Genomic DNA, 110,285 nt, shown 5'->3' with positions numbered 1-110,285 from the left:
CGACTAACACTTTCACTTTCGAGCGTCATAAAAATCTTAAAATTTTTTTTCTAAATTAAGTACAAGACTCATATCATAAGAAGCTTTTTTTCTCTAGGCTCTTATATGAAAATGATTAAAACCTCATTGAAAAGTATAGCATAAGTTTATTTTTTAGAAAAGAAAGATATTCTGTGCCTGAATGAATGCAAATTTTGAATTTGTGGTGTCTGAATTAATAGATATGGAGGATATCCATTCCCTGCTAAAAACTAAAGTATTTGATTCATCATTTATTTTGTAGAAAATGATACAGCATCCTCAGCAGAATATTTTCATTGCCAGTCACAATCTTTTCTCCATCTAACATTCAGTTTCTTTTCTAGACTGGGACAGATGGACAGGGAGGCCTGGCATGCTGCAGTCCATGGGGTCGCAAAGAGTCGGACATGACTGAGCAACTGAACTGACTGAACTGAACTGAACGGACCAAGGACTTATTCCTTTGCAGATCTGTCTTCTTCTGCCATTTCCAACGCCAATGACGCTACCATTCAAGTCTTCTCTGGAAAGATAGCTCACAAGCCCTTCTAAACCAGGCCCATTCTAAAATCACCTTCATGTGAAACTGAATCCCGGTGGGTCTCCATCAGAACGTCTCCAGAGGCATGCTTTCATGATAAAACTTTCAGAGCAATTGCCTGGTCAAGAGACAAAAGACAATCAACTTACTGATTTTTAACTTTGAGGCATTCATTGCAGTGCCAAACTTTTATGTTAGACTCCTTTATTTGTATTAATCAAAATAAATTCTCTAGGTGTAAATCTGTATAAAATATCTTCCCATAAAAATCTTCTACTTTTATACCTGGGCATTAAAGAGTGTTTCCATTCCAATTTTACTTTTCCTGCTCAGAAGTCCCTCTTCTTGACATTAATAATTAACCAGTAAACCAACTTACCCAAGTTCTTCAATCTCGGTTTCTTTAAAAAGGAGAGTAACTTCAGGAAGTTCATATCGATGGTTTAACCACTGCCTCCAGCATGGGCCTGTGGGGCTTACTTTGTTTTTTAATCTTTCTGGGGAAGAGTTGGGGCCAGGAACAAACGTAAGTAAAAAAAACTATCTTCATTTTTCAGTGCATCTTATCAAGGCGATGAGTGAAAAATCAAATACAACAGACTGTGTTAATTTGTACATTACTTTCTACTTCTGGGAACACCAGTAGTCTCATCTCTGAATAAGAAAATCATGCAGCATTTTGACTTGATGTGAGGCTAACGATGGGACAGTTTTACAGGTTTGTTTGTGTGTGTGTGTGTGTTTTAACTTTAAATTTTGTATAGGGGTATCGCCTATTAGCAATATTGGGCTTGTTTCAGGTGAACAGTGAAGGCACTTGGCCATATATATACATGTATCCATTCTCCCCCAAACACCCTTCTCATCCTGACTGCCACATAACTTTGAGCAGAATTCCATGCAGGAGTTTATTGGTTAACCATTTTAAATATAGCAGTGTGTATATGTCCATTGCTGCTGCTGCTGCTAAGTCACTTCAGTCGTGTCCGACTCTGTGCAACCCCATAGACGGCAGCCCACCAGGCTCCGCCATCCCTGGGATTCTCCAGGCAAGAACACTGGAGTGGGTTTCCTTCTCCAATGCATGAAATTGAAAAGTGAAAGTGAAGTTGCTCAGTCGTGTCCGACCCTCAGCAACCCCATGGATTGCAACCTTCCAGGCTCCTCCGTCCATGGGATTTTCTAGGCAAGAGTACTGGAGTGGGGTGCCATTGCCTTCTCCGATATGTCCATTAGGGGACTGTTATTTATAAAACTTTACATGAGTTAGTGATCAAATTCTTCTTCAAAAAAAGCACAACTAAATTCAAGATAGCAAACTTTCTTGCATTGATTGCTTATTTCTATTTGGTGTAGAGTTTTCCTGTGTTTTCTGTGTACTCTACTTAGTAAAGCAAGAGTTACTTGGGGATCAATTCTAATACTATGGTTTAAAATCTATTGATGTAAGTACTTCTAAATTTATGAGCTCATGCTTCACAAATTACACACAATAGTTTGTTGAAAATTATTATTGAAACAATTGTATTTAAAACTAGGTGTTAAAATATTGATCTCATATCTAGAAATAACATCTTAGTATTGAAAAGGAACTGGAGAGTATCTAATCAAACCTATATCAAACGTAAGTATAAATCCAGACAGAGGCAGTAACTTGCCAAAGGTCACACCACTAAAACAAACAGAAGTAGAATCTGTATTAAGGACTCCTCTTTATTACTTCAGATTTTTTCCATTTTGTCATAAATGTACACACGTAAAATACACAATAAATATCCATGTGTACCTGAGATGTCGTGAACTTGAGCACTCTCCCACCCCTAATCTCACACGGCCACCCCATTTCCTAGATTCTGTTATTGCGTCTGAAAAGACAGCCAACTGAAGTCAGAGAGATCGGATTGAATGCTTCATTGGATTAAATGCTTCAGATCAGTGGTGGGGCGAGCAGTGGAGCCGAGGTCTCGTGACACTGATTTTCAACTACACTGTACTGACCCTTAATAAGCACATTCTCTGTTTCTCTGAAAAAGTAACAGTATATTATATACAACATGGAAGTCAGTAAATTTAATTGATTCAGCTAAAACTTTTCGAGAACTTGGCACAGAGGATGTACTGGGTTGGCCAAACATTTCGTTCGGCTTCTTGGGGAAAAGCCAAATGAACTTTTTGGCCAACCCAACAGTAGGTGGTGTAGAGCTTGCATTTAAGGAGGAGAGGAAAATGACTCGATGAACAACCAGTGAATGAATGAATAAGGTCAAATGGCTATTGGTACCAGGAAGAAAAAAATATGAAGGACAATAAGAGGATAAAGAAATGATTGGGCACCATACAAAAGTGTAGACAGGGAACATTCTCTACAGACGCGACACTTGAGCAGAGCTTGCAGGAAGTAACACAGCAAATCAGGCAAACATTTGGGGAAAGAACATTCCAGAAAAAGGCCAAGCTAGCATTTGTGCCTCTTTGCAAGTTCAGTGGCCAAGTTCTCTACAACTATTGAAAGAAAATAAGAAAAATGCAAAATACTTTATATGATAGATTGTGTTGGCATTGCATCAGTAAGGATCAAAATACGTATGAGTAGATGGTTGCAGAGCTATCTTTTAGGGACTTGTGAACATGAATTACATGAATTAGCTAAAAGTTCCTTGGACAGTAAGGAGGTCAAACCAGTCAATCTTAAGGGAGATCAACCCTGAATATTCCCTGGAAGGACTGATGCTGAAGCTGAAGCTAGAGTATGTTGGTTATCTGATGTGAACGGACGACTCATTGGAAAAGTCCGTGATGCTGGGAAAGATTGAGGGCAGAAGGAAAAGAGGGCATCAGAGGCTGAGATGGCTGTACGGCCTCACCGACGCAATGAACGTGAACTTGGGCAAACTCCAGGAAATGGTGAGGGACAGGGAGGCCTGGCGTACTGCAGCCCATGGGGTCACAGAGTCTGACACGAGTGGGTGACTGAACAACAACAACAGCAAACATGTATTATTCTCTAGTTCACCAGTACTACCACACAATCAGAATTAAAACAATACTAAACTGAAAAATATAAAACTTCTAATGCTGCTGCTGCTAAGTCGCTTCAGTCATGTCCGACTCTGTGCGACCCCATAGACGCCAGCCCACCAGGCTCCCCCATCCCTGGGATTCTCCAGGCAAGAACACTGGAGTGGGTTGCCATTTCCTTCTCCGATGCATGAAAGTGAAAGTGAATTCACCTAGTCGTGTCTGAGTCTTAGCGACCCCACGGACTGCAGCCTACCAGGCTCCTCCATCCATGGGATTTTCCAGGCAAGAGTACTGGAGTGGGGTGCCATCGCTTTCTCTGAAAACTTATAATAACACCAATTTTAAAAATAACTTTTATTTCAGTTCAGTTCAGTCGCTCAGTCATGTCCAACTCTTTGGGACCCCATGGACTGCAGCACGCCAGGCCTCCCTGTCCATCACCTCCCGGAATTTACTCAAACTCATGTCCATTGAGTCAGTGATGCCATCCAACCATCTCATCCTCTGTCGTCCCCTTCTCTTCCTGTCTTCAATCTTTCCCAGCATCAGGGTCTTTTCAAATGAGTCAGTTCTTCACATCAGGTGGCCAAAGTATTGGAGTTTCAGCTTCAGCATCAGTCCTTCCAATGAACATTCAGGACTAATTTCCTTTAGGATGGACTGGTTGGATCTACTTGCAGTCCAAGGGACTCTCAAGAGTCTTCTCCAACACCACAGTTCAAAACCATCAGTTCTTTGGCGCTCAGATTTCTTTATAGTCCAACTCTCATATCCATACCTGACTACTGGAAAAACCATAACCTTGACTAGACAGACCTTTGTTGGCAAAATAACGTCTCTGCTTTTTAATATGCTGTCTAGGTTGGTCATAACTCTCCTCCCAAGGAGCAAGCGTCTTTTAACTTCATGGCTGCAGTCACCATCTGCAGTGATTTTGGAGCCCCCCCAAATAAAGTCTGACACTGTTTCCACTGTTTCTCCGTCCATTTGCCGTGTCTTTCAGAATGTTCCACAGTTCACTGTTACTTATTTATTTACTTTGGTTGTGCTGCGTCTGTGTTGCCTCGTGGCTTTTCTCCAGTTGTGGCAAGCAAGGGCCACTCTCTAGTTGTGGTGCTCAGGCTTCTCCTTGCCGTGGCTTCTCTTGCAGTAGAGCACGGGCTTTCGGGAACTCAGCCTTCAGTAGTCGTGGCTCCTGGGCTCCTGAGCGCAAGAGCACAGGCTCAATAGTTCTGGCACACAGGCTTAGCTGCTCTTTGGCATGTGGGATCTTCCCGGATCGAACCCATGTCTCCTGCATTGGCAGGCAGATTCTTTACCACTGAGCCACCAGGGAAGCCCAATGCCAAAATTAAAACAGCTTTCCCCCACCCCACCCCCTGACTAAACTTCTCTTGAAAAACTCTTGATAAATTCAATTTAGTCTAGCACTTGAAAGTGTTAGTTCAGGAAACAGGTTGCTCAGGTTCAGTTCCTAATTCTGTAATTTAATAGCTGTGTGATCTTGGGCAAGTTAACTACCAGCCTCCTCCTCTGTAAAATCAGAGTAATAATAAGGTCTTTTTCATAGGATGGTCGTCACAGCACAGTGACGTATATACATATATAAATACATATGTGAATGCATAGTGCTTAAAATAGTGCCTAGAATTGAGTGAGGTTTCAGTAAATATATCTTAGTATCATCAAACCTGAACATTTCTTGTTTTCTGATGTTCCTGCATAAATACATGGGAAATTGAGAAGATGGTTGGAAAACTGGAGATTCTTTTCCCCCTTTTACAATTTTTCTGTAAATGGTTCCAAATTACTTGTCATGTAGAAGAATTATCAGGTGCTTTTAAAGTGTTTATTTGCTTCCAAATTAGTTTCATTGTTATTAGAGACTTGCTGATTTTTAAGCCTTTTGAAATGTCAGTGTTGTGCGCGCATGTGTGGTATGTTGCTTCAGTCGTGTCCAACTCCCTGACCCCTTGGACTGCAGCCCACCAGGCTCCTCTGTCCGTGGGATTCTCCAGGCAAGAACACTGGAGTGGGTTGCCATTTCCTTCTCCAGTGCATGAAAGTGAAAAGTGAAAAGTGAAAGTGAAGTCGCTCAGTCATGCCCGACTCTTAGCGACCCCGTGGACTGCAGCCTACAGGCTCCTCCGTCCATGGGATTTTCCAGGCAAGAGTACTGGAGTGGGGTGCCATCGCCTTCTCGGATCCACCCACTAGGATAACATAATAGTTATAAGAGTTATTTCCTTTCAACTAATTCAGCAAACATTTATTGAGTACTAAGCATGCTTACTCCTTGGAAGGAAAGTTATGACCAACCTAGATAGTATATTGAAAAGCAGAGACATTACTTTGCCAACAAAGGTCTGTCTAGTCAAGGCTATGATTTTTCCTGTGTTCATGTATGGATGTGAGAGTTGGACTGTGAAGAAAGCTGAGCGCTGAAGAATTGATGCTTTTGAAGTGTGGTGTTGGAGAAGACTCTTGAGAGTCCCTTGGACTGCAAGGAGATCCAACCAGTCCATCCTAAGGGAGATCAGTCCTGGGTGTTCTTTGGAAGGAATGATGTTAAAGCTGAAACTTCAGTACTTTGGCCCCCTCATGGGAAAAGTTGACTCATTGGAAAAGACTCTGATGCTGGGAGGGATTCGGGGCAAGAGGAGAAGGGGACGACAGAGGATGAGATGGCTGGATGGCATCACTGACTCGATGGACATGAGTCTGAGTGAACTCTGGGAGTTGGTGATGGACAGGGAGGCCTGGCGTGCTGCGATTCATGGGGTCGCAAAGAGTCAGACATGACTGAGCGACTGAACTGAACTAAAGTATGCTAGATGCTTTCAGATAGGTATTCTTATTTCCTCCTTAGCACCCTGGTAAAGAAGGTGACTGGGCTTCTGCGCTGGCTCAGCGGTAAAGCATCAGCCTGCCAGTGCAGGAGACGCAGGTTCAGTCCCTGGTTTGGGAAGATCCCTTGAAGTAGGAGATGGCAAAACCCACCCAGTATTCTTGTCTGGGAAATACCATGGACAGAGGAGCCTGGCGGGCTATGGTCTATGGGGTTGCAAAGAGTCAGACACCATTTAGTGGCTAAACAACAAAAAAGGTAATATTTAAGGTATATTATTTAATTCTTCAGAGAGGGTTAGTGACTTTACCATGGTCACTCAGCCAGCAGATGGCAGAGCTGGAATTCAATCTCTGGTACCTATGTTGCTTTTTTCTGCATCGGGCAAAAATATTGAAACTATTTATCATTAAAAGTTTTCCTTTGCTACAGAGGCTCAGGGAAGGTGTTATCACTACCTTTCTAGAGGTTAACAAAGTCACCAGCTCTATTTCTAAAGTCTTAATTCCAAGCTATTTTTTCTTGGAAACTGTGCTGAAATGATTGTAGATAGCAAATAAATGTTAATTTAAAATATCACTTCAAGTTGAGAAAAAGTGCCCATTGTAAATCTAATCTATCAAGTGAGATAAAAAGTCAGAAATATAACAAAAATGTCATATAAAAATACTGATCCTTCTCCTTCCATTTCAACAGGTATGTCATTTCAGCACCAAAAGTATTGCATGTTGGAGCATATGAAAATGTTGTAATTCAAGTTTATGGATACACTGAAGAATTTGATGCAACAGTCTCAATCAAAAGCTTTCCCGACAAAAAAGTTACTTACTCTTCAGGCCATGTTACTTTATCTGCAGAAAATAAATTCCAAAATTCTGCTACCTTAACAGTATGTATTTATCCTTCAGTTTCTTTATACATACAGAATATTCTCAATAAAATGTGTATCCAGTTTGAATATTGATAACAGAGATTTCGTCATTTACACCAAACTACCACTGTGTGATTCCTAGATGATGTCAGTCACTAATGATGATATGGGTGGAAAAGAAAATTCCAAATAGGAGAGTTGTATCTGCTTTTTAAGTAGTATATGAAAACTTTAACATTCTTATTGGAAAATAAAGTTGTCCTAATGTGAGCATATGGAGAAGGAGGTGGCAACTCACTCCAGTATTCTCCTGGACAGAGGAGCCTGATGGGCTGCAGTCTGTGCAGTTGCAAGGAGTCGGACACGACTGAGAGACTAACACCAATGTGAACAGATTTGGAAATGAATGGAAAGTACTCGTTTACTGTGAAAATTACTAATGCAAAGAAACAGACTGATATGAACACGCATATTGATCTGTCATGCATTGCCTACAAAAATCCCTGGATGCTATTTGTTTAAACTCCAATATCCTACAATCAAAACTTCTAAAACTAATGAATTATTGATTACTAAAGTGAATAGCTCTTATGTATAACCATAGTTAATAGAAAGAACAACCTGTATCAAATAAACTTTCCTTCTATTGGGCTTCCCTGGTGGCTCAGACAGTAAAAGAATCTGCCTGCAGTGCAGGAGACTGAATTTCGATCCCTGGATCGGGAAGATCCCCTGGAGAAGGGAATGGTAACCCACTCAGGCATTCTTGCCTGGAGAATTTCATGGACAGAAGAGCCCGGCGGGCTACAATCCATGGGGTCAGAAAGAGTTGGACACAACTGAGGGATTAAGATATTGTTGTATAGTTTGGTTAGAGAATTGCTCGTAATTCATTTCTTATTAAGAACTCTGATAACTAAAAATAACTTTCATATTTACTGTTTCTTTATCCAAGTGAAAAATATTGTTTTAAATTCTGATATAAATTCAAAAATAAAGAACCAAAAAATCAAAGACTTCTAGACTTGGAAGGGCCTCTGAGGCTTATTAGACCAGTGTTTCTTTAACGTGAGTTCTTTAAAAAGAGATTAAACTTTGAAATTTTATAAAGAGCTGAAAGTTAAAATTACGTTGATATTTACCATTTTGAGTTTATTTTATAAATGTTTAGATTTTATAATTATACAAAAGTGATAAGCACAAGAATATTATACTGACTTTTAGGTCTGTACATATTTAACACTGTACTGAAAATATTTCTTATTTTTATAAATAACAAAAAGTCAACACTTGAGAGTCCTCCAGAATATTTTATCCTTTAAAAGAGTTCTATATATTACTCAAATTTCAGAAACACTGATCTAAATAAATTCTAACCAAACATAGGAATTCTTTGCTTCATGTCCTTGATGATAAGTGCTCTAACCTTTTAGCAAACAGGTCCACTTATTAGGTTTATGAGGAAATAAAATTCATTTCCCCAAAGAAGTCACTTTTATCTGCTGCCATTAGCCACAAACATGTGGCTGTTATCTTTAAATTTAAATCAATCAAATGTAACTAATATAAAAAATTCAGTTCATCACTCATACTAGCCATGTTTCTAGTGCTTAAATAGCTACAGATGGCCTGTACTGAGCAGCATAGATATAGGACATTCCCCTCACCACAGAAAACGCTATTGATCAGTGCTAACTTAAATGGCTAATTTGGAAAATAAATTAGGGTGGGGAAATCATAAAAACTGATGCATATCTTAAGCATTTAAATTTATCTCAACATTACAATATATCTTTATTTGCTAATCGTTTGATGTTGTGCCAAGGTCTTTTCTTGGGTCCACTTGCAGCAGCCAGCCTTATTCATAATGGGTCACACCTTTAACGAATCATCTGTTCTGCAGTTTCTGTTTCCTTGAAGTAGAGAAAAAACTTAGGTACTCACAAAGCAATCTGAGTGCAGAATCTTTATAGATTCTTACTGCTTTTCCAAACGTTTACAGTACTCTCATATATCTAATTCACCATGGTTGGTTGTATTAATTAGCTTTTATCTCAAACTGGAAAGTGTACTGCTCAACCGTGGGAACAGAGGATGTAAATATAATACAGTGTCCTGAACACCAGTCAGGATGTTGAACAGAGGGAGTGGAGAACAGGGACTAACCCAGCAAACGGAGGAGGTTAAAGCTTGTTAGGAGAGCTGTGGTTCAGATGCTAAAGGACCTGCCCACAGTGCAGGAGACCCAGGTTTGATCCCTGGGTCAATTCTTGCCTGGAGAATTCCATGGACAGAGGAGCCTGGTGGGCTACAGTCCGTGGGGTCACAAAGAGTCAGACACGACTGAGCAGCTAACACTTTCATAGTAGTAGTTTTAATAAATGTGTATAAAATTTGGGAAACATAGAACCAAAAATTTTTAATTACTTAAAGCTGAATGTTGATTATGATGTTTGATACTGAAGGGCTTGGAGCAAAATTTATTTACTACTTTGGCTCCTATACTACTTTTTAAATAGCAATGTTTTATAACTTTGGAATTATTATACTCTTTGCCATCAACATTTTCTTTTACAGATACAACCCAAACAGTTGTCTGAAAGACAAAGCTCCGTTTCACATGTGTATCTGGAAGTTACATCAAAGCATTTTTCAAAAGCAAAAAAAATGCCAGTAACCTACGACAATGGATTCCTCTTCATTCACACAGACAAACCTGTGTACACTCCACACCAGTCAGGTAGAGTATGAGATGCCTCTTTCTCTGGGGAGCAGTGGGACGGGCACTGACACTGTGCTGTGGAGCTTTATCCTTCAAGCTGGAGCAACTGGATAGCGGACGGCGGCATTTGTTCAAACTGAACTCTGGATGTGGGGAAGAATCATTTATTTTTAATGTTTGTTTTGCATTGGAGTAAAATTGGTTTACAAAGCTGTCTTAGTTTCAGGTGTATAGCAAAGTGATTCATTTGTACATAAACATGTATCAAATTATTTTCACTTTTAGGTTATTACAGACTGTTGAGCAGAGGTCCCTGGGCTATGCAATAGGTCCTCGCTGGTTATCTATCTAAATACAGCAGCATGAACACTGCCAAGCTCATTCTATGAGGCCACCAGCACTGTGATGACAGAAGCAGACAGGACACCACGAAATAAGATGACAGGCCAATGTCACTGTGAGCTTTTAACGCTTGCGTTTAAGTGGAGACGGGCTTCCAACTTGATCAAAAGAGTCTCAATCCCCAGTGATTTCTACACTTATAAATATAATTTTAATTTTAAATTCATATGGAAATTGTTAAATAATTATATGGAATTTAGTTTTTAAATTTTAAATATAAATCTCAGATTCATATGGAAATCACAAAAGTCAACAAGTACATTATCTACCCTGTCAGTTGTTCCCACATAGGAAAAAAGCTATTTAAGAATTGTGAGATGTAGTGTTAGGTTTTATTATTAAACAAGCTATAAGAGGTAACTGCAAATATAATTTTAGCAATGTGAAAATAATTTGTTATAAAGTAGCGATCATAAAAACATTCTATTACTTTGCAGCTAATTCTCAAATTCAGAAAACAAATCAAACCCTAGGGTATCAGATGATTCAGCAAAAAGTAAGTGAAGTCACATAAATAAATGGATATTAATTTTCTTAGGAGATCTACCTAAAGAAAGTTCCTATTAGAACACTGGTTTGTATTAGTGGTTTATCTGTTAGAGTGGGAAAGGATAGGGTAGCCCATCAAACCTCTGATTGGTGAGTGGCTGGATTTACTCCCAATGAACGAAAAACGAAACACAGAAAAGTGTGAATGCTGCCCACATATGTTCACGTATCTGCAAAATCTTCAATTCCTCCATCACTCCCTGTTGCTAAAATTAACTTTTGAGCAAATCAGGATGGAATTATAAGAGTACATGGAAGGGGGAGGTTCCAGAGTTTCAATAATGGCATTATTGGTGAAGAAAAGAGGACGAGAGGCCAGACCAGCCAGTTTTGTTGAAAACCTTTCAGGTAGCACATGCTTGCTACATGTTGACTGATGCTGATGACAGAATGGAGTGGAATGGGCCTGCACCATTGCCTTTCAGCAGGAACTCCTGTTATGACCATCTCAGAAAGAAAAGGCCTAGAAAGGTTGGGGTATCGCTTCCAGCTTGGACATAATGTCGTTGCCAGAATAGCATCCTATTGACTCCAAGAAGATGACTTGGTGTTCATTGAGATAGTCTCTGCCCATAAAGTTTGAGCCCTTTTTAAACATCATACCCTGAAACAAATATACCCTCACCCTTGCCCTGCTCCCATATTAGAGGATGCTTCTTTAATTGGGTCTTGCTGACACTACTTACCGTTTAGGGTTCTCATCTTTCTTTTTCTTGTTTAATTTTTGGCCGTGCCCCATGGCATGCTGGACATTACTTCCCTGACCAGGGATTGAACCTGTGCCCCTTGCAATGGAAGCATGCAGTCTTAACCACTGGCCCTCCAGGCAAGTCCCTAGGGTCCTCATCTTTGTCCATCAAGCAGCCTGATACCCAGACCCTGGGACTTCTGTTAGCTCTCAAGTTTTCCCTTAAGAACAGCCCCATTTATTATTTCTTTATCAGAACTTTACCATAAAAATATGTAGTGTCTTCATCTTAGAATAGAGATGAGAGATCTCTAAGATCTCTCTAACACCTATTCTATCTTAGAATAGATCAAACAGAAAACAAGAGCACCTCCCTCTAAATTTTGACTCATTATTGAGAGGTAGTGAAATATAGTTGTGAACAGCAGACTCTGGAGCCAAATTGTCTGGGTTCAAATCACGGTTGGGGCTCTTATTAGCTCCATGACCCTGTGTGAGTTAATTTTTCTGAGTCCCGTTTTCCTCATCTGTATAGTGGAGATAGTAATAGAACTTACCTCACAGAGTTGTGAGAGTTCGGTGAATTCATATGTATAAAGCACTTGAAACACTGCCTACCCCAGAGTAAGCATCAGGAAAGTATTTTCCATTATCATTTAATCTATGGAATAGCACAAAGCCTTATTAACACAGAAGAAAAAAGAATTACTGAAAAGTAATTCTTTTAGAAATTAATTACATCTTGCTATTTATAACTCTAATGTCCCAGTTCTCACATTTTAATCTGAAGATCCTGGAGGGATTTTTCATATAAGTATCTTTAGGATAGAGGCTTAGATCTTCAAAGCTTTACAGGATGAAGGATATCAGAATATTGACCAAAATGCTTCCAGTTTCACACAGCCTGTGTCCTGCCTGCCCCTCCTGCCTCATCACCCACCGTGCCGGCTCTCGTCCATGGACAGCAGCCAAACTGACGTCTGTGCAGTTGCTTTCTTGCACCGTTTTCCCGTTCGTAGTAAGGCGTGCGCGCCTCTCCCCCGTACATTCATCGCCCTCCTCGCCCTCTGAACTTCCACTCACCTCTTCCGTGCCATCACACGGAGGGCAGCCTTCTCTGCTTCAAAGCTCCCTCTGTCGGCCTCAGAAAGCCGGGGAGTGTCCTTGGCAGCATTTCCCAGCCCTGGAGTTTGCAGTTACTTGTGGGAGCTTGTGTTTGCGTCTCTACTCCACTGCATTGGAGGAGTTCCGCGTCCGATTTGCCACCATCGTGTCTCGGTGCCTAGCATAGTGTCTGCACATAGAAGGCATTCAATATATATTTTAAACGTCTATAAGCTATACCTTTGGTACAAAAAGCATTTATTGAACTTGCCTTTGATATACCATCGCTATGAAGACAAGATTAATTTTCTAACCTAGCACAAACTGAATTAGGAAGTGGACAAGTGGTAGCTATAGAAATAATAAAAATAAAATAAAAATAATAAGCATTCATGGTTAGTTATTATGCGCTGGGTTATGCAAAGCTTTGTCTCATTTAATCTCACGTGCTATGAAGCAGATACTAGCAGTCCTGTGTTACAGATGTGGGACCTAAGGGCTAAGAGGGATTAGGTATCCTGTTCTGGGTCACGTTAGAAAGTGGCAGAGATAGGAATGAAACCAAAGTTTTGAATTTTGGGGCCCAAACTCTTAACTTTTGCGGTGCACTGCCTCTGGCAGCAGCTCAATGATGCTCAGGGCTGGACCAGGTATGTTCATAAAGCAGGAGAGAGGACTCGAGCTGAGAGACAGGGGTGAGCGGACAACAGGGCAGAGGGATTTACTGAGCATTTCATTTTGATCTTAAGGTCTTAGTGAAATCAATTTTAGAGAGCTTAATATGTGGCTTCTTAGGTAGAGCTTTGCATAATACTGACCCTTTAAAGGTTTGTGATGTCAGTTCAGTTTTATTTTGTGGTTAAAGTTTTGGCCATGAAATGATTTGAGCATCAGAAAAACCCTAGAGAAATTATAATATGTCATTGGAAGGAATTAAACCAGCATGTTCAAGCAGCTAAGAGTTAAAAGCTAAGCAGACGTATTTGTTTAAAAGGCAGGGATCTATTACCTGACAGGAAGAAGTGGAAGGGAACTAATTGTTATTGAGTCCCTGCCATTATTCTTTTAACAATGTGTGAATAATTGTAGGATCTGGCTCAATAAATGTAACAAAACTGTACAATTCAAAACTATCCTTAGCAACAGTAAAAGACAATTTGGGGCCTTGCTGTAAGAGTATATAGTCTGAAACAAATCACCTAATTTTTCATTAAAATCTTCAATTCTGAGATGATTTTTTATACTCCCAGTGTAACCACTCCAGTATTCTTGGGCTTCCCCGTGGCTCAGATAGTAAAGAATATGGCTGCAGTGCAGGAGACCTGGGCTCGATCCCAGGTTGGGTTGGGAAGATCCCCTGGAGGGGTGCATGGCAACCTGCTCCAGTATTCTTGCCTGGAGAATCCCATGGACAGAGGAGCCTGATGGGCTACAGTCCATGGGGTCGCAGGAGTCAGACATGACTGAGTGACTAAGCTCAATATAACCATAGGGTAGACATCACTATTTTGCTACTGTGAAATTTCTTATAAATACTGGCCTAATTACAGGTATAACCAATTTTGTACTATATATTTGTTCCCCAAAAGATATATGCAAATACATTTTAATAAAGTGAACTGTTCTTTAAATTCATTAGAAGTAGCTCTTTAAAGAAATCCAAAAGGATTCTCTTTAAAAGAAAAAATTTTTAGTGATGTGCTGGGAAAGATTGAGGGCAGGAGGAGAAGGGGATGACAGAGGATGAGGTGGTTGGATGGCATCACCAACTCGATGGACATGAGTTTCAGCAAACTCCGGGAGTTGGTGATGGACAGGGAGGCCTGGCGTGCTGCAGTTCACGGGGTTGGAAAGAGTCAAACATGACTGAGCTACCGAACTGAACTGAACTGAAAAGGATTCTCAATAAAAGAAAAAGTTTTTAGTGATGTATTTGTCTACAAGCTAACTTTTTCTTTCTTTTAAATACGAATTTTCATATATGATTATATATTGAATCTTTAAGATGAGGCTCATCTCTTTTAAGGATGATTATTGCAAATATAAAAATACTGTGCTTCACAAAGTTATTGATGATATCAATTATTCTTACAGTAAAGGTTAGAGTTTATTCACTGAATGATGACCTGAAGCCAGCCAAAAGAGAAACGGTCTTAACTTTCATAGTAAGTATGTTTATTTAAATAAAAATTTTATATAAAAATTTTTTAATTATTTAAATTTTCATCAGGACAAGATACTTTGCTCCATAACCCTGTCCTGACACCATACTAATTTATTCAGAAATGGCTATTGAACACCTTCTATGTGTATAACGTTGTAGGTTTATTCCCTTTACAATATGTAAAAATCTCATGAAAATGAAAATCTCAAAAAGTTATGGTTTTGAACTAAATCATTTAAATACATCCTTCATGATACATTTCTTAAAGACCACCCCTCAATCACTAAGAATTCAACTTAGTGAATTAATCCATCAACTAAGAATTAGTTGAATGTCTATTAAGTACGATATTTTTGATTTGCACAATACAAGGTAAAGAATTACAGCCTGTGGCACTTACGCTTGAGGAGTTTAGAGTTTAGTAAGTAACACACACTAGCGCATGGAAAATAGTGCTAACCCCACGAGCTAAAGATCAGTAATTTTCAGCCTTTCGTGAGCCATGATGTACGTAACAGATGTGTGCAATAAATTCCCATGGTCTTCCCAGTTCACGTCAAAACCCTACAAATGTTTGTGAGGAAATAGCTGCTCACCTATTAACAGGAGGTCCCCACTGCAGGTTGCAGCACCTTTTTCTCTACTCAAGGAACCAAAAAACCAAAAATCTTAACAGAACACGAGTGAAAAAGAGGGCTGTACAGGAATAACCTTGAACCCTTTATAACTTACAAAAATTATGAAACTTTCATAAACTTTCACATCTGAGTATTTTATAAGGAATGATTTGAGAAGCATTAGTGTGTTCCAAGACTGTGGTTGATAATTATTGACATAACCTGTAAACTTTCAAAATTTCTAGCTAATAAATGAATTTTACAGCATATTTTCTTTGGAAAGTTCCAAATGAACACATACAAAATTTAGATTCTGGTATCTATAAAGTGTGTAAGATATTATTTGGTTCATTATAACATCAGTTTTTGTCATAGGTCTTTTTTTAACCATACAATAGAGAGTTGAATCTCTTCTAGATAATTGAGACGAGGATACCCTGGACACTGATTTACTTTTTTTGTTTTTGTTTTTGTTTTTTAAGTGAGGCAGGAGATGAAAGAAAGTCAAAAAAAGGAGGAAATGCCTTAAATGAGCCATATTTGTCTTTCACAACATTTAAATGGTTTTCCTCCTTCATATTTAATTCGAAGACATGGATATTTGTTAGTAAATATTTCTATCAATCAAAGACAACGTAATCAGTTAATTTTTTAAATGTGATTTATATGCTTGGAAATTGTCTGTTTTTATTCAAAGGATCCCGAAGGATCAGAAGTTGACATGGTAGAAGAAAATGATTATACTGGAATTATTTCTTTTCCTGACTTCAAGATTCCATCTAATCCTAAGTATTTTAAAGTTTTTTGTTGTTTTTTTAATAAAGTTTTCTGTAAAACAGACATCTGGACCTTTTGGTCGTGAGGTAGATAACCAGTCAAATGGAGCCACCTAGTGTTAACAAAAAGTAAGTGTGAGAGAAATGAAGATGGGCAGTCTTTTCAGGTCTAATGAAAAGCTAGGCTCGGGTTCTGGCAAAACAAACAAACCACTCCCAATACTTCTCACCAATCTTCTTTACAGATAGAAATTAAAATTTGGAAGAAGCAAAAAAATAGTTCCCAGGCCTTTTTCTATCAAAACCATCAACCTTCCACCCTTCAAGGAATCTAATAGACTATCAGTCTAAAAGGCTGGTGTTGTCCCATGTCTTGCTATGACCAATAAAAATACTGGTCTTCTGTAGTCTTTACTGCATAGACTACCAGAAGACAGATTTCAGGAGGGAAGATCTTAGTGAAGTCATTTCCTCCATTTGGTCTCATGCTAGAGGATTAAGAACATGTTTAAACAGAACCCAATGCGATAAAAATTTAGTGAACACATTCCTGGGAAATGCAAAGTACAACGGGAATGAGAAATTTAAAATAGAAATAAAAAATTCATAGTCCCTGTCTCCCACAAACTTAAAGAAGGACGAATAAGTGCATATAAAAATGACTGCAATATCACTTTAAAATCTTCTTATGGTCGTTTTTGCTCTGCCCTCTAGAAGGGAGTTCACAGTTAATTAACTGTACTGAAGATCTTCTAGAAATTTGGATGAAATTGGGGGATTTACATAATTTGGGTAATTTTAAAATTGTGTACCTCCTTGAAAATATTCCATAATAGGGAAGAGTGGAGCCAATTATTGTATAACTCTTATCATTTCTCCACCTCCATCTTATGCCAAGTGGTAGATCATGCCAGAGTATGCATCAGCCATGATAGCCTCCTACAACCATTGCTTTCCTACCCCAGTACCTTTTCACAGGTCGTCCCCTCTGCTTAAAATGTGCTTCGTCTCACTCTTTACAAAGCTGGCTTCCTCTCATCCTTTAGGACGTGGGTTAAATGCTCTCTTTTCTAAGAAGCTACCTTGGATGCAACATCGAATGCAGTCCCTCTCTTCCTTTTTCTTTTCTCTCTCCTCATTTTACTGTCTTATTTTCTTCATGGCACTTGTCTCAATTTTGTAAGTAATTCTTTATTAATTTACTTGCCTTTACTCCCCACTAGACTATAAACTTCTTGAGGACAGGGGTCTTGTCTCTATTGGTCACTTTTGTATCACTAGCCCCTCAATGTAACAGGCACATTTCATGACTTCCATAATTTTAAACATTTTGCTTCCATAGATACGGTGTGTGGACCATTCGAGCTAAATATAAAGAAGACTTTTCAACAACTGGAACCGCATATTTTGAAATTAAAGAATATGGTAATTTCTGATGATTAAAAGTTTACCTATGTAGAGTTAGCATTTTTGCAATAATTCTTTTCATGAATGAACTTAATGTTAAATCACTCCCAGATGAAGATGAGGCTGCTTTCTGGTATGGTTAGAAGTACTGATGGAGGCGGTGGGAGGATGGGCGTTGTCTGAATGCCTAAGCTCTGGGTGTAGCTGCCCTGTTGGCCTTAAACAAGCACACCAGCCCTCTGGACTTGTCTTCCTCATCATAGAGCTCCAAGAGACCCAGCCCCCGAGGAGCTCAACTGGTTCAGGTCCTTTCCAGAATTAGGCTTTTAGGAGAAGCAACCAGAGTTGAGGTGAGCGGAACCTGGTTAGACTGACAGGTGATTTACTCACTTCATCCCAACCTGTCAGTGACAGAACAGGAACGTCTGGATTCCTTACCCGAGTCCAGTGTTGTTTTCCTGCTGACTCAGAAATTCCTAATACATTGATCCAAAAATGTCAGATAGTCTTACTTTGAAATCAGTCATGTTAATGGGTTAATAATTAAACGTATAAACCGCTTAACCTTCCCATTTCTTGTAGTTGTTGAGTATCTGTGTGCTCTGATACAGAGTTTCTGTATCAGAAGTTTCTGTAATAAAAAACTTTATTTTGTTTGAAGTCATATTTTAATTCTCCCAATAGACTCATAATAATGTGGCGAATAAACACGTGAATTTTAACAATTAACAAACAGTGACAAAACAAATTTACTATGATGAAGCTCAACTTTAAAGATGACAGGCTCTTAACAACATATAATCCTAACTGGTCCCCTTTCCTCCAAGCGTTTTTGCTGCTTCTTGTACATATCTAAAATTTATCCACCTCTTATTATCTGCAGCCACACGTTGATTTTACCACCAGGCTCCCTCATGGACTACTGCAAACCCACCCTCAACCCCCAGCTGTTATCTCTGCTTTGAAGCTATTCTTGCCGTCGTGTTATTTCATTATTGAAGTCCCCAATGCCTCCTCATCACCATCCCCTCCTCAGCCTCGTTTATGCCACTCCAGTAACGGTGACTTTGCATATGATCTGCCTACAACCCCCTCCCCCTCCCTCTCACCTAGCCAACTCCTACTCACCTGCAAGTCTTGGTTGAAAAACCATTTATCCAGTGACGTTTTCCCTGAATTCTCTTTCCTGGGAAGGACTCCCTGTACTCACTTATAAATATCAGCTTTCATAACGGTCTTAAGTGTTTGTGTAATTCTTTGCTTATGCTTGTCTTCCCTGCTCGACTATGAGCTCATTGAGGGCAGGGTTTGTCTGTCGTGTTCATGGGTGTGTCTGTCTTGGTAGGAGTGTGCAGGCTACATGGCGGGTGCTGGATGAAATGATGAAATATTTTCCTGTACTTCATATCTTAGAGAGAAGATATCTGCCTTGATCTTTAATAACATAGGAACGCAGCCCAGAGCAATAGATTGCATTGCTCTTTGACTTCTGTTTCCTCCCACATTGCAGGCAGATTCTTTTTTTTTTTTTTTTTTAATTTTATTTTATTTTTAAACTTTACATAACTGTATTAGATTTGCCAAATATCAAAATGAATCCGCCACAGGTATACATGTGTTCCCCATCCTGAACCCTCTTCCCTCCTCCCTCCCCATTCCATCCCTCTGGGTCGTCCCAGTGCACCAGCCCCAAGCATCCAGTATCGTGCATCGAACCTGGACTGGCAACTCGTTTCATACATGATATTTTACATGTTTCAATGCCATTCTCCCAAATCTTCCCACCCTCTCCCTCTCCCACAGAGTCCATAAGACTGTTCTATACATCAGTGTCTCTTTTGCTGTCTCGTACACAGGGTTATTGTTACCATCTTTCTAAATTCCATATATATGCGTTAGTATACTGTATTGGTGTTTTTCTTTCTGGCTTACTTCACTCTGTATAATAGGCTCCAGTTTCATCCACCTCATTAGAACTGATTCAAATGTATTCTTTTTAATGGCTGAGTAATACTCCATTGTGTATATGTACCACAGCTTTCTTATCCATTCATCTGCTGATGGACATCTAGGTTGCTTCCATGTCCTGGCTATTATAAACAGTGCTGCAATGAACATTGGGGTACTCGTGTCTCTTTCCCTTCTGGTTTTCTCAGTGTGTATGCCCAGCAGTGGGATTGCTGGATCATAAGGCATGTCTATTTCCAGTTTTTTAAGGAATCTCCACACTGTTCTCCATAGTGGCTGTACTAGTTTGCATTCCCACCAACAGTGTAAGAGGGTTCCCTTTTCTCCACACCCTCTCCAGCATTTATTACTTGTAGACTTTTGGATTGCAGCCATTCTGACTGGTGTGAAATGGTACCTCATAGTGGTTTTGATTTGCATTTCTCTGATAATGAGTGATGTTGAGCATCTTTTCATGTGTTTGTTAGCCATCTGTATGTCTTCTTTGGAGAAATGTCTATTTAGTTCTTTGGCCCATTTTTTGATTGGGTCATTTATTTTTCTGGAGTTGAGCTGTAGGAGTTGCTTGTATATTCTCGAGATTAGTTGTTTGTCAGTTGCTTCATTTGCTATTATCTTCTCCCATTCTGAAGGCTGTCTTTTCACCTTGCTAATAGTTTCCTTTGATGTGCAGAAGCTTTTAAGGTTAATTAGGTCCCATTTGTTTATTTTTGCTTTTATTTCCAATATTCTGGGAGGTGGGTCATAGAGGATCCTGCTGTGATGTATGTCAGAGAGTGTTTTGCCTATGTTCTCCTCTAGGAGTTTTATAGTTTCTGGTCTTACGTTTAGATCTTTAATCCATTTTGAGTTTATTTTTGTGTATGGTGTTAGAAAGTGTTCTAGTTTCTTTCTTTTACAAGTGGTTGACCAGAGTTCCCAGCACCACTTGTTAAAGAGATTGTCTTTAATCCATTGTATATTCTTGCCTCCTTTGTCGAAGATAAGGTGTCCATATGTGCGTGGATTTATCTCTGGGCTTTCTATTTTGTTCCATTGATCTATATTTCTGTCTTTGTGCCAGTACCATACTGTCTTGATAACTGTGGCTTTGTAGTAGAGCCTGAAGTCAGGTAGGTTGATTCCTGCAGGCAGATTCTTTACCGTTTGTGTTATGCAGGAAGGCCCTTTCACCATCTAGAAAACATATAAGCCATATCTGACTCCATCTCACTTACTCTCATGTGACAGTCTTTATCTACAATATCAAGGTCATACAATCACCCAATTTCTGTTAGGTGTTGTGCAGGTTAATAGAATCTGTAAACCTTACTACACAGGTTATGTTAGAACAAAGAGAAGACCGTGCTTTTTTGGACAGGTGAAATTGTTTTCTCTTGGGCAATCAGAATACCAAAGAGACAGGGAAAAAACTCCTCCTTCCTTTCTGCCCTAATTTTTAATTTTCCATGAAGCTTTTTTCTTGTAGCTAATTGTAAGCTCTCACTTTTTGACTAAAGGGAGAGTTTTATGTTGGAATTTGGAGACTGGGTGGATTTTATCTATTAGGCAAAAAAGGGAAATGTTAAACAAGCAAGAAATTTCTTTTTCCATTTTCAATTTAATAAACATTTGTTGAACACATGCTCTATTTGTGGCTCATGAGAAGGTTGAGGGAGGAGACACGCAAAAATAAAGAGAATAGTCTTTTTTGTTTCAAGGAGCCCATCCTCGAGCGGAGGAAGTAGTCAGTTGCCTGTAAGTGCTGAAATCAAAGTTGAAGTCAAGTCTTCCAGCACGTAGCGTATGAACTAGCCTCTGATTGGTGGGACAGGAGGCTCCCCGAGATCCTGCTGTTGGTGATGACAAGGTGGATGCTGCGCTGATGTTGCAGCTTATCCAGCTATACCAGAAATACAGTTGGTTGCTATGCTTTAAAGACTACTCTAATTCAAATGGTAACGTTGCTTCTTTGTTTTTATTTTCAGTGTTGCCACATTTTTCTATCTCAATAGAACCAAAGAGTAATTTCATTGGTTATAAGGACTTTACTAATTTTGAAATTACTATAAGAGCAAGGTAAGAAAGTGTTTTGTTTTGTTTTCAGATTTTTCAGTTAAACTGAATGCTAACTTTGGTGACATTTGCCCAGAGTGAGATCTTTGATTTTTACCCCCAGTTTTATTGAGATATAATTGACCTATGACATTGGGAAAGTTTAAGGTGTACTGTGTGGTGAGTTGATACATTTATATATCGCTGAGATCTGTGATTTAGTGGCAATGTCTGGCATGACTTTGAAACTACCTGACTGAGAAGACATCACACCTATGGTTTATTTGCTCATCGTCACGCCTATGAGTTTATTTGCTCATCCTGATTTTAGCTGATTCCGATTTTAGTCTGGTTGATTATTCACCAGCCAAAAAAAAAAATCCTAAAAACGTAAGTTCAGTGTGTATGTTTAGGAGGCAGCATGCCTTAGGATACTGGGACTGAGACATGAAACTTTAACTTCTTATCATTTTTAATGGCTTCATCCGCCAGCTAATGCTGCATAACTACTTTGGGACCCAGTGCCTTAACACCACAACTACTTACGAGTCAGCTGGGCAGTTCTGCTGTCTGGGCCAGGCTGGTGTCAGTGGGGCTCACCCACGTACCTGCAGTCAGTTGGCAGGTCAGCTGGGGGCTGGCTGGCCTAGGGAGGTCTTACTCAGATGCCTGACAGTTAACTGGCAGTTGACTGAAGCTGCAAGGATGACTGGCCCATGTGTGTTTCTCATCAACCAACGGGCTAGCTTGTAGCAGCAGCAATGCTCGAAGAGAGACAATGGGAGCATAAAAGTCCTTTTGAGGTCACTTCCACCACATTCTTTTGTCCAAAGCAAATTGCAGCACCAGCCTGAAGGAAACAGCCTCCCTTCACACCATTTGCAGGCAAAGAGCTGCAAAGGCAGTAGACACATGGGGAGGTGGAGAATTGGGGTTATTTTTATAAGCGACCTACCTTTTAAAAATGACCTAGTATAATTATTAAAAACAATAACCAATTTATGTAACTATATATGTCAGGCACTTTTCAAAGCATTCTGTATGTATCTGCTCATTTAATCTTTACAAAACTCTGTGTGATAGATACAATTACTATCCCCACATTACAAACAGAAAACCGAAGGTACATAAATGTTAAGTAATATGCGCAAGATCATACAGCTAATAAATCACATGGTCTCTCTTGTTCCAGAACCCATGCCCTCAAAGGCTACCATAGACTGCCTCTCTTACTAGTGTTTATTCCTCAGATAGAGTGTTTGTCACTTAATCTAAGCCACTGTAAAAGGCTCACTTGACAGAGAATTGTAGAAATGGACTTCTTTTAACGGAGAGACTTACTTTTTTTGTTCAAACTACGAATAACAAGAGTAAGATCTTGCTATCATGTTGGCTATACAGGAAGTTTTCTTTATCATTGTTTTAATTCTAAACTGAAAAAGGAAATATGCAGTTAGAGTTTTTAAAAAGAACTTATATAACTGTGAGACTGGGCATGCTGCTTTAAAAGATGTAAAAGAAAATAAAGAGCAGTTCTCCACTGTTATCAAAATCATTGAGGAAGTGATGTGTTTTGTAAGAAAGAGGCCCAGAACTGACTCTTTTGATCTCCTCAAAATCAGTTTATTTCATCTAGCACATAGTAATAAAAATCTGTACTTTGGCTTTATTATGGTGGCTTTATGAGGATAAAATATAATAGTGGATGGAAAGGCACTTTAAAGTATGTCAAATGCTTTATGTGATTTTAAATTGTTATATTTTATCTGGATTTTATGATTGTAACCGTGTTAGCAGAACAGTTTTATGGTATGATTGTTTGACAGATATTTTTATAATAAAGTCGTCAACGAGGCTGACGTTTATATCACTTTTGGAATAAGAGACAACTTAGAAGATAATCAAAAAGAAATGATGCAAAAAGCAATGCAAAGCACAGCGGTAAGAGGTTCACTTGTACCTAAAGATCCGTCATGAACGCTAGAGCTGGAAAGTCACTTCTGTATCATCTAGTCCACGGTACTGTTTCGTGTAGGTGTGGAAATTGAAGCTTAAAAACCTTCCATTGACTTCTCACTGTCCTGAGGATAAAGTTCAGTTTCCTTGTCACCAAGCCCCCTGCCGGCCCATCTCTCCCTTTCTTCCCCCTTGCGCTGGTCACCCCAGTTTTGCAAACTCCCCCCAGTCTCCCTCGCCTCCAGGTGTCTGCAGAGCTGCTCCTTCGGCCAGGGAATGCCCTCTCCCGTTGTCACCTGCTGGCTCTTCTCTGCCTGGCTGAGCCGTCCCGTTCTTTGTCTCCACATCATCAGCCACCCGCCCCTCAGGCCTTGAGTCGCTCTTGGTGGAGTGTGTTTCACACTTTATATTGCAGTGGTTTTCAACCAAGGGTGATTTTTACCCCCAAGGAGGCATTTGGTAATGTCCAGAGACATTTGTGGTTGTCACAACTGGGCAAGAGGGTCACACGAGCATTTCGTGGGTCGAGGCCAGGGATGTTGTGAAACTCCTTCAGAGCAGTGCTCCCCCAACAATGAATTACCCTGTCCAAAATGTCAATAGTGCTGAGGTTGAAAAACCATTACAATTAGTAATGCTTTATTTACTCTATCATTCTCTACACAAAACTCTTTGGGGGTCTGAATCATTCCCACTATATGCCTAGAGCCAGCTTGGTTGCTGGCAAATTCTGCAGGAGCTCTATAAAAATTTATAAGTGAGTGAATTAACCGTGAGCTTGCTGAGAAGCTGTCGGCCAACAGTCAAGGCCCAGTGGCTGCTGGAGCTCAGAGTGCCCTGTGGCCCTTGCCCCAGCTCAGTGCTCTCTGCGTCGCCCTGGATGGTAAGGGCTCACGTCATTTTGTCCACTGCTGCACTTTCACAGAGGAGAAGGCAGTGGCACCCCACTCCAGTGCCCTTGCCTGGAGAATCCCATGGATGGAGGAGCTGGCGGGCTGCCGTCTATGGGGTCGCACAGAGTCGGACACGACTGAAGCGACTTAGCAGCAGCAGCCACACCTTCACAGAGCTTCTATCACCAGTTACTGAGCCCTTGCTCTTTCAAAGTACAGTTTTATTTAAGATATAAACGCCTCTTTTTTAATGCAAGATTCTATGTTAAACACTGAGGTTTAAAGCTACGTAAGACAAAAATCCCTGGCCTCGAAGTACTCGATTTTAGAAGAAAAAATAAGGCAAAATCTGTCTTACTGTTGTGGTTAATAATTAAATAATATCATATGCTTCGCTGGTGGCTCAGACAGTAAAAATCTGACCAGGGTTTGATCTCTGGGTCGGGAAGATCCCCTGGAGAAGGAATGGGAACCCACTCCAGTATTCTTGCCTGGAGAATTCCATGGACAGAGGAGCCTGGCAGGCTGCAATCTATGGGGAGGCAAGGAGTCGGACACAACTTAGCGATTAACATATCGTAGATAACCCTATATCTCATTATCCACTGTGCGTTTTTAAATTAGTGTCTTAATATGCAAGCAGTAAAGTACAGAGTAAATATCATAAAATCCCATAAACTCTCAGTTAAGAGCAAAAGTAGGCTGAGAGGCCTAGAAAGATGATGATGACTCAGTGATGTGAGGAAGTCATCTTTGCCAGCTAGTACAAAAAAGACCTGTGGAACCAAATGATGTTTAAGATTCTTCCACATCTATAATTCTAAACAAATAGATTAGAAGATAACACTCTGGGCTTAACTGTGGACTCAGTTACTCGCGTTAGTGCTAAAGCTTTCGTCTTTGTCTTTGATTGAGAGGCTAGTAAAGGCATATTTTATTCATTTTTTCCTTATAAATTCTCCTCTGAAATAATTTGTTTATTTTCCCCCTTTAAAAAGTTGATAAACGGAATGGCTCAAGTCACATTTAACTCTGAAACAGCAGTTAAAGAATTGTCCTATGAAAGTCTAGAAGATTTAAACAACAAGTACCTCTATATTGGTGTGACAGTCATAGAGTCTACAGGTAAGCTTGTTTTCCCTCTTAAACTTTCTCTTGGCAAATATTTGTTGTCGTTTATTTGCGAAGTCGTGTCCGACTCTTTTACAGCTCCATACACTGCAGCCCACCAGGCTCCTCTGTCCATGGAATTTTCCAGGCAAGAATAGTGGAGTGGGTTGCCATTTCCTTCTCCAGGGGACCTTCCTGACCCAGGGATTGAACCTGCAGCTCCTGTGTCTCCTGCATTGGAAGGCAGATTCTTTACCACTGACTGAGCCACCAGAGAAGATTCCCTGGAGGAGGGCATGTCAACCCACTCCAGTAGTCTTGCCTGAAGAATCCCATGGACAGAGAAGCCTGGCAGACTAGAGTCCATGGGCTCACAAAGAGTTGGATATAACCGAAGCGACTTAGCATACACCAGAGAAGGGACTTTCTCTTGGGAAATATTTAGACAGCATATTAAAGGTATAAATAATTACTACATTCTTTCACATTTTACTTCCTTTCATAGTTAAATTTTATTTTTCCATCATTAAAACTGGGATTGGAGTGTAGCTTTGTCACTCCCTAGCCACTGGGTCTCTACTGTCTTGATGTCAAGAAGGGATGACACCCGCCCACTTAACACTCCAAGTGGCTCACAGCCTGTCTGGCTTGAACATCGGGCACCTCAGTTTTCTCACCCAGGAGGAATCAAAACCAAAGAGATTATGTGTGTAAAGACATTTGGTGAAGTACCATGCAAACGAAAGTTACCACGACTACCACAGTTTTATCCACTTAGTTGTATGATGATAGAGTTGAACAAAGTACATCATAAAGCCCTTTTCTTCTGGAATAGTAATTCTATCCAAAACTGGAGGTAATGTTTCTAACATGGGTCCAGTAATGGTATATGCCTCTCAGTGTTACAGCGGGAATGAAAGCATCAGTGTGCGCAGAGCACTCTGACCAGCACCTCTTTCCCCCTTTCTCCTTGTCCTCCCCTCCTTCCCACCCCTCCTCCCCTCCTAGTTCTCCCCTGTCTCCATCTTCCCCTCCTCCTCTTCCTCCCCGCCTTCCCTCTTCTTCTTTCTCTCCTCCTCACCACCTATTTTCTTTCCTTAGCATTCTTAATATCTTGTCTAGTACTCTTAACCCTCACTCCAATGGTTTTAATAGTTAATAATCATTACTCCCAGTTGGATTACTTTGTCTTACTACTGATATATCTTGATTACTAATGTACCTTATATTTGCAGGTCTATATTGAACCCCCATGAACAAATAATTTAAACACACTAAGTCCATTTTTTTTTTCAATAAAATGACTGTTACACTAGAAGGTTCCTAAGTCTCCTTCTACCTCTTTCAGTTTGTCCTCCTAGGGAAGCAGAATGAAGAACTGAGGCAACTGCAGAGTTATTAAGCACTTTGTATACATCAGATTATCAATACATGCGGGAGAATGATGGTGACTTTAGACTCCCTGCCCTCTCTATATTGCTGACATTATTTTAATGTTTCTTTCTTACTGCTATTTTTCTCAACTTATTTAAAATAAATTCAGTTTAAGCAATATTTATTAGATATGCAAAGGGTGCTGCTAAATGTGCAGGCTTACAAATGTTAATGATGCAGATTTCACTACTCAAGTGGCTTGCAAACACGCATCAGCTTAAAGAAAAACAAAGAACTCTTTCACAAGAAGGGATTCCACGTGTGCTCCAAGCAAAGTGCTTAATGCCACTGACCTTCAGAAGAAGGCGAGCTCCTAGATGATCGCTGAGCAACCAACAAAAGTGTTCTGGAGCTGATTGGCCTTGTCTTGAAAGACCAGTAGGGTTTTGAGGAAGGGGTGACAGGCAGGGTGAAGTGGGGCAGTCTTCAGAGAGGGGATGGGCCAAGGGTGACCGTTGAGAATAGCAGATTACTCGTTGGCTGAAGTATAGGATATATATGTAGGGGTGCGTATGTGCACGCTAAGTCACTTCAGTTATGTCCAACACTTTGCGGTCCCATGCACTGAAGCCCATCAGGCTCCTCTGTCCATGGGATTCTCCAGGCGAGAATACTGGAGTGGGTTGCCATGCCCTCCTCCAGGGGCTCTTCCTGACCCAGGGTTCAAAACCATGTCTCTTCTATCTCCTGCATTTGCAGGCGGGTTCTTTACCACTAGTGCTTACCTGGGAAGCCCATATGTGGGAGTATCAGGGATATAATCCTGGAAAGAAGTTAGGGATACTAGAGCTCTGTATATTATTCTGATAACTTGTTATATACAAGTTTTAGCTGAAGGGTAACACTATTGGGTCTTGCCAGTAGACCCTCTGGGTTCTCTCTACCTGAAGCTATTTTTTTATGTTTTCTCCAATTCTCTCTATATTCCTGCTGCCTAAAGATGACCTCCCTGTAAGGCTTAGTCTCTGGCCGACCCTTTCTTCTCTCCTTAATGCCTTCTATGTATTTAAATGAAACTCAAGCAACTGGTGAAAAGTGGCGTCCCCTCCTCAGATTTCTCCTCAGTCCAATCCCATTGCTCTACTTCCACAAGGGCCATCTCTACACAGAAGCCCTGAGCATAAGGCTTTGGAAACTCCTGAGGAGGGTTTAAACTCTTCTCTGCACTGCCCCTCTGAACCAAGACCCCTGTCTACTTGCTGCTGGTAAATGAATGAGTGCAGGAATGGAGTGAATGAATGAATGAATGAGTGGGTCTGTGGAGACACATGGAGACCGACATAGCTCCCCACACAGATCAGTACACTTCTAATAAATTTTTGTCATTTCTTTAGGTGGATTCTCTGAAGAAGCAGAAATTCCTGGCATCAAATATGTCCTTTCTCCCTACAAACTGAATTTGGTTGCTACTCCTCTTTTTGTGAAGCCTGGGATTCCATATTCTGTCAAGGTTACGTTGGGGGTGGGGGTACTGCTGAATGTGATTATCTTTCTCTAAAAATATGGGGGGATGACAAGCAAAGGAAGGATAAGGGAGAGGCAAAGCACAGAGGGAGCTCAACCTGTGCGTGAGATCTGCCTCTCTGACAGTGTAGGCAGCAGTGGGAAACTGCCAGCCGGCTTCTCTCTTGGGATAATATCAAACCTTAGGACAGTATCAGCATTTAGCAGGATAGCCTGTGTTAGGTATTCCCTAAATGAGCCTTACATTAACGGTATGTATTATAAATAAAACTCCATATGTCTATGGTTCAGAAAATACTAACATTTAAAATTATTTGGCAACACATTCTCAAAAAGTCTTAAGACAGAGAGATCATTTCTTGAGAATAGAGCCTTTGTCTCTGTGTTTATTTCCCGCGGTCTGAGGGTGCATGCTGCGCTCTCCACTCTGCCTTCTCTTGGAGCACGACGCTGTCGGAGCGCATCTCTCTATCATTCCCTGTCCTCTCCACCTGACACTTTTCTGTCTGTCCCTGACTCTTTTCTCTCTGGTTTTTGGTTTTTTTCCTCCTTTTCAATATTTTCTCTCCTTCTTCCTCTTTTCCTTTTTAAAATGCTGATAGTATGGAGCTAAAACATTTATCTGATTTTGTAATTATATTTTATTGTATTTAGTATTCTATATCTGATTATATATTATATAAAATATATGCTATTACATATACTGTGTTTTATTATATTTATAAAATGAATATTTTTATTCCCTATCCTTTAGAAAACTGTAGATCACTGGCTTTTAAGAGAAAAAGATTCACCAGACCCCAAGCAACCTTTGGACATGCTTATAACTTCTTAAAACATATACAACACATTTAATAATATATAACATGCTACTATATAATGCATATGATAATTTTATGATTTACTATAGAGTATAATAATATATACAATGATCATAAAAATGTCACTATATAGAACATATTTATTATTTTTAAATGTCTATATATTATATTTATCTTTATATAAACTATATTTATATACTATATATCTTTATATATTTCACATCACATATAAAAATAAATAATGTAAAATATACCTTTGTGGAAATTCTATATGAATTTAGCATATGCATGGCAATGAGAGGTAGAGTTTATGGAGAAAAAAATGTATTTATTGTTCCTCATGGGGCTTCTCTGGTAGTTCAGCTGATAAAGAATCTTCCTGAAATGCAGGAGACCCTGGCTTGATTCCTGGGGGAGAAGATCCCCTGGAGAAGAGCATGCAACCCACTCCACTATTCTTGCTTGGAGAAACCCCATGGACAGAGAAGCCTGGTGGGCTACAGTCCATGGGTTGCAAAGAGTCGGACACAACTGAGCGGCTAAGCCCTAAACTATTATTTCTCATATCTAAGAGATTAATTCCCAGAAGTGATTGCTTCATTTTCTCTTTTATCTAGTTCTCAACCAATTGAAGAAACACAGAAATTAAATAACAGGAGTCCTTATCTCATCTACTTGGCAGGCCTAATACAATGTTTATATTCTGAGTCTTCTTGATATACAGGGGAATCCATTCAAGAATGATTTAACTAAATAACATTAGACCCTTTTATATATAAAATGAGAACATGTTTCTCTTTACTGAATTGAATATGAGTAATTTATACACTGGTGAGGAGAAAGGAAAATTATTTCAGAACTGTTTTGCTTTAAAAGAAGTGATGAGCTGTGGAAATGAATTTGGACTGTTCTGGCAAACAGGTGCAAGTTAAGGATTCATTTGACCATTTGGTAGGAGGGATCCCGGTGACCCTGAGTGCAAAAACGCTCGACGTGAACCAAGAGATAACTGACTTGGAGTCGAAGAAAAGTGTAACACATTCCAGTGACGGAGTAGCTTCTTTTGTGGTGAATCTCCCATCTGAAGTGACGGTGCTGGAGTTCAATGTGAGCTGAATTCTCCTGTTAAATTTTCTAGGACAGTGTGTACTTTTGACTGTGTGTTTTGGCCAATGTGCAGAAAAAAATGTGGCAGATTTTAGACATGAGTCCAGCAAACAGTTCCACAATTTTGCAACCAAAGGAAAAAAAAAAAGCACCAGAGGCAATCTTCAAATTAATTGAATGGTCCTTTAGGAAGATAAATGTATCAGTTTTTTATTTCCGGTGAATTATTTTCTCTTGCATGAGTAAGACTGTATTAAAATCTAAAAGCATGAAATAGGAATAGCAGTGAAAATTAGTGATAGAAAGTCTCTCTTTCCCACTTCACAGCCTTTCGTCTCTCTTCAGGGCCACAAAGGGGTCAAATGTGGAAACCTCTCTTTTTTTTCTAGCTATATGAATCACTGTATCTGAAAGTTCACTTAATAGTCTTGTCTCCCAGCAAATAATATTTAGGTTCCCAACTCCAGATAAAAAATAACTTAGTAATGTGTGTCAACGACATCGGCAGCATGTCAGCGGCACAGATTCACTGTCGTCTGCTGAGCCCGTATGAGGTGCCAGACGTCATACTAAGAGCTTTATGTAGAACACGCTCAGTACCCATTTAATCAGCTCTCTGAATCAGACAATATTGTCTTTGCCATTTTGCTGCTGAGGAAACAGAGGCTTACCTCTCTTGTGGTTAAATAACTTATCCAGACTTAATAAATGATGGCCCTTGAATGCAAACCAATGTATATCTCACCCCAGATATTAACCCCTCTGCTGTCAAAGGCCAGTATCACTGCCATGATATCATTCCTGCTCCACTCTGAGTTTGTAAGCCCATGTCTATGCCACGACTTCACAGTGAAACTGGGCCAGAAAGTCTGTGTGATGTCCATTCATAACTCCTGTCCCCAGTCCTCGGGACCTGCCCAATGCTACCCCTGTAACTCATAAGAAAAGAACCCCAAGCTTGCCAAGACACTTCACGAAGGATGCCAATATTTGCTCCATGAGCATCATTCTGTTTTCACTGCACCAGACTTTTCCACCATAACCCACAGTCCCAGAACACCCCAGCTGCTGTCCAGAGCCTTTGTAAAGGTATTTGATGCCACACCTGTACAAACACATTGGAGGAGTGGACTTCTTTTTCTTTAGCAATTGGTGTTGTGAAATTTAGAAATGTATAAAGCAAAGAAAGGAATTGAAAAGGTATGTTTCACAGAAAACATACCTTTACATCACAGTCCATGTATCTTTGTTTAACTTTTTTTTCCTTTTCAGATCAAGACCGAGGATCTAGATCTTCCCGAAGAAAATCAGGCCAGTGAAGATTACCGAGCAGTAGCGTATTCATCTCTCAGCCAAAGCTACCTTTATATTGACTGGACAGAAAACTATAAACATTTGCTTGTGGGAGAACATCTGAATATTGTTGTTACACCCAGAAGTCCATATATTGACAAAATAACTCACTACAATTTCTTGGTAAGTATAATAGTGATGGATTTACCTGATTGTCCTTTGCTTACAGAGAGGTGTTAGAATGATCCCTGACATATGTTCTCACAAAGCACTTCCAAGAACATCACCTAAATAAATAGTCAGTTTTTTAAAAGCCTTTGAGACAGGGCATGATTTTCATGACTATTTCACAGAAGAGGAAACTGAGGGACAAAGGACTTGAGACTCACCACAGTCATTCAACTTGGAAGAGAAAGGTTGTGCTCAGAACTGGGAACCTCTGATTCTCTGTGTGACGTGCCTTTCACCAAAGAGAGCGCAATTCCTCAGCACAGAGAGCCTGATTAAATTCCCACATTACCTCTGCTCTACTTCATGGCCACAGATTGCATTCCTAGACCCGTTTAAAATACGTGCATTTCAGTGTAATACAGGAGGGACCCAAATCCTGCTCTTAAGGGTTGAGTCATTTCAAACCTGCTCCAGGAATATCCCTATTACATCACTTACATTAAACAGAGGTATCAGTCAAGGCTGTCAGTGAAAGCTAGGAAAGAATGTACAAAAAATGTTATAGGCTTCATGACAATTACCAAAGAAATGGGATTAATTATTCTGATGTTAGGGCCAAACAAGTGATGATGACTTTCTTTTCAACAGTTTTAAGGAAAAAATTTAAATGACATTTAGTTAATTCCTGAACTGCACCCCTTCATCTGCACAATGGAGATAGTATTCCCATCCTTCTGGTTATCATGGAAACTAAAAGAGTTAACTGAACATGAAGTTCCTGGCACATTGTAGGCCCTTGCAATGTTAACTTTCTTTTTCTTTAACATAATTTCTACTCCCACTCCCAAGCTCTATCCTAAAGCAAAGGTTATGTTTTGTAATTCCCATTTCTGCTGCTGTTTATTTTTAGATTTTATCCAAGGGCAAAATTGTTCACTTTGGCACAAGGGACAAACTTTCGGATTCAGCTTATCAAAGCATAAACATCCCGGTGACGCAGGACATGGTCCCTTCCGCTCGTCTCCTGGTCTATTACATCGTTACAGGAGAGCAGACTGCAGAATTAGTGTCCGACTCAGTCTGGTTGAATATTGAGGAAAAGTGTGGCAACCAGCTTGAGGTAAGCCACAAATTATAAGTCCAGTCAGATTTTCTCCTGAATAAAGGGGCTGCAAATGCAGCTATCTGTGAAGTTTTGTGTCGTACAAATGATTATTTTCTTTTCCAAATGACCTTTAGGTTCATCTGTCTCCAGGGACAGATACATATTCCCCTGGCCAACGTGTATCTCTTAATATGGAAACTGAGTTGGATTCCTGGGTGGCTTTAACAGCAGTGGACAGTGCTATATATGGAGTGCAAAGGACAGCCAAGAGACCCCTGGAAAGAGTTAAGTAGTGTGTGGCCTTCATTACTGGGGTGGCCCTAGGCAGTGCTTCACAAATGGGGCCATTAGGGTAAGTTGTGGGGAAAGAACTAAATGAAGACTAGACTTGCTTTTCTACTAATACAATCTTCTCAGAACTGGGGCTCTTAGGAAGGTAAGCCATCCTCACGCCCATCTCTAAAGCCCAGGTCTGTCCTTTTTTACTTTTCCAAGTATGGAGTTGAGCACTTTAAAAGCATATGATGATGATAGTAATGATCATGGGGCCAAAGCACCCCTGACTGGTAGGTTTGGAGATTTGGGAACAGGGGACTTTCCAGTAGCAGCACCAGGGAAGAATGAATAGGCAACCTCTGGGGGATTTTGGCTTTTGTTTCTTTTTTTTAACTCATTAAAATCTGTGGCCCAGAAGAATCTGAAAATTATTCATTTACTCTGAAAGTGAAAGTGAACATTGCTCAGTCGCGTCTGACTCTTTGCAACCCCATGGACTATCGGCCCATGGAATTCTCCAGGCCAGAGTACTGGAGTGGGTGGCCTTTTCCTTCTCCAGGGGATCTTCCTAACCCAGGGATCAAATCCAGGTCTCCTGCATTGCAGGCAAACTCTTTACCAGCTAAGCCACAAGGGAAGCATAAGAATACTGGAGTGGGTAGCCTATCCTTTCCCTAGGGGATCTTCCCAACTCAGGAATCGAACCAGAGTCTCCTGCATTGCAGGCGGACTCTTTTCCTCTAAGTTCCCATTTACCTCCCCTATGTGAAGTGAAAGTTGTTCAGTCGTGTCCAGCTCTTTGCCACCCCATGGACTATACAGTCCACAGAATTCTCTAGGCCAGAATACTGGAGTGGGTAGCCTTTCCCTTCTCCAGGGGATCTTCCCAACCCAGGGATTGAATCCAGGTCTCCCGCATTGCTGGCAGGTTCTGTACCAGCTGAGTCACCAGGGAAGCCCTTACCTCCCCTATGCTCTGCTACTATTTTCTAGACTTGAATTTCTTTGAAGAAGGAAGAAAGAACTGAGAAACTATTAAGTTAAAAATATTCAGAAAGGAAAAATTATTTGGAGTCAAAATTAAAACTGGGAAAAGCCTTCCCCCAAACAAATTCTCATTCACTTAGAACCTAGCGCCCTCTTTCCCAAAATACGAGAGATTGTGCTGTTTTTTTTTCTTTCAGTGATTTAAAAGCTAGCTTATTAATTCACTTATTCATACGTTCACTCATTTATTCTTTTTTGGACATTATATTGATTACAGTATGCACTCTATGTACAAAACAGCATGGGTCGATTTCAAAGCATCGTCTCATCAAAGCTTAAAACTTAGTTCTTGATTTCATTTTGAATAGGCATGTATTTTTAAAAACAAAAGAACAAACTAAAGGAAGGAAGTTGGGAAATTCGGTCTTTGGCCATTTGATAAACGATAGGCCTGTGCATTTCACAGATTTGTTAGAGTCATGTAACAGTCTGTACCTTTAGTTTTTCAGAGGAATGATCTCCATATCTGATTAGGCTTACTATTTTGCCCTTTAGGAATTGTGCTAAGAATTATTAAATTAACTAAGTACCTCTGAACAGGTATTTCAAACTTTAGAGAAGAGTGACCTGGGCTGTGGGGCAGGCGGTGGCCGAGACAATGCAGAAGTGTTCTACCTAGCTGGACTCACTTTCCTCACCAATGCAAACGCAGATGACACCCGAGAAAATGGTAAAACACACCGCTTTTTGGTTATTCTTCAAACTGGTTACTGAAATTTACATGAACAATTTGCCTCCCAGACATCGTTGTCCCTCCTCCAGAATAATTCACTACACTGATCTTACGGTGACATGACTAGGTAACTCCTCTGTATAAACGGTTTCATTAGCCTTCAAGATAAAGCACAAATTCTTTTCTGTAATACTCCAGGCCCTCTGTGATCTCCCCGGCTCTTTGCAGCTGTTTCTCATCCCACTGTACGTGACCTTATGTTTATGCCGTAGAGAACCAAGTGTAGCTATGGGTGGCACTAGCCTGTTTTACATTATTAGGACTGCTTTCCCTTTTATTAGCCTGCAGAAGCTAGTGGAAGAATCATCTCCTCTATGCAACCTCTTCCTCATATAGAATTGACCATTTCCTCTCCTTTAATAGGGGGACTACTATAGGGACTAGATCTATTTATAAGTAATTTAATAGAAGTACATCACTCAGTTCAGTTCAGTTCAGTCGCTCAGTCGTGTCCGACTCTTTGCAACCCCATGAACCGCAGCACGCCAGGCCTCCCTGTCCATCACCAACTCCACTATACAGCCTTAAACTTAGTGACCCATCTTGTTTCAGTCACTGCACTGGGAACTCTTTAAGGGCAAGGACCACACCTTAATCGTTTTATTTCTGTGGTTTTAAAACTGTTCATCATTATACTTGATACTATTATTTATAATAATATAAGCACAGAAAATAATTAAAATAGCATACCTAACAAAAACTTGGCTCACTAAGGTCTCAGGTATTTCCTTGTAATGAGTGGATCAAAAAGGTTATAGGATCTAAAACCAAACTCAGATCAAACAAGTCAAACTGTGTAACAACAGATTGTGGGCCAGTATTTGTTGAATGAGTTATGTGAATGGTTTAAAAAAAATAATTTCATGGAATTTTGTGTTTTTTGAGATTTTTATCTCTTTTCCTCCTCCTTTTTTTCTTTATCTTTTTAAAACAGATGAACCTTGTAAGGAAATTCTCAGGCCAAAGAGAATGCTGAAAAAGAAGATAGAGGAAGAAGGTATTATAAAGGTTTCATGTGATTGTCAAAAGGTTATGATCATGTAATTCAAAAGCTGGGGAAAATTAAACATCATCTAATTTCTCCTCGTTCAGATGAATGGGTGAAAAGGAAGCTATATACAGACATCTAGCTCATCTCCCTTGGAAAGATTCATCTAAAGAAATCCAATAGTTCATTTGGCATAACCTTAATCTAAGGGAAATAAGTCTTTGTTATTTCTATCTCTAAAATATAAAAGATTAACTTTTATTTGTTACAAATATTTCCTCTCTGCAAACTTCATCTAGTGACTAAAATGACATTCTTCCATTTTATTCTAACAAAATCCATGGTTTAATTAACTTTGAGATATACCTAGATGTCTATCTCTTCTTGCATACTTTTATTTTTTTTTATTTAACTTTACAGTATTGTATTGGTTTTGCCATATATCAACATAAATCTGCCAGAGGTATACATGTGTTCCCCATCCTGAACCCTCCCTCCTCCCTCCCCATACAATCCCTCTGGGTCATCCCAGTGCACCAGCCCCAAGCATCCAGTATCGTGCATAGAACCTGGACTGGCGACTCATTTCATATATAATATTATACATATTTCAATGCCATTCTCCCAAATCATCCCACCCTCTCCCTCTCCTACAGAGTCCAAAAGACTGTTCTATACATCAGTGTCTCTTTTGCTGTCTCGTATACAGGGTTATTGTTACCATCTTTCTATTGCATGCTTTTAATACTTAAGAATAAGTTGGATTATTGGGAGGAATAAGCCCAACAGAAATTATTTTTAAGTATTATTTAAACAGAGATATGATAATTGGGAATGATACAGTAGAAAGAACACTGAACCAGGAGCCAGTGACCTGAGCTCAACCAATAAGGATGTTTATAGTAATACAATAATACTTTGCACTTATATATGAGTCATTTTAATTCTGGCTTTCATTCTGAGTTTTAAGTTGATCCAAGCATTTATGACGAAGGATGATGCCACTGGTGAAGGTGCACCAACTGCAAGAAACGCTGGAAAAGCAGGGTGTTTAGCCTGAAGAAGAACATGCTTGTATAGTGATAACTATCTTCAAAGGTTTTGCAGACTTCTCAGATTAACTTACTTTATTCAAAAGGGCGCTGAATCCAAGGTGCTCGTTTCAAAAGCCAGTACTTCGGTTAGTTGCAGGAAGCCCATAAACATTTAGTGTGCATCAGAATGGACAATGGACTATTTTATGAGGCCACACTCTCCCCATTCCTACGGTAGTTCCACAAGGGGGCTGGACAGTCCACCAGCTGCGACTGTTGTGGGCCAGGGGTCCTGTGGCAGCAGAAACCGGGTATCCCTCGAGAGCCCTTCTAAGCCTGAGATGTTTGACTCTATGCATAATCAAGGGCATTTGAATTATGATCATTTCAGCTGCTAAATACCAACACGCAAAGGTGAAGAGATGTTGTTATGACGGAGCCCATCGGAATGACGATGAAAGCTGTGAGCAGCGAGCCGCTCGGATTAAGGCAGGCCCCATATGTATCAAAGCTTTCAAGGAGTGCTGTGCCATCGCAAGCCAGTTCCGGGCTAACGAGTATCACAAAAATATCCAACTAGGAAGGCTCCGTAAGTTTGGCATTTTCTATCGGAAAATATGGAAAATTTGATGTAACTTTATGCTGCCAAAAAAGGCAGTGTTCATGCTCTACTTAAAATGGAAGGTAGAAAAGGTAACTTGTGGACGCTCTTAAGAAAGCAGCTGCTGTTACTTTCGGGATCAGAAGAGGTGAGTACAGTACAGAGCAGAGCGCTCTCGTCCGTGCTTGAGACCCAGGCAGGTCTGAAGCGGACTCAGCCCATAAACGCGAATGGCTTTCATCCTCTCTGAGCCTCACTCTCCTCATTTTTAAAGCAAGAAACTTGGGCCAGATGATATCTAATATGCCTTTGGGTTCTACAATTTCATGATTCTGTGATATTACAACCATTAAAATCCTGTTTGTACCTATACTGACCAAGTATAGCAGAAGATTTCAAAGTGTAGCATGAAGTCAAATGTACTTACGTACAAGTTGAAATCTTATTTCAATTGAAACCACCATATACATCTTCAGAATCAACAGGTTTTCAGAACTTTTAGGACTTTCAATTCATTCACATACAGTAAAAACAAACAAAAACAGAATGATAGACCCTGTTTGACTGTTTTGCTTAACAGTACGTCTTAAACGTTATCATTCTGAGTGGGTTTATTTCTGCAGAAATAAACTCCTGTGGCCATTTGTTGAAACCAAGTCATTAGATAGATGTAGGCTGTTTTCAGATTTTTGCTTACTATGCGCATTTTTTTGTATGAACATTCTAGTGCATATCCCTTTCTCAAGGTCCAGGTCTTCAACTCTAATCATCTGGGTTGGCATCAGTTGCCTGGAATTCAGCCTCTCCAGTTTCCGCCTCTGTTCCTTGTTCTAGACAGCTTAGCCTCCCAAATCTCACACCTGGTGTTGCAACTCCGCCGGGGTCTGTATGGGTTTCTCTCCCTGCTCTGAAGCTTGTAAACTGCCTCCAGACAGTAAACCTGGATAATTTTGGCGTTTACCTAATCTGTCTCCCTTCCCTGAGGGATCCCTGATCTGGCTCACTTGGGCTCTAATATCTGAAAGCAAGCTATTGTGTCTGGTTTTCTAGTTTTTTTGAGGCAAAGAAGTAACTCTAGTCCCTATCAGAACATCTTGGACATAAGCAGATATTCTGCTCATTTTTATTAAAGGAAATATAAATAAATGTCTGCAGTAAGGCAAAGAATCACATAAACTTCCCTATTTTATAAAATAATAACAATTGTTGCAATTTTTAAATGTAAATAACTTTTTAAATTTTTACTTATTTATTTATTTGGCTGCACTGGGTCTTAGTTGTGACATGTGGGATCTAGTTCCCTGACCAGGGGTCAAACCCAGGTCCCCTGCATCGGGAGCCCAGAGTCGTAGCCACTGGACCACCAGGAAAATCCCTGCAATAGACAGGAATAGACTTTATAGACTAATCAGTATTTTGTACAATTTTCAGAACATGAAACATTTAGCAATTTACAAAAAAAGTTATTAAATATATTTTTATGCTTTATTCATTTTGTCAGTGCTGCTAGTGGAGAAATCGTAAGGCCTTTATTGTTCTATTTTGAAACTGCTAAACAAAATGTTTCACTGACCTTTCAGAAAATACTTAAGCTACTGATTAATGTCTACATTTAAAAATTCAGCCCTAGGTAGAATTTTTGCTGTTTTTCCATAATCATATTTACTTTCCCCCCCAGATATAAAGTCTCTTTTACCAGTAACCAAACCAGAAATAAGAAGCTATTTTCCAGAAAGCTGGCTATGGGAAGTTCATCGTGTCCTGAAAAGGTATTATATTTCTTTGACATTCCTCTGAAAAATATGGGAAAATATAACCAAAAATCTGAAAGCTACCCATTTCCCAACAGTTTATTTAGGAGTTAAGATCATACCACCACTGGGTCAAATTTTATTTTACTTTTTTTTTTTTTTAACATGTGATTTGCTCTGAGAGTTAGTTCCACGGCAAGATCAGCTCTTGGGGAAGAAGGGTGCTATTCCATTCAACTTCATTCCATTTAAATTAGTCTTTGCCGAGCACAACTGTATGCTTTATGCTGTATTACACAGCTGTTTTCATCCTGAAATATCTGTAACCACAAAACAAACATTGATTAATAGGGAGCAAGGCTGTTTTCTTGTTAAAGTTCCTGTTCAACACTTGCTTATGGAATGCCTACTCTGTACCAGGCATTGGAGACAGTGCTGCTTCCCTGCACGTCACTCTTCCTCAGGTGGCCAAGAGCGGGGATGGACGGGATCTCAAAGCACAGACTTTCCAAGGAGCAGTCAAGGCAGTGAGTTCAGGGCCTGACATCCGACTTCTCCTGGGTCCCCTGGTCTCTACCCTTGTCCCGCAGATTCCTCCTCCACAGTGTTGTCCACTGCATCTGACATTGCCCCTTGGATTGCATTTCCCTTCATAAGCCTTTCTACCACTGTTCCCCCACCTAATGACTGGATGTATTACCCCTTCAATGAACCCTGTTGCACATATCACGCAGGATAATAAGGTCCTGTTTACCCAACTACCTATCACATTAAAATGTAAATACTTCCAGAGTAAGGGCTAAATTCAGACCAGTTTTATATCCAATACCTGGCATAGGGTCCAGCTTGCAGAGGCCCTAAAACGAATGTGTTGAATCAATGCACACTGTCTCTGAACTTTTTTTGTTTTATTGGTACAAGTTATTTACTGAATATAGACTGTGAACTAACTGCTTGAGAGCAGAACAGTGTCAGTGAGTGCTGTATACTCAGTATTTAGTGCTATGCTTGACACAAAGTTGATGCACAATCGTTTGTTGAATGAGTACAAGCTTGAGCCTCATCAGAAATTTTTAGTTATGTCAGCTTTGTTATGGGCAGTTTTAAGATACATTAGTAGTTTGCTTCCCTATTTTAGAACACCCTACACAATACACAGCCCATGGGGTCACAAAAGAGTGAGACACGACTTAGCAACTAAACAACATGATAAATGTAATTTTTTCTTTGAACTGTATGTTTTGCAGTGTTTCAAAGGTATCCTTCCGAGTTTGAATTCTCATCATACCAGTAAAATATGTAAAAATATGGAACAAGTATAAGAGTCACTGGATATATTTTTCTTGCTTGATTTCTCCTTAATACCTGTTGTGATTTTTTTCTGGTGTAATTTTTTTTTTTCTTTCTTCTAAAGTAGTATGAGGCAAAAATTCTGCAAGTTGTCAATTTTGGTTAGTGAATGTCCCATTGTATTTGAATATCAACATTTTAACTTTCAGGAACCAATTGCAGTTTGTGCTACCTGATTCTCTAACTACCTGGGAAATTCAAGGTGTTGGAATTTCAAATAGCGGTAAGCAAATTGAAGTTATATATTTACGTGAGAAGTGATTTGATTTGGCAAAGCTCAGGGTTTTTAAAATTACTGTCTTTTTAGTTTATCCAGAACTTAAGGGTGCCGTTTATTAAAGTCTATTTATAATGTATTACAAGGAGGCTTAGAAGTGCTCACATCTTGGACTGTATCTGTTTCCTCTTTTTTCTTCTATTAGTCATCATTTTATAAAGACTGAGGTGAAGCCCCCACTTTTCTTGTTTTATTCTCAGTGACTAGAAGATGGAGTAGAGTTAGAGACAAATACAGGATTTCTCTCCTGGCCTAGTCCCCTTCTGTGGTGATTTAGTGCAGATACTTTATAAATAACCTCAGGCCCGGCTTGTTTGTTCGCTTGCTGTTTTGTGTTCTTATAAATCTTGGCTTCCACAACCAAAATTTGATGCCTGTTAAATGGAACCTATAACGAGTATCTAAAAAAGAGATTTGGTGCTTTAGTTAGTAATCATTCTCACTCCTTGAATAGAATTAAATACTTTTTGGACAAACGCAGTTTTCTGTTAATACCAGTAATTACTGAACAAAGATCAATGATATAAGAATAGACCTTAAACTTTCTCACCACAAGAAAAACATTGTGTAGTACGTATGGTCGTGGATGTTACCTAGACTTATTGTGGTGATCATTTACAATGTATACAAATATCGAATCTCTATGTTGTACACCTGAAGCTACTATAATGTTATATGTCAATTATAGCTCAGTTTTTAAAAATCAGTGCATAGAAAATTCAAGGAAAATTCCATAAGGATAATAGGGCAGAGAAAAGACATGATCTGGCATTCATTTTTCCTTGAAGCAAAGCAAATCTGAGACATTTTAGTACTGATAAGGTATTATGGGAACTCCCTAATTTGCTTCAACTTTGCTTTTACTTGGGCTGAAGGTATATGTGTTGCTAATACTCTGAAAGCAAAGGTGTTCAAAAGCGTCTTCCTGGAAATGAATATACCATATTCTGTTGTACGAGGGGAACAGATCCAACTGAGTGGAACTGTTTACAACTATAGAACATCTGGAATTCAGGTAAGTAAATATTTATGGTATGTTCAAATAAATGGGAGAAAATGAAGATGTCCCTAGTCTTCTGAGAATTCTATTAATGGAATTACCATGTACACAAAAAATAAAAACTCAGTGAAGGGAAGAAGAAAAGTTAAAATTATTCATACAATTCCCGTTAATGAAGAACATGAGTCCTTAAGATAATCGGCATGCTGTGCAGGCTCACTTTGGTTCATCCGTCACCCTGGACTTTGAGTTTCCTGATTTTGCCTCTAACAACCCTTTCCTGTCCTCTTTCGGCCATTCACACTCTTCACTTTGCACATCTTGCCTTCCCCTTGGAAAACTTTATTTCAAACCTCTCGCCTATGGACCACAACCTCCTACCTGTCCTGATTCATGAACCTTGATACTTTGTAGCTACTGTTCTACAGCAACAGCATTGCTGAAACTTCCAACTCATTGACTTCACTACTTTTTATTCTTCATTAGCCCTCTCAGGAGAAGGTAATGGCACCCCACTCCAGTACTCTTGCCTGGAAAATCCCATGGATGGAGGAGCCTGGTAGGCTGTGGTCTGTGGGGTCACTAAGAGTCAGACATGACTGAGTGACTTCACTTTCACTTTCCACTTTCATGCATTGGAGAAGGAAATGGCAACCCACTCCAGTGGGTTGAGAATCCCAGGGACGGGGAAGCCTGGTGGGCTGCCATCTATGGGGTCGCACAGAGTCAGACACGACTGAATCGACTTAGCAGCAGCAGCCCTCTCATGCTAAAGCCTTTACTTCACTCCTCATTCAGGTTAGAATTCATAAGCCATCATTGTAATCTCACTGATTAAAAATATGTCAGCTCCCTTTATCTTCTTTTGCTCTGGGTACACTGTGAAAAACTCCAACCTTGGTCAGATCCACCATTTGTCTTCTTTTTGCCAACACATTTCTAAACAGAATTATGCATTAGGCTGACTGATTTCACTTGAAAAATCACAGTCACAAGACTTTATCCAGGAACTCAATGCAGTCTGAAAATCTGACTTTATTAAAAAAAAAAAAAAAGCTGTGATTTCATTCTTAGACATAAGTATTCCAGTGGTCTCCAAAAATTTTGCTTATAGCTCCCTAAATTTTTTTCAGAAAAAAATGTACCCCGTTGGCACATTTTTAAATTGGCATCTAAAATTATTCATCATAAATTCAAAGAATATGCAAATCTACAACTTTGGAAACTCTGCTGCTGCTGCTGGTGCTAAGTCACTTCAGTCGTGTCCGACTCTGTGCGACCCCATAGACGGCAGCCCACCAGGCTCCCCCGTCCCTGGGATTCTCCAGGCAAGAACACTGGAGTGGGTTGCCATTTCCTTCTCCAATGCATGAAAGTGAAAAGTGAAAGTGAAGTCGCTCAGTTGTGTCCAACTCCTAGCGATCCCATGGACTGCAGCCCACCAGGCTCCTCCGTCCATGGGATTTTCCAGGCAAGAGTACTGGAATGGGGTGCCATTGCCTTCTCTGTTTGAAACACTTAAGTATTGATATTTTAAAAATAAAACTATTATATCAAACTTTTATAGAGCAGAACCTAAATACCATAACAATCCATTTTAAAATATGCAAATAAACTCATTAACAACAGATTATATACCCTTCCTTTTATCTGTGAACTTATATTTCCATTCCACTCTCCTAAAGTTATATGTTTTAAGCTTGAATGTTTTCTCTCAATTAATCATACTCTGATACAACAAAAATATGTACATACACTGAAATTGAATTATTTTAAGTTTTCTGATTAAAAGATTCTAAGTGTCAAGTAATTGCTTGCTGATTTAGTTAAAAATGTATTTGGGTTTTGGTAGGTATTATCCTGAATTTGGGCTTCCCAGGTGGTGCCAGAGGTAAAGAACTTGCCTGCCAGTGCAGGAGACTTAAAAGACTCAGGTTCGATCCCTGAGTCAGTAAGGTCCCCTGGAGGAGGGCATGGCAACCCACTCCAGTATTCTTGTCTGGAGTATCCCATGGACACAGGAGCCTGGCCAGCTACCATCCATAGGGTCACAAAGAGTTGGACATGACTGAAACGACTTAGCAGGCACATCCTGAATTTAGAAATTACTGTAAGGGAAACTGATGCTGGGAAAAGACTCTGATGCTGGGAAAGATTGAAGGCAGGAAGAGAAGGGGATGGCAGAGGATAAGATGGTTGGATGGCATCACCAACTCGATGGACATGAGTTTGAGCAAGCTCCGAGAGTTGGTGATGGACAGGGAAGCCTGGCGTGCTGTGGTTCATGGGGTCGCAAAGAATCGGACATAACTGAGTGACTGAACTGACTGGTAAGGGAAACTGACCTGCTTACAATATTGAATATTTTACATCTCTTCATTCTGTTGCTTCATGTGCTAGGTCAGGGGTCAGCAATCTGTGGCCTGTGGGCCAAAACTGGCCTGCTCCCTCCTCTTCTATGGCGGATAAGCTAAGAATGTTTTTCACATCTCTAAAAGTTTGGGGGGAGGGGGGTGGGAAAAAGAAGAATATTTCAATGGCACATCAGAATTATATGAAATTCAAATTTCCGTGTCCATGAGTGAAGCTTAAAGCTGCACTCATCTGTGTGTATTACCCACAGCGGGGTTTGGTGGCTGGTACACAGCCCACGCGCAGCGCTTTCATTCCACTGCACTACTGCTCAAAGAGCAACGCAAGCCGCGACGACGTGATTATAACCAGACGCAGCTCACGGTATTGCCATAGCTTATTTCTTTTTTAAATTGTCGGTGCATTCTTCTTCGTCACATCAAAACAAGAAACAAGAACATCCATGATATCTATTTCAAAAAATGAATTTTCATAGTTTTATTAAAAGAAAACTTACAAATATAAACAAGGTTATTAATTGTATATTGTAAAAGTATCTAATTGGAATAGTGAGAGCTACCTATGCTATTAATAGAAAAAGAAGTGTGTTTCAACCCAAAATGTGATTGAATAATTCAAGCAGCTGATTAGGGCTATAGGGCACAGGCCAGTGGGCAGAATTATTGCAGATTCCTCACAACACTATTGGCTTCCCCAGTGGCTTGGCAGTAAAGAACCCGCCTGCCAATGCACGAGAAGTAAGAGGCGCGGGTTTGATCTCTGAGCTGGGAAGATCCCTTGGAGAAGGGCATGGCGACCCACTCAGTGTTCTTGCCTGGAGAATCCCACGGACAGAGGAGCCTGGTGGGCTGCAGTCCAAGGGGTCAGGGAGTTGGACACGACTGAAGCAACATACCACACATGCGCGCACAACACTGACATTTCAAAAGGCTTAAAAATCAGCAAGTCTCTAATAACAATGAAACTAATTTGGAAGCAAATAAACACTTTAAAAGCACCTGATAATTCTTCTACATGACAAGTAATTTGGAACCATTTACAGAAAAATTGTAAAAGGGGGAAAAGAATCTCCAGTTTTCCAACCATCTTCTCAATTTCCCATGTATTTATGCAGGAACATCAGAAAACAAGAAATGTTCAGGTTTGATGATACTAAGATATATTTACTGAAACCTCACTCAATTCTAGGCACAATCCCTCCCAGCATCAGAGTCTTTTCCAATAAGTCAACTCTTCGCATGAGGTGGCCAAAGTACTGGAGTTTCAGCTTTAGCATCATTCCTTCCAAGGAAATCCCAGGGCTGATGTCCTTCAGAATGGACTCGTTGGATCTCCTTGCAGTCCAAGGGACTCTCAAGAGTCTCGTCCAACACCACAGTTCAAAAGCATCAATTCTTCAGCGCTCAGCCTTCTTCACAGTCCAACTCTCACATCCATACATGACCACAGGAAAAACCATAGCCTTGACTAGACAGACCTTTGTGGGCAAAGTAATGCCTCTGCTTTTCAATATGCTATCTAGGTTGGTCATAACTTTCCTTCCAAGGAGTAAACGTCTTTTAATTTCATGGCTGCAGTCACCATCTGTAGTGATTTTGGAGCCCAAAACAATAAAGTCTGACACTGTTTCCTCTGTTTCCCCATCTATTTCCCATGAAGTGATGGGATGGGATGCCATGATCTTCGTTTTCTGAATGTTGAGCTTTAAGCCAACATTTTCACTCTCCACTTTCACTTTCATCAAGAGGCTTTTTAGTTTCTCTTCACTTTCTGCCATAAGAATTGTGTCATCTGCATATCTGAGGTTATTGATATTTCTCCTGGCAATCTTGATTCCAACTTGTGCTTCTTCCAGCCCAGCATTTCTCATGATGTACTCTTCATATAAGTTAAATAAGCAGGGTGACAATATACAGCCTTAACGTACTCTGTTTCCTATTTGGAACCAGTCTGTTGTTCCATGTCCAGTTCTAACTGTTGCTTCCTGACCTGCATACCGATTTCTCAAGAGGCAGGTCAGGTGGTCTGGTATTCCCATCTCTTGAAGAATTTTCCACAGTTTATTGTGATCCACACACTCAAAGGCTTTGGCATAGTCAATAAAGCAGAAATAGATGTTTTTCTGGAACTCTCTTGCTTTTTCAATGATCCAGCGGATGTTGCAATTTGATCTCTGGTTCCTCTGCCTTTTCTAAATCCAGCTTGAACAATCAGGAAGTTCACAGTTCACGTATTGCTGAAGTCTGGCTTGGAGAATTTTTTACTTTACTAGCATGTGAGATAATATCTTGGGTTAATTACCGGTTAATCACCTTTCTACTTGTGTGCAGATCACACTTCCCTATTTGTTTACATCTAGTAACTTTGCATTGACCCTTGGGCTTTTTTCAGTTCAGATCAGTTGAGTCGCTCAGCCGTGTCTGACTCTCTGCGACCCCATAGACTGCATCACTGCCAGGCCTCCCTGTCCATCACCAACTCCCGGAGTTTACTCAAACTCATGTCCATTGAGTCAGTGATGCCATCCAACCATCTCATCCTCTGTCGTACCCTTCTCCTCCTGCCTTCAATCTTTCCCAGCATCAGGGTCTTTTCCAATAAGTCAGGTCTTCGCATCAGGTGGCCAAAGTATTGGAGTTTCAGCTTCAACATCTGTCCTTCCAATGAACACCCAGGACTGATCTCCTTTAGGATGGACTGGTTGGATCTCCTTGCAGTCCAAGGGACTCTCAAGGGTCTTCTCCAACACCACGGTTCAAAAGCATCAATTCTTTGGCACTCAGCTTACTTTATAGTCCAACACTCACATCCATACATGACTACTGGAAAAACCATAGCCTTGACTAGACAGACCTTTGTTGGCAAAGTAAAGTCTCTGCTTTTTAATATGCTGTCTAGGTTGGTCATAACTTTCCTTCCAAGGAGTAAGCGTCTTTTAATTTCATGGCTGCAGTGATTTTGGAGCCCAAAAATTAAAGTCTGCCGCTGTTTCCCCATCTATTTGCCATGAAGTGATGGGACCAGATGCCATGATCTTAGTTTTCTGAATATTGAGCTTTAAGCCAAGTTTTTCACTCTCCTCTTTCACTTTCATCAAGAGGCTCTTTAGTTCCTCTTCACTTTCTGCCATAAGGGTGGTGTCATCTGCATATCTGAGGTTATTGATATTTCTCCCAGCAGTCTTGATTCTAGCTTGTACTTCATCCAGCCCAGCATTTCTCATGATGTACTCTTCATATAAGTTAAATAAGCAGGGTGACAATATACAGCCTTGATGTACTCCTTTTCCTATTTGAAACCAGTCTGTTTTTCTATGTCCAGTTCTAACTGTTGCTTCCTGACCCACATACAGATTTCTCAAGAGGCAGGTCAGGTGGTCTGGTATTCCCATCTCTTGAAGAATTTTCCACAGTTTATTGTGATCCACACAGTCAAAGGCTTTGGCATCAATAAAGCAGAAATAGATGTTTTTCTGGAACTCTCTTGCTTTTTCAATGATCCAGCGGATGTTGGCAATTTGATCTCTGGTTCCTCTGCCTTTTCTAAAACTGGCTTGAATATCTGGAAGTTCATGGTTCACGTATCTCCTGGCTTGGAGAATTTTGAGCATTACTTTGCTAGCTTGTGACATGAGTGCAGTCATGCTAATTTGGGCTTTTTTAATGAAATGATATAGAGACTCTATTCTATTGCACTCCTCTGAAGAGCTTTCATCTTGGATTGCAGTTGGCTTAATCAATCCCAAATTTGGCAATCTCAGTCCAGTTCTTTTAACCTTAGCTAGGATGCTTGGACACTGTGCTGTGCATAATTCAAGGGTTGGCCAGGTTTGAGCAAAGTTTATACACAAGTTGGAGCTCCTTCATTTTTCCACCGTGGTGGCTGTGCTGTGCTCTGTCCCTGGGTCTTCACGCCAATAGACGGCAGGTTCTAACAGAGGTTCTCAAGGAGAGGACTCCTGAGAGTCCCTGGACTGCAAGGAGATCCAACCAGTCCATTCTGAAGGAGATCAGCCTTGGGTGTTCTTTGGAAGGAATGATGCTAAAGCTAAACTCCAGTACTTTGGCCACCTCATGCAAAGAGTTGACTCATTGGAAAAGACTCTGATGCTGGGAGGGATTGGGGGCAGGAGGAGAAGGGGACGACAGAGGATGAGATGGCTGGATGGCATCACGGACTCGATGGACGTGAGTCTGAGTGAACTCCGGGAGTTGGTGGTGGACAGGGAGGCCTGGCGTGCTGCGATTCATGGGGTCGCAAAGAGTCGACTGTCGCAAAGGACAGTCGCAAAGGACACGACTGAGTGACTGAACTGAACTGAACTGAACAGAGGTTCAGCTACTTCTCAAGGGACTTGCCCATGAGTGTCCGGGAGTCTGCGGTAGCGGTGTGGGTGGGCGGTGGCCTGCTGCAGGGTCGGGCACTGAGGGCAGCAGTGTGTGCACGGGGCCTTGAAGGAGGTCGCCGTTATCCTCATCACCTCCACCATCGTTTGGCCTCAGGTCAAACAACAGGGAGGGAACACAGCCCTGCCCATCAACAGAAAATTGGATTAAAGATTTACTGAGCATGGCCCCACCCATCAGAACAAGACCCAGTTTCCCTCTCAGTTGGTCTTGCCCATCAGGAAGCTTCCATAAGCCTCTTATCCTTCTCCATCAGAGGGCAGACAGAATGAAAACCACAATCACAGAAAACTAACCAATCTGATCACATGGACCACAGCTTGTCTAACTCAGTGAAACTATGAGCCATGCCGTGTAGGGCCACCCAAAATGGATGGTCATGGTGGAGAGTTCTGACTAAACGTGGTCCACTGGGGAAGGGAATAGCAAACCACTTCACTATTCTCGCCTTGAGAGAACCCCATGAACAGTATGAAAATGCAAAAAGATAGGACACTGAAAGATGAACTCCCCAGGTTGGTAAGTGCACAATATGCAACTGGAGGTCAGTGGAGAAATAACACCAGAAAGAATGAAGAGACGGAGCCAAAGCAAAACAACACCCAGTTGTGGTATGCCTGGTGTTGGAAGTAAAGTCCAATACTGTAAAGAGCAATATTGCATATGAACCTGGAATGTTAGGTCCATGAATCAAGGCAAATTGGAAGTGGTCAAACAGGAGATGGCAAGAGTGAATGTTGAAATTTTAGGAATCAGCGAACTAAAATGGACTCAGTTCAGTTCAGTTCAGTCACTCAGTCGTGTCCGACTCTTTGCGACCCCATGAATCGCAGCACGCCAGGCCTCCCTGTCCATCACCAACTCCCGGAGTTCACTCAGACTCACGTCCATTGAGTCAGTGATGCCATCCAGCCATCTCATCCTCTGTCGTCCCCTTCTCGTCTTGCCCCCAGTCCCTCCCAGCATCAGAGTCTTTTCCAATGAGTCAACTCTTTGCATGAGGTGGCCAAAGTACTGGAGTTTCAGCTTTAGCATCATTCCTTCCAAAAAATGGACTGGAATGGGTGAATTTAACTCAGATGACCATTATGTCTACTACTGTGGGCAAGAATCCCTTAGAAGAAATGGAGTAGCCATCAGAGTCAACAAAAGAGTCCAAAATGCAGCACTCGGATGCGATCTCAAAAATGATAGAATGATCTCTGTTCATTGCTAACGCAAACCATTCAGTATCACAGTACTCCAAGTCTATGTCCCAACCAGTTATGCTGAAGAAGCTGAAGTTGAACAGTTCTATGAGGACCTTCAAGACCTTCTAGAACTAACACCCAAAAAAGATGTCCTTTTCATTATAGGGGAATGGAATGCAAAAGTAATAAGTCAAGAAATGCCTGGAGTAACAGGCAAATTTGGCCTTGAAGTACAGAATGAAGCAGGGCAAAGTCTAACAGAATTTTGCAAAGAGAACACACTGGTTTTAGCAAACATGCTCTTCCGACAACACAAGAGAAGATTCCACACATGGACATCACCAGATAGTCAACACGGAAACCAGATTGATTATATTCTTTGCAGTCAAAGATAGAGAAGCTCTATACAGTTAGCAAAAACAAGACCAGGAGCTGACTGCAGCTCAGATCATGAACTCCTTATTGCTAAATTCAGACTTAAATTGAAAAAAATATGGAAAACCCCTAGACCATTCAGGTATGACCTAAATCAAATCCCTTACAATTATACAGTGGAAGTGACAAATAGATTCAAGAGATTACATCTCATAGACAGAGTGCCTGAAGAGCTATGGACGAATGTTCATGACATTGTACAGGAGGTGGTGATCAAGACCATCCCCAAGAAAAAGAAATGCAAAAATGCTTGTCTGAGGAGGCTTACAAATAGGTGAAAAAAGAAGAAGAAAAAGGCAAAGGAGAAAAAGGAAGATATACCCATCTAAATGCAGAGTTCCAAAGAATAGCATGGAGAGATGAGAAAGCCTTCCTCAGTGATGAGTGCAAACAATAGAGGAAAAGAGCAGCATGAAAAGACTCGAGTTCTCTTCAAGAAAATTAGAGATGCCGAGGGAGCATTTCATGCAAAGATGGGCACAAGGAAGGACAGAAATGGTATGGACCTAAGAGAAGCATAAGATGTTAAGAGGAGGTGGCAAGAATACACAGAACTATACAAAAAAAGATATCCATGACCCAGATAACCACTATGGTGTGATCACTCACCGAGAGCCAGTCATCCTGGAATGCAAGCAAAGTCAACTGGGCCTTAGGAAGCACCACTACAAACAAAGCTAGTGAAGGCAATGGAATTCCAGTGGAGCTGTTTCAAATCCAAAAAGATGATGCTATGAAACGGCTGCACTCAATATGCCAGCAAATTTGGAAAACTGAGCAGTGGCCACAGGACTGGAAACAATCAGTTTTCATTCCAATCTCAAAGAAAAGCAATGCCAAAGAATGCTCAAACTATCACACAATTGCACTCATCTCACATGCTAGCAAAGTAATGCTCAAAAGTCTCCAAGCCAGGCATCAACAGTACAAGAACCGTGAACTTCCAAATGTTCAAGCTGGATTTAGAAAAGACAGAGGAACCAGAGATCAAATTGCCAACATCTGTCGGATCATCAAAAAAGCAAGAGAGTTCCAGAAAAACATCTACTTCTGCTTTATTGACTATGCTAAGGCCTTTGACTGTGTGGATCACAACAAACTGGAAAATTCTTAAAGAGATGGGAACACCAGACTACATGATCTGCCTCCTTAGAAATCTGTCTGCAGGTCAAGAATCAACAGTTAGAACTGGACATGGAACAACAGACTGATTCCAAATCAGGAAAGGAGTATGTCAAGGATTTTTCTTGTCACCCTGCTTATTTAACTTATATGCATTGTACATCATGAGAAACACTGGGCTGGAGGAAGCACAAGCCAGAATCAAGATTGCCGGGAGAAATATCAATAACCTCAGATATGCAGATGACACCACCCTTATGGCAGAAAGTGAAGAAGAAGAGTCGAACATGACTGAGTGACTGAACTGAACTGGACCTGACGGCGGCCACCATTAGTCCCTTGTTAAGTTCAGTTCAGTTGAGTTGCTCAGTCATGTCCAACTCTTTGCGGCCCCATGGACTGCAGTATGCCAGCTTCCCTGTCCTTCAGTATCTCCTGGAGTTTGCTCAAACTCATGTCCATCGAGTCGGTGATGCCATCCAATCATCTCAGCCTCTCGTCCCCTTCTCCTCCTGCCTTCAATCTTTCCCAGCATCAGGATCTTTTCAAATGAGTCAGCTCTGTGCATCAGCTGGCCAAAGTATTGGAGTTTCAGCTTCAACATCAGTCCTTCCAATGAACACCCAGGACTGATCTCCTTTAGGATGGACTGGTTGGATCTCCTTGCAGTCCAAGGGACTCTCAAGAGTCTTCTCCAACACCACAGTTCAAAAGCATCAATTCTTCGGCACTAAGGTTTCTTTATAATCCAACTCTCTCATCCATACCTGACTACTGGAAAAACCATAGCTTTGACTAGACGGAACTTTGTTGGTAAAATAATGTCTCTGCTTTGGATATGCTATCTAGGTTGGTCATAACTTTCCTTCCAAGGAGTAAACGTCTTTTAATTTCATGGTGGCAGTCACCATCTGTAGTGATTTTGGAGCCCAAAACAATAAAGTCTGACACTGTTTCCACTGTTTCCCCATCTATTTCCCATGAAGTGATGGGACCAGATGCCATGATATTAGTTTTCTGAATGTTGAGCTTTAAGCCAACTTTTTCACTCTCCTCTTTCACCTTCATCAAGAGGCTTTTTAGTTCCTCTTCACTTTCTGCCATAAGGGTGGTGTCATCTGCATATCTGAGGTTATTGATATTTCTCCCGGCAATCTTGATTCCAGCTTGTGCTTCTTCCAGTCCAGCATTTTTCATGATGTACTCTGCATATAAGTTAAACAAGCAGGGTGACAATATACAGCCTTGACGTACTCCTTTTCCTATTTGGAACCAGTCTGTTGTTCCATGTCCAGTTCTAACTGTTGCTTCCTGACCTGCATATAGCTATTCTTAATTATTCCTAAACCCTAAGCTCAGCAAATTTCTTTTGCCATAAACCTTTCCCTCACAAATAGGTCTCAGATAACAATCCTTCCTATGGCCTCAAGCTGCAGCCTACTGTGCTATCCTGGAACACTCTTTGTAAGGATCCTTGAACATATGTCAATGGTTACTTTATAGATTATTTTCTGGGCACAACTGCAGAAGGCTTTGTGCTTTCTCATGCTTCTCTCAAGCACCTTAACATTCTTTCCAACCAACTCAACCGAAGAAAGGAAAGAACAAGTCAGAATCACAAGGCCTAACTCCTTCATCCTGGGGCCATGCCTGCGAGATGAGAAGGGGGTGTTGGGACCGTGCCTCCATTTTGTCAGTAATGCCTAATGTGGCTCCCAAAGCTGCAGTCACCATCTGCAGTGATTGTGGAGCCCCAAAAAATAAAGTCTCCCACTGTTTCCATTGTTTCCCCATCTATTTGCCATGAAGTAATGGGACCGGATGCCATGACCTTAGTTTTCTGAATGTTGAGTTTTAAGCCAAAATTTTCACTCTCCACTTTCACTTTCATCAAGAGGCTCTTTAGTTCTTCTTCACTTTCTGCCATAAGGGTGGTGTCATCTGCATATCTGAGGTTATTGATATTTCTCCCGGCAATCTTGATTCTGGCTTGTGCTTCCTCCAGCCCAGTGTTTCTCATGATGTACAATGCATATAAGTTAAATAAGCAGGGTGACAAGAAAAATCCTTGACATACTCCTTTCCTGATTTGGAATCAGTCTGTTGTTCCATGTCCAGTTCTAACTGTTGATTCTTGACCTGCAGACAGATTTCTAAGGAGGCAGGTCAGGTGGTCTGGTATTCCCATCTCTTTAAGTATTTTCCAAAGTTTGTTGTGATCCACACAGTCAAAGGCTTTGGCATAGTCAATAAAGCAGAAGTAGATGTTTTTCTGGAACTCTCTTGCTTTTTTGATGATCCAACAGATGTTGGCAATTTGATCTCTGGTTCCTCTGCCTTTTCTAAATCCAGCTGAACATTTGGAAGTTCACGGTTCATGTACTGTTGAAGAACAGTATTCTCCTGGCTTGGAGAACTTTGAGCATTACTTTGCTAGTGTGTGAGATGAGTGCAATTGTGTGGTAGTTTGAGCATTCTTTGGCATTGTTTGGGATTGGAATAAAAACTGACCTTTTCCAGTCCTGTGGCCACTGCTGAGTTTTCCAAATTTGCTGGCATATTGAGTGCAGCACTTTCACAGCATCATCTTTCAGGATTTGAAATAGCTCCACTGGAATTCCATCACCTCCACTAGCTTTGTTCGTAGTGATGCTTTCTAAGGCCCACTTGACTTTGCATTCCAGGATGTCTGGCTCTAGGTGAGTGATCACACCATCGTGATTATCTAGGTCATGAAGATCTTTTTTGTACAGTTCTTCTGTGTATTCTTGCCACCTCTTCTTAATATCTTCTGCTTCTGTTAGGTCCATACCATTTCTGTCCTTTATTGAGCCAATCTTTGCATGAGATGTTCCCTTGGTATCTCTAATTTTCTTGAAGAGATTTATAGTCTTTTCTTTCTCTTGTTTTCCTCTATTTCTTTGCATTGATCACTGAGGATGGCTTTCTTATCTTTCCATGCTATTCTTTGGAACTCTGCATTCGAATAACCCTAACCCTTTCTTTTTCTCCTTTGCCTTTAGCCCTCAGGTTAAAACTAAAAAACCAGGACCCTTACCCAAGGTCCTTCCTTTCTTCTGAGGGTCACCTTCTCTTCCAATCTCTAGTGACTTCAGATAGTTTTTTTTTTTTAAATACATGTTTTGTCTAGAGCTCATAATTTTATTTTCAGAATAGTTATCTAGTAGGAAATACTTGGTTATTTCCGAAAGCAGAACCACTGCCAAAGTTTTTGTTTTTTGTTTTTGATAATTTGTATTGGTTTCAGAAGTTCTTTTCTTATCTCATTTACTAAGAGTTTTTATAATGAATTCATGTTGAATTATCAAATGTCTCTTCTTATCTGTTCTTACCTACCCTACCCATGATCTCCTGAGGGAATCATTGGCTTCAGGTGACCCTAAAGTCCTCTTTTAACTCCTGCCTCAGCCACCCTGGCTGTTGTGTTTCCCAGGAAGATAGTTAAGAGGAAAAACGAACTTGCCGTTTTTGAGAAATTCCTCAAAACTAGTTGTTGAATGTTGGTACGCCTTCTTGTGTACCTGCTTGATTTATTCTGGATCATACAGATTTATTCTTTTGGGGATAATCTGTCAGGTCATTAGATTTTGGAGAGCAGATGGAAAATGTTCACTATTTGAGCCGTAAGTCAGTAGGTATCATTATTCTCCCTGTTACAAAGCTGAAGAAGTGGAGGTCATGTGCTCTTGGCACACAGAACGTGGCAGAGCCAAGATTTGAGCTTAGATCTTCCTGGAGCCACAGTCTGGACGTATAATGGGATACAAATGGGAAGTTAATGAGAAGCGAGATTGGAAAAGCTAGTGGGGACATATTAGTCAGGGCCTTGAATGCCAGGAGATAGAGTTCTAGTCTTTCATAAAACCACTTACTGAACACGAAAGGCTGAGCTGTAAGATACAAAGATGAATAAGACACACAGCGTACCTGAGCCCCGGTTCCCACTGCCGGAATTATAAACATGTAAAGAGATGGTGTAACAAATGCTATCGTGACAACATGAACAGAGAACTTCAGTAGCATTATACTCGATTCAGTAGGTAACAGTCTAAGGAAGATCAGACGTTTCTGAGCCAGTGCTGAGCTTTCTGGGACATCATGGCACCTTGCTGAATGCATGCATGCTCAGTCACGTCTGACTTTTTGTGATCCTATGGACTGTAATCCACCAAGCAGCAACTGGTATGCATGCTTTAGAAAGTCTGAAATGAACTTTCTCTACCGCCTTAGAATATGAGGGATTATTTGACAGGTACCGGGGAGAATCTGTGTCCAGACGAACATAGTCAGGGCGTGCTTTCCTTATCATAAAGTGTTTTGAAATCATTGTTCACTGGTGATATTTCAGTTCTGTGTTAAAATGCATCCTGTGGAGGGGGTCTGTTCATCAGGAACCCCAGTCACTGACTCTCAGGGGAGAAGATTCTCCAAGTGTGTGCCCCAGAAAATCGAGGGTTCCTCCAACCACTTGGTGACCTTCACTGTGCTTCCTCTGGAAATCGGCCTCCACAACCTCAGCTTCTCACTGGAGACTTCGGTTGGAAATGAAATCTTAGTAAAAACACTACGAGTGGTGGTAAGAAAAATACGCTTTAAAAATTCTTTCATAAATACTTTTTTCTTTCTGGAAAAAGAAGTTATCAGCAACTCATGTTTAAGTGATTCAGAAAGAGAGACAGAAAGAGAAAATGATAACACAAACATAATAAAATGTTAACATGTGGGGGAATCTGGGTGGAGGTTATCTCAGATATTTTTAGACTGCTCTTGTAACTTTTAAGTCTGAAATTATGTTTTTAAAATTTAAATAAAACAATGATACTTGCGTACTGTAGAAAGCATGAAATACCAAAAAACTACAGAGAGGAAAATTAAAATCACCAATAACCCCTACAACCAGAAACATCCAATTTTAACATTTTGGTATTTCGTTTTTTGAAGTATTTTTTCCCCCAACGCTTTTGGAAAATGTTTTGAAATCCGTGCCAGACATTATGCTAAGTACTGGAGCTACAGCAATAACTAAGACAGGACTTACGAACTTATAGTTTAGAATTTATAGTCAAAATTTTCCATTCTGTAAATGAGTAAACAGGTTAAAAAAGGGGAAGAAAACTATCATTTCTTAAATGCCATCATTCTTAAATGCTATTAAGTCACATGCTTTCATGTTATTCTTGACAAGAATCTTAACGACACAGCTGGGCCTGCCGAGGTCTTCATTCTCGGAGTCCTGTTTTCAGCTGTGAAATCCACTTCAGTGAGTGTACATCGCCTTATCTTGTGCAAGGCATGTTCTGCGTTCTGTGCATCTCTGCACGGTGTTCCATGCGCAGATTCTGGAGCCACTCTGCCTGAGCTTGAATCCCAGCTCCACGACCTCCTAGCAGTGTGACACCGGATAAGTTTCTTGATCTCTCTGGTTGTCAATTTCCTCATATGTCATGTGGGAGTAATAATAGCACTTACTTCATAGAGTATTTTTGACGTTAGATGAGCTAATACCTACAGAGCACTTAGATCAGTTATCTGACACATATAATAACTTCTATTTCAGTATTTGCTCTGATTATCATGCACATAGCCAGAAACTTTGGTTCCTGGATGTATGCATATAATAAGTATTAAAGCGTATTTTGCCTTGTCCAAAACATCAATAAATAAAAAAAAAATTTTAACTGGAAAAGTAGTCACGTTGACCCAAGCATTCAAGTCGTGTACGTTTAGTTATGTTCTTAACTGGATGTTTTTTGTCTTTATTTTAGCCAGAAGGTGTCAAAAGGGAAAGCTATGCTGGTGTTACTCTGGATCCACAGGGTGTCTATGGTAGGCAAGATGGTTTTGTATTTTATATGTTGTCTTTTGCTCAAGAGAGATGTGTGACCTGAAATATGATTTTTAAAATGTTAAATGTCCAGAATCAGAAGTGTCCCCTTCTTGGTTTGCTGTCATTTCTGGCAGCTGTGCTGGAATCTGGATGGATTTAGAACAAAGGAAAACCCCATTGGTTGCGGTTTTGGTTTGTTTTTGGACACACTTGGCTGGGTTTGGAGAGCTTACTTCCTGGACTAGGGATCAAACCCAGGCAGTGAGAGTACCAACCCCCAACCACTGGACTGCCAGGGAATTCCCCAGATAACCACATTAGTTTTAAACGCAAAACATCGAAATAGTAACAGCAGCCTGACTTCCCTTAAACATCAGTCATTTTATCCTTCACGATGATATTTTCTTATAGAACCATCAATCTAAGGAACACCCAAGAAAAAGTCATTTACGTTCTTAAATTTAACATGCTTATTTGAAAACACAGTAATGCTGATTACTTAACAAAGCCATTCCTCATTGCTCCTGCTTCCTTGCTTTCCCTCCAACTAAGATATTCTAAATGAAAGTTAGAACTGTGCAAGCATTTGAGCACTTAATCAAAGCCTAAATACACAGGTATTTATGAAATTTAGAATGTTCTCAGTTAACAGTTCTTTTCACCCAAAAAGACAGGCTGCTGTAGTTCTTAATAAATGGTTAAAATTTGCCTATTATTGCATTGTATCATTTTTATTTTCTTTCAGGGATACAGCAATAGGGAAAAAAAGTTTGTTTGTTTGTTTGTTTTAAATAAATCAGGACCACTATACTTAGAGTGATATTTCCTCTGGCAAAGCAAAGAATTAATATTTACATTTCAAATCAGCCCAAATTGAATAAGGATGACTTCATGCAAACTCTTCTCTAATTTTATCTCCACACAAATTTCCTTCCACCCTATGAAGGATCTATGGGGAGAGTTGCTGGGGGGCAGGGGGCGGTCGGGAGTGGATTTCTCTCCACACCAGCCTCCTCTGGGAAAATGGAAGGTTAGAGGAGCTCTCTGAGGCCAGATCGCCAGGGACCTGCTGCCTTAGGGCCGTGCCCCGAACATTCTAAGGTTCTGGCCTCATGTGGTCACGCCACACCTCAGAGCTACTGCTTCCTTTGTCTTCTTTTCCTCTTCACCCTTAAGCCTACCATACTCATGTTACTGCAAACAGCTTTCCAAAGCAGCCCTGCCTTACCCATCCTAGGTGTGAACCTGAGGACCACAAGATGGCAGTGATCTTTTATCTGGGAGTAGATCTCTCCATCAAAAATCTTGGTTAAAAAAAGAATCTATGCCTCTTTCCAATCTCATCATGTGACTTTTTTCCCTTGTTATTTTAGACAACTTGGATTCACGCACCTTTTATTACTTTCCAGAGTGCTAAAAAGGGTAAAGATGACTATCAGTTCTTTCCAGTTTATTTCAAAGATTTTATTAAACACTTCTAATCTGTATATACTGGAGTTGGTATACCAGTATGATACCTTATGGGCTTCCCTGGTGGCTCAGCAGTGAAGAATTCACGTGCAATACAGGAGATACAGGAGACATGGGTTCATTCCCTGGGTTGGGAAGATCCCCTGCAGGAGAGCACGGCGCCCACTCCAGCACTCTCGCCTGGAGAATCCCGGGGACAGAGGAGCCTGGTGGGCTACCGGCCACAGGGCTTCACAGTCGCACCTGAACAGGACACGGCCAGGGCGACTGAGCACACGTGCGCACGTGACACTTTAGAGAGGTTGTTTTTTGTTTTAAGGCTAAAAAACTTGGGAAGAGTAAACAGACAATGACGGCCGAGGAGATCTAGGAAAAAGCGATGAGAGAGTGAGGCACCAAAACAAATTGCAAAGTAGTAGTGATTACAATTATGTGACATCAGCGTAAAAAGAGAACTAAACACAGAAACTCAAAACACAAGACTAGCCTAGCCTTTGGTTCCTGCTTTCTCTGCCTGACAAGCTTTCTCCCCAGTTCTTATCTTGGGTGCAAAGAGTTCAGCTCTTCAGCCCCCTCAGTCCCAGCACATGGTCACCATCGGTGTGGACACGGCCTTCCTGTGTTTTATTTCCTCATTCCTGACCCCCACAACCACTTCCCTTTCTTCACACGCCCCCAGTCTGATATGCTTGGTATATGTCTTTGAGTAGGGAAGTAAGGTTATTTCGTGTGTGTATGGTTTTTTCCAACATATGAAAGGTGGTGTGCTATAGAGCCTGTTCTAGTTACGTTTTTAAACTCAGTACTTTGTTTTAACCTGGTATTTCTATTGCCATGCATACATTTGATTCACTGCTTCTTACACAGTATTTCAGAGTATATTCTGTTACCAAACTCAAGTTCAGCTGCTTGCTGCTCAAAAGGCAATATTTTGAGAGGCAAATGTCAACAGAAAGGAAAGATGTTTTAATCAGAAAAGCTGGCAATCTGGCAAGAAAGTACACTCATGTCTGAAGACCAACGCCAAAGATTCCGCTCAGCTATGACAGTTTTTTGGGCTTCATAGATGGCTCAGTGGTAAAGAATCCACCTGCAGTGCAGGAGATGCAGGTTCGATCCCTGGGATGGGAAGATTCCCTGGAGAAGGAAATGGCAACCCACTCCAGTATTCTTTCCTGGAAAATCTCATGGACAGAGGAGCCTGGTGAGCTACAGTCCATGGAGTCTTAAAAGAGTCAGAGTCAGACACAACTTACCTACTAAACAATGGCAGTTTTTAAAGGAGAAGAGGGCAGAGTGTCAGTGAATCATGGAGGCAGGAGGTTCAGTTCTGCATCATTCTCCATTGTGTGCAGACTGGCTGACTCTTTCTGGAGATGTTATCTTGCCCACATCATTTGCCTAGGTGTAGAGAGCTAGTCATTCTTTCATAAAAATTTTTTTTTGTTTCATATTGGAGTATAATTGATTAACAATGTTGTGTCAGTTTCAAGTGAACAGCAAAGGGATTCAGTGACATATATATATGTATCCTTTTCAAATTATTTTCCCATTTAGGTTCTTACAGAATATTGAGTGGCGTTCCCTGTGGAGCTGGTCATTCTCTAAACTGCTTAACTCTTCATTCTTGGTTCTTTTTATCCACAGGTTAGGCAAGAATCAATAGCTTAGGCAAGGCATGGTGTGCATTTCAGTTCAGTTCAGTTCAGTCACTCAGTCGTGTCCGACTCTTTGCGACCCCATGCATCGCAGCACGCCAGGCCTCCCTGTCCATCACCAACTCATCTAGGAGAGCACAATTTAGGAGTTAGGTTAAGCAGCCTAGTGATCCCATTCCTATAGTTGTTGATAGGTTCCTTTAAAGTTAGAGGGGGACACAAATGGGCAAACAGGAAAGGGGCATAAGAACTGCTGTCAATTCCCTATTGTCAAATATCATTCCATTTCTATGGGATCAGGGGTGATGGTCCATCCTCTGTAATTTCTCCGCGCTGACACACAGCACTGTATTCTCAGAGTGAAATATGTCAACACGAGTCTGTAGCATCTCTGATGACAATCTTAGTTGCCTGCTTACATATATGGGCAGAGCAAGCTACAGTTATCTTGATGCCCACAAGATATAGTTTATTATGAGCAATAATGTTAATCCCATTCTCTTGGAGCCAGATCTTGGAATTGTGCTAGCCAGACATTCAAGACTGCTCAAGATGGAGCCGCTTAGGTCATGGCTACAATCTGGCCATCACACAGTTTTTTCCCCTCTGGTCCTAGTCACAGTATCTGTAAAACAGTTCAGGAACGTGCATCAGACACTTAAACTGTGACCATTGTCTTAATCATCAACTATTCTTTTGTACTTGGTTGGGAGCGGGGTGCTGCAGGGCTCTGCTTGGCTCTGATTCCACCACCACTTTGCTCATCCACCTCCTGCTGACAGACTCCCCACTACCATCAACAGTGCTGCAGTGAACATCCTTTTTCATCTCCCTTTACAGACCTGTGTGAGCATTATCTGGTCTGTTTCTCAGAGTTGAACTGCTGGGTCAAAGGGCATATGCATATTGAATATCATTTACTTCTGTCACACTGCTCCTCAGAATGGCTCTACTATTTACAGCACTGCATGAGGATTCTTCTCATTCCACGCCCACTCACCTCTAAAATGTGCCATTTTTGAGGGGCATAAAGCAGTATCTCATTATTGTTTTATCTATAACTCTTCTGAATACGATGATATCTAAACATTTATTCAAATGCTTGCTGGCCACTTGGGCTTCCCATCTGTGAATCACCTATTCCTATCTTTTGCATTTTCTCTATTTTCCACTTGGGTTTTCCTGTCTATTTTTTGTTGGTTTTTGTCTCCAGTGTACTTCTTTGAGCAGTAATGAACTTCAGTGGGTTTTGAACAGGAATCCTTCATTCTGATATAGTCAGATTCATTATAATTTCACTTTACAGTTATATATCTTAGTTCACAAAAACATTGTTGTATATTTTGTCCCCTTGGTCTTACAGATTTAACTTTTACGTGTTTTAATCTCTCTGGAATCTGCCTTTATATGTGATGCCTTGATGGATCTTTTTTATGATCTCTGACAGGAGTAAAATTGACTTCCCTAATATTAGCTTTCTCTTCTGTACCTTTTCCATTTGGTAGAAGAGTTGCTAACGAGAACTGAAATAGTCAAGGGCAGTTATCAATGGAAAAAAATCGTGGAGAATCAAATATAAATAATCTCAAACAGGCTACTGTCATAGGTACTGTAAAAGGAGCACAAACTCTTTGCCAGGCTCTTTGTTATTATTTTTATCTTCACAAAAACCCTTTGAGGAAAATATTATTTCTGTTTAACTGGTGAGCAAGCCAAGGCATAGAAAGGTTCTGTCTTGCCCAGTGTCACATTCTGGAATGAGCTCTTTCTGAACTCAATGCTCTTTCAACCACAATGAGATACTCACAAATGCCCTTCACTCAGTGTTACTTTAACATTATATCCTTGGCATTTATCAAAGGTTAAAACTTACCTGAAGAACATTCCTGTTCTTGTCTCTTTTGCCAGGTGGTTTGGCTATTAAATTATAAAATGTCGCTTTATTTTCTTTAGCATGTCCCAGGGACTAAGTGCTTGGGACTATAGCATTCAAGATGGTTCCAGCCCTCAAATTGCTTTCTTACCAGGACAATGGGAGAAGTGTCTTTGCGGTGACTACTATGGGCTCTGCAGTAAAACCTCCTGAGTTCAGATGCAGCTTCATCTGTGCTAGCTCTGTGACCTTGAGCAACTTGCTTTCTGAACCTCATTTTCTCATCTACAAAATTAAAAGAATAAGAATAGACCCAGTACATAGGGTTGCTGTGAGGATCCATTATAAAAAGCACACAAAGAGCTCAGTCGTGTGCTTGGTTCTCTGTCAGTAGGATGATAAATACTACCATTTCTATGAGATAAGCCACTGATTGCAGTAAAAAATGCTCTGACACAGGCATGCTTAAACTTGGGGGCTTCCCTGGTGGCTCAGACAGTAGAGAATCTGCCTGCAACATAGGAGACTGGGATTTGATCCCTGGCTCAGGAAGATCCGCTGGAGAATGGAATGGCTACCCACTCCAGTATTCTTTCTTTTTTTTTAATTTATTTTTTTAAATTGAAGGATAATTGCTTTACAGAATTTTGTTGTTTTCTGTCAAACCTCAACATGAATCAGCCATAGGTATTGCCTGGGAAATCCCACAGACAGAGGAGCCTCGAGGGCTATAGTCCATATGGTCGCAAAGAGTCAGACACGACAGAAGTGACTAAAAAAAGAAAATTGTACAGAGAGAAAAAGTGTCTAAGTTAGATGGAGAGGAAAAGGTGGAAAGGATTTCAGGGCATGCTTCCCAATGGAGTTAATCTTCACATTTCCTTGACTAAGGATTATATGTTAGTTATTTTTAGATTTCAGTTCCGAGAACAATTTTCTCTCTTTGGACAAAATGGCATGCTCCCTCTTACTGGTGAAAAAGATTTACATAACCTATTTATTTCCTATCCTGTAATGACCAGGAAGTTTGAAGTCAACTTTAATGCTTTATTTAATGAGATTATGTAAGCCTAGGGTTTGATCAAAATCTTTGATTATTTTTAACTTCCCTTTTAAATTTTAATACTGTGATTATAAATGAGTCTTTTTTTTTTTTTCAGGCATCATTAGCAGGCGAAAGGAGTTTCCATACAGGATACCATTAAATATGGTCCCCAAAACAAAAGTCAAAAGAACTGTGAGTATAAAAGGTAAATTAACCAGTGCCATTTTTATTTCTTATTTCACTGTGTTTCAAACAAAAGTCAAGTATTCTCATGACTTTCCCATTTCTCCTCTTCTCTACTCAGCTGCATATCCAACGGGGGCTCTGGGAGTGCCCTGTTCCTGCCCTCACCTTCACTTCCCCAAGCACACTTTCAGCTCTCTTCTTCCAGGGGAAGATTTCATGGAGATTCATGCTCCCGTGATGGAGGGTGGGGGCTGTCACTGGCCCAAAGAGAGTGCAGCTGCGTCCAGATTTAAAGGACTTTCTATGATCCAAGTGGGCAGTCTTAGTCCCGAAACAGTTGCAGGCCCTGCAAATGGCCGCAGGAAAGCAGCTCTGGGGCCATTTGTAGAACTGGTGCCTTTAGTGGGCTTTATCCCTGGCCTCCAGCCTTTAAAAATTCAAGGACTTATCATCACAAGAATAGAATGTCCTGACTACATTTTATCTCAGATAAAAGCTTGGAATCACAGAATGTTAGGTCTGGAAAGGACCTTTCTAAGCATGCCCCACCCTGCTGTTGGATATACAAGAGAGTGGTTTTCCCAGGTCTCACGATGAGATATAGACAGAGCTCTCATGGCATTCACAGAGTGTTCACAGTTCAGACTCTTGGCTTTGCACTGGGGAAGTGATTGATTCACAGGGTTTACAATATGTAAAGCTATCACGTTGAAAGTGAAAGTGAAGTCGCTCAGTCGTGTCCAACTCTTTGCAACCCGTGGACTCTAGCCCACCAAGCTCCTCCGTCCATGGGATTCTCCAGGCAAGAATACTGGAGTGGGTTGCCATTTCCTTCTCCAGGGGATCTCCCCGACCCAGGGATCGAACCCAGGTCTCCCACATTGCAGGCAGACGCTTTAACCTCTGCGCCACCAGGGAAGCCCTTAAATACAAGAATCAGAGATTTCAAGGGAGGAAAGGAAGCCAGGTTGAAAGAAGAAGCGGGAGGAAGCAGGAGAGGGAGGCGAAAGGGGTGGCCTTATCACTTTGAATGGCAACTAATTTGCCTTTTCCAGTAGGCTATAATCCGGCCACTGTATTACATACACCATCTTACCTCTATGTCACGGTGGTATGTTTAGGCCTGGTGTTTCTTTAAATCCAACTGTCTAATCAGATATTTTTCCCTCTCCCCAGTTCTGAGAAGAAATTCAACTGCTTAGATTAAAAAGGAAAGAATAAGGATGGTTGCTCTTATTGCCACTGAAAATATACCCTTACTCAGAAGCTGATAAAAGCTGAGTGTATCGACTTTGAGTTTTTGTTTGTGTGCTTGTTTGTTTCAGGACTGCTTATAGGCGAGGTCATGTCTGCAGTCCTGAGTCAGGAAGGCATTGATAGTCTTACCCGCCTCCCCAAAGGCAATGCAGAGGCGGAGCTGATGAGCGTGGTCCCAGTATTCTACGTTTATCACTACCTGGAAGCGGGACATAATTGGAACATCTTTTCTACGAACTCATTAACTCAAAAACAGAACCTGAAGACAAAATTAAAAGAAGGTAAAAGAAAATCTGTTTCACATATTGTACATTAAAATCTTGTGATTTTTTTAAGCTAAAAGTTTGATTAAACTAATATTTAAGTTATGAATTACACAAAACCTTAGTTGTAAAAACATTTCCGCCAAAAAAAAAAAAAAAATCACGAGGTGGACTCTGTTCCACAAATAAATAGTTCGCTGCAGCGTTTTGGCTTAACTTACTGAAACGCCTGGATGCGAGACAAGACACCTGGATTCCAAACTCTGCAGAGCACTTCCTTCCTTCTCGAATGAGCTCAGAATGTTCTGCTTGATAATTCCCAGCTCAAGCGATGCATATACCTCCTTCGAGAAGTTCAGTGTTGGCCACAGAGCATATGTTCGCTGCCCAACACCAGAGGAAGCTTACCTTTCCCAGGGGCTCATACTGCACTGAGTAGAGACGGGGGTCACTGAAGCACTGTGTTCTTTTCCTGCCGCCTCTCAGGGATGGTGAGCATCATGTCCTTCAGAAATGCTGACTATTCCTACAGCATGTGGAAGGGTGGCAGCGCGAGCACCTGGTAAGTGGGACGTTCTGACTTGCATTTTCACACGGTAGTGAACTAGAGAATAACAGCTCTAACGGGCGCTCCGTCCAGCGGCTCCGGCTGAGACGCCCAGTCATCTTTCACTTGCAAGCCTCATCTGACCCAGCAAATACTTCTGGCTGCACCTGCAAAATACATCCTGAACCTGACTGCTGTTGCGTCGTTTAGTCACTAGTTCCCGTCAGACCCTTTGTGACCCCGTGGACTGCAGCCCTCCGGGCTCCTCTGTCCATGGGATTTCCCAGGCAAGAATACTGCAGTGGGTTGCCATCGGCTTCTCCAGGGGATCTTTCTGAATCAGGGACTGAACCCGTGTCTCCTGCATTGGCAGGTGGATTCTTTACGTCAGAGCCACCAGGGAAGCCCTGAACTTGACTACTTCTCACTAACACCAACACACCACCCGGGTCCAAGCCATTCTCACCTCTGACTTGGGTTATGACCCTAGCCGCCCCTGGTTTTTCAGCCTCAACCCTGTCTCCTCTTCAGTCTGTACTCAGCACAGCAGCCAGAGTGAGTCTGTTAGAGCATAAGTGGTCACATCGCTCAAAACCGTTCGGAAGTGTCCCATCTTACCCAGGGTAAAAACCAGACTTCTTACTATGATTTACAAGACCCCACATGATCTAGCGGCACCTCACCTCTCTGACCACGTCCCCCACTACTCTCTTTCACCCGACCCGAGCCCCGCTGGCCTTCTTGCTGTTCCTTGAACATGCTGACCACGCCTCCACCTCAGCGCCTGTGCACTGCCTGCGCCCTGCCCCCTCTCGTCTGGGGAGCACGCTCCCCCAGGTGTCCGCGAGGCAGGCTCCCCGCTGTCCCTCAAGCCTTTACCAAAACTCACCTCCTCAGTGAGGGCTCTAGTAATCACTCTATCTAAAATTACATCCCATTCCAGTACATCATTTGCTTTACTTCCTCCTATTCTCCTAAAAATTTATCCCTAACATTCTCCTTATCTCCTTATTGTCTGTCTGGTCACTAGAATGTAAGCTCCACAGAGGCAGTTTCAAGTATTCCTGCTGCCTGGTATTGTAGGTCCTGAGCAAGTACTTATTCAGTGAGGCACGATACCTTCCAAAATTCTGATGATTTGAGGGAAAGACAGTCTCAGTTAATAAATCTGAATTGGTTTTGTTGTTGCTATTTAATTGCTAAGTCGTGTCCAACTCTTTGGGACCCTATGAACTGCAGCACTCCAGGCTTCTCTGTCCTTCACTATCTCCTGGAATTTGCTGAAATTCCTGTCCACTGAGTTGGTGATGCTAATTATCTCATCCTCTGCCGCGCCCTTCTCCTTTTGTCTTCAATTTTTCCCAGCATCAATTTTTCCAGTGAGTTAGCTCTTAGCATCAGGTGGCCAAAATATTGGACTTTCAGCTTCAGCATCAGTCCTTCCAATGAACACCCAGGACTGTTCTCCTTTAGGATGGACTTTTTGGATCTCCCTGCAGTCCAAGGGACTCTCAAGAGTCTTCTCCAACACCACAGTTCAAAAGCATCAATTCTTTGGTTCTCAACTTTCTTTATAGTCCAGCTCACATCTATACATGACCACTGGAAAAACCATAGCCTTGACTAGATGGACCTTTGTTGACAAAGTAATGTCTCTGATTTTTAATATGCTGTCTAGGTTGGTCATAACTTTTCTTCCAAGGAGTAAGCGTCTTTTAATTTCATGGCTGCAGTCACCATCTGCAGTGATTTTGGAGCCCAGAAAAATAAAGTCTGACACTGTTTCCACTGTTTCCCTATCTATTTCCCATGAAGTGATGGGACCGGATGCCATGATCTTCGTTTTCTGAATGTTGAGCTTTAAGCCAACTTTTTCACTCTCCTCTTTCACTTTCATCAAGAGGCTCTTCAGTTCCTCTTCGCTTTCTGCCATAAGGGTGGTGTCATCTGCGTATCTGATGTTATTGATATTGCTCCCAGCAATCCTGATTCCAGCTTGTGCTTCATCCAGCCCAGCATTTCTCATGATGTACTCTGCATATAAGTTAAATAAGCAGGGTGACAATATACAGCCTTGACGTACTCCTTTTCCTATTTGGAACCAGTCTGTTGTTCCATGTCCAGTTCTAACTGTTGCTTCCTGACCTGCATACAGATTTCTCAAGAGGCAGGTCAGGTGGTCTGGTATTCCCATCTCTTTCAGAATTTTCCACAGTTTATTGTGATCCACATAGTCAAAGGCTTTGGCATAGTCAATAAAGCAGAAATAGATGTTTTTCTGCAACTCTCTTGCTTTTTCCATGATCCAGTGGATGTTGGCAATTCGATCTCTGGTTCCTCTGACTTTTCTAAAACTGGCTTGAACATCTGCAAGTTCACGGTTCACATATTGCTGAAGCCTGGCTTGGAGAATTTTGAGCATTACTTTACTAGCGTGTGAGATGACTGCAATTGTGTGGTAGTTTGAGCATTCTTTGGCATTGCCTTTCTTTGGGATTGGAATGAAAACTGACCTTTTCCAGTCCTGTGGCCACTGCTGAGTTTTCCAAATTTGCTGACATATTGAGTGGAGCACTTTCATAGCATCATCTTTTAGGACTTGAAATAGCTCCACTGGAATTCCATCACCTCCACTAGCTTTGTTCGTAGTGATGCTTCCTAAGGCCCACTCGACTTCACATTCAAGGATGTCTGGCTCTAGGTGAGTGATCACACCATTGTGGTTATCTGGGTCATGTACAGTTCTTCTATGTATTCTTGCCACCTCTTCTTAATATCTTCTGCTTCTGTTAGGTCCATAGCATTTCTGTCCTTTATCGAGCCCATCTTTGCATGAAATGTTCCCTTGGTATCTGTAATTTTCTTGAAGCAATCTCTAGTCTTTCCCATTCTATTGTTTTCCTCTATTACTTTGCATTAATTGCTGAGGAAGGCTTTCTTATCTCTCCATGCTATTCTTTGGAACTCTGCATTAAAATGGCTGTCTGAGGAGGCCTTACAAATAGCCATGAAAAGAAGAGAAGTGACAAGCAAAGAAGGGGAAAGATATACCCATTTGAATGTAGACAAAGATATATATATTTATATATAAATGGCCAACACATGAATACCCCAAAAAAATTTTTTTAGAGATACAGGGAAAATAAAAAATTAAAGAGAATAATATTCATTTTAAAAAGAAAAAGGAAAACAAAATTTTAAAGTAAGGGAGAGAGTGAAGTGGTTTGAGTCTTGGTGGTTTCTGGCCCCTGGGCTGCTGAGTGAAGGAATCAGAGAGGAGGAGAGGAGGTGTAAGAGGCACTTGGGGTCATGAGGTCGATCCCCTTGGACAGTCTCTGCGGGACGTTAGTAGAGACTGAGCTGGTTTGTTTGGGGCGGTGCCAGTCGTCGCTCTGCGCGCCGGCTTCCTTGAGCGCAGGGGGCGGGAGCTGCTCTCTAGCTGAGGCGCAGGGTTTCTTGCTGTGGGTGCCCCTCTTGCTGCTGAGCATGGGCCGTAGGGCAGGCGGGCTCAGCAGTCCCGAGGAATGTGGGATCTTCCGGGGCCAGGAATCGAACTTGTGTCCCCTGCCATGTCAGGTGGATTCTTAACTACTGGACCACCAGAGAAGTCTCCTGAACTTGTTTTTTGACTAAGTCATCATAATAAATAAAGCTTCCTTGAGAGGTGGCGAGTTCTCCATCAATGGCGTAACTCAAGGGGAAGCGAGATAAACACCCCCATGGGTGTAAGGGAAGAGAATTCAGACCTCAGGTGGGGATTTAGATCAGATAGCTTGTACAAATTTTACAATCTAGAATTTTATAATTTTGCTCCTCAATATCTCATGTTTGTGAGTCAGTGCTTTGACTCTATTTGTTTGAACGCTATCCAACGTTAGAGAATAATTTTTGTATCATCAGGCACCAGTTTTCAGCTTGTGCGCAGGCTAACAAAGCTGCCCTCACAGAAGATGTGTTGCTTACATTTGGTTGTTTTTGGAGATCTTCCTGATATCTTCCCTGATGTTTTGAAATAGTAACATCTTACTTCGGAATTGCGTGTTTTGAAATGTTTTCTTTTCAAGAATAAACACTGTATGAACGAAAACACACTGCAGGTTGAAAGCCAAAAGGGCTTCAGTGTCTAAATGTTTATTTATTTGATTTTCGTCCCAAAGGTTAACAGCTTTTGCTCTAAGAGTACTTGGACAAATAAGTAAATATGTAGATCAGAACCAAAATTCGATTTGTAATTCTTTGTTGTGGCTGCTTGAGAAATGTCAGCTGGAAAATGGATCGTTCAAGGAAAATTCCGACTATCAACCTGTGAAGTTACAGGTAAGGAAACCAAACGCACAGGTGAACAATAGTTTGATTTAAAATCTGAGTTGTGTTCTCATTCATTTTTAGAAGAAGGGGGAAATATATGCAATCTGCAAGAAACCTCTCTTGTGTACAGGCAGAGAATTTGAAAGGTCTTCTCATCCTGTTGTTCAGATAATTCACAAGAGGTCAGATGAGGACGGTCCTGGACACCTGCTGTCACAGCCAGCAGTGGGTCGCGGGCACAAGCGCTGGGGCTCAGAAGGGGCAAACGGGCCCTTTTGTCTACAAGCACCTGGTGCAAAATCTGCACTTGAACTTCAAGGCCTTCTCATAGGTCAAGGCTGTAAGATGTTGTTGTGAAAGATGGAAGGGATCCTACGTACACTCTGTTAGAAAGAAGGTTAGAGTCAATTTATTAAGAAATACAACAAAGTGTTGTTTGACATTGGAATCCACTTACATGTTTAAATTGCAAAATCTCTCCAAAATACTGCTACAGCATCTTCTACTCCTAGAATGTATTTTTTAGGATCCAACAGCTTTCCTGTATTTATTTTGCCTGCCCTGATCCAATCCCTTTCATGTCACAAGCGGCCTTCCTGGCTGACCGGGGTCCCATAATTAGGACCGATTAGGACTCCCACGAGAAGTGAGGGCAGCTGACGTCATCTAGGTGCTATTTGAAAAGGAAGATACTACAATTTTTTTTTAATCCCACCCATCTATCCAGCTGTTCATATCCATTCAACAACCATTCACTGAGCACCTGAAATGTGCAAAGGCCTCTTTGGGGGACCCTGAGGGAGGAAGAGTGGGAAGAATGGATCAGAGAGCACCCCTGCCACAAAGGAGCTCACACACTGGTAGGGAGAGCAGGGTACAGATACTAACAACTCTAATCAAGATTTAAGTTTATGTGTTCATTTATTTATTCAATAAATATGTGCAGAATGTGTGCAAAGTGCTGCCTGGTAGGGATATAATAGTGAACAAAACAGGTATGACCACTGAGGCCATGGCGATTGTTACCATCTAGCAGAAAAGTCAGACATTAAGTGATTTCAAGCGTGTGATTCACACTAAGAAAAGGTCAATATGGTTTCTTTGAAAGCAGGAGCTCTCACTTAGATTGGGGAATTTGAAAAAACGATTTGACCAGGTTCCTAGGAGCTAGGGAGGAGGGAGGCAGGCAGAAGGTTCCAAGTAGTGCAAGCAGCGTGCCTGTTCTCTTGAAGTGGAGAGAGGTTCATTCAAAGAGCTGGAGACTTAGAGGACTCAGGGGTGAGTGGCACAAAATGAAGCTGGAGAGATGAGTAGAAGGTCATCTCCTGGGAGGTCTTAGAAACACGGCCTTGGAACGTCACTGCCCTAAGAGGAGAAAATATGGGCGGACAGAGGAAGAATTGCGCTTTGTAGAGGAGGCGGCATTCTAACAGGGTCCTGAAGGAGAAGGTGAGCTTGGACGTGGTGGAGGGGTGTGAAGTGGAGCTCCAGGGTGGAGAGGTGGAGGAGAGAGGAGCAAGTGAGAGCATGTAAAACTTAGAGCTTTGAGAAAACGCCAGGGGCCCCGCTGGCCCGCAGGAAGGGAGAGAGAGGGAGGGGAGGCCAAAGTGGAGAGTCAAGCCAGGTCAGTTCGTTTGAAAGACACCATTTCACTCTCCTTTTAAAACATTGCTTATTTTTAGGGGACCTTGCCTGTTGAAGCCCGAGAGAAGACTTTGTATCTTACAGCCTTTGCTGTGATTGGAATTAGAAAGGCTTTTGATATATGCCCCTTGGAGGTAAGTCTTTTCTTTCTCCAACACCCATTGTCTATTTCTGTACCATATTCAGGGAACAGAGCAGGGGATAGGACAGGGGGCTTGAAAATAACCTAAACTCCAGAATTTAAGGAATTCAGACGTATGATAGATACTAAAGAGCGTCTAGTCCAACCCACTCATTGACAGCTGAGAAAACCGGGGCCTGTAAGGAAGGTGAATTTAATTGTTGCATGTCACAAGATACTGAATTGTAGACCTGTGATTAGAATAAATGACTTCTGATTGTGATGAGAAGACGACCCCATGTCCCTGAGATCCTACTCTTACCCCTGCTAACTCTTACGCTACGTATGGGACTGTTCTTTTATTACATGGAATCAGTTCAGTTCAATTCAGTTGCTCAGTTTTGTCCGACTCTTTGCAACCCCATGGACTGCAGCACACCAGACTTCCTTGTCCATCACCAACTCCCAGAGCTTACTCAAACTCATGTCCATTGAGTCGGTGATGCCATCCAACCATCTCATCCTCTGTCGTCCCTTCTTCTCTTGCCTTCAGTCTTTCCCAGCATCAGGGTCTTTTCCAAGGACTCAGCTCTTCGCATCAGGTGGCCAAAGGATGGACTCACATGGAATACTGAGCACTCAAGTGCTCTGGGTCTCAGAACTGCTAAGGACACCCCCTACCATGCTTTCTGCCTGGGGTTGTGCTGTTTATTTGCTTGGAAGCTGAGGGGAGAAAGGAGAGGATCCACTTAAGTGAATCAACGTAGAAGATTCTAAAGATTAACAGAAATGAGAACCTGATCTGGGAAGTAGATTAGACCTGTCCTTCAAACCAGCTGACAGAACCAAGTTGGAAAAACCCAAGGGGACTGGTAGGACTTGAACCACAAAATGAAATAAGTTTTTCGTTTAGTTCAGGAGAATTGTTATAGGTGTGTGCTGTTGTTATTGTTTAGTTGCTAAGTTGTGTCTGACTCTTTTGTGACCCCATGGACTGTGGCCCACCAGGCTCCTCTGTCCATGGGATTCTCCAGGCAAGAATACTGGAGTGGGTTGCCATTTCCTTCTCCAGGGCATCTTCCTGACCCAGGGGTTGAACCCACATCTTTGCATCAGCAGGTGGATCCTTTAGCACTAAGCAACCAGGGAAGCCCTAAATATATATATATATATATGCATGCTAAGTCACTTCAGTCGTGTCTGACTCTTTGTGACCCTATGGCCTATAGCCTGCCAGGCTCCTCTGTCCATGGGATTCTTCAGGCAAGAATACGGGAGTGGGTTGCCCTGCCCTCCCCCAGGGGATCTTCATGACCCAGGGATCAAACGTGCATCTCTAACATCTCCTGTGTGTGTATACGCACACACATATATATAAACACATGTGGGGCTTCCCGGTGGCTCAGTGATAGAGAATCTGCTTGCAATGCAGGAGACACAGGAGACATGGGTTCAGTTCTCAATCAGCAAGTAATTCTCAATCAGCAAACGCATATATACATGTGGTGGCACTAGTGAACCCGGCCGCCAGCGCAGGAGACGTAAGAGACGCAGCTGATCCCTGGGTGGGGAAGACCCCCTGGAGGAGGGCACGGCAGCCCACTCCAGCATTCCTGCCTACAGAATCCCATGGACAGAGGAGCCTGGCAGGCCATAGTCCATAGGGTTGCAAAGAGTCAGACATGACTGAAGCAACTTAGCATGTATATATATATATTCAACAAGACAAAATAATCAACAAGTAACATTGCCAGTGGCTGGTGGTATGCGAGTGAGAGACAGATGGAGCTGGCGAGAAGGTGCCAGACGAGGAGTCAGGAATATCGCACCATAGCGCCTCCTCATCCACTTATCCAAAACAACTATTTCAGTTGTCTGCAGGCAGAGGCATAGAGATTATTTTCCCAGGAATCCTTAGGATCAAAAAGCACTTTGGCAGCTTGGCTGTTTTTTTTTGCTGCTGATGGTTTCTTTAGTAGAACTTCTGAAAATGTGACTCTGTCTCAGCTGTGCTGGGTGCAGCAGGATGAAGAAAGCCATGTCTGTACTTGATGCTTCTTCTTCCCAGAGGCCAGGTCTGACATGGGAAGCAGAAACTAAATGGAAAAACCTCTACCGAGGAGGGAGGCTTCAGAAGCAAAAACTTAAACCGATTTGGACAATCTTATTTTCATTTTCCAGGTTACACTCTGCTCCTTCTCCCAGAAGGACTTGCCTCAGGGAAACACCATCCATTTCCACTAGGTCATTTTCCTTTCTACCCTTCATCTTGCCTGCAACCTGGGCTGGTGCAACCTGGGGGTAGATCCCACCAGTTGGTAGGTAACATCTTGTCAAAGAAGCTTAGGTATCTTCTGCTCTTGTTTCCAGAAAATCAGCAGAGCTGTAAGTAAGGCTGACGTCTTTCTGCATGAAAATGCCCTCTCATCCCAGAGTTCTTTTACACTGGCCATTGCTGCTTACGCGCTTTCCCTAGGAGATAAAGCACACCCACAGTTTCGTGCAATTGTCTCTGCTCTGAAGAAGAACGCTTTCGTCAAAGGTATGACTCGTTTCTGACATTTGTTCAGCAAGTGTCCAATAAGCACACTGTTGAGTCACTCAGTCACGTCTGACTTTTTGTGACCGCATGGACTGCAGCACACCAGGCCTCCCTGTCCTTCACTATCTCCTGGAGCTTGCTCAAACTCACGTCCATTGAGTCAGTGATGCCATCCAACCATTTCATCCTCTGTTGCCTCCTTCTCCTCCTGCCTTCAATCTTTCCCAGCATCAGGGTTTTGTCCAATGAGTCAGTTCTTCACATCAGGTGGCCCAAGTATTGGAGCTTCAGATTTAGCATCAGTCCTTCCAGTCAATATTCAGGGTTTATTTCCTTTAGGATTGACTGGTTTGATCTTCTTTCTGACCAAGGGGCTCTTAAGAGACTTCTCCAACACCACAGTTCAAAGGTCAATTCTTTGGCGCTCAGCCTTCTTTATGGTCCAAATAAACATTTAGCCTCTGCTAATTCTGGGAAAAGTGGGTGCATGCAAAGTAGAGTGAGACAGAATCCCTGCCCTCAAGGAACAAAGACATCACAATACAATGTAATAAGCCCTACTATTCATGTATTTAGTCACTCATTCAGCACATATTTATGCATTCCTTAATTCAAAAAATGTGTATGGAGTACCTCCTACGTACCAGGCTTTGTTCTAGGCTCTGGGGATAAAGCAACAGACAAAAAAGAAAAAAGTCCAGGCCTTCATGAAATTTATGTTCTGTTCAGTGAGAGAACATGATTAATAACTAAAACATTGCATATAGTGACTATTCAGTGATATAGTAACCTATTTAGTGATGACTGATATGAAGAAAAATAAAGCAAGGAAGGGAGAGAAAGTGAGGGGATTGGTTGTAATTTTAAACAGGGTGGTCAGGCTTAAGCCTCATTGAGAAGATGGTATTCGGGTCAAGACCTGAAGGAGGTGAGAAAGCAAACCAGTGGCTTTCTGGAAGGGTACTTCCTGATAGAGAAACAGTGTAGGAAAATGCCTGAGGCAGGAGCTTGCCTGGTGCTCCAAGGAAGGCAAGGAGGTCAGGGTGACTGGAGAGGTGAGGGTGAGGGCAGGAGGGTGTCAGGGAAGGGAAGGGAGAGCAAGCACAGTGCAGGACCCCGGGGGCATTACTGGAGCTCTGCGGGACTCCCGTATACAGCTGTGTAATCTACAAAGCATGGGCGAATGAAGGCTGAAATCCAGTTTTTGCTCCACTATCCCAACCATGCTCCCTGGTTTGGATCGGCCTCTACGCAGAGCAAGCAGTTCCTGAGTCTTATTCATATCAAGGTCCTGTGGGGGCCAGTGGGATTCCCCAGAACCTTTACTTCCACTTCAAGTGAGAAGGGAAGTCATTGGAGGGCTTTGAGCAGAAGAGTGCATGACCTAACTTATATTGTACCAGGCTGACCAAAAGGCATATATTTCATTTTGAAGAATAAAGACATTGCTTCCTATGGGTCAAGAGTAAAGAAATAGAGAGGAGCAGTGGTCATTGGCCAATGTGCCTTGACCAGCACTGGCATGGTTGGGTACTTCTGAGCCCTCTTCTGGCTGAAGTTTCCTAAAAGTTTAATAAATACTACATAAGGTTTATCACCATCTACAAAATTTGGCTCCTGTCATCACTTAAAAAATGACTGAATCTCAACATATACTTCAAAACCACTTCTATAATATTTTTCAAATAACACAAAAGAAATATCTAGGTATTATAAGAAATGAATCATAAAATAATAGAATTTAAGAGCTAGAAGGGAATATATTAGTTTACATAATGTTTGAACTGGAACTGTCTTTAGAAATCAAAACCTTCCTTCCAAAAAAAGCCTTTAAGAGGGAGGGAAAACATTTTGTTCCTCAAGTCAAGTAAGCAAGGTAATTCTGAGTTGTAAACAGATACATCAGAATTTTGAGGGGGGGATGTTGGAGTGATGGAGTTGGAGGTTGGGGTTAGCAGATGAAGAACTGTTACATACAGAATGGATAGCAGCAAGGTCCTATTGACAGCACAGAAACTATAGTCAATATCCTAGGATAAACCGTAAGGGAAAGAATACTGAAAAGACTATGTGTGTGTGTGTATATATATATATACATACATATATATATTTGTGTGTGTGTTAGTTGCTCAGTAGTATCTGACTCTTTGCAAACCATGGACTATGTAGCCCATCAGGGTTCTCTGTCCATGAAATTCTCAAGGCAAGCCATACAGGAGCGGGTTGCCATTTCCTACTCTAGAGGATCTTGCCCCAGGGATCGAACCCAAGTCTCCTGAATTGCAGGCAGATTCTTTACTGTCTGAGCCACCAAGGAAGCTCATATATATGTTTATGTGTAAACACACACACACACACACATATATATCTATACACTGTGCTCAGGCACTCAGTTGTGTCTGACTCTTTGCGACCCCATGGACTGTAGCCCACCAGGCTTCTCTGTCCATGGAATTTTCCAGGCAAGAATATTGGAGGGGTTTGCCATTTCCTCCTCCAAATAGATATAGATATAGATATAGATATAGATATAGATATATAAGGCTTCCCAGTGGCTCAGTGGTAAAGAATTCACCTGCCAATGCAGGATACCTGGGTTTGATGCCTGGGTGGGAAGATCCCCTGGAGTAGGAAATGGCAGCCCACTCCAGTCTTGTTGCCTGAAAAATCCCATTGACAGAGGAGCCTGGTGGGCTACAGTCCATGAGGTCGCAGAGAGCTGGACACGACTGACTGACTGAGCACAGCACACACAGCACAGAACAATAAAAACCATATATAATCTAGAAACTAACTTATGAAAAGTGCTGCCTATATGAAATTGTCTTCAGTGTTTCAAATTGGGAGGAGATAGAATAGTTAAGGTTTGGGTGTGAGCTCAAAATTTCCTAACTGTAGTTTTTTTTTTCTATCAAGGAGAAAAGTTCTCTAATTTTTTTTTTGGTAGTGTCAATAATAATAACAATAAGCATATATATGCATCTATCTATATATATATGGTGCTTTTTGGTTTATAAAAACATTTACATTTGGTATCTCCCTTGAGTTTCACTGCAAGGAAGAAAGCACTATCTATTCTTCAGGGAACTGAAAGACTCACAGAATGAAAAGAACCCATCCAAGTTTACAGGTCTGTTAGTAGCCGAGTAGAGACTAGAACCTGGATACTATTAATAATTCCGGTTCACTGCCCTTTCCATTCTACCATACAAAAGTACATGTGGTACATGTAGATGTTCCATGTTGACGTTTATGAATAAAGACAAACAGCCTTGTTTTTTTTTTATTTATTTTTATCGAAGTATAGTTGATTTACAGTGTAAGTTTCAGGTGTACAGCCAAGAGATTCAGCTGTCTATCATCTATCTGTCTGTCTGTCTATGTGCTCATATTTAAATTCTTTTCCATTATAGATTAAAACAGCCCTGTATTAAGAGATCTTGTTTGTATTGGTCACCTTGAGAAAATTCTTCTTACAAAGAATAGGAAACTTGGAAACCAGAAGGCCACTACCAGAAGAAACTTCTAGAAACCTGCTAGAATTGTGATGCCAAATTCACATTTTTCATGATACTTACCAGTGTGATTTGTTGGTGTTAGGTAATCCACCCATTTATCGTTTCTGGAAAGATGATCTTCAGCAGAGAGACAGCTTTGTGCCCAACACTGGCACAGCTCGTATGGTAGAAACCACGGCCTACGCCTTACTCATCAGTCTGAACTTGAAAGACATGAATTACGTGAATCCAGTCATCAAATGGCTATCGGAAGAGCAGAGATACGGAGGTGGCTTTTATTCAACCCAGGTGGTGTTTCTTTCTCTGGTGTTATCTTCCTGGAGATGCCCCTAGTGCCTCCCACACCGCGCACTCCACACTCCTTCCGGCCTCCGTGGTTCTGTCACCAAACGAGCGCGCTAAAGGTGTGAATAAATGAGTAGAATCAGGGCCGGAAGGAACGTCTGCATGGACGCCCTTGTCACGCAGAGGGGGATTAGCGCCAGGAGGAGCGCTCACAGAGCTAGCGGCAGAGCCGCGTCAGAGCTCACACCTCCAAACGCCAAGCCCAGAGCTGCCTTTACGACTCCTAGTTACCATGAAGGGCTAGGAGAGTCATCCGCAATTCTATTAGACCCTATACAAGAAACAGTGGCTGCCACATAAATAAAGGCGCCGAGGTTCCTTTCCACAATACTAAGTGAAAAGTAAGAGGAATGCCAATTATTCGCATGTTTATCTGTCTAGCTACCAGTGTGAACTCACTTGAGTATGTGTATTTTGCATTATAGCTACCATGTCGTTGTATAGTGTACATCTACACTCAAGTTTATCTCAAATGTTAGCATCTTCCCTGTTTCCCGGATGCTTGGGCAATGACAGGGTGTGTGTGTCAGTATATAAACTGTAGAGCTAGAGGGGTCCTTCAGGGTGCTGTTGGTGATCATCTAATTCTAATCAGGGGAAGGAAATGGGTTTCGCCATGGGCACAACTGGAGGCTTATAGAAAAGAGGACCCCACTGATGAGCACTGGCTGCTTGGACATGGGAGAGAAGGCAGTCACAAATCTGCTCTCTCTGATTCAACCACATCTCCCCATTCTGTAGACGAGGAAGACAAGATCTAGAAAAATTAAGTTCATTCCGCTAGGGTAAAAAGAACCTGCCTGCCAATGCAGGAGACATAAGAGACATGGGCTTGATCCCTACGTCAGGAAGATCCCCTGGAGGAGGGCATAGCAATCCACTCCAGTATTCTTGCGGAGAGAATCCCATGCACAGAGGAGGCTGGCAGGCTACAGTTCATAGGGTTGCGTAGAGTTGGACACGACTTAGAGTTGGAAGCGACTTAGCACTCACGCACACATTTATTCCTTCAGCAAATATTTGTTGAATAACTACCATGTGCGTACCTGCTAAATGTGGCGGATGCCAAGAAAGATGTACTGTTGCCCCCAAGAGTGTCACATCGCAGTGGGGGGAAGCCCATGATAAACTCTACATGAAGTATCACCAATTGAGAAGAATGCTCTAAGGAGCAGAAGGGAAGAACACTGAACAGAATGATGAGAAGGGGGAGATGCCTTATGTCTTCCCTGTGGGGCTAGTTAAGTGTAGATATGAGGATGGGAAGGAAATCCACAGTTGTTCAAGGAGTTGGAGGCATTCTGGAAAGGATGACTTGCCTGAGGTCACGTGCTCAAGACACATGGAGAACCCGGATGTGAGCCACACTGCTTTCTTGTCCTGCAACCAGGAGCATCCTCACTGGCGGAGGGAGACTCTTCCTCCCCCTCCTCACAGGGGCCCTTAACTAGTTCCACTCAGTCACCCGGAGTTTCATCTCCAGACAGCGCTGACTCACCTTCTCGTAAGAAAGTGTATTTGTAAACAGGGGGTATGTAAATGAGTAAACCTATTTTTGAACCTTGCTGTTTGTTGATAGGATACAATTAATGCCATCGAGGGCCTGACAGAGTATTCACTCCTGGTTAGAAAACTCCGCTTGAACATGGATGTCAAAGTGTCTTACAAGAATAAAGGTGACCTCTACCACTATAAGATGTCAGAGAAGTATTTCCTTGGGAGGCCAATAGAGGTAAATAAAGGATTTTTTAAAGTAATATTTTATAACTGGATGGGGCCTTTGAGATAACCTGTTCTGCCCTTCTTATACAAATGCAACTATTCACCCCTTAAACCCAAGATGAGTGCCTAGTGTGTCCTAAGCAGAGACGCCTGCTCTGCGCTGGGCGCTGAGGATCCAAAAGTAAAGCACAAAGAACCCTTGTGCTGTAGAGGAGACAGTCATTTCAACAAACAGTGAAAACTAAGACCTTTGCTAGGTTCACGGAAGGACAGAGGGGAGCCTCCTGAGCCAGGCTGAGAGGTGAGGGCCGTTTTTCAAATGCATCCAATGGGCAGGGTAAATCTGGAAGAATCAGAAGGAGTTAGCCGGGCGAAGAGAAGTGAAGAGTGTTCCAGACGCAGCGACCAGCACACACAAAGGTTGGCAGAAGAGTAAGAGAGAAGGCCACTTGGGAATCTGCCAGTGGTTCCAACGACCCTGGCCACACATGCAGACTGTGGCTGAACAGGATACGGTCTGCAGGCCGCCCAACAACCTACCCCGTGTCCTTTGCCACTACTGGATTTTTAAAAACGAAAACCCTGATGGCCAATGAGAATTTCCCAAGGGAAAAGATACTTTGGAAAAACTAGGTTCCGTATCAGTAATAGTAGCTATCGGTATATAGATGCTGGTATGTATTTTTTTAATTACCACATTTTAGATTATTTAAGGCATATTTAAACATACAAATAAGTGGGAATAGTTGTTGCTTTCCACAGCCTTTTGTGCAAAGTAAATAAGCATGAGGAATAGTACTGAATGCAAAACTCTTTCCAGGTACCTCTCAATGATGACCTCGTCGTCCTAAGTACCGGACAAAGCAGTGGCTTGGCTACAGTGCATGTGAGTGTTTTGTGGAGAACAACTTGATTGAGGTTATATGTCAGCTTATAGTAAGTAATCTAAAAGAAAGAGACTTTGACACAAAGTTATGGAAATCTGGGCTGGGGTAACCATAACTGAGGTAAGAGTCATTTACCATTCTTTCTGGTTATCTTGATAGCTATCCCCACAGTTTCTTTTTGAAAATGGCTGTTAATCTTCATATGTGTGTGTATTTCTAGAAATTATATATAAGTGTATGTGCATAGTTGTATAGAGATAAATAATATTTATGTTTACATGTATATGTATATGACATGTGTATGTATGTATACATTCACACGTATATACATGGATACTGAGGTTAGTAACAGTTACATCTCATTTATCCAGCATCACTGCTGACTAATGTGTATATGTACGGCCTTAAGTGTCTTCTATTTTTAACCACAGGCTGCAAGGACACAGATAAACAGCTTAGGAAAACTAAGCTGTAAATGCCAAAGGCCTGAAATAATACAAACTACATGTTCTGAGCATAAATTAACGTTCTCCTGGTTATTTACTTGTGCGCTCATCTCTAGTACATTCATTCCTTCAGAGACTGTTTGTAAGCCGCGTGCCGGTGGGCAGATGCACGGTCCGCTGTGGTCACTTCCGGTCGCCCTCCCTACACCTGCTCCTGGCGGCAGCCCTGCCCTTCCGTGAACACTGTAATTTGTTGTTCCCACGGTGGTTTGTGGGCTGAGAAAACCATACTTCATGACCTTGCGGTGCTCTGTGTAAAATTAGAGTGAACAGGCGCAGGGATGAAAGTCTTAAAAACTTGCCTGCAGAGTGAGGTGCTCAGAGTTGACTGCGTGGACTTTGGACCAAGGTTCTGCCTGGAGAGAGACCATTTTTAGCTTACTTTGGGCTTCTCAGTTATGTTTCAAATCGTGGCGTTTGCCGGAAGTCCAGGTGCTGAGAAAATGGGTCTGTGAGTCATCCCGTGTGCACTGGGTGATGAGAACACCCGCACCCCGTTTTCGGCCGCAGTCCTGCATAATGCCTTTTCCACTCCCCATTTTAAACAGTCCTCTTGTTTACTTGTCCCCACGTAGGTAAAAACTGTGGTCCACAAAATCAGCACCTCGGAGGAAGTTTGCAGCTTCCATTTGAAAATTGAAACCCGGGAAATTGAAGGTAAAACAGCATGATTTACACTATAATGTTGGCTAAGCATAAAGAATACCGAAGAGCTTCTCTGATTAGGAAAAATGTGCTAAAGTAATTTCTCATTCAAATTCTTTAATAGGTTGACATCTGAGTAAACATAGCTGCCATTTATTATAATAGAGGTAGCTCATTAATAACAGTTGGAAACTGATACTAACTAACAATAACTAGGTTAAATGTATCCACTGTTGATCCAGAAATTTTTTTGACTAAAGAAAACTTTTAAATATGTAACAAGGATCTAGAGAAGTGGGATGGGGCGGGGGCCAGAGGGGAGGTTCAGGGGAAGAGACATGGATACTTCTGGCTGATTCATGTTGCAGGGCAGAAGCCAACACACTGTTGTAAAGCAATCCTCCAAATAAAAATCAATTAAAAATAAAAGCTAAGGGGGAAAAGCGTGTGACTAGGGCCTTCCCTGGTAGTCCAGTGGGTAAGGCTTTGCCTGCTGCCGGCTCAGCCCCTGCTCAGTGAACTAAGATCCCACATGCCTCCAGCCAAAGAACCAAAACATGAAAGAAAAAAACCCAAAACAGAAGCAATATTGTAACAAATTCAATAAAGTCTTTAAAAGGAAGAGAAGAATGTAACAGGCAGTAAGGGCCTACTTTCAGAACCTTGGATTTCTGTTAATAGTTTTATGTCTGTGTTCCATCCTCAAGCCCTGAATTTCTCTCATCAGTCTGCTGGGCTTCTATCCCATACCCTTTCTGTATCCCTAGGAGTCTGGCAAATGCACATTTCTCTGTCTCCATCTTCTGCTTGGTCTCTTCAGGACCAATGAGTCTTTCTTAATGCACTTGTCTTTTTTCTACACATGGCCCTCACATCCCTCTTCTGATGGGCTGGTTCTCCCGTCCCAGTCTAGAAGCAAGGCCGCTTGAACACCCCAGTCCTCCTTGACCCATGCCCTGGGACCAGGGAGTGTACTTTTCCTCTGCCCGATAGCTTCTGTTTGTGACTCCGAGTCCTGTTCCTGCAGGAAATTTCCAACTACCAGAGAATCTAGATATGGGCCCTTCCTCCCTGCCACCTCCCCAGACACGTTACCAACACAGATCCACCTTAAATGCCTCCTTCCTTATTAAGTTCTTGGAGAGCAGAGAACTGTTCTAATGATTTCCACAGTTCCTGGATTCTCAGGAGCCAGTTGACCGCTCCATTAAAACCAGAGTTTCCATTAAAATCATCAAAAGTGCCAACTTCCAAATCTCAAATAATTTCTAAGTGTGCTCATTAATGATTCTGCTCTGACGTGTTCCAGAACAAGCTAAGAACAGTTTCCTCTTATTTTTGTCTGTCTGTCTGTTTTGTGTGCCAGCCTTCGGCTACAGCGGCTCAGAATACAAGCGTATAGTGGCCTGCGCCAGGTGAGCCCGCGTCCACCGGGGGGACGGTAGACCTCAAGCTTCACTTCTGCCAGAGCTTTCTCTCCCCAAATCTTTTTGAATGATAAAGATGTCCAGAAGATGTGAAATTGTTCCCTTTTTTTTCATGTGGAATACACCAGGTATTCTTAAACAGCTACTTACTCTACAGAACAGTTTTGTTTTGCTCATGTACGCTTTTCTCTCCCATTTTTTGGCCTGTTTCTAATTCGAACACTATATTATTAATTTGTCTTCCAGAAAGGTAGATTATGATATATAAGTGTTAGGAAAAGAGCAAAGCATTCTCTCAGAAGCAACTCCCACTCTTTTACTTAGAAAAATCATGTTCGCCCAACAAAATCCCTGGTCATTAGCAGCCAGCCTGCTGCTAAGCTGCTGCCAAGTCGCTTCAGTCGTGTCCGACTCTGTGCGACCCCATAGACGGCTGCCCACCGGGCTCCCCCATCCCTGGGATTCTCCAGGCAAGAACACTGGAGTGGGTTGCCATTTCCTTCTCCAATGCATGAAAGTGAAAAGTGAAAGTGAAGTAACTCAGTCCTGTCCGACTCTTAGCTACCCCATGGACTGCAGCCCACCAGGCTCTTCCGTCCATGGGATTTTCCAGGCAAGAGTACTGGACTGGGTTGCATTGCATTCTCCGAGCAGCCAGCCAGTGGTTCCCAAATCAGGTTGTACATTGAACTCATCTGGAGAGCTTTTAGAACTCTGCAGAACTCTGTCTGACCTCACCCCCTGCAGGGTCTTCTAATGGTAGCCAGGGCTAAGATTACCCTTAGCAGACTAACTCCAAGGCCTGATTTGACCCTAGTTGCTACTAGTAACAATTTACCATAAATATTATGACTTACAGGGGCTTCCCAGGTGGCTTAGAGGTAGAAAGAATCCACCTGCCAATGCAGGAGATCACTTGCAATGTAGGAGAAGCAGGTTCAATCCCTGGGTTGGGAAGATCCCCTGAAGGAGGAAATGGCAACTCACTCCAGTATTCTTGCTTGGGAAAGTCCATGGACAGAGGAGCCTGGCAGGCTGCAGTCCATGGATCTCAGAGTTTGACACAGCTGAGCAACTGAGCACGTGCGCGCACACACACACACACACACACACACACACACACACACACAATGACTTAACTTAAATGTATTATCATTCTGGAAGTCAGAAGTCCTCAAATCAAGGTGTTATTGGGGCCCTGTTCCTTCTGGAGGCTCCAGGGGAGCCTTTTCCAGATTCTAGAGACACCTGCTTTCCTTGGCTTGAGCCTCCCTCCCTCTGTCTTCAAAGCCAGCAGCATAGCATCTTTTAGTATCTCCCTCTGACTCAAACCCCTGATTCCACCATCATATCTCCTTCTCTGATTCTCCTGCTTCTTTCCCTTATCAAGACCCCTGTGATCATATTGGACTCACCTGGATATTCAGGAGACTCTCCCTGGCTCAAGAGCCTTACCTTAATCACACTGCAAGTCCCCTTTGCTATTTAAGGTAACAGATTCACAAGTTTGGGGATTAAGAGATGGACACCTCTGTGGGCCATTGTTTTGCTTACCAAGCCACCATCCCAAAATGTTTATGAAAATATGCCTATATAACTTGGTGACCACACAGAGTGAATCAGGCAGCGGAAGAGCCAGAACTAGAACACAGGCTTATTCCTTCTTCTTTCTCCCACCCCTGAGGACCTCCTGTTCTGTTCTATTTTCTTAATTCTTCCTGTTCTCAACAACAGTGATTTCTATGGCTGGTATTTTGCTGTTTATACTTGTTATCACACATGATGCAAAGCATTCAGAATGGGTAATTTAGAAATCCCATGCAGTTATGTCATAGATTAGAGCTGAAAAGGATTTTAGGAACGATATAGTAATCCCCTTATTTTAGTGGTAAAGAAGCTGAGGCACCAGGAGGTGAAGGAACCTGCCAAGTTTTCACAGTCAGAGGCAGAGCATGCCGCCCAGTCCAGTTTCCGAGTCACCTGCCTCAGGCAGCGTTTTCTGAGACCACCAGCCTTAAGGAACGCTGCTTCTCAGCTGCTCGATCTCGTCTCCCAGCCTTGTCTGTGATCCCAGGCCGGTCCCTCTCCTCTCAGGGTCCCCTCATCAGCTGGTGAAGCCCCGCCTTCTGTCCTGGGCCAAGCTCTGCCCTCTGCTCCCCCTCCACACCCTTCTTCATTCCCTGAGGTCCTGCCGAGGCCACGCTTTCTCGTGCAACCCCACTGCCGCCATTCCTCCTTCGGGTGCCTCTCCTGGCAGACGGAGTGTGATCACTGTCTAAGTCCCTAACATGTGTTGCGGGGAGGTATGAACAAACTCATTCTGGGCAAAGCGAGAATCAATGTGTGGGATACAGGGAGGCACCCCGAGTGAGCACAGGAAGGGCTTTGGGGTAGGATAGCTAGACTCCTGAGGGCAGCTTCTGCCATGAAGGACTCAGGTAACTATCAGCAAATCACCTCACTTCTCCAGGCCTCTTCTGTAAAGCAAGAATATAGGACTACCTGATCCCAAAGCACCTTCCAGTATTTCCACAACGCTGCTATGCATAAAAGGGCTCGCATCAAAAACGTATTAATTTGCATTCCAGATTGTTAGTCTACAAAAGAAAGCAATAGAGATATGGTATTCAGTACTGTATCCGTTCTCTTTTGTTTGTTTTAAATAAACTGGGGACAGAATGTTCAAAAAAACCCAGGTAGAACATGCTTTTGGCTTTATGATGCTGAAGCTGGGTTGGACAAATTCCAAATGTAGCTGTGTAGTGCTTATTCATGTGAGAAGTTCTTTGCCTTCAAATGCACACTCTCCTGGTTGAAGAAAATGCCAGCACAGCGTCTATATTGAGAGGGTCTCTTTCGTGCATTTAGCTTTTTACAACTTCTCTGTTGTATTCACAAGAAAAGAAAAAAGGATTTCACTTCTCTCCTTCTCTTGGAACAAAATGCCTTTGGGAAGGATTGCTGTCTTTGGCAGCAGGCAAAGGCTTCTTGAAAGGAAGGTTTCTGTTCCATGGGTGAAACAGTTGCCATGGCAACCAGTCATCACGGCTCCAGCAACGTTTCATAGACACTCTCCACTCAGGAGGCCCTTTTCCGTCGTGTTGACAGAGTATTTGCATCTGTGAGCCAGAGTTCTCCACTTTTGGTGACATTCATTCATCCAATCACGGGGATGCTGGACGCCATATTTTCAGTTACACGTTGCCTTATATTTTGTTCCAAATTATTAATTTGGTGAAGAATGGGGTTAAATTTTATACTATTTACATTTTTATGGCAAATATGATATCTCAAACTTCTAATAGGGTCTGCTTTATGCGTGCTAGATAAGATAAGATTGGGAAAAGAGAGTCCTTATCACCTCTCTAATTTGAATAATAGCTCCCATTTCACTCATACTTATTTTGGGGGGTGAGATCAGTTCACCTTCCCCCTGTGAAGCTGTCTGCTCAGGCTCTTCCTTTAGTCCTGACTCCTCTCCGAAATTCTACTCTCAAATGTTCAGCTTTCTCTCCCACATCTTGAGGCAGGAATCTAAAACTCAACCTTTGCAGAACACACGCCGATCCAGTCCCTACCCCACCAGCGTTCTCTTTTATCATTAACTCTGCTTAACTGTAGCAACAGGCCTCTCTGCCTCTCAAAACGAAGTCTTGGAATTATAATTTTAAAGCACAAGTTTATACTTTTTCACAATTAATTTTAAAAATAAGAAAATGAGCTCTAGAAAGGGGAAGTAATGTGTAGAAATCTCTCAGCAGAACTGGGATAAAACCCAAGTTTCCTAATTCCCCATTTCAGTATTCTTTTCTCTTATACCAGAGAAGCACAAACAAAATAAATCAAATTGCCCCTGTTACTCCCTCTGCCTTTCTCCTCCGCTTCCCCACAAGCACAATTCCTAGACAAAGGGTAGTCCTTGAAACATTTTTTTAAAGATAAAATATCTATTGTGAAAATTTTAGAAAATAGAGAAAAACATGAGAAAGAAAAGAGATAATCCGTTATGATCTCATCATCCAGAGGAAGTAGCTGCTAACATTTAGTGTGTTCCTTCCAGTCTGTTTCTGAACATGCTTATCGAGTCTCTTGCCAATATACAGTTAATTTTTTTCTTCGAACATGCTCTGCTAGAGAAAGAATTCGGATGAGAATCAATAGACTTATGAAGCCCTGAGGCGAACTAGTCGTGCGACCTTGAACAAGTACCTTACTCTCGCCCGCAGTCTCCTCAACTAGCTAATTAAGAGACTGGACTGGATACCTTTATGGTCTCCTCCAACTCCAGAATGGTAGCCCACCAAGGTTACTGATCAAGTGAGGCAAGGGTTGGGGTAGATGATGCAGAGGTCTGTTTAAACTTCAGAGACTATAACACATGTATCATAAAGAAGCAAATACTTGGAGACTCAAATTAGCGAGTTAAAGCCTACCAAGGAACAGGGCCTTTCCTTCAAGAATCTTATCCATTTACTTGTTTCATGTCCTTATCTCTACTTTAATTCAGCTACATGCTCAGCAGCGAAGAATCGTCATCTGGGTCCTCCCATGCGGTGATGGATATCTCTCTGCCTACTGGAGTCAATGCAAACCCAGAAGACTTAAAAGCTGTAAATGTCTTCTCTTAAATATTGTTATGGATACTTGCTTTTATTTACTGCATTATTTTACAAAGCTATTTCCATTCATTCTATGTCACTTTCTTAGACTCTCCCAGAATATTCTTTTCAAACTGATAATCTACCTAAGTTTTTATTTTTCAAAGTGAAACTGAAAAATATTCAGTTTTATATTTATATAAATATTCAGGGGCAAGTATTATGCTTGCACGGACAGAATAATGTGCATGCATGCGATGACATGTTCAGACTCTTTCAAGAGGAGGAGCTGCTCTTCACTGTCTTTAAATAGTGGGTTACATCCCCACGACCTCACATTCCATTACTGGGTGAATGCACTTAAACAGAAAGGTCGTGAAGTTAAATTTGAGCTTCTCTCTTTGTTCCCTTAGCTTGTGGAACAGGTGGATCAATTATTAACTGACTACGAAATCAAAGATGGGCATGTTATTCTGCAACTGAACTCGGTAAGTTCCACCTCTCACCATTTTTCATTTATTATTACTATTTAACAGCTGCTGCCTAAAATATTTTGAGTCTTTTGTCTCTCATGATTTTCTTAATCTTTGCATTTGTCAAACAGATTCCTTCCAACGAGTTCCTTTGTGTTCGATTCCGGATAATTGAACTTTTTGAAGTTGGGTTTCTGAGCCCCGCCACTTTCACAGTGTATGAGTACCACAGACCAGGTAATCAACTCTAACGTTTCTTCCAAAGACTGCTCTGTATTTATTATGGAATTTGAAGAAAGGCGCTTGAGGCCTGCAGATTGTATACATTTCTTCTCTCGGGGCTCTCTCTTCACAAACGTCCCCACTGGGACAACCAGTGGGTGAGCAAGTCCCTCCACTGCTCCGGCCCTCAGTCTCTTCATGTTTAGAATAGGCGAATGGACTCGACGGCTCCCCTCACATTCTTCTCCTCAAGTCTATCTTTGGTGCTTACTGTTCCCCTTGCGTCTCTCCTTTTCAGAGAAGGCCATTGGCCCTACTGTTATTTCCAGTCTTCACAGAGTCAGCTGCCCCTCCGTCCACATTCTCAGTGCACTTTGCAGAGAGCTCCAGCACAGCGCCTGTCACGCTGCATCCTGATTGTGTGTTTGCACATCTTTGTGTGCACCCCCAGAACATTCTCATCCTTCTGTCCCAAGCATCTAGCCCAGGGTCAGGTACATGCTGCTGCTGCTAAGTCACTTCAGTCATGTCCGACTCTGTACGACCCCATGGACTGCAGCCCACCAGGCTCCCCCGTCCCTGGGATTCTCCAGGCAAGAACACTGGAGTGGGTTGCCATTTCCTTCTCCACAGGTACATAGTGTGTATCAATAAATGATGGATGAATGACCTCTGCGTTTGGTCATTCAGCCACGTCTGATAACTCTCCCCTTCTGGAGAGCCCTTTGGTTCACAAGGCAGACAACTTCACTTTGGACAGTTCTACTTGTAACAAAACTCTTAAAGTGAACCAAAACTCTGAGACCCATTCAATCTAGTTTTACTTCTGAAATCATAGATTATGATACTTAGCCTCTCCTTGAAAAAGAACTACACACACACACACACACACACACACATATGTGTGTGTTTCTTTTCTCCTCCTGAACAATAGGAAAAACCAATGCTTTTCATCTGTAGCCTAAACAATTACCAATTGTAATTCTTTCGATAGACTCTCGTGTGACATAATTTATTTCTTCTCATTCATTGAAACACCAAATACTTGCATTCTCAGAAATGAGTATGGAAGAGTAAGATTTCAAGCACAGAGAGGGAGAATATTTTGAGTGTAGAGGGGCCTGTGTTAGGACAGGCAGTTCATAATTTAACTTTCCTGGGCCTCAGCTACAGAAAGAGGGTTAGGAGTGGGTGATGAAGGAGCCATGGGCGAAATTCACTGACGGGTAAATTGCGTGTCCGCCAGGCGCCTCTTCTAACTGTGCTTTCATCGCCGCAGATAAACAGTGCACCATGTTTTACAGCACGTCGGACACCAAGCTTCAGAAAGTCTGTGAAGGAGTAACATGCAAGTGTATCGAAGGTAAACTTCGCTTACTGTGTTCAGGCTGTATACTTGTTTAAAGCAGCCACTCATAATCTGGGGCTAATCTGGGGGGAGCTGTTTGACAAACTGTCATTTCTCAGAAGTAGAAATGTAATCTCACCTGGTGGAAAGTGCATTCCTCGAGCACTGTAAGGCTGCATCGCAACGGCTCCAGAACAAGCCGATAGTTCCTACCGTGGGGAGAAACACCATCAGGCGGTTGTTGGGTATCGGAAAGATAACATGATGTGACATTCTTACCTTTTACCTGGTCTTTTTGGTGCAATAGGACCATTGCTTAAGAGAACAGCGGCTCTGGAATAAGCCACTATCTCCTCTCTCCTTCCCCTGGCCCTCCCCAGTTAGAGACGCTCTCCATTCAATCTTTTGCCAATCAAGGCAGCCTTATTGGCCAAAGAAAAGCCCCAGAACTCAACAATAATCAACTGCAGACTCCATGAGGGTCTGAGTTGATTTTGGTTTTCTTTTGTTTTTCAAAATCCTTAAAATCTACACATTTTCTAGGTACATATTTCTCCCTCTTACAGCATAAGTCAGTCATCAGTTTGGTTCCTTCAAGAGATTTTTGATTACACTCAAAATGGGAAAATGTCCTCCTTTCTTCAGTGAAGTATATATATTCCTAAAGAGCTCAATGTGGAGTGACTACCCATTCTAAGTCCCGTGTTCAAGATTTTGTTTTTTGTTGGTTTTGTTTTTGCTTTGCATATTGTTTCACTTTATGGAAGAGGAGAAAATGGGGACAGGTCTTAGGAATCTGATATTTGTAAGATTATACTGGATTGTCTCAGGGCAGATGAGGAAAAACTGTGTTTACTCCCAAAGGTGCCTGTTCCTTACGTTAACCTAACGCGTGCTGTCTTTCACAAAATCCAGCTGACTGTGGGCAAATGCAGGCAGAATTGGATCTGACAATCTCTGGAGCTACTAGAAAGGAAACAGCATGTAAACCAGAGATTGCATACGGTAAGTTGGAAAGTTTAATATAAGTTCCATTAAACATGACATTTTATGAAAACTTGATCAGGTAGGAAGACCTACAATTTTACACAGTGATTATGTAGATGCAGCATTCCATGTGCTCCCTTGAAGGAAAATGTCATCAATTTTCAGCATTAACATGCAAAGTTATTTATCCTTCAGCAAAGAAATATGATTTTCATTAAAAATGATGGGAGTGAGGTACACACACAGCCAAAACATTTTATTCCACCAGACTCCATTGAATTAAAAGTGCTAAAACATAGTCAAAGAGAACATTTGAGAAGCCGCAGAGGTATATGATTTCACTCCTGCATTCTTCCGGTTGATGGAGCAGAGACAGAAACAAAGATGGTTTGGGGGTCTGAGTGTTTTCCAAACTCCTTCCAAAGACAAGGTACAAGTGTCAGTACTAATTGTTAATATATCACAATTGCAATCCACATTTGAGACTCTCTCCATCTCAAAAGGAGCATCTCCTTCTTGTTGGCCAAATCTCAGAGCTAAATCAAATGCCCAAGTAGAGTTGCAGACACAAGCTCCTCATAGAATTAGATCCTTTATTTTCTACCTGTAGCTTCCAATGTTTACTTCTGTCTTTTTTAAGAAAAAGAGAATGAACAGATAGTACACTATTTCAAATTTTTCTTGACAGCTGGTAGGAGGGTTTTTATAAATAAATAAGCACAGTGCTGTTCACAGAGCCTTTCCTGTTGACCAATTGTTTTTGTATATGGTCTCTCACTGGTGTCCCATGAGCCTCCTTGGAGGTAACAGTGAAGAAACTGAGGCTCTGAGAGATGCAATAATTTACTCAAAGTCATGCAGGAAGTAAGTAATAGAACCAGGACACATTCTGGTCTCCAGTATTATTTCCAGTAGGTAACACTGAATTCTATTAATGGAAATAACAGCCATGAGAATGACTCTTGTGTGGCTCATGATCTTTCTTTCCTTCAAATTCATCTTGAGTTTTAAAAAATGCTGAAAACTTGCCTAACTCAGCCAAGACCCACTGCAACTTTTAAAATATATTGAGACTTGAAGAGAATTCTGTATTAACAATTTTCCCCTAAAATTTAGATCCAAATTATTTCTTTCTATGACAATAGAACAATTTAAACTCTTAAATTAAAAAAAAAATCTGTTTTAACACAGAGAGTACATGCAATCAGGATCTAGTTTGCCACATTCAAGAAAAAGCTTAGCAGGCTTTTTTGGAGCTACAGGTTAATGATGGAATCACAGAATAGAAACAAAATTAAACGGTCCTTTACTCCGCCTATGCCTACAGTAGGTTCGTTGCCCTTATCTACTATAAATAATTAAGAATCTGAAATTCAGGACATTGTTTAAGCCACTAATTTACACAGCCTTTGGTTCTGCCACACTGAGTTCGTTCACTGAGCTCTATGTCTTGCTAGCTAGCTGCTGCTGCAAAGTCGCTTCAGTCGTGTCCGACTCTGTGCGACCCCATAGACGGCAGCCCACCAGGCTCCCCCGTCCCTGGGATTCTCCAGGCAAGAACACTGGAGTGGGTTGCCATTTCCTTCTCCAATGCATCAAAGGGAAAAGTGAAAGTGAAGTCGCTCAGTCGTGTCCGACTCTTGCTAGCTAGCTAGGATCTCAAAAATGAACAAAAAATTTTAGGTCATTCACTTTAACCCCAAAGAAAGCAAGAACAAGAGGAGTTTTTCTCAGGTCACAAAGAAGAGATGCGTCTCTTCAAGCTGGTCATTTCAGACGCAAAGTCAAACGTACCATAGATTAAAAATTGATGCCTGAATGAAGGGAAGTGAGAATGTATCATATCAAATAGCTGCCAATCCAAGCAAAGATGAGTTGGAAAACAGAGTCCTATCAAAAACCAAAGATCAAAACCAATAAAAGTCATAGAGGCATGGAGGTGAGGGAACACGGAGACTCCTACGACAGGTGAGGGTGATAGATACAGGACCCCTCTGTGGACATGCAGAGAAGGAAGAGGCTCTTCATCTTGAAAGATCAGAATCTGAACTTTACATCTAAGGCTTATTTTGTTTTGTATGCTTTTTAAAATTTAATATTGCTCTTACCCTAATCAGCCTGTTCTGTAACAGTGGGCAGAGTGACTCTGACTCTAAGCAGAGTGATCCCTTAGAGTCATGACCAGTAGAATCTTGCTGGAGTGATGGGAAGCCTTCTTGGAAGACATGAGATTTACCACAGGGTGCCCATAAGAGCTTGCCACACCTCATTTTTTGTTTGTTTGACAGACTCTGGCTTCTATTGGACATAGAATGTGGTAATAAGCATAAAGTATTGTGCGTGTGCTTTTTTTACCAGCTTATAAAGTTGAGATCGTAGCTGTCACTGAAGAAAACGCTTTTGTTAAGTACACGGCAACTCTCCTGGATATCTACAAAGCTGGTAAGAGTTCATTCATTAGTTCTTTCATTCAACAAATACTTACTCCTTACTACGTGGCAGGCATTATATTAGACACAAAGGATATAACTTGAATAACACAGCCAGAGTTCCTGCCTTCATTAAGTTTATATTCTATTCGAGGAGACACATTTTTTTTTAAAGGAAATGGACAAAATAAATAATCAGAAAGTATAAGTGCTATATTTGAAACAGACATGGAGTTAATAAGGGAAATACCTTCAGAGTGATAACAGATGGCATCTTTTAGGAAATGCTGTTAAGAGTTCAGATCAGATCAGCCGCTCAGTCGTGTCCGACTCTTTGCGACCCCATGAATCGCAGCATGCCAGGCCTCCCTGTCCATCACCAACTCCCAGAGTTCACTCAGACTCACGTCCATCGAGTCAGTGATGCCATCCAGCCATCTCATCCTCTGTCGTCCCCTTCTCCTCCTGCCCCCAATCCCTCCCAGCATCAGAGTCTTTTCCAATGAGTCAACTCCTCGCATGAGGTGGCCAAAGTACTGGAGTTTCAGCTTTAGCATCATTCCTTCCAAAGAAATCCCTTAGCCATTCTTAAAGGCTGGAGTAGAGGGAATCAGATGGGCAGGAGCTGGGTCGTACCAGGGTTTATAAGGCAAAGTGAGAAATTTGGATTTTATTCTAGAAGTTCAAAGGGTAGCTAATAAATGGTTTTAGGTGGGCAAGGAACGTTTTCTGATTTATGATTTTAAAAATCATTCTGGCTGCAATTGAAGGGAGCAAGAGTTGGAAGAGGGAAACCAGTTAGGAACATCTGTGAAGTGCAGAGCCTTGGCTCAGAGGCCACGTAAGTTTTGATAGGCTAAATGAGCTTTAGTAACCAATACAATAAAATGAATTCATGTGGAACTAGCACATAAAACAACGGTTTAAAATATGTTCCCTTTTATTCCCTAAGTAAGATAACCTACAAATATTATAAAATTGCTTGTCAAATGATGTAAATGGTAAAAACAAATGATTCATTAAATCATATTTAATTCCAAATAAGTTTTTGTTCGTTTGTTTGTTTTATTTAGAAATTGTCATTTTGTTTGACTCACTGTAGGGGGCCTCTGTTTGAGCTTTGATTTGGCAACAAGGAACCACATCAGATTTTTCCAGTTATGTCTCTATTGAATTGATAGTCATTACATGACATCTAGCCTCGAAAAGTACTTTCTCCTGACAGCGACAGTATTGTGCAAAGCACGGAACCCTTTCTCAGTTTCTGCTAAACTAGCAGTACTTACATTCAAATGTTTCTCATCTTTGTGATACCACCTAACATTTCCAGGTATTTAATATCAATTATCAGCTAAATTATAAAAACAGTTTATTGAAATGTCATGTTTAATTTTCCTAATTTTCTTAATTTTTATTCCCCTTCAACCCTCAGAGTTTTACAAAATTATTTGACAAAGTTTCAGGATTCACGTTTTAAAAAACTTAAAAGTTCATCCGTTTTTGCTTTTGTCACTAAAACCAAAAACACTTTCATACAATTAGCTTTTCTGTTAAGTTGATATTTTGTTTTATGTCAAATGGCATACCATTCTTCACTTTGTAACAACTCTTGCTTCATTTTCATATTTCCTTTACTTATTTTTATATGATCAGTTTTGCCATTTATTCATTAATCTTTCAGCTTATTAAGGCTGAAATATTTTTTCTTGAATATCTAAAGATAATATTGACGTAATTGCTAGAATATCATACACAAATCACTAATATATATATGCGTATGTGTGTATATTTATATATATACACTTTCTAAATGTTTACACCTGTGTCTGTGAAAGTGAATCTATCAGACGATGTGATTTATAAACTACCTTTGCAGTTTTAGCACTATTGGCTGCGTTTCAAAATGCCAATATTTTTCCAATTTTTATTATTGCAATTTTTGAAGTCTCCACGCTATTTCTTTATTCCGTCTAGCGTATATTAGGTATATGGTAGTAAATATCAAATTTATGAAAACAATATTTAAAGTGATTCTTGTTTGCCTTGTTTCTTTCATCGCATTATCCGGAGATGCTTGACTCAGAAGGTGCCAAACTGAAACAGCTGTAAATTTCAGGATTTTTGCTAAAGCCCCAGATTTCTCCCTGACATTACATTTGCGCCAATAAGGTGTTCTTATAAATATTTCTCATTGACACCTTTTTTCTCAGTTTGATATGTTGTCCTTCCTGTGCTTTGAGTTCAACAAAACCCATGAAGCCATCTTCAGAGCCTCTAATTTTTAATTTTAAGTTATTTAAAACATGTTTTATATTAAATAGTTGATTTTCTAGGAAATGATTGAACTTTTATTACCTCGTGTATATTTCTCAAAAGCTGTGTTCTCATTTCAGTAGGTAAGAAATTTTGCTGTAAGTGGGACCATAACTCTAAGTTGTGGCACTGGGTTTATTCTTTTTTTTTCCTTTTGAAATGCTACCAAGTATTTTGAATCTGAAAATGTTTATTTTTAATCATACACTAGAGTTTAAAATTCTATTAATACTTTCCAAATTTTTCTTTGCTTGATCGACACTCTGACATTTTTTTCTGACTTTTTTCAAATGTTTCACTGTGTGAAGTTGATTTGTGATGGTGCTCATTGATGATCACAAGTGTTCTTTATTTGTAACATGATTACCATTTTGACAAAATAGGTAAGCACTCTTAGCGCTCTGATCTTTTCACAACCCAATTTTCAAGCACTTTTGCAACCAACATACATATCATAAGCAATAAGACATTCCTATTTTTACCAAAATAATCAAGTTCTTTTCATTCCAGAAATACAAATTACTTATTTTGTATCAATTATTGCCTAGTATCAAAAGATATTCCAGACTGTTCTGAACTTCATGCAGAATCAGATGATTCCCAAGCTATAGTTCTTTATCGCTATCATTTCTTCTCTGTTATGTCTGTTCAGAAGACTCATGTTTATGACATTTAAAAGGAAATGTTAAGAAAGTTTTGCATAGTTTGTTATCTTTTCATTCTGGCTCTTCATTTTTAACATATATAGATTTTTAATTTATATAAAATAGCAAAACACCACACATTTACCACTTACACAAGAAGTGCTGCTAAAAAGAAGCCAAAATAAGAACTAAACTACTTTGAATCAAGGGCAACTATGTAGTTCAAGGGTAATGATATTATTATCCTGTGACCGGTGTTTCTCCTAAAACACAGGTGAGGATATAAATGAAAAAAAGATGAGTGATTGTTGAAACTGAGGTTAATTATTCTCCCTTCTGAATATGCTTGACATTTTCCATAACAAAAGGTTTTTAAAAATAATAAGATGCCCCGCAGTAACACAGCTTACCGTGACAGGGGCTGACTTGGCAGATAGTGCTGGGAAGGTTGCTTGAACGTTGCTGCAACGGGAAGTCATGTATGCAGGGTCCCCAGCAGAGCCTCAGAACATTAGCTTGAACTAATGTGGGTACACTGTAATTTATTTTACTAATTAAAGTTTACCACTTGTGCAGTTTCTATTGTGTGCTATTTTGCAACATTTTCAGAAGTTTTTCAGGATTTAATAATTAGGATAACTCAGCCAGAGTTTAATAACTGGATACCAGTCCTGAATATATAGCAATGAATGCCCTGGCCTGGCCTCAAGAAGTTTCCAGCCTAGCAGGAGTCAGGCATGTGGAGGGAAACATGAAGATAGAAACTCAAGTGTAATGGGGATGAGGAGAAAACATGTACTTAGGACACAGAGCATCAGGGTATATTTCCTGAATACTGGGAGGATTGAAGACGTCTTTAGAGATGGCCGAAAGAAAGAAAGTGAAAATCGCTCAGTCGTGTCTGACTTTTTGCGACCCCATGGAATAGTTCATGGGATTCTCCAGGCCAGAATTCTGGAGTGGGTAGCCATTCCCTTCTCCAGGGGATCTTCTCAAGCCAGGGATCGAACCCAGGTCTACCACATTGCAGGTGGGTTCTTTACCAGCTGAGCCACCAGGGAAGCCCCTCAACTCTGGAAAGGTTCTGCGAATTCCTGGTTCTAATGAAATAATGAAAAGCACTTAAATAAGCCTCACAGCAGTTCTGCAGGGTAGGTTTTACTGTGATGCCTGTTTTGGGGATGAAGGATCTGAGCCTCATTTGTTCAGGTACACAGCTAGGAAGTGGCAGAGCTGGGGTTTAGCTTGGGGAGCCTGATCCCAGAGTCTGAAGTCTTAACCACAGGGACAGTGCCAATAGCCATTAGCCTGTCGATAGAAATTTACACCGAATAATGAATAGCCACGAGGAACAGGAATGCTCAAGAGCTGAAAACTGTGGCCTGTGATAACCTTGCTGTGCATCTCTTAGGAGAAGCTGCTGCTGAGAGAGACGCTGAAATCACCTTCATCAAAAAGACAAGCTGCTCCAACGCCAATCTGGAAGAAAGAAAACAGTACTTAATCATGGGTAAAGAGGCCCTGCAGATAAAACACAACTTCCGTTTCAAGTAAGTCACCTGTATTTTGGACTCTGATTTTCCATCCAAAACTGTGTGAAATTTATTCTTAAACCCACTACATGTTTCTTTCGTGCCCTGCTGTTAACCAACAGACCATTAGGAGCCTACATGAAATAATGTGAGCTTAAAACAAAGAACTCCTCAAAACCACCAGGGTAGCTGAGGTCTCGCTGAGGATAAAGCAACTGAGTGCCCAGGTCTGACGATTAATCTGGGCTCACTCATCAACTCCCCCTTTACCGCATCTGCCATCTCAGTCCTCAGACTGTTCTGTTTGTAAGGAGGACAGTGTTTGGATACATGTTTTATTATCTGTTTTTTGAAAAACAGACATTGAAACAGATGTTGTTCGTGCCTTTAACCATGGGATCCCCGAGCAGCTCATGATCTCCAGGGTTTGTGGACCTTCCCAAGGAGATGCCAGTTCAGAGGAGTTTGGCCAACAGCCTGACCCCCTGGGCACCTGAGTAGCTTGGCTCAATTGAACTCAGCTCTTCTCTATCTGTGGCCACCATCACAAGTGATTCATTTGTATTATTCCTTGGCAGGTACGTCTACCCGTTAGATTCCTCGACCTGGATTGAATATTGGCCTACAGACTCCAGGTGTCCATCGTGCCAAAGATTTTTAGCGAATCTAGATGAGTTTACTGAAGACATCTTTTTAAATGGCTGTGAGAACGCCTGAAGGTCGGCTGCATCCAGCTTGCACTATGGACTCCTGTTGTTGGAGTTTCTTCTTTTTTTTCCCCAACATTCACAGCTGGTCTTATTTGGAAAGTTCATTCTACTTAGAATGGGGGACACTTGCTTTTATTAGAGAACAATTTAAGAGCAGTAACTCTCCGAAACAGCCTGTCCTTCAGGGGGCCTGGAGACAGACACTCATTCCAAGGTCACTGGACACCAGAAGCAATAAATTGGAACCCTCCTGAAACCTACCGCTCAGGAATGCTTGCCGGGGACAAAGAATAGCCCCATTGAAATGTAGTATCTTACAAAAACATGGCCTTTGCTTGAAAGAAAATACCACGGAACAGAAAACCGATCATTAAAGCCTGACTTTGCTTTCAAAATGTGCAAAAAAGCGTGTTATTTTATGCTAGGTCAGCTGCAGCCGCACAAAGACAGGCAAATTGAGAAAGGTGCAGAAGGCTGACCCTCAAAGCCCTCAGCAACCTGAGAAGGTAGGAGCCTTGTCCTGGCCACCTCCCTTCCTGTTGCCCTCTCTGTACCCCCATGCGGATGCCCTACTCCCTTCCCCGCCCTCCCAGCGCCTACTCCTTCCCCCTGGAACTTGCTCTCCTGGAAGGCAGGCCCCAGGGCAGCCACCTGGTGAAGAGAAACCTAGTGGAAATCCAGACACCTCTGCTCTTGCTCCAGCCAGGTCTCTGAGCCTCCCTTCCGGATTTATCAATGAGGATTTCTAACAGCAGTCTCGTTTGTAAGTGATATTCTGCAGCACTTTAGATCTTATGGAAGAGTGCTCATATTTATTCCCATTTAATGTCTCCAGAATCTCATGGAGTACGAGAATTATTATTACCCCCATTCCAAGAAGACTTGGAGGCTAAGGACCCAAAGGGCTTTGAGGATGAGGAATTTGAGGCTCAGAAAAGGAAGCGATTTGCCCAGCCTAGTAAGGGGCAGAGTGGGAAACCAAACCCCAAGGCTTGCTCACAGTCCGAACATCTCCCTCTTCCACCTCACTGCCCCATCCCATTGCTTGTCGGGTTTGATTTCCTAAGAGCAAGGCAGGACGCAGGTGGAGTGTCTTTCTTCCTTAGCTATAGTTTAGCCAGCCCCGCTGAAGCGTCGCAAGGAAACAAGCTCTGGATGGAACGGCAGCACTGACTGAAATGCATCCCCTTTCTGAGAAACCCGCGCCTTACCGGTTAGCCTCGTGAAGCTACACAAGGCCTTGCACTGTGCCTCGTAAGTTAAACTAAGATTTTCCAGCTTCAAGGAACTAAGGATTTATTTTTGTAAATGTCAGAACTCACGTTGAAGGCACTCCCTCGGCAAAAACAACCCTTGTGTCCAATATGCCCCAACTCGCTGCCAACGAGGGGTGAGGGGCCCCCAGAGCAGGTCTGCGGCGCCTCCAGTCACCTTCTCGCTGAAGGCCGGGTGGCAGGACCTCTGCAGTAACCTCCCCGTGGCCCCAGCGTCTCCGCCTTCTCCTTGAGCACTGTTTCAAGTAGGTCGGCCACAGCGGCCTAATTAACTCACAAAGCAACTGAACTTCCAAACTTCAAAGCAGGCCTTTGTGAGTAAGCCTGGCTCCGCTGAAAAACTCGCCAGCCCCTCTTCAGCAAACTGCTAAGGACTTAGACATACGTCCTGTTGGAGGCTTTTGTGGTCCTTCTCACAGCTGGGGCCCCTCCTCAACCCTGTACTCCTCTTCTAAGGCACTTGCAGTTATTTGCTTGCTCGTGTATAGTTGTTCGGTGTGCAGCCTCCTGGCCTCACTGTTAGCTCCAGGTGGACAAAGTCTGGGTCCTCTCTCTCCTGCTGTGTCCTGTGCCTGGCTTAACGCCAAACACTTTTCAGGGACTCAACAAGTGCTGCTGCTGCTAAGTCTCGTCAGTTGTGTCCGCCTCTGTGTGACCCCATAGACGGCAGCCCACCAGGCTCCCCCATCCCTGGGGTGCTCCAGGCAAGAATACTGGAGTGGGGTGCCATTGCCTTCTCCGCAACAAGTGCTGGCGGATTCTAACCCTGGCAGGGGTTTGGGACAAGCCTCTTCATCTTTTGGATGGCCTGTGCATCAGGGGAGTCAAACACCTTAATGCCTCTTTTATCTAGAGCCCCAAGAAGAAACACTATAATCTTTTGTTATGAAACGGAAGACAAAACTGCATGGCATGTCAGCGTCCACATGTCAGGCATGTATTTCTTCCTGTAAATGTAAAGGGAGCTCAGAGAAGTGAGTGAGCATATGAGTTGGAGGAGCTTCCAGAGGCTTTCTGGAGGACTTTTGGAAAGGTAGAGAGAGGCACAGTGTATTAGAAGCTGGTAAGAGGTATGCATGGGAAATAGATGGGTAAACAGTGGAAACAGTATCAGACTTTATTTTTCTGGGCTCCAAAATCACTGCAGATGGTGACTGCAGCCATGAAATTAAAAGACGCTTTCTCCTTGGAAGGAAAGTTATGTCCAACCTAGATAGCATATTCAAAAGCAGAGACATTACTTTGCCAACAAAGGTCTGTCTAGTCAAGGCAATGGTTTTTCCTGTGGTCATGTATGGATGTGAGAGTTGGACTGTGAAGAAGGCTGAGCGCCGAAGAATTGATGCTTTGAACTGTGGTATTGGAGAAGACTCTTGAGAGTCCCTTGGACTGCAAGGAGATCCAACCAGTCCATTTTGAAGGAGATCAGCCCTGGGATTTCTTTGGAGGGAATAATACTGAAGCTGAAACTCCAGTACTTTGGCCACCTCATGCAAAGAGCTGACTCACTGGAAAAGACCCTGGTGCTGGGAAAGATTGGGGGCAGGAGGAGAAGGGGACGACAGATGATGAGATGGCTGGATGGCATCACTGACTTGATGGACGTGAGTCTGAGTGAACTCTGGGAGTTGGTGATGGACAGGGAGGCCTGGCGTGCTGCAATTCATGGGGTCACAAATAGTCGGACACGACTGAGCGACTGAACTGATCTGAACTGAAGAGGTATGCTGCTGTTTTGCTGCTGCGTCATGTTCAACTCTTTGCAACCACATGGACTGCAGCCCACCAGGCTCCTCTGTCTATGGGATTTCCCAGGCAAGAATACCCCAATGGCTCAGCAGATAAAGAATCCACCTGCAATGTAGGAGACACAGGAGATGTGAGTTTGATCCCTGAGTCGGAAAGATCCCCTGGAGAAGGAAATGGCGACCCACTCCAGTATTCTTGCCTGGAAAATTCCACAGAGGAGCCTGAAGGTCTACAGTCCACGGGGTCACAAAGAGTCAGACACAACAGAGCATACGGCACATGGAGAGACATGGGGGACCTTTCTGGTTAAAGGAAAAAGCATAAGGCAGTTTTCCACTAGGGGTAAGCAAGACAATTTAGGTGGTAAACAGCTATATGCTTATTTTAACATGTGTTAGAAAAAAATATACAACTAGCACATCAAAGCCATGATATAAAATTTTCTTTGAAAATAAATGTATTTGTCAAAAAGTCTATTTAAGGAAAAGTTTTTAAGTAAATAAAAGTCTAGGTTGTTCCTAGGGCAAAAATCATGAGGTTGGCATGCACACACTTGAAGTTTAGGAAACCCTGTCTTAAGAAAATATGTGGAATTGACAACCCGCCAAGCTTAAAGCGGGCAGCCTGACTCCTGATTTCCCGGGGAGGGATCTAAGCCAAAGTCATGCTCAGTTTTACTTTCCAGTCCTTGTGATGCTAATTTATTCAGCAACATCCAGAAAAATATGTACTGACTGGTCATCGAAGGTTGGGCTCTAGTTCCCTAGATCCTTGCCCTTGTGGAACTTGGATTCCAATGAGAGGAGGTGCATGGTAAATAATGGTCAGTCATTAGGGGACTGAGTTTGAATATCAAGTGATAAAAGAGCTGTGAGAAAAAGAAAAAGCAGAGCAGAGCAAAGGAGCCTGGGAGTGGTGGAGAGAGGGGCTGAGTTGTAGTAGAGCAGTGAGGTCAGGGTGGGCTTCAGTGAGCAGTGAGACTCAAGCAAGGTGAAAGAGGGAGCCACTTGGTGATCTGAAGACAGTGTTCCAGGCAGAGGGAACATGCCCGAGCCTGAGGCAGGAGCTCGGCCGGGGTGCTCAGGGGAGAGCAGGGAGGCCGACGTATCAGGAGCAGATGAGGCAGAGGTGAGGCTGGTGGAGCTGAGGTCAGAGAGGTGACAGGGACAAGAGCATGCTGGTCACGGATGGGGTGCTGCTAATCTTACCCAGAGGGCAGGGTTTGGAGCAGAGCAGTGATGTGGTCTGTCTTATCTGTTAGAAGGACAATGGTAACTGCTGCATTGAAAATGAGGCAATGGTAAAAACTGACCAGTTAGGCTACTGCTGAAAACCAGGCAGAAGCTGATGGTGATTAAACAAAGCTGAGTTTCCAGAGCTTCTCAAAGGATGTTAGAAAGAGCTTGTTATAGGATTTGGGCTTGTGCTGGATTATTTGGGGAGGGCTCAGGGAAGTGGACTTGGCTCCGGGTTGGATGCTGTGGGCAAGCAGGGGTAATCCTGTGATTGGGGGTACTGGTTGTTGTCTAATTAGGAGGAAAAGAAGGAGCAGTCACCCTTATGTGAGACGGGAAAGGGGGATATTTGGTCACTTTTCGTGATTTGGATTACGTACTTGTTTTATCCTCTGCTCAAACATGATTAAGGAGCAGTCTTTTTTTTTTTTGGTAAAGATTCATTTGGTCTGATGCTGATGTTCTGTGACATCAGACTCTGAGAACACCACAGCCTGGCTCTGAGAACCAGGCCGGGTCCAAAGGACATCAAGGCTCAGCTGTCAGGGCGGCTCTTCCCTTTCAGACCCTTCTTCCTGGAAAATGCACATGTGGGACTCCCTGGCAGTCCAGTGGGTAGGATTTCCCCTTCCACTGCAGGGGGCATGGGTTTGATCCCTGGACTGGGAACTAAGATCACGCATGCGGCAAGGTGCAGCCAAAAACAATGTCTTTAAAATGCATGTGTGCGCATAGTACACAAATCCGAATGCTATTTCTGAGGCCCCTGCAAGTCCATGCATTGACCTTGTGACTGAAAACCTCTGTCTCAGAGCTGGAAATTTAGCAGTCAAATCTGGAAGGTTCTCAGAGATACAAAGCAACTCTGCATCCTAGGGTTTTCCTAGTCCTGAAATCAGATGGATTCTGCGGGTTTAATGTGATGTGAGTACCTTGTCACCAGTGGCCTGATCTTTAACTTTGACTTGAGATTCAATTATCCCTTTATGCCTCTGATTCAGAAAGAAGGGAAGTTAGGAGGAAGAAAGGAAAAAATGAAGCAGAGAGGGTGGCGGGTAGGAAGAGATGGGAGGGAAGAGGGACAGGGTTTTGTTTAAGGACAGGAGGATAAGTTGAGAGCTCCGTTTGTAAGAACCTTCTGGATTCGTCTCAGCTGGCACGGTGCCCACCCTGACAGACATGTTGGCAGAAGCCGTTCTGCTCTTTGGATCTTGGTGTCCCCTCCTTCACTGGTTCCGTCATTATAATCAGACACGTGGTCTATTACCTACACCATCAGGAGGTATAGGATCCTAAAATGTCCAAAACAGGAAGGACCTAGAGCTTACCTCCTCCACTTCCTTCATTCTCACCTGGGAAATGGGCCCAGAAGAGCGGCTGCCGCGGTCACGGCGCTGCTCAGCGAGAGGGCTGGGGCACAAGCCCGAGGCCTCTGACTCTGCTCAGCGTTGTTTCCACGGTGCAGACGTGCGGAGGTTACGGAGAAGTCGAGTGGGGCTCTCTGTAAGGAAGCGTTTTCTTGGAGCCAGAGCCGTTCAAATATAAACTAGGCTCTCCAGGGGGGACCAGGTTCCCCATCAGTTCCGCCGTCCAGGGATGCCGCAGAAGCATTCAAAGTAGGAGGCTGGCCCCAGTGATGTCCAACGTCCCTGCGGCTCTGAGAGACCGTTGATAGAAAGGAAAACATCTGCTTTCCTTCCTCAAGCCCCCGTGTTCACATCTGAAAACAATTCCCCCTTGAGAGGCTTTCTGTGAGACATAAGTGAGATAACATAGAGCTTGCACGTGGAGTGATGGGCACAGGGCCTGGCACTCTCAGTGTAACTGGCAGTTGCTAACAATACAGCCCTGATTCACGACAAGGGATGAACGCAACAAGGTTCTTGCCTGGCATGCTGCCGATTGTATTTTGTGGAGTATCCTCTCACGTCGCACACCCACCGTGTGAGGATTGTCATCATCTTTAGGAAGGAAGCAGCTGAGGCCCCAGGAGGCTGAGTAATTGGCCCCGGGTCTCATACCTTTACAAGTGGCAGGGCCACGGCTCAGATGTGCATCTCTGGGGCTCCGGGGACCCTGCTTCTAGCCTCTCAGCTGACTGCGTTTTCCCACACAGGAAGGGAGAGTAGCGTGGTCACTGTGTAATCCTGGCAAAGCTTCTGCCTCCCTGGGCCTCAGCGATGTGTGTTCATTGGAGGCTCCGAGCCGTCCCTGTGCTGGGACCGCAGGTGAGGCAGATGAGGGCTCTGGGTACAGGGTCCTGGGGCAGTGGGAACATGTCAGAGCTTTGTAAAATAGATCCTGGAATCAGCTTCCACGCGGAGAAAACACAGCTGGCAGAACTCTGGATTGGCAGGTCCTCCTACGTCACCTCAAGGATTTTAAGTTGCCAGTAGAGTTGACGTTTTTTCCTTTGTGAGCTTCCTACACAGAATCATAAAGTCCTAAAGTTAAAGCCTCCCTAGAGATCATCTAATCAAGCTCTCCCCATTTCACAGAGGAGGAAACAAGCCAGGGAAGAGCAGGGACTCTCCCAGGGTCCCATGAGGGAATCAGGGCTGGACCAGAGCGCCAGGCTCCGCTTCCCCATACCAGCACCTGGGGTCTGTTCCCACCGGCTGGGCTGAAGGGGCAGGAGGGCAGAGTCCAAAGCCAGGGGCTGGGGTCCAGGGCTCACATCGCTAGCAGATGAGATGAGAGGAACCAGAGCTGTCCTGGAAAGAGTGATTTTCATTTGGCTGGAGTAGTGTGTGTCTACGTGTGTGAGTGTTTTGGCGTTGCTGGGGGTGGATGGAAAGGGGGGTTGAAGCTGACTAAGACAAGGAAATCGGAGCTGAGGAAAGAATTATATGGCTTAATAAACTTTTTTCCAAACATAGAAGCTTTAGGAAATTAGAGTCAGGACTGAACCCTCGTTTCTGAGAATAGAGAAAGGAGCTGTGGCCAGGGGGCAGGGTTGGTGGTCATTTCTCCTCCTCTCGCCAGCCCCTACCAACTCTAAAGGCAGAGGTCAAATTGTGGCTTGCTCCGTAATTAGATGTTGGGTGTGGAAATTACAGCAGCCTCTCCGTTTGACTGGGCTTCCCAGGTGGCGCTAGTGGTAAAGAACCCACCTGCTAATGCAGGAGACTAAAGAGACGCGGGTTCTATCCCTGGGTCTGGAGCGGGCATGGCAACCCACTCCAGTATTCTTGCCTGGAGAATCCCATGGACCGAGGAGCCTGGCAGGCTACCATCTATAGGGTCACAAAGAGTCAGACACGACTAAAGCAACAGCCTGTTCCATGTGACTACAGCGTGTGTGTGTGTGTGTGTGTGTGTGTGTGTAAGAGACGGACACAGAGAAAGAAGTGGTTACCATGGGGAAGAAGTAAAAGCTGCCCTGTGGGGGCCAGCTGGCTGCGGTCTCTAAGTCACACAGCTTCCTCTGCGTCTGTTCTCTGTTTTGGAAGTGAGGTTCTCATTCCAGCTGGCCCAATGGACAGGGTTGTTGCAGGATGAAATTAGATCAAACAAGTGAGAGAACTTTTAAGCTGTAGAATTTTGAACAAATGTGGTAATGGCATTAACAATCAAAAGCATCTTTGTTAATTAGGTCCCATTTGTTTATTTTTGCTTTTATTTCCAATATTCTGGGAGGTGGGTCATAGAGGATCCTGCTGTGATGTATGTCAGAGAGTGTTTTGCCTATGTTCTCTAGGAGTTTTATAGTTTCTGGTCTTACGTTTAGATCTTTAATCCATTTTGAGTTTATTTTTGTGTATGGTGTTAGAAAGTGTTCTAGTTTCTTTCTTTTACAAGTGGTTGACCAGATTTCCCAGCACCACTTGTTAAAGAGATTGTCTTTAATCCATTGTATATTCTTGCCTCCTTTGTCAAAGATAAGGTGTCCATATGTGCGTGGATTTATCTCTGGGCTTTCTATTTTGTTCCATTGATCTATATTTCTGTCTTTGTGCCAGTACCATACTGTCTTGATAACTGTGGCTTTGTAGTAAAGCCTGAAGTCAGGTAGGTTGATTCCTCCAGTTCCATTCTTCTTTCTCAAGATCGCTTTGGCTATTCGAGGTTTTTTGTATTTCCATACAAATTGTGAAATTATTTGTTCTAGCTCTGTGAAGAATGCTGTTGGTAGCTTGATAGGTAGCCTAATTAACCTTAAAAGCTTCTGCACATCAAAGGAAACTATTAGCAAGGTGAAAAGACAGCCTTCAGAATGGGAGAAGATAATAGCAAATGAAGCAACTGACAAACAACTAATCTCGAGAATATACAAGCAACTCCTACAGCTCAACTCCAGAAAAATAAATGACCCAATCAAAAATTGGGCCAAAGAACTAAATAGACATTTCTCCAAAGAAGACATACAGATGGCTAACAAACACATGAAAAGATGCTCAACATCACTCATTATCAGAGAAATGCAAATCAAAACCACTATGAGGTACCATTTCATGCCAGTCAGAATGGCTGGGATCCAAAAGTCTACAAATAATAAATGCTGGAGAGGGTGTGGAGAAAAGGGAACCCTCTTACACTGTTGGTGGGAATGCAAACTAGTACAGCCACTATGGAGAACAGTGTGGCGATTCCTTAAAAAACTGGAAATAGACCTGCCTTATGAGCCAGCAATCCCACTGCTGGGCATACACACTGAGGAAACCAGAAGGGATAGAGACACGTGTACCCCAATGTTCATCGCAGCACTGTTTATAATAGCCAGGACATGGAAGCAACCTAGATGTCCATCAGCAGATGAATGGATAAGAAAGCTGTGGTACATATACACAATGGAGTATTATTCAGCCGTTAAAAAGAATACATTTGAATCAGTTCTAATGAGGTGGATGAAACTGGAGCCTATTATACAGAGTGAAGTAAGCCAGAAAGAAAAACACCAATACAGTATACTAACGCATATATATAGAATTTAGAAAGATGGTAACAATAACCCTGTGTACGAGACAGCAAAAGAGACACTGATGTATAGAACAGTCTTATGGACTCTGTGAGAGAGGGAGAGGGTGGGAAGATTTGGGAGAATGGCATTGAAACATGTAAAATATCATGTATGAAACGAGTTGCCAGTCCAGGTTCGAAGCACGATACTGGATGCTTGGGGCTGGTGCACTGGGACGACCCAGAGGGATGGAATGGGGAGGGAGGAGGGAGGAGGGTTCAGGATGGGGAACACATGTATACCTGTGGCGGATTCATTTTGATATTTGGCAAAACTAATACAGTTATGTAAAGTTTAAAAATAAAATAAAATTAAAAAAAAAAAAAAAACAACAATTCGGCAGTTCCTTAAAATGTTAAACACAGGATTACCATAAGACCAAGCAATTAAAAAATTATTCCACTCCTAAAAAAAAAAAAAAAAAAAAAGCATCTTTGTGCGAAGATACCACCGGCAAAGACTGCCTGGTGAGCTTCTGAAAGACTGAGAGGGTCTGCTATCTTCATCGCCCCAGTGTGTCAGATTTCCCTGTTAGAGCTTCATTCCTTTGGCTCTGCAGGCTGGCAGTCTTACAGCAGGATTTTCAAAGTGCTGAAATATGCATTCTCAGTCACCACCTCAGACCGACTGAATCAGAAACCCTAGAAGGGAGTACCAAAATCTATATTTTAAACATCTTCAGGAAAATATCATAGGTACATTAAAATTAAAGAAGTGTTGTTCTAGAGCTCGTGAAAGTGCAGAGTCTGATTTTGCAGGTCTGGGGTGGCCGGAGACTCTGCATCTCCCAGGCGATGCCTCTGGCGCTGGTTCTTGGACCTAACAAGGTTCCAGATTGTTCCATAAAGCCAGGAATTCCCGCATGAACAGAAGCAGCTGTTTATCAGCCAGCACTTTAGTTGAGAACCATTGTGCCCAAGGCCTTGCAGAAAACTCTGAGGGATTCTGGGAACAAGAGAAACACAGCTTCAAAGAGAAAGAGGGCTTGAGAAAAAAGAGGAGGTAGGAAATGCTAAAAGAAAACTACATCGCCTTTGTAGAATGTGGCCCGAGCAGGTCTGGGCGTCAATTAACCCTTTTACCCACCAAGAGCCTGCCGTGTTAGGGACTGATGTGTTCGTCTCATTCATCAGCTTAATGAATCCACAAACAACCCCCCGAGTTTGGTACAGAGGAATAAACCAAGGAAAAAGAGGTTAAATAACTTGGCCCAATAAGTGGTGGAGCAGGGATTTAGAACTCAGACAGGCTGACTCATTAGCACTAATTCTGCCTCAAATTTGGTCTCTGCCCTCAGGAAGCTTACAGTCCCATGAGGAATATGGGCGAGGCCTGATAACTGCCCAGCCTGGATGATGTCCGTCTGGTCCTGTATTTCGAGAATCTTACAGACAACTGCTGCTTTAGCTCCTGTAGCAATTCTTCCAGACCGGGCAAGGCACAAATGCACAGGCCTGGCTGTGCGTGAAAGTCCTGAGACGGGTGTCTGTGTTTCTGTAGGCGGATGTTTAGTAGAGTGACTCGTATTTCCCCACGTTCAGTGTCCCGAGCAGGAAAGCTCCAGCCCAGGAATAGCTTAGGCAAAGAGGCCTCCAGAACTGAGTCCGAGCCCTGCTCTGCGTCCTCAGCTACTCACCCCTCACAGCTCCCCAGGCCTGCCTCCCTGAAGGGCAGGGGCACCTTCTGCCCACCATGGCTCCCACACAAGACCCACATTCACACGGCAGAAAGCCCTGCCCGCCCCAGGCTGGCCTGCAAAGGCCAGGCGGTCACCCCTGCACACAGGCACTGGGGAGGGCCCGGCCGGCTGGCTGATCACTGCTGCGGCCGCCAAAGGCCCCGACCCCAGCTCCGACTTGCCCCCACCCCCATTTCTGGCACATGCCCTCTCTCCCTCCCTCCCCCGCATACCAGAAATCACTGCCTTGGCACTGGGGATTCAGAAGGATGCCTAACAAATGAACACTGACCCAATATCTTGGCAAACCTATTTGACGATACATTCCAAGAGCCAAGATATGTTTACATCCCTTGATCCAGTAATCTTCCTCCTGCTGGATTATTTATATAAATTCCCAAAAGTAGGGGGAGAAAAAAGTTCATACACAAAGATCGTCTATGCAGGATTATTTATTCAGTAAATATTTACGGAGTTATTTCTATGTGCCAGACACAGTTCTAGATGGTGTAATCAAGATAAACAAGGTCCCTGCTTTCCTAGGAATTCTGGGGAGAAGGACAATAAATATCCACATAAATGAGAAAAATAATCTATTTACTAAATTCTCTGCACGGAATTAAAGGTCAGCAATGGAGAAAAACCAAGTGA

General features: G+C 42.1%; 1 protein-coding gene across 1 annotated transcript; it reads left to right on the top strand.

Moving 5' to 3' along the window:
- Window positions 1–940: 940 nt before the first annotated feature.
- On the top strand, window positions 941–99,133 carry C5 (complement C5). Its single transcript, XM_006054142.3, has 41 exons — window positions 941–1,088; window positions 7,128–7,320; window positions 9,880–10,042; window positions 14,862–14,932; window positions 16,246–16,337; window positions 17,667–17,749; window positions 21,667–21,757; window positions 23,560–23,674; window positions 25,581–25,707; window positions 28,461–28,576; window positions 30,333–30,518; window positions 31,791–31,994; window positions 32,893–33,102; window positions 33,222–33,371; window positions 34,951–35,080; window positions 36,078–36,140; window positions 37,557–37,754; window positions 39,445–39,535; window positions 41,017–41,090; window positions 42,020–42,159; window positions 56,040–56,267; window positions 57,457–57,517; window positions 63,680–63,769; window positions 65,076–65,288; window positions 65,757–65,832; window positions 69,975–70,134; window positions 71,808–71,903; window positions 74,261–74,432; window positions 78,033–78,238; window positions 79,875–80,027; window positions 80,838–80,903; window positions 81,986–82,067; window positions 83,422–83,470; window positions 87,990–88,092; window positions 88,494–88,568; window positions 88,685–88,790; window positions 90,055–90,138; window positions 91,039–91,128; window positions 93,469–93,552; window positions 97,908–98,046; window positions 98,607–99,133. Exons 1-41 carry the CDS (start codon window positions 1,024–1,026, stop codon window positions 98,743–98,745), a joined length of 5,034 nt encoding a protein of 1,677 aa, XP_006054204.3. The 5' UTR covers window positions 941–1,023; the 3' UTR covers window positions 98,746–99,133.
- The last annotated feature ends 11,152 nt before the right edge of the window (window positions 99,134–110,285 follow it).

This window comes from Bubalus bubalis, chromosome 3 (genome assembly GCF_019923935.1).
Source record: "Bubalus bubalis isolate 160015118507 breed Murrah chromosome 3, NDDB_SH_1, whole genome shotgun sequence".
NCBI classification, from domain to species: domain Eukaryota; kingdom Metazoa; phylum Chordata; class Mammalia; order Artiodactyla; family Bovidae; genus Bubalus; species Bubalus bubalis.
This window is presented reverse-complemented; position numbering and strand designations above follow the sequence as displayed.

Excerpts from the sequence above, each read along its gene's own strand:
- C5 (XM_006054142.3), top strand. The coding sequence starts at position 1,024 with ATGGGCCTGTGGGGCTTACTTTGTTTTTTAATCTTTCTGGGGAAGAGT. Across the intron at positions 41,091-42,019 it reads TGTTGGAATTTCAAATAGCG|GTATATGTGTTGCTAATACT; the intron begins GTAAGCAAATTG and ends CTTGGGCTGAAG. Across the intron at positions 57,518-63,679 it reads GGATCCACAGGGTGTCTATG|GCATCATTAGCAGGCGAAAG; the intron begins GTAGGCAAGATG and ends TTTTTTTTTCAG.